We start from the raw sequence: 144,179 nt of genomic DNA on the forward strand, positions 1-144,179 counted from the left end.
TGATGCTATTGAACAAAGTGGCTGTACTTTGACAATCATGTGTCTAAACGTGCATCTTTCCGTCTGTTGCTGAAATGCACTTTTGTTCACTCTGAGCTGCATGTTGTTTCGGAGAAATGTGTCCGCTAAATAAATAAATCTAATGTCAACTGGCTGACCTTACGAGTGAAAGGGAAGCAGAAAAGCCATTATGAACTTGCTTAGTTCCATGACTTAATTCTGAAGAAGGGGACAGTAAGCGGAGGTTCAATAACCTCTATTCTCTCACAAGTGCGACTACAGTTTTACAGACATTTTCTGTGCTAATTCTGAAGACCTGTGATGTTTTCGGTTTAGTGGCATTTTCCGAGGTTAATTTCCCTTGAGTGCTCAACTCCATTCTTACGTAGAGACTCTGTAGCATGACTGCCTGTGCTTTTGGATTCATCAACCAAAGTTGCCACCTTTCTGTGTCTGCTTATCCCACTGAGCTCTTAAAACAGCATTCCTTCCTCACTGCACTCACACATTCAGCAAGCAGTTGTTGCAGATCACATAAATGTATTAATTCCCATTAAAGGACATAACCCTTTACACAAATTTTTATAAATAGCACAACATATTTGTGAGCTCACTGCAGATTTGGGTTGGTTTTCAATAGTACTAATTCAGCATTTATTTCCCTTTAGCCTTATTCAATCTGTCTATTTCAGCAGTCATCTACTTTGTCATCTTTCCAGTGTGATCTTATGCTTTAAATGCTCTGCCCTTTTAAAATGCCTTGAATATCTAGTTTTAGACCATCTTTGCAGTTTCAATACCCTCATTCTATCTGATTTATTGCTAAGAAATGGCTTTGTGACCTTTCAATTTATGTGTATTCAAAGGGTGAATTATTGCACACATACTTAACAGGCATATCACCTGTTTGTTCTGTCATCTGTACATCAGCTGAGCACCTTTGTGTCATAGTTAATCTGTTTTTTCTTCTTCTTGTGCTCTGTGAAAGAACAGGTAATGATTCTGTATTTTAGGTCAATTATGCAATTTAGATGCAGTGACCCTTTTGCGCTTTGGACCTAAACTTGGGACTGCAAGATTTAGTAGGCATATTTCCTATCATATTTTAAGTGCCTCTTACATAAAACCTGTTTGTGGGTGTGCGTGTAATACTTTCAATAAAACACCCACAGGAAATTGTACTTTTTTAACAGGCTACAGAAATTCCCTCCTATATAATGCCAGACCCCAAATCACTGCTATCACGATGGCAAATTACAAATTTGTTGTTTCGAGTTATGTAATGTGTATTGATTGTTTTTCCTGATATCCTGCCCCCCAGATGGTGGATATAATTTCAGTGATTCTTTAAATCGGTCTCAATTATTCAATGGGCTAAAGGTGCTCTGGATCACGGATCAGTCCCAGGTCCCAGCGCTGAAAAGAGCATTTAAGGGTCCCTATTCATTCTGTAATGCATAGGTTGTTTTTAAGGCAGATGCCGTGTGTTAAAGGAACTACTTGCAGGGCAAAAAGGGAATTTTTTTTAGACATTTACATGTGCGCCAATATTTCTCAAAAGATAGAGTTGTCTGTTTGTGATTTCAACCACTGAGCCATTCACACTTTTCCACAGAGATCTGCAGGAAGAGAGATGTCTGGACACTTCTAGCAGAGGATGATAGTAAAGCATGATTATTATGATAGTTGGTGACATGGCTGGGTGCACATTGCTTAGGGCAAGTGCTGTATTACAAGATATGACATATTACAAGGGCAGTGACCTGCAAATTTCATATTTGCACCTCCGCTGGCTCTCTTGCTGTTTTACAGCAAAATCAAAAAAAAAAAAAATCATTGCAAGAGAAAGACAACATTCTCTTCCTCTGAAACCTTTATATAATGTGTCACTTACCCACACAAGGCTAAATTCTACAGTTTAGCCCATTTCTAATGTAATAAATGTAATATATGCTTATTTTTTTGTGGTCTACCCCAGGTGCTATACTGACATTGAGTTCCAGAGGTTTCATATTTCCATACTAACGGTGTGTTGAGGCATTTCATTTCATTTAAAAAATACAAAGACACGGCTTTGGGATTGAATGTTTATCCATAGTAATTCAGAATGATTTTCAAATGTTTTCCATGATGAGGATAATCCGAAAGCGTGGGGAGGAGAGGCTGAGGCGATGAAGAACTTCACCGTGTTTCCAACGGTCCTCCGTCTTTTCTGGAGTAATTTTTGTCAGCCATTAAGAAAGATATAAACTAACAGTTTTCAATTTTCAGTGGGAAATGCGAAGACAGAAAATATTTATTTAACAGTGAAAATTAGACACAAAATTGGTTGGCTCAAGGTTCGGCCGTTGGCCCGTGGAGACGCACGAACACACACCGGTGTGTTTTCTCATGTCCTGCTCTTGTATTGTTTTGAGATGTCGAAAAACATTAAGTAAAACGTGTGACAATCTGAAACTTTAGAGTTTTTTGAGTGCCTTCAGCTTTCTCTCAAAGGATGAGAACTACCGGTCTCGGTGTCCCTGCGAAAGGGTCACGTTTCCCAGTCATGTTTAAGTACTACAGTCAAACGGGCGTGATTATAAGGTTATATGTGGGTTAGTTTTTTTTTTTTCTTTCTTTTAAAGCGTTTTTCTGTGACTAAAAGCGCTGTGGCAATTTATTAAGTTCTCCAACTGAACTGCAGAAGCACCTGTTCTGCGCGGCGCGTCCGCAACACGGCGCGCGGCCCCCGCGCGGACTCGGTGGGCGCGCTCTTTATGACAGGTCGGGGAGGGAGAGGGAGAAGGGGGGGAGCGATCGAGCGAGCGTACGAGCCTGCGCTCGTCAGGGAGGGGGGGGTCCAGCTGCCAAAAAAAAAAAAAAGAAAAAAAAAGATAAGGCGTAACAATGGCAGCGTCGAGCAGCGCATAGATGGTGGAAAACGAGCGAGCGCGCGCCTCGCGAGCAGGAATAGCGGCGCGAGCGACATGTCGCCACTTTAAAGCCCGGGAATCTCAATCAATGGCGAGTGGAATAGCCGAGGTGCCCGGCCGTTTTCCTGGAATACGAGCGCCGCTGTAATTTAAAATGGAGTGGTAGAGAGAGGAGAGAGGGGAGCGCGCCTATCTCCTTCGCCGAGAGGCGCGTCCACCTGCTAGTGCTGGATGTCCGGGCTTCGGGGGGGAACATGATGGAGAACATGGAGAACATGGAGAAGTGGCTGCGCTGAGGGGAAAGACGCCTTCTCGTCTGCTGTGAACGGCAGAGGCGGAGCGGGGAGCGCGGGCTGGGCGCATCTGGAGGTAAGTTGGGTGTCGCTGTGCTGTTGAGGAGTGCGGTCGATGGTTGTGTGGTGACGGTCAGGTACTCCGGTTTACCTCAGTCACTCAGTCAGTGGAACTCATCGTAGCCCAGCGTACCTCGGTCGGTGTACCCCGCACTAGGAGCTGCTGGGTGTACCTCAGTGCACCGAGCTCGGCGTACCTCGGTCAGGTGTACCTCAGTGTACCTCAGTGTACCTCAGCGCGGGGCCTTCCCGCTGCTGGTTGGAAGGCGCGCGCTGTAGCTGTGAACAGCGGCCAGGTGTGCGGCGCTCGCGCCGCGGCGCTCCCGCGTTCTGCTTCCCGTCACACCGCCGCGCTGCGCCGCGCAGTACTAGAGGCGGTCGGTGCTCCGAAGGACCCCCCGGGACCCCCTCCCCACCTCCCACGGCACGTCGAAGCCCTCCTCCAGTCCCAGAGGAGCACGAGGTTTCCATGCGCCCGGCCAGACGCTCTTCTTCATCCTCATCCTCATCTACGCTCAACCGGCCACCCTAGTCACTTCAGAGCCTGCACATTCTGGACATGTGGAAACATGGGAGGATGGACAAGCCAGTGGCTCTGATGAAGTGCTGCTGCGCAGACCTGCCGCAAGAGAGTAGGATGTAACAGGGTATAACAGAGTGCGGATAGACCCCTTGTTACAGGGCCCGTCACAGCTCATCAGCCAGCATCGTCCGGCTCGAAGTTTCTTCCTCGAGCCTCGTGTGTGTTTACAAACTGCTGCTGGCTTTCTTGTGACTTTATAGTCAGTGATACTACCACTGACAATAACAGCAGCAATAATACTGATGATAACAGTGATAGTGTTAAGGGGGGGCGTAGTGGTGGAGTGGGCTTGGCTGGGTCCCACTCTCTGGTGGGTCTGGGGTTCGAGTCCCGCTTGGGGTGCCTTGAGATGGACTGGCGTCCCGTCCGGGGTGTGTCTCCTCCCCCTCCGGCCTTGCGCCCTGCATTGCCGGGTTAGGCTCCTGTTTGCCGTGATCCCGCTTGGGATAAGTGGTTTCAGCCGGTGTACAATAATAGTAGCAACTGCAACAAGAGTAATTATAATAGGTATTTGTTGTTCAAGATGGTTTTAATGGAACATTTCCATTAAAGACATGCGCTTATAAAAAGTACAGAAATGTAGTAAGTGCATTTACATTTATTCATTTGACAGACGCTTTTCTCCAAAGTGACGTACATCTCATAGAAAATACAGTTTGTGCATACATTAACAGAAAGGGGCCCTTACTGTAGATGCAGACGTGTGATTCTTAAATACAGTTAGTTTGTTTCCTTCCCCATGTGCTTCGGCATTCATCACACCAGTAGCTGCATAAAGTAGTAAAACACACACACACACACACTTTCGGAACCACTTGTCCCACACGGGGTCACGGAGCCTACCCGGTAACGCAGGGCGTATGGCCAGAAGGGGAGGGGACACACCCAGGACGGGACGCCAGTCCGTCGCAAGGCACCCCAAGCGGCACTCGAACCCCAGACCCACCAGAGAGCAGGACCCAGTCCAACCCACTGCGCCACTGTGCCACCGCACCCCCTGGTTCAGTAGTAAAATAGTATTATGAATAACTTTTTGCTTTGAATTTAGGCACTGCAATAGGTGAGGTTTTCCACACACATTGAAGTCACAATGTACTTCTGCAATGAGTCAGTACTACATAGTTTTTCACTCACCTTGTGTCCAGTAAGCAAACAAATGAACGATATAATTAATTAATTAAATTAATTAAGTGAATAGTGGATGACTGAATAAACCAATCAGTAATTTCTTTCAATCTAGTAGACTGCATCACAATTATTGCAGAGTGATTTACAGTACATTGGATCATTAAATGTCCCATGTGGTCTTGCATATGATAAAGAAATGCTTTTTAGCAGCAGCTCTGAACTGTAAAGGCATCAGCGCCTCACCAGAGGAGGGTAGTCATGAGAACGGTGACAAAATATAGAATAAAGGCATCAAAAGCCTCTGTTAAAAATATTTACATTGTGCCCTGGGTGCAAGTGTGTATGTGTGTGTGTGTGTGTGTGTGTGTGTGTGTGTGTGAGATTTTAATTGTTATAGTGCTTTTAAAGACAAATACTTAAACCACAGTCTTCATTCCAAAACAGTTTTAGCTTTAAGACAACAGGAAAGGTGTTTTAAATGTAAGTCTAGTTACAGGCTAATGTTACCTGTGGTTTTCTCTTTTTGGACAGAAACAGTTATAGAGAGTACAGTCTTTTTGGGTTTGGACCATGGCCCTTTTGACTGGCACCATGGACAGCCCAGGCATGGCTTTTATTGCTACAAGGCCAAGTGTTGCTGGTCTGCTGTAGGTCGTTGACACTTTAAGCACCCCGGTCTTTTTGAGGCAACGGCTCGGCCATTTTGAGCAGCGTCCTGCATACAGCTGAATTGTGGATGCACATGCTGCTAACCTGAGGGTCCAGGGTCTTTGCAGCAAGGGCTGTGGACACTGTGTGTCTGTGTGTACAGACAGCAAGAAAGCTTTACAGTGAGATGTAATTGGCATGCTTGTACTGCACCAATATTCTCATAGCATATCTCTAGAATGAAAAAAGCGAGAAGAAACCTTCAAAAGATTCTTGTCTTTTAGCAAATAATTGTCATTGATTCATTAATAATACAGCCATGAGAAAAGCATAGTTATTCCTACTGTTACTACTCCTGTCAATTAGTACCATTATTATTATATTATTATTATTGCTACTGCTTTTGACCTGTTACTACACATTCGGGAAAATGGCAGTGATATATAAATTCATATAAAAACGCCCATTACTAGTGATGTATTAACATGTTATTTTATTAAAGCTACTTCACTGTTTCAGAATGTTTGCTTGTGATGGGACCAGCATAAGGTTGCTGCCCATTTCTGCAGAAAGGCAAGGCCATTTTTTCACACAGTATAAAAAAAGAGAAGCGCAAGCCAATACTATGACAACAAATGTTGTGATTAAGTGTGAAGGCTGACCCAACCAGAGCGGAGATGGGATGTGCCTCGAGGAGAGCGGCCTATCTGAGATCGCTGCTTACAATGAGTGCTATCCTGCCACAGCTGGTCCCACCCACTGGAGAGCAGCCTAGCGTCACGGGCTGCGCAGACGCAGCGGCTGCGTGCTGTAATTAAACAGAGAGGTAAAGTCCAAGGGAGACGGCAGGGCTCTTTGATTGCTTTTCATGGCCGGAGGGAAGGAGCTGAGACTGGTCCGATGGGACCCGGCGAGCGCTCGGATCTGCGCCTCCTGCTCTGCTCCTGCCAGCCCCTCGCTCTGCTGCTCTCACACACGCACATCAGTGCTCCCGTCTTAAAGGCAGAGCTGCATCTTTCTCTGTTGAATGAAAAAAAAATAAAAACTCTCCTCTGAGCAGAGGGTCCCATATAATAGCTGCTATGGTCTGTCTGGAGAATTTCAGGCACAGAGATGTAAGAGTTTATGATAATTATGAAATGTGATATTAAAATCGCCAGCGATGGTATCAGACTAGGGCGCATGCATGCTGCAGCTGATGATCTGCTGAAAACCTGGATTGATTCTGTATGGGTCTTTAAAAAGACTTCAAGGTCAGCCAGGCAGCCAGCAGCCAGCTTGTCTTGCCCTCGGACCATGTCCCGCGGTGCTTTGGGAATGACACCCCCACCCCCCCACGGGCAAATGGTCTGCAGCTCCTTTGTGGCATGAGCAAATGCCTGGCGTGTGCTCGAGTGCCGCCCAGCTTGCATTACGTTACCCGTATCTCTTACAGGAAGGTTCCCGAAGCTCTTGCTCTGGCTCACGGCATTCGACTGCCCATGGATGCCGGGCTTGGCCGATGTACTGACAGAGCCGTTAACCTCACTGCGGGCTCACTTCCCATATTCAGGTTGTCCTCAGCAGGATTTATAATTTGCACTCGTAATGACAAAGCGCGGTCATGTTCCATGAGGCTCCCTCTGTTTGTTCGTCAGCTAATTAAGCGAGTAACTGAAATTGCACTGTGTGGAGTGGATATGCGAGTTCCTCTATTGTTCTCACTTTTCATAAGGCGGAATTTCAAGGACACCTCCTAAAAGCTACAGAAATTCAGCTGTTTGTGGGCCGGAGCGGAGCAGCCCTGGATTAGATCGTGACGTGCCAATGTGAATGTCTGGGCGACGAAACAAAAACCCAGTCATCAGACAAGGGAGTAGTGTTGTTGCGGATACAGGTGCACCTGCTGCTCTCGGTTAAACAACTATGTAGATAAACAGACAAAAGTGGCCTGCATTGTGGCGCAGCCTGGTAAACATGAGTTCCCACGGTTATCTGTGGGGTCCACGTCATGTTTGTGATACCGCCATGGACTGTGTAACTGTGTGACAGGCCTTTCTCCACCGTACTCAGAACCTTCCCTCGGTCTGAGCCCCTCTTTTTTGCAGTGTTAAGGGGCAGCCTTGGGACACCCCTCCACTGCACGAAAGCCATGCTCTTAAAGTAGGCTTCCTTTGGGAGGTGTGGGGGGCAGCAGTGCCCCGTAAGGGCGTGCCCCCCAGGGATGTTGGGAAGGGCCAGGTTTCCCCCCTGTGAGAGCTGCACTGGGGGATGACAAGAGGCCATTGTGCTGCTCGCCCTTGATGGCAGAGGCTCTGGTTTCATGTCCCGGCTCAGTGCAGGGGAGGAGGCGGCTGCAGAAGAGGGGAGATTTGTGGAAGCCACACAAAAGATCGCACTGCGTGAGTGCACAGGCTCTCCTTCTCAGGAAAGGCTAACAAAAGTGCTTTTTCAATCAGATCCAACAATGATTTACACTGCCAGTGATCAGTCACACATTTGAAGCATCTGCTAATCATAATTTCTTATTCTCCTTACCCTTATCTGAAACATTTTTTTAGCACATTGCAAATATTTTGCAGAACTGTATCACGCTGTCAAAGTGTGTATGTGATACATAAACAGTATCTCTCATAAGGGCAGATCGTTCTACAAAGGAGGCATTGATTGAACGCTTTATTATCTGAGGTCTAAACGGCCTAGTCGGACAAGGGGGAAAAAAAAATCCTCTTTTAATTGATACATATGTCTTTTTCCCAGGAGGATATTTTTGTTAAAGATAAAACCAGGTTATATTTTTGCAGAACAGTTAATGTTTCACACCCATTAAGTTAAGACTCAGCATGCTGTTAATAGAATTGGCACGCTGTGTCTCCCAACCCCCCGCCTCACTCAATCTGTAAAACATGGAGGCATTTTCAAAGACTCCAGATGCACAACTAGAACCAAAATTATACATGGGGAAGAAAGTTCAAGTTCAAAACAAACTAACTTTGCAAACAGACTTTGCTCTCCTTCCATCAATTCTCCCTGGACCTGTCTCGTATTGAGTTAGTGGTAGTGTTTTGTCTCATAAAAAATGCATGTTATTTTCCTCCCGTTACCCTTTCCAAAAACAGCCAATTATTGCACCATTGCATTTTCTGTTTCTTTTACCATTCAGAGAAAGTGAGATTGTATATGCATAGTATTCCCCTCTGTTAGGTTATAAAAAAGTGTTGATGTTCCAGACAGTAAAATACTAACCCGAGACTGAATCAGCAAAATGTTTTACTGTTATTTGGACTAAATGCATTATAAAAATTGACACTGAATTGACAAGTAGGATAAGGCCGAACTTTAAAGTCAGTTTGATTTTGGGAGATGGTTTGCGATGGCTCTTGTTGGGTATTTAAAATGGAAAAACAACTGAAGGCAAAAGTTATCCTGTCCATGCTGGAAAAGACTATTGCTATGCCGCAGCTAGTTTGAACATTAACACAAAAGATTTGCTGATATAAGGGTTAATTTCTGGAAGTATGCCACGAGATCAAGACTATATTTTATACAAAAGAATGTGGATAAGGTGGTGAAGAGGGTTAGGGTTCGATACTAGATGTTATATTTTTGCCTTTTACATCCTTTAAAATATACTCATTTATTCTTGTTTGTGATCTGGCTAAGTTCAGGTACATTCACCAGTTTAAATGAAATTAATAATATTTCTATATTAAAGGTATATTAATATATAAATATGCTTAATTAATTATCAGTTTTTAACATGTATTATTATTACTATTAATATTTAATAACTAATCAGATATGTGAGACATGAGGTAATCTTTTTGGGACAGGTCAATTTTTACATTTTCTTTAGCCTGAAATGTTGCTATTAGCCAACAGGATAGAGGGCAAGGCCTCAAGCTGCAGGGGTCCTCACTGTAGTCCTGTCACAGCAGTTAACAGCGCACATGTAAGCTTGTAAACATTTTTACTGTTATTGAATATGGTATCATCTCATTACCCCATATGAAACTCTGAATGGCTCAATATATGTATTTTACAAATGAGGAGAAAAAACAGGTTGCCTACCAGTTGCCTTATATTGCTTTTTTTTTAATCATCTCTCACGTATTGTTTGGGTTAAAAAATGATAGCCTCTTAGATTTGTCATCCTCATAGAAGTTTTTATTTTGTCTATAACAGAAGGTTATTCTCCTAGACGAGAGAAGGAATGTTAATATTCTGTATGAGAAGGTTGTGTTGTATGGTGTGCTGTCCTGAAGCCCTGACAACACTTACTATTGAGTGTGAGTTGAGTGTACCTCACAGGAAGAGATGTTTATTTATAAAGAAATATTTTCTCTATATGATCAAAAACTGGTCACTAGGACCTTAGGCGACTCCAGTAAAATCGACAGCAGGACTTCCATTGTTTTCAAATTAGATGTTCATCTGGGATGAGAAACTGTCATGTCTTGTTTACCAAGCTAGAAAATCACTGTCTGTGGAGACTGGCTATTTTCTCGTAGTGGGACATATGATAGGATTCAAAACCTTTTGTGAACATGAGGAAGGAAACACATGCAAAATGTGTTTAAAACAATGTTCATTGATGGCATTTTGCTCTTGCCGAAGCATAGCTCATTATTGTAATTATATAAATGGCAACAACAGTAGAGATATGCAGTACATGCTGTGCTGTACAGCCCGTCCCCTAATAACTGTTGTATTTAGCGTTTGTGTGACCTGTGTCTCCAGAAGCCCAGCGCTGCACGTCTGAGTCACGCCGCCTCGGAGGACGTCTCTCACGGCTGCGGCTTTCAAAAGGCCTCCTGTCATGCTTCTCTACTCTCTGAACCCTTAAAATATCCTGTTTCAGTGCATGACAGGCTTTTAATATTGTTTTCCTGGCTGGATTTTTGTGCTTTTAAAGTGTTCTGTTTTCCTTTTTTTTTTAAAGTACCAAAATCTGCTCTGTTAGGGCTTGTTATAGTGAGACAGTGCACCATTACATGCACGCTTAGTTGATATCAGCTCACTACTACCAATGTCTGCCAGTTCTGGACAGACGCTTTAATTAACCGTACTTGTGTTTAGAAGACATTTCATAAGGCTTCTGTGGGTGCTAATTTAATTCCACCGTTACACTGCATTACATTACAGAGCAATTCTACTTGCTTACTTGGGTTGTACCTCTGTTTGTACAGTGCGTGCTGTTTACATGTATCGTATGATGTTCGCAGTCTAGCGATTGCTCCAAAGGTACACGCAAGCCTTAACCTCCTAGACCTTCGTAAGTTGCCTGGGGTTTCCACAAAAGAGTGCTGTAGTTACACCTCGGCAGTAGGTAGCTCTGTGTTTTGGGACACAGACTTAAATCCTGAAGCCTGATGGTTTGATCCCAGAACGGGACCTACTGCTCTGCCCTTGAACAAGATTCTTAACCTGAATTGTTACATTTGTTACACATTTTTGGTCGAAACTTAATCAACAGTGGATTAAGAATAAATCCTCTTAACAGTTTGTGGGTATACTTTCATCCAGTCTGTTGGTGGACCTCTGAACATACATTGCCATGACTTTGCTTGTGCGCTGCAGAGAAACGCAGACATGCTTACCTTTTTGGGATTGGGATCTGTCTCTGAGAAGTGGAGTGTGAAATGTCCTTGTTCTTGTTCTCCATGGGAAATGGTAGGTTTGAGGCACTTGCATCCTAAGCACATTCCCATGTAGTGCATCACTCTTCCATCAGCTTGTAAAGTTCTGTTTAGCTGCTTCAGAAGCAACATAGAAAGGGTTTTTTGTAATAAACATCCAGAGATACGAAGTGTACACGACTTTTTTTATTAAAAATTAATTTCATCTAGCATTCTATATTTAACTGAAACAGAGGTGCTGCAGAACAGAGTAACTGGAAAATTGATACTGTAACTTTTTTCTGTTGTAGCACCATTTTGAAGTCGTGTTTTTGCCATGTTCATCTGCTCTCTGCAGTTTTACAGTTTTCCCAAGGGTCTTAGATTTCTGAAAAAACAGTTACATTTTCACCTTGTAACTAAGGGCTTATTGTGGTAGACACAGGGACTGCATTTGGTATGAAAGGTGAGAATCTTCAGTTCACAGAGCTGTACAGCAATTCAAGGTTACACACACACAAAGAGCATACAAAAACGCACATGGCTGTACACCCTTTCTCAGTCATTTAAATTATTTTTATGAAATAAATAACCTTTGGATTTCTGTGCGCAGTGGACTGCACCATGATGCTCTGAAGAAAGAGAAGCAAGCGGAGGAGAGATGTGTCTTTCACTGTGTAGCTGGGAACTTGCAGGTGCCTGACCTCACAAGGCAACGTTGACGCAGTGCCAAAGACCAACCTCTCCAACAAAAGTATACGCTGTTTTTGCGTTCCAGTAGGAAAGTGACACACCGCAGACTTAAACAGTGTAGGACCCAGCCTGTGTCCTAAATGACTGAGCCACAAAGGACTCCCAGCAATATGAGATCCCCACCATGACAGATGGTGGCCAGCTGGCTTGAGCCTCACCTGGAGCTCTGTGGGACACACAAAGGATTCAGCAGGTTGTACAGCTGCTTGATGTGTACCTGTGTGTATGGACACGCATCTATACGTATATATATCTGTACGTGCAGGTGTGTGATCCGCATCTTCTAAGACGTAGACTGTAGCTTAAAACAATGAAGAGAAAAAAATAGGTTAGAAGATAAATATGTGTCGTGTATTGAACACTCGACACCATTGGACATTCTCTGAGTAGACCCCGGGGTAGTTTGTGGGCTTGTGTCCTTGGCTCCTGCTGGGGTCTGGTTATCTGGTGGAGGGGGGGCATCTTCTCAATTTACTCTCCTTACCAACCTTCCTGGCTAGCAAATGAGTGAAGCGTGAATTAGCTCAGACAGGTTGCCCTGGTCCAGCAACTGTATCTGTTATGCTGGAAGCGGGAACACCAGCCTAAAAGGATCAGCGAGACAGAAGCATAGCACCGTTCTGCTATCTGATGTATTACAGAACACCCTTGATTTTGTATGTCGCTGTCAAAATGCCAAGTCCGTAGGTTTGCAGTTTTGGCTCTGGCTCTGAGGTCCCTTTGTCCCTTAGAACTGCTGAATCCCTTTCAAGAAGGGTGTCTCAACCTCTTTCGGACCCACTTCCCTCCTGATCGCGTAACTCGATAAACTTGCATCACATCATCTGTCATAATCAGTTTTGCATTTTCTGTCATACTGCATTCTGTAAGCAGCTCTTTGTGTAATGTGTGCTGGCAAAAAAGGTGCTTATCAGACAGCTAATAGTGGGACAGTTATGTCTGCATCTAAAGCTCTTTGTCTGATGTGAAATGCACGATTGTTTACTGAGTTGTATGTAGCTTTCGAGAAAAGCTCCTTCCAAATTAATAAATGTAAATGATCTCATTGCTTAATTGATGTCCTCCATAACACCTTTGAATTTTACAGATGTGTGCATACTTGCAAAGTATGAATATTTTACTGGACAATTTTTGGACCCTTCCTGGAACATGAACCAGGAACATTCAGGTTACAAGTGTGTTTTCTTTGCCATTTGCTGCCCTACAAGGGTCTCAACTTCACCATGTGTTCTCATACTGAAATGTGTTAAAAGAGGTTGAGTCCCTTTGCTGCCGTTACTGTAACTGTAACAGACATTTCCTTCTCACGAGTGTATTCAAGGCAAGACACAGTCCTATGGAATATGTCCAGTGTGTGTGTCCTATAGTTAAGATTCATTTAGACAACATTTGTAATGCTTTAAATTGTTATATTAGCTGTAAATGCTCTTGCAGTTTGATGAGTTTTACTGTAGCAGATCCATGCGAGGTCCTAAGCCACAGTGCTTTGGCTTTTACTTCCCTTTTCCTAAGCACTTATGAGAGCTGCAGTGCATGAGGCTGTGAGGCTGGCACCCTGGCACAGAGCTGAGGGGTGGCCATGAAGAAGGCAGAAGTGTCTTCACGCTACATGTGGCTTTGCTTGAGAGAGCCCGCGTTTTGACTCAGAGCATAACTCGGTCAGCGCTCAAGGCCCTGTCTGTGTCCAGGAGCGGCGCTGTAAGTTCACACATACGAGTGACCATGGGACCTGCTTTTTCTCTTGTGACAAACAGGGTCATTTCAATCCCTTTTCTGTTACCTCCAGGGCAGGGGTGTGCGGGGGGTGGCTGTTTGTCCATTTGTACACTTCAGCTCCAGCTTTATCCTGTTTCAAACTATTTTTTATCCAGTAAAAATGCACAGAGAGGAGAGAGAATAAAATAGGGATCTAAATGTAGGGTTTCAAAGTTGATGGTGTTGTGAAATGACATGAGCACTTTTTGTGCCGCTCGTCATTCTCCAATGTATCTCACATTTAGCACAGACACTCCTCTGCGATGCCCAGCTTGGGGATGAGTTGTAGGACACTGAGGCAACTGGCAATCCTGCCTTCCTTCTGAACCACAGGGGAAAAGGTCAGGTGAAATGAGTGGTGTTGGTTCACCATTATGATTTATGCGTTTTTACTGACAAATGTGTATGTACAGACTATAGTAAACCTGAAAATGTAAGCGCATGTCTTAGTTTGTCCCTAAGGTTAGTTAATTGTACAACATGATGTGAATTACCAAATGTGAAATCATATCTGTCATTTCTGCACCAGTAGCCTTGGAATTAGCAATCCAAGCATAACTGTGAAGGTCTTTTGTTGACTCTCGCCCAGTTTAATCATGTTCTTGTGCTTTGATGTGTGTGTGTGTGTGTGTGTGTGTGTGTGTGTGTGTGTGTGTGTGTGTGTGTGTGTGTGGAGATGGGAGGATGAAGGTTAATGACTGATAGTCTTTCTTGCAAGTGTGGCAAAATGTTACATTTGGTGCAGGACACCCCTCCAGTTGAATCCGTTGGCCAAATGCGGAGCCCAGGTAGAATTAGCAGAGTTGCTCACTTTTATTGGGCGGTGCCTATTTTAGCATATATCAGGTAGGCGGATAGCTTGAACTGCAGAGGATCTCTGTGCACCAACGTCTGTGTCTAATTACTATGTCTAATTATGTCTTTGTGCAGGAAATTTCTCAAATTAGTGGTATCGTACAGAATGCGAGGATCCTCATTAAGGTTGTCATGAGAATTGCAAAGAGGCAGAATGGATGCGAATGAGAGATGCAGCAGACTGCCGTGTCCAGTGTGGGCCCAGTGTCGGCCTAGCTTTGCCGGTGTCCGGTGAGGAGCACCTGAGCCAGATCGGAAGCAGCAGGATGACGCGGTCAGTTAAATGGCCGGTTACGCCCCTCCGATCTTAGTGCGAGGATGCAGCTAGCTGGAACAATACCCCAGCCCTCCGCCCCCCCAGCTACTCTCCACCACCTCGTTTCCTTTTCTCCCCAGGCTTTTACCCAGCAGCCCCCTCTCCGGCTCTGACGAGAGCGCGCTGGGCTGCCTGTTTGGCTGGCTCACTGGCTTCCTCCCCCGCCCCACCCCCTCCACAGGAGCACAATAATTGGTATTCAGAGTGGCAGCTGGGATCCACACAGTGCAGACAGAGAGGAAATTCAGCGAGTCAATACACTGGTTCATTAGAGCACTGAGTCACTGCTCGCTGCCTCATTTGTTTGTATTTGTCCAATACTCAGTCATAAGAGGTGCCCGCTGCCTGACCGGGATGGAGGACCTGACAGAAATACTGTGTGGTCGGTTGCCGCCAGTGGACTGCCTGTCTCTTCTGGCCTCATTCGATGGCGGTAGCTTGTCTTTCAGTGCTTCGCAGGCTCTTCCTGCAGCTGGCCTCGTCAGGTCACATCCGACCTCATGATCACATTTCTTCTTAGTGCTGCCCAAGCAAATGTTACGTATATATGTCAGGATCTTATTTTGTTCACCTAGTAATAGATTTCTACTCAGCGCTTCTTTCAGTTGGTGTGTTGCCCAAGCTGTGTGGCTGAAAGGTTCTGCCGCATTTTCCGTCGTAGTTGTTTCCACGAAGACACATTGTTTAGGAGCTACTCTAAGTGCAGCGCACACATTTTCCTGTCTGCTACGTGCTTTTGGTTTGATGTATTGTCATCTGCTGTCACTTAGCTGACTTTCTGTTTTGCTCTGTGCTTTATCTAGGCATTTAGCAAGATGCAAGGTGTATGGTCTTGATGCCTGTTCTACCTGTAGAGGCGATTCTCAAGGAAGCATTGGCCCTGGGTTGAGGCCTTACAATGTAGCGAAGAGGAAATTTAAGGGGACAGAAACACTATACGAGGGTGTTCCTACTAGCAGGGAAGTGGCTGTTGAAGGCCATTCAGAACCTCTTGTTGCAGCATGTGCACGTGAAGCTTTCGATAGTTTGGCAACATAATATATGGCCTGAAATACCCAGTACCCCTTTGAGAGGTGTGTGCTGATAAGCAGGACCTAGACCACCACATCACCAAGAGAGCAATCAGATGTTGAGTCGTGCCATCGCTGAGTGGCCCACTCCAAGGCCTCCCTCGCAGCCCTTGGAGCCAACGGGCTGGCCTTCTTCGTTCTCCCCACGCCCTGCACAAGTATGCAAGGGGAGGAGGGTGCTGGGAGGGAGTGTGACCCTCATTATGGCTGCTCGAGAGAGCGCGAGAATGGGGTAGCTCTTCTCGCAACTCCAAAGGGCAGCCGCGATGGAGCGCCTAACCTTTCCGACCAGTGGAGTACGCCAATCATATAAATAACTCATTAACCTTATCCACTTAATGAAGCGCCTGGGTTGCATTTTTTTTCTCCCTTCCTCTCATTCACTTTGTTTAATTGGCTGCCACATCAGCCTAAAATGGCAGGGCCGTTTTGAGAGCAGGCGCAGGCAGGTCACCACAAGAGAGGAACCGGGACCCCTGGGCGAAGCAGAGCTGGCTGGAGACCGAGGCCTTGAATTTGCATGCTGTTAAACCTTGCAGGACTGGGCTGGGAGCAGGAGCTTTCATTCGGCCTCGCCCGAGGTGGTGTCATCCTGACGGCACAAGCAACTAAGCCCGCCTCATGCTCTGAAGTAAACCCCCAAGCCTATCTTGTGTCCTGAGTTAAACACAGAAGCCCACCCTGCGGCTCATCCACTCGGCTCTTTCACAGAACACCTTGATGAGGCTTGCCGATCAATGTGTCTTATTACAGAGGGAAAACGAGCGGACTCTGCTCATTTGTACCTAAAATAGCAGGTGGTCTGAGCCATAGCCTTCTGGACTTGGGTATAAGCTTTCAGTGCTTACATGAGACCAGAAAAGAGAAAATAGACCATGTAATTTCATGAATTGTTTACTAATTAATGTGGATGTCACATTTTATATGTATGGTAAATATGATAGAATACATATACCATGCACTGCTATTTTATTTGAATCTTGTGGGTTTGGTTATCTGGAAAAATGATAAATTGTTTTTCTCTCTGTTGAGCTATTTAGTTACCAGGGCTACATCACCATGACAACTTATTGCAGTTGATGAAGTCTTGTTCAGCTAAATCAGCAAAACTTGATTGAATCAATTAACTCAAATTTAGTAGAAAACAAAGGGAGCTGGACATGGATTTAGCTCTCAGCTCGTCACATAGAAAACTGTTAATACCTACATAATTGCCCACCAAAGCAAAACAGGATTCTTTAAGTAATGCAAATGGAAGCGTTTATTAAGTGTAAATGGGTTCATAGCAAATCAAAAGTTTTCAGGCGCTTCTTTCAGGACACTAGAAGCACTGTGAAGTCCAAAATTAGATAAATGCACAAAACTGATGTAGTTTTCGTGGGTTTGAGTCTAGGGACCGTCTCAGATTTTTTTCATGCTGGCAATCCTGTCGTTTATTTGCTTTTGACAGGTAGCATTGATTCAGCTGGCATCTGCTCGTCACTGTCCCTGTTGAGTACAGAGGAAGGTAATTCCATTCGTCTTGACGGAGGCTGAAAAGCAATATGGGTTTATAGTTGTTTGCGCTAGAGAGTGTTTTAGACAAGGTGATGCTCGCCTTTTTCCTTTTTTTGCCAGGTGTCTCGTTGGACAGAAGCCCAGGAGTGGTTGTACTCGGGGAAAGCCACTTCTCATCACCTACAGTGTTCAGACCCTGACTGTGGGACTTGTACCAGTGCCTCCAGTTCCTGTAGAGAGTTTAACCGCCTTCAGAAAACTCATGTACCCAACAGCCTGCATAGTGTGACGTATAAGAATTAACATCAAGTTCATTTAAATTTTCCTGAGCTTAGAAAGCTGGATTATTCTTAACGCAAGGTTCAGGCGGGAATACGTCGTAATGTGTGCACAAAAATACCTGCATTTTTATCTGTATTTGCATTTCAGCTTTCCCTCCCATTGTGACTGGGGTGTACCTCTTTGAACATAATTGCTAGGGGAAATTGTTCTTTCTTCAGGAAGATTTTAAGAAAATATTGCTTAGGTGTATTTTTAAGAAGCTTATTTAAGAGAGGCATCTCATTCGGAGACTACCCTGCCACATCCCTTATTCCTCCAGAATAGACTGGGCTACCAAGATTTGGTTTGGATCATCATCAGCGGTTTCTGATGATGGATGAATGGGTGGATTTAATATTTTAAAAAAATCTTCCTTTGATGATGTGATAAGTTAAAACAAAACTAATGACAACCTCTTTTTTCCTTGTTTGTGATGCGTTGTTTAATGTTGTGTTATTGCACGAATAAGGCTATTTCACGTTGTCTGAGACAGTGCTTTAAGTACAATGAGCTTTCTACACTTCTTGCTCATACTCGGGTATAATTTTGTTGTCAGGATCAAATAATTTTTTCACATTTCAAAAACATGGAAGGCCTAGCAAACAATTGACTGCTGTGAAAAAAAAATCGCTTGGAATATGGCTTCACGGAATTGTAATAACATATACCGGCTCACAAGGGTTGTAATTATTGCTGGGAGAAAGGCTGTGTTTACTTGGCTTACATCTGACTATGACACCACTTCTGTGCTCCTCTGCATAAACCAGCCGTAAGCCCCTCGGTTGTGCCCTGGTCCTTGATAGTGCAACAGTAATCACAACAGTGACTTCTAACAGGGCAGAAAAAAACAAATATCAAAGGCAACGTTGGAGAGTCTTTGCATATGAAAGACATTTGGGCTGTGCAGTGTGCAGGAGTTTGCTCGCAAGGCTGCTCTCCTCCAGTTGCTTCAAATTGTAATTATTTCCTGGAATTCTCCAGTTTGAAGTTGAATGAAATCTTCTGACAAACTCGTTTTTCAACCTGGAAGCATGTCTTTTAGCCAAAAGTTTTTGGGAGAATGTTTAATTATTGGGTTGTGTTTTTTTGTAGAGCAAATGTATTCTGAGACAAAAAGAAAAAAAACTAATTGGCTACAACTGTGGCCGTATATGACAGCAGTAGTTATTTTCCTTATTGGGATTTATGCTTGCAGTATGATGTTATGAATCAAGTTTGATGTAAGTAAATGATGTTCGCACTGAAAAAAAAATTTGAACTTTCTATTTTCTATAAACTACTGTATATGAAAACTCATAATTTCTAACAAAAAATAAAATTAAAAGGTATGCCATGTACTGTAAATCTGGTCATAGAGCATTATTAACTGCTAAAAAAAAAAAAAGAAGAAAACCAGTAACTGCTTTTACAACTTCACAATTTTTTCTAAGCAATTGAAATGTTAATTAAATTAAGCAGTGTCTCATTAATGGGTTAGCCCCAGTTGCCATCAGCTCTTATTTTGTGGAGAGCAGCGTGTTCTGAGCATCAGCCTCATCTTGTAGATGTCTTTGAGTTCGGCTGTGGGAGAGCGTTTTGAGCTTACACCCGTACTTTGTATAATTTCACACACGTGGAGATCACTGGCCCCTTCACATAAAGCAGTGTTCCGTGTCATTTGGAACATTGTTTGTCTTTTAATGACGCACAATGGATGTAAGTGACCATCTGCTGGTATACAGAAGATAATCGTAACACACTAGCTACCAGTGGCTGATTCCCATGAGTGCTGAAAGGTCAGTGCTCTCTATCTCTCGTCTCCCTTTTCAGCGCTTCCAGGGGACAGTGAGGACCCGGATGTAGTGAGAGGCAAGCCTGCATTTGGGAGTTTGCAGTAAATTGCCTGCACGTTGCCACAGAGGCGCTCCGCCTTTGATTGATTAATTGACAGCCACAGTCGTCGTCACATACCGAGGAAATTAAAGTTGCTAGTGTGTTGGGAGGGAAATCGATTTCTCTGAGTGGTGGAATTTGCTGGCCACACTTCCATTTTCAAACTTCCTTGGGTCAGAGTTATGCATTCCCATCAAACGTCCTCGGGTCTGTTTTTAATATGAGAAATTCAGTCACTGAAGTGTAGCTACGTTTCGGAAATGTATTCAGCCATGTACTAAACGTACAAAGTGTGTTCATTTTGTAGAAACTTTTCTCCAAACCGAAGTGCAACACAGAAAACAAGAAATGTGCATTTTGCCAGCTGCTGCCCTCAAATAGAGTATTTTGGAGAGACAGGCAGTTAGACCTTTTGTCGGTGCGCTAGCACAGTGTAAATGGTGAATGATAGTCTTTTTGAATCATACAGGCGAGGTGACTGTGTTAGACAGGTGACAAGTACATACAAAAACTTGATTGAAAGATGTGATTTTTAACCATATGGGAGAAGACCATGCACAGTTTACTCATGTGCGTTGTCCCACACAGGACCTTTTCTCTTTGAAAGACCCTTGTAGTAGGTGGCTCATTCACATTATGCCTCTCCGCAAATGGTGGTGACTCAAGTACAATCAAATGAATCACTGGACTTGAAGTCTCATGCGATTCCACACACAGTGCATGACACCACAAATATACTACAGCTGCAGATCTGTGAATGGGCACGCAGAGCAGGTTCAGACAGTCGAATGCATGTGGTCTGCAAGCGCACAGATTCTGCATTTGTATGAAACGTGGGGAGTCATGTCAGTTCTTTGTTGGACCCGCAGATCCACAGCAGGTACGGTGAGGAGGACGCACGCTGTCAAACATGCTGCATGAGAAATGGATGGTGTGGCGCACAGGGGAAGCGGGGGCCGTGTGTGGCGCTCAGCAGAGGCTGGCAGGCTCAGGCAAGCCGGCCTGCTCTCCAACTTCTTCACAGTGACGCGGGGACCGTCGCGCATCTTCCCGAAAGCCACGTGTATCGACTGGGAGACGGCCAAGTCACAGGGCATTGGGTGGTGTTTGAGCAAGGGAGTGGGCAGCAATCGGTTGCTGCCGGTAACAGATTGCCCGGCAACAAAAGCTCTCAAGGCCAGTGTCATGTTTGTGAAAAAATGTCTAGAATTTGTCAACAGCTGAGCTTTAATGTAGGCAAGTTTATGGAGGACGAAAGGGAAATTACTGGTCTCTTTGAATAGGGAATTACACACGTGCGTTTAACTCCGTCTGATGGAGGCCACGGCAGTGTGGGAGAGAGGAGAAGATGAATAGAGAAATGACGCTCACCTTGACAACCGTAACAGTGATTGTAAAGACTTCTTAGTTCATACATTGACCATACATTGACCTCTTTATGTGTATTCTCAGTCACACGGCTGGATGAGCACGAGACAAAGGTGACATGATTTTCCTCAGTAGACACTTGTCTGTCTGCAGCGCTGGTTATCGTTGTGATCCTAGTATCAGGATTGTCACCAACTATTTTGTAAACAACGCAGTGTCATATGCAGAATTTGTTAAATAGTATCAATGCTTTATAGCATACGTAGTTTTCCAAACGTACGCTAATTACTTTTAAGAATTTATCTTGTTTTGGCGGATGTATTTGCACGAGTCTCTTACCAAAGGACAGGGGCTATGGTCAGATAAGGTGCTCAAGTCATACGCAGTTTAGAAACTCTTTTTATATATGTGGGCTTCACTACTTCGTCACTTTAGCATTGCATGTGCTGTGAATGTGTAGATTCGTCCGACTGAGAACACAAAGAAATTGATTTTTGGGTGGCATTGTCTTATACACGGTACAGTTTGCTGCCATAAACGTAGTTTTGTGCATTTACACATAGATGGATATCTAAAGGATGTACTGCTGTACTTTAGCGACTGGAAGAGGAAATAAATTGTAGTTATGAATGGTAAAAGCAATTAAAGATTGCATGTGCGCGTGCCTGTGTCTTTGAGAGGGAACGAGTGTGCATCTGTTTGTCTGTATGTGTGCTTGCCCTTCCTTCCTCTCGGTCTTCGGCCTGTAGCATCTTAAGGCCGAACCTCTTCGTCGGCACACGGACCCAGCCGCTCGGGAAGGGTTGTGCAATCTCTGTGCAACCTTTTTGTTTCTTTCCCTCCCCCCTCCTCGTCATTCTAGCCCCCCCCCCCAGCTCCACCCCCGCCTCCCCCACCCTCCTCCTGTCATTTGAAATGTGCCCTGCGTAACTGGAGGCAGCTGCCTGAGAGAGAGAGAGGGAAAGGGAGAGGGAGAGAAGAGGAGAGGAGAGTGTCGGAATCACAATTAGCCATGGTGCTCCTCTCTGAATGCGGCAGCACACGCCCCTCCTGCAGATCCGCCCAGGCACAGAAACAGGTCCGACATGAAGGTGCACCACAGACTCACACAGTTCCCAGGACTGCTAGGCTCAGTCGTTTCTTTGGATGCACACAGGCGGCGTACCAGCGATTTCCACGTTTTTGTCTTCTTTTCTCAACAGCAGTCTGATTTCCCTTCTGCTCATTTGCATGTACTGATTGACATGGAAGCCCAACATGTTGCCTTTTTTGTAAAATTTAAAAGCTTCCTTCGTAAATGGTCCGTTTTCCTTTTTGGTGCTCGGAGAGTGAATTTGTAGGTGCTAAGTATAAAGGGGTGTGAGTGTGCTCTAGGTAAATGGTGGTTCGGCACACAAAGGGCAGCTGTTTTTTGCTTTCTGAAATGAGATGATGGGACAGCCTTTTAAATTGTGCCTGTGTGTTCGCCACTCTTTTCTATCCCGCTTTGATGCCACATGGCCGGACAGCTTTCTGCTGGAGAAGCTGTAAAGCCAGGTAAAGCCAGCTTCACGCAGGGTTCTTGTCACATATAAGTCAAAGGCAGCACGGTGGCACAGCGAGTAACGAGTAGACATGGGTTCCATTCCTGCTCAGTTTGTGTGGAGTTTGCATGTTCTCCCCGTGTCTGCGTGGGTTTTCTCCGAGCGCTCCGGTTTCCTCCCACAGTGCAAAGACATGCTGTTCAGGTTCACTCATAGCGTGTGAGTGACAGAGTGAGTGTGTTCCACTGACGTATGGATGAGTGACCCAGTGTAAGTAGTGTATCTAGCAGTGTAGGTCACCGCGGTGAATAAGGTGTGTGGACTGATAACACTACGTAGAGTTCATTGGAAGTCACTTCGAAGAAAAGTGTCTGCTATAAAAATGGCCCTTTTCGCCAGCACTTTTGCCGATTAGGGTGCATCCACTGAAAGGCCGCATGCATTTCTTGTCGGGTGAACACACTGTCAAATACTTCACCCGACTCCCCGAAACTTGTGCTGGGTCTGGATCGTGCATTTTATTCCACACCGAGTCTGTCCGCATACCGCTTTTGCTGTCTTGTCTGGTCACACACGGCTGCACGGGTGCTCGTGTCGATGACAGACACGGGAGATTTTTTTCAAAGAACAATATTTGGCAGCCTCTTTGACACAGGGCTGCATTCTACAGTTGTGACACTGCTGAAGTATTTTGAGAGGGCATAATTTACCAGGAATGTGTCGTGCTATATCTTGGGCTGCTTAGGCAAGCAGATAGCTTTAAACTTACTCTCTAAGAAGCAAAAGAAAGGGACTCTACATGGTTTTTACAGGTGCGTATTGTAACGTGCTGCGATGGTGTGGATGTTTTCATTGTGTTCTGCAGCTGAATCATCTTCTGTGCCAGTCACACCTCCCCACAGTCTGAGGCCTTGCTGTAATTTGCCTCTGCTGTGAATCTGCTTCATGGTTGTAGTGTCATTTATATAATGAGATAAGTGACTAACCTAAGGTCAGTGTGGTCCTGTCTTTTAAAATATATTTGCATTTGTACATCATCTTTTACACTTGGCTGAGAACATGGTGTTGTGTTGTGTTGTTTTGTGTTGTGTTTGCCTGGCTTATTTATGAATGATGTGCAACCTGTAGGATATGGTGAGTGAAAGCAAAGTCCATGCGTGAAGGCCGTACTGATGTCATCATTATCGCTGTCATCAACACTATCGTGATCCACAGGCAAGAGGTGAATTTAGCTCGTCACGAGGACCTGATGATGCATTCCTATATAAAGTTCAAGTACGTCAAGTATTGTTATGAAAAACTTGATTTGATTTTGTGTGATTCACTTTGATTTCTCGGCACATACTTGGGAATAATATGGACAGACAGCAGATACCAGCCACAGTATCGTAATGCTGAGACAACAAGCTGGATGGCTCTCTGCATAATTGAATTAAAATAACCAAGGAGGGGACTGGACAAAAGCTGCGAGATTAGTATTAGTTGGACGGAAGAGAAAAGGCTCGCTTGGCAGGCTTGGCCAGGGAGCACACGTTGGGTAGGAGAAATAGTCCAGCAACCATAACTCCTCTGATACTGGGCCTTGGCTCGGGCTCGCAGTGCATCATGGGAAGCCCTGTAATCATGGTTGCTTTGTCTGAGGCTGGCAGAGGGCATGGTGGGAAAAAAAGCTGTAGGTCCATCTCGCTGCGTAGCCTCCTTCTTTTCTCTTGTTCTCTCTTTTGCTTGTTCCCTAATTTTGCAGGCATACTGAGATATGTAGCACTGATAATGCTATTCGCTGCCCGTGAGGGAACATCAAAGCAAGCCGCCAATCAAGCTGAATGAAATTGTTTAAAAATCTGGATTGCCACACCAACTGAGCGGCAGCTCATGCGCTAGAGCATCGCAGGGTGCTATGTGCCAGGCAGTGGCCCATTCGTGAATTTTGCTGTTCTGGAGTCGGGGGGATTTTATTGATGTCAGGAGTTGCTGTGGGTCCTCAGTGCACCAGCTTGTGCTATTTGGCCCTGTGGGGAGCACATAAAAGGCATGGGTTCTTTTTGGAAAGCACAAAGCACAGCTTGGGCCTGCAGTGTCACCCTGAACTGCTCATCACCATCCCTGATAGGCTCACGGAGGGAAAAGCAGCCCTGCTGGATCCTTGGACGTTGCAAATGTGCTGCGCATGGCCTGTCTGGAGCAGGTGCACCTGCTCTTGCCCCTGTGCTCCTGCTGGCATGGAATGGAAGCAGCACGCATGTCCTCGTGTCAAAAAGAAAGACTTGGCCTCCCAGGTTTTGTGCGGAGCTCAATCCACCCTTATTTTGCTGGAAACAATGGTCTGGTTTTCCCTCTTTAAAGACCGATTGTGCTCCGCTACTCTTCAGCAAGGTTGCAGCCTCGAGCTCCCGGTACATGGTGTCCCTGTGGACTCAGCGCTTTCAGTTTTGCAGGCTGTCAGTTATACTGTAAAATGTGTGTTTCTTGAGGTGTTTCAGAGCACATCTGAATGTCCTTTTCGTTTTATGCACATGAATGATAAACAAAAATTGCGGTATTTTTCTATACCTGAAAACGATAAAGCTGGCAAATAAAACTGCGGAGAAGTGAAAAATAAGACTACAAAATGTCCAAATGTACGTTGTTTGTTTCTGTAATTAGAGGATAGAGGGGCGGACCTTCATCTTGATATAAATGAGTAAGTTTTATGAATTCTTGTGGGTGTTGTGACCAACATAATATGCTCTGGAGAGTTTTGTATTGTGCTTTGTTTCATCCTATATACTACTGCAGTACTGCAGCCTCAAAGACGAGTCTGTCTGCAACATCTGATTATTTAGATTTTGATATGTGTTATTTGTCCACATCTGTTATTTCATGCCCCTGGGATCGTTTAGCTAAGAATCAGAGTTTATCGTTGCTGCCAGCTGAACACAGCTGAGGAGTGTGTTGCATTCCATTGAACCTCAGCGCCTGTCCTCCATTGCGTCTTCACACTTGATTGACGTATTCCTTCGTATGCATGGCTTTGTATGGTTTCTATTCTTTAGGGAAAAAAGCGGGCAGTAAATGACCTGAGAGGGTGGTGAAAGTTCTCCCAGCTGCCTTGATCAATACCCTTGCCAGTTGCCTTCACCGTTATTAATGATGTGCGGGAGAAATTAGCACTTTGATCAAACGAAGACACCGAACGCTGCTGCGGGAAAAATACTGGTGTCACTGTTGGGTCATGAGTGTGTACGGGTGTCATTTAAGCAGGGTTTAATGGGGATATTGTTGATCAAAACACATGGCGTGTAGAATGACAAACCAGCAATGGGCATTGATTTCTCTTTTTTCCCTCCAATTTCTATTGCTTGGCAGCACCTTCAGAAGTTGTATTATGCGCATTTGGGCCCGCAAGCCACAGAGAAGCAGACAGCTAGGGCTAATGGGGTGTGGCTGGCCATACTCAGAGCTTACAAAGGCCACAGACCTGAGGTGTGTACGTTCCTATTAGCATGCAGAATGTGTACGTCCGCAGCATCCGTTGCCTGTTTGCTTCACGGCCTGGACGAGAGCTCTAGCCTTTTGACCTGGGGAAACCTGCCAGACACTCTCAGAGCTTACCCCAGAGCAGTGCTCTTGGGGCTGTGTTCACATTCATGCTGAAAGTAACCACTTCAGATAGTGTTCTTCCTTTGTTTGCAGCTTTAAAATATTGGACACTGGTCATGTGCACAGTGGATTGACCTCCTGCTTTCTTGTTTGCCCTTGTTCTTTTTTTATTCCAGTGGTTTTGGTGACTTTTATTTCCTGAAAGGATGAATTCGATGTATTCCACAGATGTTTAGGTTCTGTTTACATTCTCCTTTGTATAAGAGGACTTCTGCAAACAGGGAACACGAGTTCAGCCTCTCTTAGTTCAAATCAGTCAACAATAACATTGGTTGGTCACTTGGTTTTTGGTAGGCTTCAGATTAGGATCACATACGTCCCTATGGGTACGGTAAAGTTATTAAACTGGTTTTAACGCTCTGTTTGATCTTGGAGAGCTAAAACAATGATAAGTGAGATTTCTCGAAGGTACATGCAGATAAGCAGGCACTGCAGATTTAGAGGCTTAGGCAAGCAGGAAGGCACAGATTGGATTTTGGCCTACTGGAGGCCATCGTTGATCCTGAGGGTTGCCCACTCCCCACCACGGTGCTCCATAGGTGTTGGTTTCTGCACCTGCCAGTGACTTTGTGCTGCTTCTCTCTCTGCCAAGTAGGTGATTGGCACCAAACCAGAGGCAAGTGACAACAGGCAACAGAGTCATAAGTGCCCATGGAGGTGCCAAGTCTGCTGTTCCGGTGAGAGGCACACGACCAGAGTAATCAAACGGAGGACCCTAAGTGTTTTTTTATTTCCTGGTCTTCATTTGAGGAGCAGCACTCTTCCTTCCTATTGGAGTCGTGGATACGTGAACGAGTTAGATTGTACACGTAGAGGTGCCCTTGTGGGGCATCCTTTATGCGTGTGCACAGTGTGGCATCATAGCCGGACTGGCAATGTTGATCTGGAGAGCTGAGTGGCCAGAGAATGACTTGCTGCCATATGGCCACAGCTGATGGTCCTGTACTAGACATTACTGGAATTCTGGAAGGTGGATGGGAGATCCTCACAGAGGATCCCTTAGTAGTGCACTTATTAAAGGATATGTTGGTCTTTTGTGTTTATTCCAGGTGGAGAACGGGAACATGGAACACTCTAAAGACTAACTTGGCATCCAATGCCCTGTCTTTTAAAAGGGAAGGCATTTTTCATTTTTCTCTCACAGACTACTATAACAAAAATAATATGAAACACGGCAGAAAAAAAATGTGCAGTTTCCACGTAGGCTACCGATGAGTTGTCTATTACAAAATGTAAGGACGAAAAATGATTTCACTTGGTTGTTATTGCCGTGATAAGAACACAGACTATGAATGATTTGTTAATTTTTTGCACTTAAGTAATCAAATGTTTGTTTGGTTCAGATGGAAGAATGCTTTAATTCCTTTTACTTTACATACACACACCTAAAATGCTATTTTTATATGTTAAAGTATGCAAACGAAATAAGATTCTGCTCAATTCTGAACTGAAATTTAAAGATTATTCTCAATGTGTTCCAGTTACCCTTGTATTTTTTTATATAAACGCATGTATCCCTGAGGTCTGTGTTGTGTTCTTGTGGAATACTGAGGAAATGCTTACCCTTTTGTCCCCAAGAGTGGCACTGCTTAATAAAGTCTTTTGCATATAGTATCAGAGTAGAAGCAAATTAGATTTTGGGGGTGGTGTTTAATGATGCTGACCGTTTGGCACCTGGCAGATGCATATCCCACATTTGCATGCAGAACTCAAAGACGTGTCTCCTTATTTATGGGAGACCCGCAGGCATGTGCATCGTGCCTGTGCGTTTAATGGGCCGCTCTGACACAACCAAGAATCCATGTTAGCACGAAAGCATTACTGAAGGGAAGGTGGCAAAGGGCCAGCGCCAGGCTGTAAGGGCCCATTGCGTCTAATAGCTGGAGTTCATTTCAGAGGAACTGCTGTGGGACTCCAAGGGCCACAGATATGGTCGAAACAGAAGGTTACCTCTTTTCCCGTCACGGATTATCTCTAAAAGCACCCGCAGCATACCACACTGATATTTGCATTGCTTTCGAATAGGGATCAATCATGCTTTTTTTTTTTATCACGCTGACGCGAAATGAATGAAGATATCTGAAAGATTCTCAAAGCAAAACGAATGAAATATTCAGTAATACGCATGCAGCTTCGCGAAGCTAAAAGCTGCAAATATAACTGACAAATTTTAAGATCACGTGCTCGCAGACGTTTGCATGTTTGCGTCAAAGGACGTATGTACGTTCGCGTAAAGGTCTGTGCCAAAAGTCCGTCCGGTTCGACGCGGGAACTTTTCAGGAGTTTTCTGCGGTTCGTAGCGTGTTGATTCGATGTCCGTGTATGGGTTTGCGCGTTATCTTTGAGAGCCTGCTGTTACTCCCCTTTTCCCAAAGCTCCTTTATAATTAAAATGCTGTTGCGGGTTTGTGAAGGGATCCCTTTCCTTTGTATCAAGTGCATATTTGATTACAGTGTGAATGACGACGTTTCCCGTTGGGCTTCTCGGAACCACCATCCGGGGAAAACGATGACAGAGCCCAAAGGAAGGCAGCCTCCACCGCAGCACTGTGGCCGGGTGCGCAACCGTCCATTTCGTCAGCCCTCCTCTGGCAGCTTTCGCTTCCACGCTGTCTTACCGCTGTCTCGAATAGCCGAGAACAGCAGCAATGACGATAAAGACGAGAATCCGCTGCTCCGGTGTACGTGTTTTGACAGACTTTCCTCCGAGTGTAATTTTCTCGAATTTATTGCAGAGGAAGAAGCCAAGGTGGAAAAATAACTCAATAACTCTGATCTGTAAATGAGTCTTGAATACCTGTGGTTTTTATTTACCTAAGCATTATATGACTTGAAACCATAACTGTAATTAGTTAATGCAAAAATGTCAACAGGTTAAAAAAAAAATACTGTTACCTATGACTCTGTAATTATAAATTGAAAGACCAAAGTGTTTTGTGCCTGTGGCTGTACTGGCTGTTTTAAAATGCATTTCCCTTCCAATTCAGGCTTCCTTTTAAGCCTCCATGTGTGCATATTGGTACTGTGACCAGGATCTGCTCGTGATGGTAAGCCAGTGACAGGTTAAGCTGCAGTCATCCACCGCTAGACTACCGTGTAAGATTCAGACAGATTCAGATGGATTCAGAAGCTGGAGGAGGGGGAGAATGCGTCATGTGATCCCGCCTATGGGAATTTTCCCTCCAATGAATTTTGGGGTTAAAGAGAAACGGCGCGCTGCGAGCCATGTCAGCAGGGGCAAGGAAATCGGCCGGAGATAGTTGGAGGCAGACATCCTCCGAGCTCTTCAAGGCTGTCATGCCACATCTCTGTAAGGTCACCGCTGCGCTGCAGTCTTATGCTGCGTGTCCCACAGTAGAGACGAACGTGCGTCGTCTCCTTCAGCGCCTCGGTTTCTTCATAGGGTCGCCAGCTTTCCCAGACTTTCTTTTTTGACTAACGCATGTTCCAGGAAGCCTTTTTTTTTTTTTTTAACCCCATCACAGTTGTTCCTAGCCCACTTCAGCGTTACAGTGTGAGCTGGATTAAGGTGTGATTTCCCCCAATGCTGATGTGAGAGCTTGTCGTTGTTGGGGAGCCTGTACTGAGCGCCTTCCCTGTGCGGCAGATGGGGGGAGAGAGGCAGCTCGCGCTCACAGGATTGTTATTATTCCAATCACACTTCACCCGCTGTAGGGTCCAGTGAATTCAGAGGCAACTGGCCGTCTCCTGTAGTGAGCGCTTGGTCCTGCGAAAATGATGGAGGGAATTTTCTTTGATGGGCCATCCTAGATGTGCTGTTGGGTTAATTAGCAGTTTTAGCGGTGCTGTCATTAAACACGCGGGGCCATGGATTGGCCTGGCGAGATGGACTGAGGGTTGCTTTGCTGTTTGGTACGCCGTATTTAGTCTCCAAAGGTTCTGAAAGGACAGACACATTTACAGATTTAGCTGAAACTTTCCTCCAAAGCAACTTGTAACATTAAACTTCCTGCAGTTATTTAATCCATTTGTACAGAAGGGCAATTTTTACTGGAACGATTCAGGTTAAGTACCTTGCTGAAGGGTACTGCAAGCAGGAAGTGGGATTCAAACCTGAGACGTTTGAGCCCAAAGGTGACGGCACCTAATGATGCGAAGGTCAACATCGGATTCCTTAAATACCCGTTTGAAAATAATTTTTTCCGCTAACATTGTGAGATCGTTCAAGGCGAGGTATGGACGGCTGCTAGGCTCTTTTCCGGAGAGCATTTTCTGTTCTGTGTGTTAGTGTCTGCCGAAGAACCGGTGGTAAAACAGTCACGGATGCCACTGGTACTGCAGTCACTGACGGGCATCTCTGTGACATTCCTTCTATACACAACTGTCCTGTCGCTGCAAACTAGGACAGAGTGGTTCTTGCAAGCTTACTGCGGAATACATTTTGACTACACATACTGTATGGTGCGCACGTTCTGTTTGTGCATGTAAGTCACTCAGGTAATGACCGCAAAATAAAAAAGTTACTTGATGAATATTGATTCACCAGTCTTTTACCAGTGCTCATGTGACAGCTCCACACGCTTCTGATGTTATGCATTTGCTAGTGTAGAGAAGCATGAACTCATCAGCCCATCAGTCCCTACTGACCACTGCTCAGGTCCCGCTCCCCACAAATACAGCACGATGACTGGCCCGCTACCGTTCTCCTCATTCTTCGTTACGCCTTGCGCAGATGTTGTTTCCGCAGTGCTGGATGGCATCTCTCCTGAAGCACGTGAGAGGTGCTCTCCTCCCGGCAGCTCTGTATTCACTACCCAAGAAAGGTGGCTTTAATCTGGCTTTCTATCAGGATCCGTAAATGAGGGAATCGAGGCTATTGCCTTCATCAATACACTCGATACTGTACGTGTGGAATAAATATATTTCATGCAAAAATAAAGGCAACCGAAGGTGCTCTGCTTTTCTGCTGAGTGTGAGAGTGAAAAGCGCAGGCACGTGGCTCACATGATCTATACTGTACTCTTCCTTATGCTGCTTTGCTTCATTGGGTAAGAAATGGCTATATTCCCGTTTAGTGCAGCGGAACTAAATGTTAAGTCTTTGGTAGTCTTTTTTTTCCATTTAGGAACTGCTTTGTTTCTGTGTTGAGTATGATAAATGATACCACAGTACAGTTTCTGAAATAGAAAAAAAAAAAAAATGTGAGAAGATGATGTAGGAAGTTCAATACTTGATTCTGAGTTGAGCATTTTTTCCAGTGTAGCTGCATTATGAGTTCCTGTCTGCTGACTGTGATTTTCCCATATTGATATCTTTAGATTTTTTTTTTTGTTTGTTTTTGCACCAAAATGTTATCATCTTGCTGTGTGACAGGTTTGGATATATCTGGGTACACATTTGATGCTGCAGCTGTTGATTCCTTCTTCCAGGATGGATGAGCATGTGTGCCACAAGTTGTGCAGTTAGACGCTTACATGGACTTAACTGCTCATCTTTCTGCGTGGCTCATCGTGAACGTTACGTGAGCGTGCACCGTTCGCCACGTGGCAAAAGGAGAAGTGAAAACGCAACCCGTGGGGAAAGCGCGGAGGAGCACGTACCATTGTGGGTTTGTCAGCGTGTTTGGGGTCGTGGGATGACCAGTTGGCTGAATAAACCCGCCTGAGAACTATAGATCGGAGGAAGTGTTTATGAATAAGTTTGACCTGAGTCATAAGCCTGGCTGACCCGTATACACGTAGATGGCAGAGCAATTGAGCGCATGTCAAGTGAAGGCCTGGGGAAGAGAGGAAAGCAGCGTGAATTGTTTTTCAGGAGCTTTTAATAGATACAAATGAAACAGGGCGAAGATGTTGCTCTCTCTCTCGCCCTTTATAACGGGTGGGGGCAGGGTATGTGACATTCTGCAGCGAGATCCAGGTGTGGCTGCGAATGAAACGCAAGGTACTGCTGCAGCATCATCACCTTGCGCTCCTCACCAGAGCCTCCGCAGCCCTCAACAATATGTGGGCGGCTCACACGCTTTCGCACCCGTTACTTTTAATCAGTAGTTACAGATTAGACATGCTCAGTCGGAGGCAAACCAGTCACTTTTGAATTTTTCTCACCAAAATCAGCCTTGCATATTGTCTGCATGTCCTTTCTTTCTCTTTCCACAATGTTTGTGTCAGAAAAGAAAAAAAAAAAGACTAAAATTGGTTTCTTGGACAAATCTTAAAGGTCAGAATTTTCATAATGGAATGAGATTACGGCATTTTACAGCAGGCACAATTTTTGCTGAATGTTTTTTTTATCCAGGAGTATTTTGTGACACAAAAGGGTTTACAACAAAACATTTAGGTAGTTTTGGTTTAAGTATTCCTAGTTTGCCTCCTTGTATTTGTGTAATTCCAATTCATTTGTCAGTGTGGGACACGTGGATATGGCACAATACATAAAAATATCTTGCAGATGTGTAGTTCATGATGGGTTCCTTTTCAAAAGTTGAGGCTTGGCTTTATTTCTGCAGTACTTCCCGCCTCGGTGGCAGGTTTCTCCTTCCTTCGGTCATCGTTGCTCCTTTAAAAAGAGGTGATTTGAGGTGGGTAAAAAGGTGCTTTTTAGGTGTGATTTCAGCACACTGCAGGGCGAGCGGCTCGTGTGACCTTCCGGCTTATATCCTGAAAAGTGCTGAGCCCTCTGGGGTGCGAGTGGCTGCTCCCTTAGCCGACACACGCTCCTCCTGGGCCACATGTGCACCTGAACATGTGCTTGGTATTGATTTTTCATTTTTCAACAGGATTGACTCATCCTGATACCGTGTCTGGCACATTGTCCATTTGATGCTGTCATTTGATTTGCATATAATCAGGCACATTATTATTTAAATGTACGCTGCTTCCGTGCGCGTTCTCTTGCGAAAGAGGTCTTGCAGTCGTCCTTGATTTGTAAAGATACACCGAGCCTCAGGAAAGCATCCAATCTATTTACCAGTATTGTGGCACGGCTTTTATTTTATCCCATAATCCCCTTGTGATTAAAGGCAGTAACATGGCTTTTTAAAAGTTTATCAAAGATCCTTTTAAACGTGACCAATTGATCAGTTTGACCAGAGGGAGTCACGACTCAAGGACTCGAGCAGTAACTTTTTTCCGTTGCTGGACTAGGGCGACGTGACCCCAAGAATAAAGGATGGAAAACGAGACGGGGAGCCAGGCGAGCACAGCCACAGTGCTGCGTCTGAACTTAAACGCATCGTAAGCCACATCGGAACAAAGGCATCGGGAGCTGGGCTGCTGCAGTAAGGCATAAGATAATGAGTGCCGGTCGTGTGCCCTGCATGTCAGCGATGGAGAGTGTCTTTGTATCTCGGGCGCCGTGTCAGAAAGGATCACTCGGAGCAGATGTGCAAACGATTGGCTTCTGCACACAAATTGGATATACTACCTTTGAGTGACACAGGCAGCTTAAAGTGGTGCTAATAAAAAAATATTGATCTCTGTCAGCCAAAGCGTATTGGACCAATATAGTTAAAGCGGTATGTGTGTGTGTGTGTGTGTTTTGGTTATAACATCTCGTGCATTAACAGCGATGAATGCAGGTTGAAAACTTCTTTGGCTCCATCCTGAGTTAAATGAACTTAACAGTAAACAGCAGTAAAGGCACCATCTGATGATCTTGCTGCAGGACAGGCACTTATTCAGCAATATGCAAAATGTATAAACTTACTTGTTATTACTGTTATTATTATTATAATGTTATTTACCATTATTGTCAGTGGTGGATTGGCAGATGCTGCTGCTCTATAAGCTCAGTGATTGGTGCTTTATTACAGTGGGAGGAGCCTCGTCTCTAGTCTTGTGTTACACGGGGCCGGTTGTTCGAGGCATCATCTTACCCGGTCTTTCCCGAGAGTGGATACAAACACCTACTTTCCATTTGTTGAACACGGCCGCGTCTCCAACTCATTAGCTCTGGGGCCACAGTCCTCTGAGATGCTGACAGGGCCTTGGCTGTGTGACCTTTAACTGCCTAATCAACTTTTAACACCTCACTGAATCTCTACTGCTATTCTGAACTGAGGGCCGAGGGGGGGTGCAAATGAGGAGAATGACTCCGAATCTCCGTAGCCCATGAGTTTGAGTTCACTCTTAGGTGAAAGAGATCTGGAGGAGATCTGTTTCGGTTGAGGATTTCCTGTGCACGGAGAAACTGAGATGCGCTGGGAAACTTGTGGGATGATCAACAGTTATGAAAACAAAAGTACAAGCATTTGCCTGGACTACCTGGGGCAGCAGGGGATTGAGCGGCAGCCGCCTTCCACTCAAAGGAACCAGGATGGAATCCAACCTCATGCTGTAGTATCTTGAGCAAGGTGCTTATCCTGAATTGCTCTGCTAGAGAGAGGGGACGCACCCAGGATGGGAGGCCAGTCTGTCACAAGGCAACCCAAGCAGGACTCAAACCCCAGACCCACCAGAGAGCAGGACCCGGCCAAATGCGCTGCGCCACCACGCCCCCTGCTAAAATTTACCAAGCTCTATGAATGGGTAAATCAATGTAAGTAGCTTAACACTGGAAGTTGCTTTGGAGAAGAGCATCAGTTAAATATGTAAAATTAAAGCACATTTACTTGTTTATGCGGGATGTTGCGGAGGAGATCTTGAAAGGTTAAAAAAGGCTCAATGAAACACCTATTTTAACATTTAGAAAAACATATCTACAGTCCATAGGAGCGAAGTGCTTTAGAATCCCAATTTTTTGTAGGCACTGCTTTGTAATGTGACAGAGAGATGCAGTGTGCCCTAGAAATATACACAGATTCATTGTTACTTCCAACACACTTTGAAGTTGTCCCGATTCATGTTAAATGAAAGCCGAAGAGTCTGTTATTGTGACCACCGCTACGTACGAGAAGGTAAAACTTGGGATATAAAAAAGTTCTTTGACTGATTTTTATGTTGTCGGTTGCACTAATGGCTCAGTACTATTTTCTGCTGTGCAATAAATTGTCGGGTCAGGTGTTAGAGAATAAACTTACCTTTTAAAAGGCTTCTAAAAAAGAAATGGAGGGTTTGAGTACGAAAGCTCAAACTGTTTCGTGTTCCGGGCTCTTCCACGCGGTTTGTTCCTTACGCTTTGTTGGCACGCCCGAGTCTTTGCCTGATCTCCTGGGCCACATCGCAGTGACCTCAACGCATCACAGAAAGGTGGTTACTCAGAGGCACGTCCTCGCGCCCGAACGCTTGCGCGGTACATCCTGTCCCCGAGAACATCACATTTTAAGGGTTAGAAGGCAGCAACTTTTGAAAGCAAATCATGGCAAGAAGCATCCTGTAAAGACGGCTTTCATGAACACCTTTTTTAATATATACGTACAACGACTGTGGCAGAACCGAGTATGGTCAGCTATTCCTATTACGATTGGCAGTATATAACTGAAAACTCGGGCAGCCTTTCACCGAGTGAATACATTTACCGGTGAAAATCGCCATTTATAGACTAATTTACAACAAAATCTTCGTTTTTATTGACTTGCAAAAGAGGCATAAAATATGAAGGAGAAATATCTTTCTTTACAATGAATGATTTGATTTCTATTTTTTTGCTGACCATGTAGCTTACCGGTGTGCAGCTGCACTCAGGGAGACTTTGTAGCTTTTCCTCGGTAAAACAGCGTACAGCCATAGTATATTAACTGACATTTCTCACGATCAACAAAAATGATATTTAAAGTGTATGACATTGATAGGTGTCTGTTATGCTCTAAGCATATATCAGTGGTAATGTTTCATCTTCCAAGCAACTCAGACTTACTGTAATATGCAGCATTACATATGTAGTCATACATATGTAATGCTGCATATTTTCGTTCGAATCGCAGAGCGCTCCTCCGAACCGTAGCTTGTCATTTATCCCCGTGTCGAGGAAGTGTTACGTGTTTGCGCTAGCTATTTTCCTCTCTAGTGTGGATATTTGGCTGTTTGTTTGCCACCTTGTCTCATCACCTTGTCGTTCTCTGCTCTTGTCAGGAATTGACCAGGCTCGCGGCTTCGGCGGTCGCCTTCCGCCGCGGTATCGGCCGTGGCCCGTCAGTCAAGGGGGCTGGCTTTGTTCACGCGGCGGGCCGACCGAGGGCTCTGCCATGCCGCGGCAGAAAGGCACCGCCGCGTGAATAGATTAGCAGCAGGTTTCACGCTGCCGTCAACAGCGACATTGTGCTCGCTTCTCGCAAATACACTTTTGAAATGCGAGGTTTCTTTTTTTCCCGATGTACAGAGTAAGTCGGGGAAAGGAGCTTGCGAAAAGGGGGATATAAGTGGCACGTGACGAGCGCTCCGGTACGGACAGAGAAGGCGAGGCCCTTTCCCTGAGCACGGAGAGGGAAGGATATTATGTGCCCTCCTGGATTTCTGTCGGCCCCCGGGAGAACAATGGGACGGTAAAAGCGCGCGAGCCGCTCGCCGGGGTCTACTCCCTCAGCTGTGTGGAGCTGTACTATTTGGAAAGATACAATAAGAAGCAATGCAGAGAGCTCTCCAAACCGCCTATCAATTAACAAGTGAATGTCAACAGTGGGATAATTAAAGGCAGATGAGAACAGATGGTGAAACTTAACCCTTCCCCTGTCTCCCTTAACCCTTTCCTTGTGCACCGCACAACCGAATCCAAATGGGTGGGATAAAAATGGCCCCGTTCGCTCAGATTAGTCTGAGAAGGTGCGTACTGCTCGTGAAGAAAGCGGCAGAAAAAACCGGCAGGTGTGTCGTGCGGGGTACCAGGCGTTGCGGTGTTTGGAGCCGTTACCTTGCAGTGCAAAGATTCGGAGTTTAAGTCCACTCCTGCTGTAGTGCCCTTGATCAGGGTACTCGAATTGAGAAAATAAGAACGCTCTGCCGTATAAATGGGCAAATCGTGGTAAAGTCGATTTAGCTGATACCGTAAAGGATTGCGGGTATTTTAAAGCAGTCGTGCGTTTATGCGCAGCTGACAATCCTTTGTTTAGTTACTTTGTGGCGGCACAGGTAGGAGATTATCTGGATTGTTGTAGATGTGTTACTAAATTGTACGGCTTGTTTCGGTGTTAAACGTTCGTCAGATGACGAACAAATAAGATGGAGCAGAGTGGACTGTGAGCTCGGTGAGTCATTACTGGTGTCCTGTGCAGACCTATACCGCTACTTCCAACATGGTAGGAGTTGCACTGGGGGTGGGCTGAGGGTGGGGGCTGAGTAATGAACTGGCGGTGGATGTGGGAAATGCGTGCGGCACGGGCTCCGGAGGGAAAAGCATCCATTGCGGGGGTCAGCGTCGTCTCTGCCAGCGAGCGTAATTAGGCGGATGGGCAGCTGTTGGGTGTACCTGACAGATGTAAGGTGCAAGAGGAAGCACAATACCCCCTGGACCCATCACATACTCAGGCCTCTGCCCTGCTCCACACCCACCATGAGGGAAGAAAAAAATCACGTTAAGAAATATTGGAACAAGTGAGGATTGTTAAGCATTTAACGGTATCTCAAACATCTGTTGTTACAACTCCTAGCCAACATTTTGATTTTCACCTTGCATTAAGTTTTTTTTTTTTTTTTTCTTTCCCCCAGTGCTTTTAGTTTGCTTTTTTTTTTTTTTTTGACAATTGCTCTTGATTGGTATGTTTTGAAAACGGCCTTGCCTTTGCTTAGCGCATCAAATTTTCTTCCAGAGACAAGCTGCATGATTGTTTCTGACTCACCTGCAAAATCCGCCATTATCTTTCTGCTAATGTGAAATTCCTGCTCACAGCAGCGTCAGAAAGTACTTAGCGTGCCTGTGGACTGTCGAACTAAAGCACACTGGCACACGCAGGACGCAAACTCGGAACCCGTGAGCGGGACAGAGGCGTACCGGTACCTCAGGCGCTGAGGTTGCGACTCTCAGAACTGCCACACACCACATAAACGCACAAATGAGAGTCACGGGTGTCGTTCCCTTGGTTCTACTAGCACGCGTGTTTCACGTGTGTGTTTGTGCGTGCACGTGTGCATGAGATGCCAGCGCACTCCGCAACTTGCCAGGGTTCCAGCTAGGGGGATGTGGGGGATTGCAGGAGTATCCTGCAATGTCCAGCACATATAATGGACAGCTGCCTACGGTGAAGCAGGGAAAACTGGAAAAATGAGTGGCTTGCGGGTTGAGGTCCATGTTGAGCTCTGACAGCACCCACATTTTCTATGGGACGCTGGGAAATACGCAATTCTGTTTTCTACACAAATCATATCATATCAGCTCCCTCTGGAAGTTGTAAAGCGTTTGGAGCACAGAGCTATGCCAGTGTGAACAGCGAGATGTGCGTGGAGTGGCCTGCGTTTTTGTCCGCGGTTGTCGTTTGCGTGGAGCAGCCATTAGCGTCACGCATCTGCAGGGGCTTCGTGCTGAACCTTCACTGATCGTTTCTCTAACTGTAACAGTCTACGGGGGGGGAATGGCATGTCCCACGTGACGCTGCTTTATTGCGCTCAGGTCGCAGGCTGCGCAAACACCACTAACCCACTGTCACATTCAGCCTGTTGAATGATAAATGAAACACGAATGTGTAGTGAACGGTAGCCGTCCGCAAATCAAAGCTGTTCACTGGTACATTTTTAATTACTCCGCATTTGTCCAACCCTTGTTGCTTTTGTTGCGGTTATTGTTTTGCTTGAATTTCTGTGTATGATAAGGCACTCTGCTTGCCATTTGTCGAAGTAGTGAAACGTTGTTAAATATGCATGTGTTAGAAGAATTTACATTTTTTAATTGCTGATAATAGATTTAACATCTCAGATTTTTGTAGTATATTATAGTAAAAAATATTTTGACACCATTTTAATGAATAAAAATGTTATTAGTTGGAGGGGGGGCGCAATGGGTTTGACCGGGTCCTGCTCTCCAGTGGGTCTGGGGTTCGAATCCCTCTAGGGGTGCCTTGCGACGGACTGGCGTCCTTTCCTGGGTGTGTCCCCCCCCCCTCCAGCCTTACGCCCTGTGCTGCCGGGTTGGGCTCTGGCTCCCCGTGACCCTGCGTGGGACAAGCGGTTTCAGATGGTGTGTGTGTGTGTGTGTTTGTGTGTGTTATTAGTAGGTTTTCAGAAATTCATTTAAAATTTTCAGCAAGGTCTATAATAATAACAATTTATTAAAACCTCATATAGAGACCTATATTATCCATTTGTTACACAAAATATATATATAAAAAAAACACATGTAAATTTTTTACATTCTTCATCTCTTAATATGTGATCAGCTAAAAAGTATAAACTGTTGAGCATTATGTCAAAATGTGTGTAATCTAGATGAACTTAAGTCCATGATATAAAGCTTAATCAGTATTAGAAAAAATACTGATATTATATATAAATCTCACACTATATATATGTATATTATATAGTGTGAGAGTTATATATATTATACATATATTATATATATATATATATATAAAGGAAAACTGTAATATAACATGCTTATCTTGAGTAACCCATAAAAATACTCCAACGTACTGTATTGTCTTTAGTGCTTGTTGTGGTTCCTTATGTTGCTGATGACAGAAACCCATGTTGTTAATTATGTAACAATTGATACCCATTATTAAAAAGCAGCTGGCAATGTTTCACTTAGAAATGTTTTCAGTTCCTATATTAGTTGAAATAATTAAAACATTAATTGTGCATTGTAACAATACATTATATCTTACTGAAATATACTTATTGTTAATTAATGAACTTCTGTTAATTAACATTAAAGTTAATTCATGTTCAGTTTCATCTCTACATTTTGAGTAGAACTGCAGACATTTTCATGGTTATCTTATGAATTCACTTTTCTAGAATACTGTTGATTCAAACATATCTTACGAGAAACTTATTATTTTAGTAGATTTGAATATTGAATTTAGTTGCTAAGGCTACAATTCATTCTGCTCTCCATCTGTTGCCATTTTCAGAGTTTCACCCCAACACCTGACAACCAGTTATTGGAGTCCTAATGAGATAATCGCGGTGTCTTAGAGGAGGTGTGGTGTGAGAATGTCGGAAACATGAAAACCTCATGTTTAGACTTGAGACAAAAACTTGTCTCAAATATGAAAAACCTGAGTTCATTGTGAAATCAATCCTAAAAAAGTTTGAATAAACAAATCAGTAACTTAAAAAAAATCAGTGCTATTGTTTTGTGCACCGCTGCTTTTATTTGAGATCGTTTGCTTTTACGAGATTGAATTTAAAAAAAAAAAAAAGAAAAAAAAGATTTTTCTTTCTTTCCGTCAGATTCTCCATTCTCACATTTCCAGGTTTGAATCAGTTTCCTTTGTTGCAGTACATAGCAAGGCTTTTACAAAGCTGAATGCTGAGTACCCACTGTTCAAAAAGAGCATTTTAGGATTGAAGAATTTATCAGTTCAAAGAAATGCTGTTAATTTTTTTTTCCTTTTTCCATCTTACTTTCCCAAATTTTCACATTTGTTTGCCTACGTCCTGTTCTGTAAGAGATCACAGGCAACTGAATGCCATGTAACAAGTGTATGTGACAATCCATTATCTTCTCACTTGACAGGTGAGAATGCAGGGGAGCTCGCGCTGACTGACTGACTGAGGGACGCAGATCGCTGCCGGCAGTCGGAAGCCTCGAGTTTCCTGACAGCACTGTAGGGGGCGCTCATATAGCTGCCAGCTGGGCTCCTCCTGTGATCCCCCTCCACCCTTTCAAGAGGCGGTGATACCAATTATTTAGTCCCGCTGCCGTGGATCTCTTACAGTTGATGAAAGAATGAAAGAGGAAAAGTGTTCGGAAAGTGTACATTTATTTTGTGAGCCGCTCGCCATGGCTGTGACCGAGAGCCACTTTCGAAAAGCATGATAAACATATGGCAGTTGCGTCATATTTATAAACTGTGTTGTTTTTTTCTTTGGTAGCTCCTATTAGTCGTATCAGTCAATTTGACGAGATGTTCCAACCCTTGTTAATGAATCTACTTTGTGACTGAGCCGCAGTAGCGACTCTACCCAACTGCTCATCTGTGCATAACTGCGGTTGTAACTGAGGTTAAAATAAGGCACGGTGCTCTCATTTTTCCTATTTCCTCCTCTTTGTTAGCACATACGTGCACTGTTCTGCCTTTATTTATTTTGGGCAGCGCCCTCTGTTTGTCCAAGTAAACAAACTTTTGATTTTCACAGAAAGATTGTGAACATTGAGAGTATTACTAGTTTCAAAGGAATTTATTTTAGACAGTGTAAAAAAAAAAAAAAAAAAAAAAGTTAGTCAGCAGGCTGATCGTTTTGAAAAGGCGCCAAAGAGTTTTTGTTTATTAATTAATGGGCAAATACTGCGGTGTTGCAATGCAGTGGGAGTGAGTCTATGCGGCAGTCAGTACCTAAAGTCATATTTGGCCAGAGCACCTTAGGAGTGTTTAGACATGGAGTTACTATTTAGCTACTCAATGTGGGTGTGTTGTGCATGCCGAGCATAGACGCCCAGAACCCCGGAATGGTTGATGTGCCGTGGTGGCGATTGAAACCCATGTCCCACCGTACAGCACGTAGCCGTTTGCATGTGTCCATCACTGGGGAGTCTCCCCAGTCTTTAGTCTTTTCGAACCGCATAACCAGCCAGATGAATTGTAACGTAAGCTCGGTTTTTAAGAGTAATGAATGCACATCAGTAGTACTTTAATTGTGCTCCTTTTCTTTATTTTGCGAGGCAGATTGTTGGCCCCGTAAATAACAAGACATATTTCTCAGAATATCTGAGTGTGTGCTTTAGGTGTAGAAAGACCACTGTGTCTGTTTGGCTTTTTGCTTGTCAGTGTAGATTGCTCAGTAGCTTGTGTTATGTGCCATAAAATATGATTTCTGTATCAGTTGCCTGAAACCACATTTCCTTGGTGGCTCCGTGTTTCCATGGTTGCAAAGCAAACATTGTGCTCAGCCAATGAGATCTGGAGCTGGTGTTAGTGGGCAGAGAAATCTTTTTTAAACAGACATCTGGAAGCCAAACACAAAATCCTACGTTCTTTTTCCCCTAAGATTAGCTCATGCAAACAAACCTTTTGAAAAAATAACCGCAGGCTTGAAATAATAGATTTTGTAGTTAATTTGAGGTAAATGAGTTTTTGGTTTGTTCAGTTTGCATTTTAACTGGAAATTCTGTCTCTTCTGGCTGCATGTCTACGGCAGATATGTAAAAGGCATGTGGCTTCGAAAAAAACGGAATTAACTTTAACTTTTAAACCTGGCATCCTGACACAGTTTACGTAATTGGGTGCGAGCTACGGTACATTAATGAGATGCTATTAGAACGGACCGTGCAGAGGAATGTTGGAGTTACACCCGAGGACCGCCTGCAGCCGTGTCCCGTCTTCGGAAATCTTTGCTTTCCATTGCCACCATATGAGAGGCCTACAAAATGTAAGCAGCCTCTCCCTTGTACCGCCAGACTTGTCCCCTTGCACCGCGGTGCTACATGGAGTCAGAGGTCAATTGATGCGCCTGCTCTGCGTTGGCTTGTCTGCCCAGAATCCCAAGGAGCATTTCCACACCGCCCTCTGCAGCGGCCCTCGTCGCTCACCGGTTTAATCAGCTACATTGTTAGCGTCTAAAACTGGCAGCAGGAAGCTGGGAAACCAGGCCCTCCCCCTATCCACCCTCTACACACACTGTGCCCCCACACTCTGAACGCGCGATGCAGACGATCAGAAGCATCTCTCAATTAGTGTTGGCAAATAAATGACTCAAGTAAACAAAATCTTATCTTGCAATCTAACCAGCACCTTAGCCCATGAAGAGGAGATTTCTCCTCCCCAGGCTCTTGGCACGCCTGTGAACGCACAGAAACAGAACAGCCCTCCAGACGGAGCTCCTAATTGACAGTCCTGGCGAATAAACAGATAAGCTAAGAGTCTACGAGCAAGAGATAATTGGCCATTTTATCCTATGTACAATGTATCCTTTGTTACGTAAATAAAACCACATATTTGTGTTTAATGCATTATGTGTTTATTGCTATTAAATGCAACCTTCTTGTTTGAATCCTCTTAAAATAGGATACCTTTTTGTTTCGGGAAGAAATATATTTGCATTTCACTGTAAAGCCTTCGCAGGAACACGGTGGGAATTCCAGAAAATGCAGAAAAACCTTCTGGGCACGTTCTGTGTTACCGTTTTGCTAACATTTAATCAGAGATTAAATTTAATCAGAATCTTTGACAAGCTTATAATTTATCAAACATGTATTATGCCTATCAACACAGAGGTTCATTAGTATGGGGATTGTTTAGAATTTCTAACTTTATCGCCGAGTTACACTGTTGATTGTGTCCTAGTGGAATATCAGTATTGTCTTCAGCCTAACTTTTCACATTTTGTTCAGCATAATCAGTTGCCAACAAGATGTGATCAGATTCTGGCAGTCCTGCCCACATCTTCATAGTGGCAAAATCGTTGGCATCATGGAAATGTGGTTTCTGGCACATGAACGGTGCGCTCGTCCAGGTGTTTTGCATGAAACTCGCATTCGTAAAGTGCTTCATCTATTGTTCTGTAACGCAGATGATGCGCACGGCGTTTGCAGCTCCAAACAACAAACAGCAAGGGTTTGAATTTATATTTAAGCTCCTGAACAGTTTGCAGTTTTGGTGGACGTTGATTTGCATGTGTGGATGAGTCTCAGTGTTAGTGCAGTCATATGCTCTTGGATTCCAGAGAGCAGGCCCGAGAAGAGAAGTGTCTCCATATACTGGAACGCCCTACCGTCCTCACATTTACATGTAGTTACTTCGCGGAAGCCTTTCTCCAAAGCAAATTGCAGCGTTAAGCTACTTTCAATGATTTACCCATTTACACAGCTGGGTGATTTTTACTGCAGCGATTTTGGGTAAGTACCTTGCCCAAGGGTACTGGAGTGGGAGGTGGGATTTGAACCCCGGTCCTTCAAGTGCAAGGGGTCAGCTTTAACCGCTACGCTCCCTGCTACCCACGTAGCTCATGCGGGGCTTCCTTGCTCTGCCACCTTTCCAATTCGGCACGAGCTCGTGGCAGAATGCAGTTACACATGTTTAAGGGATGCAGCTCTACGAAGGGACCGTTACAGCATCAAGATAATTCAATTACAACGCTGACTGAGGAGAGTGAAGGAAACCTTGCGGAGCCCGTGGGATCTCGTGGGATCTGTGGAGTGGAGTTTCCCATTGCTGCATAAGAAGGGCAGGGAAAAGCTGCCAAGTCTATGTACTGTAAATGTTTATTTGGCACTCGCCATAGACAAGCCTGTGCTGTTGTGTTGTGGAGTGGAGCGGAGCGGTGTGCATGACTGGTAAAGACAAATTGTAGGTAAAGAATCACAGGTGCCGGCTGAATGGATGGTTTCGAGCGGTTATGCAGCACGCTTAGAGCACGCGAGATATAAGCGGGCAGCGTGAATAATCGTGGCCTCTGATGTGTGAAGTTAAAGGAGTTGTATCCAGCAGGGGGGGATTTCTTGCCAGGCAGACTGCGCAGCGTGCCGATGATGCACTTTTCAGCCTCCCTGCGATGATTCAGTGCCCTCCAGACCCGCGGACCGCCTGTTTACATCATTTGCCTTTGTCCCACGAGATGATGTCACGCTCGTCGGAGCCGTCCGACACCTGGAGGGAAAGGACTGTTTATTTTTTTAACACCGATATGTCAGATGACCTTACACATTTGCATGACGGGCTGTAGAATCTCTCTAGGGTGTTTCTTTTGAATTATTTTTTAAGGTTTTACTTATTCGTTGTTTATTTTCATAGATCACTGACTGTTTCCAAATTTTCTGTCTGAAGACGACTGTTCGCCTCCACGCTCCGCACCTGCGAGCGAACAGATGGAAGCAAGCTTTAAAAAAGTGAGCGCTGGTGTTGTACCAGCCCCTGTGTATGTTTTGTCATCTTTTTTCCCCAACAAAGGCCATGTCAGGTTACAGCGAGTCAGTAAAAATTACGCTAATGAGCATCAAATGAGTCTGATGTCACTTCTCCCTGATCATTAGTTGTCTGTTGTGATATTGTATGGACTGATTTGCACTGTTGGAAGACCACACAGCTTCCTGCAGTTACCGTGAAACCTAATGATGATCATATAATCTGTCACGTATCACTGCGATGAGTAAACTTGGATCATACAGGGTCCGGTCTTAGTCCCGGCGCAACACACGGACCGTTTCTAGATGACCGTGAAAGTAAGATGTTCTTTCGTGGTAACTTTGTATCCAGCTACAGTGCCAGGTGAGGAGTACCCGGCGATAACTGCGTATAACAACAATCTGTGTAATCCACCGTTTTTTTTGTGTGTGTGTGTGTGTCTGTGTGCAAACCTAAATTAATCTAAATGGATGGGGTAAAAGTAGTGTTCAGCTGGGAAAAACATGAGTCACCGTACAAATGCAGAGAGAGCATTTCACCTGGATCAAAATGCCTGTGTGTCATCTAACCTTTTTATTTCCTATTCCTGGAAGGTCTGGCACAGAAGGCGGTTTATCTGTGCTGTGAAGTACATTAGGTGAGGGACGTGCATAAACCTTCGAGGACAAACGGGTCGTGACATGGAAGAGATGGTCCTGCAGCGGCGGAGCGCGGCCTTCCCACGGTGGCTGTTTTTAATACGCATCCCGTCCTTTCGCTATAACAATGGCATATCGGCCGCAGGGCTTTCAGGAAAGACACGGGGTCTCGTCTGCTTTCTTCCGTCCCCTTCGGAGCTCTGTGCCTAGATTCCCCCTCCCCTCTTTTGTCCACCTCGCAGACTCCTTTGAGAATTCTCTTTTACATTTACTGGGATGTACCCGATTCCACCGATGCTTTTGCTTTATATTTTTAAGTACGTTACAAACAGGCATTCGTGCTGTAATTAGGAGAGGATGTATTATTGTGTTTTATTCTTTGCAATTAGAGCCTCAGAACTAGTGAAGTGATTTCACCTTCCAGTACAAACAGAACCTTTTTTTGCATTTAATTTTTCTTTCGCATTTTTACATTAGAGAGCGGTTGGTAGAGCAGCTCCAGATTTTATTTGTTTTACCAAAATAGACACAATGAGTAGTGTGAAATTTAACTAAAAATGTCATTGCTGCCGATTAGATGTGGAATTCAAATAGTAATAAGGTCACGTCGCCAACTGTATCGTAATTACTTTACTGTCCACGTATGATTGAAGTGTTCAAGATGACTCAGAAGCTTTTCCTGGAAAATCAGAAGTTTAATTCTGAACGGCTTGTGTATCACAGTCTCTGGAGTTGCTGCTGCATGACCCAGCCCAATTAGTGGTGTTTACCGGAACGGTTTTAGTATAAAAAGCCCTGCCTCGTAGGCAGCATGAGACTGCAGCTATGTCTGTAACTGCACCGCCTGCTTTCAAGCTTTGCCACATTACTCGTTGTATTCAGCCTGTACTGTGGTAAGTGGGCACATACCGTACCTTGTGGTGCATAGCAGGACACGATGGGTATGGTCAAATGCATGTTATACTAAGTGGAAACGCTCGTTCTCGGGGCTCCCGCTAAGGTGCTGCTTGGCTTCTCTAGGCCTAATGGAAATTGAGTTGTAGACAGTAGGGCGTAGACACCTCGGTCAGGTATCTCCAGGGCATTTTCAAGATCTATTATGCGATAAAACTCCGTCCGTGAACCCCACTCCTCCCAGTACCCGCAGAACAACAAAGCAGGCTTCGCGTCTCTCGAAGAAACACACCATTTGAGGTAATGCTTCATTCTCCTCAGGGTGTCGGATTTAAGTTTCTCTCTCGCGCGGCTTCATAATTTTGACCCCTACGTTTGCCGTGGGTTGACTCGTTTTTTCATTTTTAAGTGTAACACTTGTGAAATCAGTCGTGACAAGGAACTGAAACGCTGCAGGTGCTTTTGCTGCTTTCTCCCATTTCATGTGCAGATAACATAGGTGCTATTGATGCACGAGTTGGGCCCGACTGGCTGTCTGCTTCCCTCCTCGTCACCACAAAGCCATTTTTTGTGAAGCTCAAGGATCACATGAAAGAAAGAAGGAGAAACAATTCATTATTCTCTAGGCCTGAAAGCCGGTAAGAGGCATGGTGAAAAGAAGAGCTGATCTGCTGAAGATGAGGTGGGAATGTGTTTGTTCCCAGTGGGGAGACAGGGCTGCGACAATTGAGCCATCTGAAGTATAGAAACTATTAAAATCTGCTGTAACTTCAAATATCCAATCAGTGGATCTCTGGGAACACCGAGACTTAACGTTGTCAGGTACAAAAGGTTCATCATTTATTCATCTGTGATCTGGGGAGCAGAAGTTTTTCAACAGGCAAAGTTCTCAGATGCATTTCCTTTCCGCAGAACAAGGTCCCCGAGCTTTGAAAATAACGCTGTGTCTTTCTCTTCCTTTGTCAGCTCAAAAGCCACAGCTGTTCCAGGTCCCTCAATTGCAACAGGTCTTAGACAGCTTCATATATCCGTGAATAGCCGAGCTGTGTTTGCTCAAGTCGTGCATACATGTAGCGTACGCAGCGTGAAGCACATAGGCAAAACAATGCATAAATGGCCAAACTGCACATTTCATACAGCTTAAAATTTAAGAAATAATACATGTTCATCGCAACAATTTGAAAAAAAAATACAATTACAGTGGGTGCTGGATCCTCCCGAAACAAGCGAAATGGCGAAATCCCTCGTCTGATCATGTGATCTGATATATGACGTCTTCTGCCCAATGACATGCGGCGACACATGATGTTTTGTCCTCTTGGAGCGTTTTTAAATGCGTGACGTTTCCTATGTGTTCACGAATGGTCTCCTGATGCACATCAGAAGGTTCCGTGCCATTCTAGCACTTCCGCCCGGTGACGTTGTAATAGTAGGTCAGCACGCAAGTCTCCCTCATTCTTCCTTCGTGGCCACAGAATGAGACTGCAGACGACATCGCTGAGGCAGTGCCAGGACTGCGCTGACCCCCCGCAGAGTGTGACAGTTCGGTTGGGGGGCGGGGGGTCGGTGCCAGAAGCTCCTTCGCCGTCTCCCTCCCTCGGCCTCTCTTCAGCACCGGAGCTGCTGCTCTATCAGGACTCATTTGTGAAGGGCCCCAAACCTTCATTTGGCTACGGTGAACAGACAAAACAGCGGGGCCTAATAACGTGTTAAATTGGACATGCTTGTTGGCCGAGGCAGCAATTTATGCAACCTCTTATTACAGGCCGTCCGTCTTCATTATTCTAATCGCTTGTCCTCCCTTCCTTAGCGCTACGGCGACGGAGGGAACGGGCCGAAGAATCGCGAGTAATGGGGAAAATAAATGCCTCCGTGCCGCATGTAGGTGGCTCCGTGAAAGCGGACCGCGTCGTCGTCATCTTGTCTGAGCGCGTTCTCACACCGCCGCCCCGCGCACGCACTCGCGCACGGACACACAAGAGCATCGCATGCGCATTCCAGCAGCCGGGGCCTTTGTTGTGGTGCCTGCGGCGCAGTGGATGCAGACGCTGCAGTGGCTGCTGCGTAGACCAGCGTGATCTTGGCTCTGGCTCAAGTGCCCAGCAGCAGCGTTATGCCTGTGCAGCGAAAGGTGGCAGCTGTGGCACAGCGAGCCAGCACTCGTTGGCCAGGCGGGGGTCACCCTGGAAAGAAGGGGAAAAAGGCATTTACCTTATCTCTTTATTACTGCCTTCTGATTCCCGGAAACATGGCAATGTCTCGCTGCCCCGAGGCTTGTTAAGCCTGGATTAGGCATTGCTGTGGCTCTCGTCGATCACAAGTGGCCTCTTGTATTAGGTGCTGGAGATTCATATCAATGTGTATTTTAAGCTGGTCGTCGTGGCGAGTAAACTTGAGCCACTTAATAAAACTTCTGTTACGAAATCTATTTGAAAATTGAAGTTTTTTGAAAAGGAATTTCATGAAATGGAACGTTATTGTCTCGTTGCTGGATGACGGGGCTTCGTTAAAAGCTCGGATGAGCTGGAATTGGGGAAAAACGGAGAAAGCCAGCGGCTAAAATAAGTACCGTGTTTGCGGTTAGCATCACAGGGCTGGCATTTGGAGCAGGGCATGCGTGAGTCTTGCACTGCTGAACCTCGCAACAGGAGCCTGCGGCTGTCTAGAGAGCAAGGGGCAGGTTGGTGCATCCGTGACATCCAGCATTCAGAGTAGCGCCTGGCGGGACGCTTCCCTGGCCGCCGAGCCTCGTCCCTCCTGCATGCCGTTTGGTACAGGCGCGAGCATCACTCCGGCTCAGAACTGGCCAGGCAGCACTTGGATTTAGTCTTGTGTGTATTTTGCATGAAAATGAAAACCCTTATTTGTTAATAGTCCTATTTAATCCCAGATGGGCTCACTCAGATCAGTGTTCTGCTTCAGACCCTCAGCCAACACGAGCTGAAATTACGCGCTTTCGATCTCAATGGGTTTTTTCTCGTATAGTTTTTTAACTGTGAAATAAAAAACAAAAAGTATTAAACTTATGCTATGTTTGTGTATGTGTGTTTTACGTCTATATATATCCATTTTACCGATTCTCTGTTTAATAGGATTTGTTGTGATAGAAAGGCTGGAAGACATGCCTTCACAGCTAATTATGATAGACAGAGTCTTTTAAGCAGTGTATAGGAACAGTCTCAAGGGGTTAATAACTTTAATATTAAGTGGTGAAAGGAGTTTAAAATAGCATAGTGTTGCCATGGAAATTATAGCTGGCATGCGGAACGCTTCATATTTACTTATTGCCGGATGGTTCAGATGTTCATCATCGAAATGGATGTGTGATACAATTAACTTGGAACGGAGGGTTTGATGCTGCTCCCAAGACTGAATTCATATGTCTTTCTAATGTGCCAGAGAACAAGGTGTACCACACGCTGACAACTTCACTTTAGCGGTAAAACCATGGCCGGGTGGCAGTAACTACTCTGAATCAGGCCTGCATTGTCCTCACCGGTCCGGTAGCATCACTTAGCAGAAGGCTCCTTTCCATGTCCGATGGCATTCCTGTGAGCACCTCGGTTACTTTTGCTGCTCTCGGTGGGTTCGGTGCCACCTCGCCATACTCGGTGTCCTTATCCCAGTTCTCCCTCTTTCCTTCTGCTTCCACAGGTCAGGGTACGGTGGTGATGCACGGAAGAAACGGGATCCAGCCACATTGATGGACGTTCTGCAAGAAGCCAACCTCGCTGCCCCGGCTCTCAACGTGCCGCAGTCCAACGGGGTGGATGAGAACGGTAAGGCAGCACACACCTGCTCCACAACTCAATCCCTCACCTGCCCTCAGAAAGCTTCCCCGGCTACTTCTCTGGCTCTAAGTAGGCTATCTCACTGGGGTTCTCTTGTGACAATTCATTAGCACAAGCTTTTCATGCTCTAAAATCATAACTGAAAGGCACTTTTAATATTTAATGACTTTTTTTTCCAGTGGTAACCATCATCCCTCAGTTTTTAGAATAATTTCAGCAGAGCCAATACAATGGGACTGGTATGCTGAGAAATCAATTTAACCTGTTCTGAAGAGATGCAGGACTAGTAATATTGCCGAGTGTTTAAAAAAGCATGCCATCTATTTGAAACGTGAATGTTTATCACAAATATTGGCAAGCGGTCTGCTTGATACGTGAATGTTTATCTCAAATATTGAATGTGGAATTACCGACTATTATTACTCCCCTCCTGCTGCTACATAAATTACAAATGTGATTCTTTTCTTTGTTCTGACAAACCGCGACTGTAGAATAGACATGGCAGCGTGCCAGCTTCTCCGACTCTCACTCGGCAGCAGCTCGGAGGGTTGATCTCCTCCTGTAACATAGATCTAGACTAGAGCAGAACTTCACCTACACGATAACTTGGTACATCCAAGTTACCGTGGTCAATTCAGCGCTGCGCAGCTATCCAGCTGTGAGGAAAAGTTTGTGAGCCCGTTTGGAATTATCTGGATTTCCGCATGAATGTCTTAAAATTTCATCTAATCTCCATCTAAGTCATAATAATAAATAAAGACAGTCTTTAACAAATAACACACACAATATTTTGCATTGCCACATATTTACTGAATAAACAGTTTAAACGAGTGAGGTCCTTCGTAGGAAAGAAAAATATGTAAACCTCTAGGGTAGGGGTCTCAAACTACCGGCCTACAAGACGTTGCAATACGGCCCTCGTCACATTTACATTTATTCATTTAGCAGATGCTTTTCTCCAAAGTGACGTACATCTCAGACGAGGTGTACTGCACATTGCGTTCCACAGTGTCAATGCATTTGGCCTGTGAGTAAACTTGTTCACGAAAACCCACCCACATTCAATAAAGCGCTTTGCCGTCTACACTTTCAATGCCCGTTATTGTTCTGCTGTTAAAACTAAGCAAGCGAGCGAAACCTTCTCAAGCAAACACCTTTTGGAAGTTAACAGGCGGCTGCGGTTCCCCCACAGTGTGGGCCTTTCGAAACCGAAAATGTAAGTTGATCTTGAGCAGAGACAATTTCAAGAAAAATTTGCTGCCGAGTATTTTTTCAAGTATAATGAAATTTGCACCCGCATAATTTGAAAAGAAAGAATAGCAGTTATGAAAGCTATAATGTTAGGTGTCATTATGCAACAAAGCATTCCGGCATATGCAAAATACCAAGGCGCCGAAAGAGATGCGTGTGTGTGGATACTGATTGGCTATGAATATATACGGTATGTATTGCTCAGAATGCTACTATACTGTATAATACACAAATGTCATTCTGTTAAAGAGGAGGGTTAAAAATGTCCTTTGACAAAGTTTTGTTTCGCTGTTGCATTACTGGTGAGTAGAAGGACTGTGTTCGCCCCCATGCTGAGCATGAGCGCTCAGATTTGAGTTTGGGACCCCTGCTCTAGAGCAGAGGTAATTGGACTCAGGTATTCCAATCAATGAGGTGTTCTATTCAGTCCAGGTGTGGGCTTGACCTGCCCTGCTGTATAAAAAAAGACTTTGTGGTATGGGGGCGTGGGGGTGTGGGGGTGTGGTGGTGCAGTGGGTTTGACTGGGTTTGACTGGGTCCTGCTCTCTGGTGGGTCTGTGGTTCGAGTCCCGCGTGGGGTGCCTTGCAACGGACTGGCGTCCCATCCTGGGGGTGTCCCCTCCCCCTCCGGCCTTGCACCCTGTGTTGACGGGTTAGGCTCCAGCTCCCTGCGACCCTGCTTGGGACAAGAGGTTTCAGAAAATCTGTGTGTATTCATGTTACCTGCACGGCGAGTGCAATATGGCCGCATATGGTTCAGAGCTGTTGTACAATTCCAGCTCCGAGATAGATTCATAGCTGGGTAGATGTACTGCTCCAAGGTAGATTCAGGGTTGGGTAGCTATACCCCTCCAGGGTAGAGTCAGGGTTGGGTAGATATACCCCTCCAGGGTAGAGTCAGAGCTGGGTAGATATCCAGTACTTCTCCAGGGTAGATTCAGAGCTGGGTAGATATACCCCTCCAAGGTAGATCTCCAAGTAAAGGCCAAGTGGGTTGAATTCGACCTCCATGATAAATGGGTGGAGCTCCACCTCCAGGGTACCTACAGACCTTAATAGAACTTCACGTCCAGTAGCTGCAGAGCACAGGAGAGGTCAAGATAGTGCAGCACATAAAGGTTCCCACAAAATCTGAGGAAAGCGCCTCCAGTTCTGTGAGCCACGGTGATCTGCAGTCGTCAAACAAATGGATTTCATTGGAAATGCTTAGGAAGTAGTTTAATAGGAAACACCTTTTTTGTGAGTCTTTGCTGTCTGTGTCTTTCAGAAGAACACCCTCAGATAATCCAAACTGGTTTTTGTATCCATTATAGCATTTTTATTATGGAAAATATTTATATAATTGCTAAAAAATAAGATATCATAAATTGTGTGGTCTAAATTAGCTTTTTTTTTTTTTTTGGAAATGTGCCTTTAAAAGCACTACAGCAAAAGCCGATTACATTACCCTTATATTAACATATCCCTGAATTACACAGTTGATTTAACTGGATTATTCTTTTTGAGTTGTTCTGTTAAGCACATTTGTAAAAGGTGAAGTGGCCTTGACTGTCCATTGATTTATACCCATAACCTTCTGGTGTTTGGTTTATGTCCCTGCCCACCACCACACTTTTGCTGCTGTTTAGGTTTCCAGTGAAGTCACCATGGAGTTTGAGACATCTTCCAGCTGCCTTCCAGTAGAACGATTTATTTCTAGAAAACGTGGGACAGGTCCCAGAAATGTGTTGTTTATTACCTCAGGGGTGCTTTGATTTGTTCTTTTCTTACATAAAAATGAATCAATTTTATTTTATTAATTATCGTAATTGCAAAGGCACGCATGCAAAAGCTTTCCAATGCATTTGGAAACAAATATATTTATTTACTAATTACAGTATGTTGGTTTGTTTTTTATTCTATTTAAAATTTTAATTATACTAATAGATGCAGCTTTGCCATCCAATCTAAATGCAGTGATGGGTAGGTTTCTGTCTGATATTCAAAGGTAAGTGTATTTTTCTGAAATATATTCATGGAGGTAGAATATTACTTGAAGTAATAACTGCATTTTATCTGTTAATAAATTATAATTCAACTCAAGTTTGTCTTGTGGATTCTGAAATTCTTATTCCTGTGCTGCAGTAGGGCATCTAACAGTTTTTACCATTAACCTTTTAAATATGTATATAAGTAAAAAAAAAAAAAAAAAAAAAAAAAAAAAAACATTTGAATTTGCATATATCTATGTATAGGGGAGAGCTGGTATTGTAGGGATGAGAGCTGCTGCCTTTGGAAGGTTGCAGGTACGAATGCCATCTCCAGCTGTAGTACCGTTGAGCAAGGTAGTCACTCTAAATCGTTCCAGTAAAATTACCCAGCTGTATAAATGGGTAAATAGTTGTAAGTTGCTTTGGAGAAAACTGTTAGCTCTGCGTGTGTGTATATATGTATATATATATATATACAGTATATATATGTGGGGGGGCGCGGTGGCGCAGCGGGCTGGGTCGGGTCCTGCTTGGGGTGCCTTGTGATGGACTGGCATCCCATCTGGGGTGTGTCCCCTCCCCCCTCCAGCCTTACTCCCTGTGTTGCCAGGTTAAGCTCCGGCTTGCCGCAACCCCACTCGGGACAAGCGGTTTCCGACGCCGCGTGTGTGAGATTGTACCTACGCTATTCATAGGTGTAATACAGAATATAGATGTGCAGATGAATTAATCCGCCTCAAATTCTGCTCAGACCTTGAGCTCAGCAAAAAAAAAGAAAAAAAAGTCTGCACATCCAGTTGCCCTCCAGTTTGATGCCTCTAAGCTATGAAGATCAGCCAGCACCATGCATGAGAAAATGCAAGAACGAGTGACAAAGCACATTGTGTTCCCCAGCAAGGGATGCTGGGCCGTTATAGCAGGAATTTCAAAGTGTATTGCTGTGAGTCATCCGTAGCCGTAGCTCGGCTTTCATTACGAACGTCCGGTAGAGATGAGGAATAATTGATCCTTCGCTGCCATTCAGAAATGCCATAGACCATTAGGGGCTGGGCTGCTTCCAGTCAGCTTTGCAGACGCTTGGCGGTGTTACTCACCTGCAACACTGTTTTATTCAGTCTGGAACTTAAGTGCCTAGATGTAGCCAAGTTGAGAAGGGAGGGAGTGGGGTCAAATGTTCTTCCAACATCACAGCTACAAATACTGTGAGCGCTCGCTTGGCACTGGTGCAGCACATTATATGGTTCCGCTATGTCAATAAGGAAAGAACAACATTTAAAAGGAACTTGGTAAGGTTTTTTTTTTTTTTTTTTTGCATTGTCCATGTAGTTTGTAGAAATTGAGCAAAATGCATCTTTCTAGAGGGGGTGTGGTGGTGCGGTGGGTTGGACCGGGTCCTGCTCTCCGGTGGGTCTGGGGTTCGAGTCCCGCTTGGGGTGCCTTGCGACGGACTCGCGTCCCATCCTGGGTGTGTCCCCTCCAGCTCCTCGCCCTATGTTGCCGGGTTAGGCTCCGACTCCCCGCGACCCCGTATGGGACAAGCGGTCTCAGATGATGTGTGTGTGTGTGTGTGTGTGTGAGATGATGATGCATCTTTCTAGTGTAATACATAGAACCCAGCAACCTGAATAAAGATCCAGTGCTGAATGCATAGCCTGGTGTGATGTGTGGAACCCAGTACTCACTCACTTTCAGTAACCGCTTGTTCTAGTTTTTTTTTTTTTTTTTTTTCCCCCTCACGGATCAGAATGGATCACCAGCTCACCAAAGGTGTCTGGTTCAACACGCCGTCCAACTCGACAGGAATAAATTTCTCCATTCATCATTTCCGGTAATTAAAATCTTTATTCAATAAATAAATTAATCCTAAAAACTGCCATGCCAATAATAAAATTTAAAATAAAACAATAAAAATCCATAAGACCAGCATGGCAGAACATTTAAAACACTAAAAACAGACCCCAAGGCTTAAAACCATACATAATAAATAATTAAAAGGAATCTTACCCGGTAACATTCACCGCTCAAGAGGGGCGGTCCCCTGGCCTGTTCCCAGGGTGTTACCGTACACGTTGTTCTGGTTTCAGCGGTGTGGAGCCTGTCCCCAGAATCACTGGGCGCGGGACTGGGGGCGTTAAACACCCTCCACGGGCCACCAATCCAGCCGCACGTCCATACAACGGCTAATTTTGCACCGCTAATTTACCCGAACTTCCTGCTTTTGGACTGGGGAGGAAAGCAGAGCCACCACACCCAGACTCAGGGAGAACTTGCAAACTTCACACAGACTGAGCCAGAATCAAACCTACGCCCGGATAGCCCACGTGCTGTGAAGCGGCAGCGCTACACACTTCACGGCCCTGGAACCCGGTAACCTGAATAACAATCCAGGACTGATTGCATGTAACAAAGTAACAAAGGCTCTTAATACTTTTTACCAGTTGCTAAAAAAATAAGTTTGGAAATTTTAAACATTTGGTGTGCCCAGGAGAATAAAGGACTGGCTGGCTAAAAGTAATTAAATTCACTTCTCTGTCAGATTGTTTTGATTTACCTTTGGCCACTATGAGCTAGAATATGACAGATGAGAAAAATCTGAACATATGAATATGCAGATATTATAATGTGGCCTCACCAGGCTGTCTCTCGCACTTCTGTAGATGAGCCACCACTTGAATATTTACCGCTAGCACTGGTATTCTTGTTTTTAGCAGTGAACCACCGGAGAATTTAATAAGAGGCCCCTAAGCAGAAGGAGGGGGCAAAATGACACAGCAGGTAAAACTGGTGCCTCGCAGCTCTTTTGCTGCTCGGTGGGTATGGGTTTGAATCCAAGATTTCTGGCGTGCGGAATTTGCACATTCTTCCCATGTTTGCACCCTGGAGACATGCACACAAGATGATGATAGTAAGCCATTTCTGTTCCCTCTCTTATCTAGAAAACCGCACGAGCGGTCAAAGTTTTTTCTTTTTCTTCTTCAATTACACTCCGATCCAAAACCTGCCATGCGACACCACTATTCTATATGTTCAGAACAGGTATTTGATTTGTGGAGTCCTGCCACCTGCGTAGAACCTTGACATCACAGGTGATGTTCACTTTAGTTATCGAACTTACCCATTCCAGTCTAGATCCGGTACGCTGTTAAGCACTAAAAGCCGTGATGTAAGTCTTAACTGGACTTAGAATAACCCTTTCCAATAAAGTCAAGCAAGTGCTGTCCAGATTGCAAGTAGAGCTCTGAAATGGTCCACAAATGTCTGTTTCTGCCTTAAACAGGATTTAGGAATAGCTTGGGTGAAAAGCAGGTTGTTTCATACAACACCGGGCACTGGATCAAACACTGTGGTTTTTAGCCTCGCACTAAGTCGTTTGCCTGGCTTTTGGGCAGTCTTTGCATGGGCTCATACAGCAGCAGCTGGAGTGCAATATCTCTTTCCTTTGAAACCCTGTGTGGCCATATCCCAGAGTTGCTCTCGCACAAACACTGGGGCGTGTTGTTGTTCCACACGGAGAGAAGCCGAGTTATAAAAAAAAAAAAAAAAAAAAAAAACGTTGGGAACGAAGATCCTGTTTTAAGGTGGAGCGTTCAAATCGACGATGCATCGTGAGCGGAAAATTTTCGTAGACGTGGCCCGAAGCCGGTCTGTGAGCTAATTTTATTTTTCCGGCTATTTCACTCATAGTGTTGAATCCGCCGTACACAAGTACAGCTTGATAACTACGTATGACCGCAGGCAATTATTTGCATTGCTGCATAAAATGAGGATGCTGAAATGAAAAAAATGACTGAAGATGTTTATTAATTTTTACAAATACTTTGGGTAGAAGCTCAGATGCAGCAGGAGAGTGGCCTCAGCACCCCCACCCCCTTGGCACCGCTCATAAACAAGGCTATTTCCCCTAATCATTGTCTCTGTAGCATGCAGTGCCCTGCAGAGGCTGGGATCAGAGCATCGATCCCACCTGCCAAAAGTCAGGATTGCTCCATATGCTCTCTGGTTATTGCCCACAGCATTTTCTTTAGCCTGTGAATTAACTCCGATGGCATTCTCTCATTGTTCTTAGGGATCCAGAGTAAGATTAAGCGGGGCCTATGGAGCATTTGGTATTATGAGCAATTCCAGTTTCGGTGAATGCTGAAACATTTCTCAGAGATGAGAGCACAGCTACATGCTGCTTTCTCCAGCGTCAGCAGCTTCTGTTAACTCCCTCCGATCCCCTCGTCTGTCCGCTTTGGAAAGCTGACAGACAAAGCATCCTTTGCTTGCCGGAGCCGCTGTGAAGCTGGGACTAGCAGAAATGAGGGGTGGTGGGGGGAGATCAGTGTTGTTGTAAATGAAAGATGGAATGGTTTTCTTTTTGTTGAGAGACTTCATAATAAATCCATAAATTATTGACATCATTGTTATTATTAAACTGGATTAATTCACATGCTTAACTGGGAGAATTATATTTGTGCATAGCAGTGACTTGGTGTCATGAATGAATTAAACACAGTGAGAGGTTTGTCCCCAAACCCAGGCAGTCTGTGAGTTTGTTGCAGCTCTCTAGCATGCAAATTTTTCACCCTGTGTTAAGTCCTGCTTAGACAATAGTCAGGTATGCAAAGTTTATAACCTGTGACCTCAAAACAATGGTGGTCCATCTACTTTCATGCTGCATTCAGATTTTCATGCATTAAGCTTTTGTGCATTTTGAAAGATGTTCCAAATAAGCCTGACAAATGTGAAATTGCTCTTTGAGGGAAAATTGCCAAAATTAAAAAGCAGTTATGTTCTTGTGCTCTTTTATCACCCCAGTCTTAAGCTTATTATCAATTAAAACTGTGGATAACAGCTCTCATAAAAACAATATAGCTGAGATAAATTTCCCTATAAATTAATTCTTTACAAAAGAGTGATTTTTTTTGCCCACTGTTTTTATTTCGTGATAAAATTGCACTTATAACAGTAACCATCGATACACTTATATAATGTAGTTTTTGTGCGGTCAATTTGTTTAGCAAAATCTCAAACTTAATTAATAGCTTTCATTTGGTGCATTAGAGAGATTTGTAATGGTAAGCGCACATATTTTCTTACAGTGTTTTCAAGCTGGGCCCTAGAAAAGATTTTTGTTTTTGATTTTCTGCTGTATTTCACAATTCCAAGGTCGCCGTTTACATTCTGGGAACAGTTTTTAAAATGCAGTCTTCTATCCGGGTTTACTAACAGCTTATCTATTTGAAACATAAAGTATATTACTTCTGCAGTTAGAAGCATATACCGAATTAAAATTATGTAATTCGAAGAAGTAAGATTACAGTAGTTAATATCATATTAACTACTCTTCTGTAACACCTCCAGTGCATGGCAGCTAATATATATGTCTGTCCTACAGGTGAATATAACATGTAAGTCCAGTAACAGCCCTGTAATTTCAGCAAAGGGGGAGAAAAGCCTCTTTCTCAGGGACACCACCTTCTGGATCACTGGCAGTGGGGTACAGACTCAGTGGCTGTTTGCTGATCTGTCATTCAGGCTGTTCGGTGCATCTGCCTCCCTCAGTCCTACAGGGGAAGCCAGATCTCCCCTGTTGTTGATTTGATATGAGGGTAGGGATGGGAGGATTGTGGGTTGAGGGAGGGGCACATATGAAGTCTTTGGATTTCCGATGGAATCGGAGACGTGCTTTTTTAATTATTTGTCGGAAAATTAACGCAATGGATTTTCACACGCTTGCGGGGATGTTTTACGCGTGCTAGATGTTTCGCTGCATGAAACAACGCGTCGGCCCGTTTCGTTGAAAAGAACGTCCGTTAGATTTGGTTCTATGTTTTAAAAATCAAATATCTATCCAGAATGCTGTGTGTTAGTGTAGTATTGCGCGTGCTTTAAGTCATTTACATTGCACAAGCACTTCTAAATTCCACATTTCCTGCTGTAACAGGAAATGAAAACACTCTGCTAACATGTTATCACCAAAAGGGGCTATTTGTATCCGTTGTCGGTTATCTGTATGCTTCAATTCACTCCCAGTGCTTGCTTAGTGCATTGGAATAAACCGTGCTTTTCTTAAGTGGAAGGTCATGTTGTGGAGAACCTCCCCTTATGCAGCTGTGCCTTATCAGCGTTGTTGTGAACATCACGCGGTTCCAGTAGTGAGACGCACAGCGTTCGTGAGGAAGCATAAATGTAATTTGCAAGGAAACTGCTTTTGAGAACACGAGAGCTGCGGTATCTGGCACGGGAGCTTTGCGTTTGTTCAGAATCACTGAAATTACTGTCCGTTGGTAAGCTAAGCGCTTGAGGGTATGATACATGGTTTGTGGTTTTTAGTCACACTGTCTACAGCATGTGTAAATGTCTTTTCCCATGTGCATATACCTGCCTCAGCTGCAGCTGACTAATTATGCAAGGCAAACAAAGCTAATAACTTCTTGCAAACCAGCTGCTGTCCTCACTTAATTATACATTTCTTCAGCTGACAGAATTAAAATGATGCAATCACAGGAGAGGAACATATTTTCAACACAGCAAATAACCGGGAGGAAAGAAATCGATTTATTACTATTGTTTTTTAATTGTTACTCTATGGATGAATCACAATCAAAGCTTAATGGAGCAGTAGACTGTGCTGGAGATTTGGCTCTAGACTCTAGAATAAAAGAAGACAACTAGTCTGTTGCATTGCTCTGATCTCATGTTTATGTTTTTTTCCTTCCACAGGATCACATGATCAGGGAGGTCAGCTGAAGCCGTATGTTGCCGCACATGCTGCCATTCATTTCCCTTCCTCAGCCGGCGCAGTGAGCACACAGAAAGGCAGCTTGGATTGCCAGAGAGCCACGGTAACCACAAAAGAGGCCTATGCGCTAACACCATCATCTCCTGTCAGCTTGACTGATATCCCAGAGCCTGCTGGTGATGAGTCCTCCACTCATGCCATTTCCCTCACATCCTGCGTCACCAAGGGGGTGAGTCCCTGGTCCCTGCCTGAAGACTGTGACAAGACCCCCTTCACCATGATGGAGCCAGGGGGCATGTCCTCCCTGACTGATGATTGCCTTATGCAACCCAGCCGCACCTGCTTGGGATGTTTCATGGAGAGCAAGGACAGTGCTGACACGGAGCCCGGGATTAGCCTGAAAATGGGCGACATGAACCGGGAGTATGAAACCTGCTCTATCTCTGACATGGGAATGCATGGCATCATGCCCAGTGACACCTGCCAATATGGGGACCAGCTCCTTTCTGACCAGCTCCTTGGCTTTCCAGTCCACAAAGGCCAGGCTACAGAGAGGAGGGATGTGGAGAAGGCAGAGAGTGACTCTGAGGACCCTGCCTCAAAGAACCTCTATGAGGGCCTACTCCTGGATAAATGCAATGGAGAGGAGGCCCTTTTGTCCAATCCCGGACAGGACTGGGGGTATTTTGAGTCCTTCATAAGTGAGAGCAAAATGGAGCTCCTTGACCTCTGCTCCAAAAATGAGCTCTCAGTCAACCTCTTCTCTGAGGAAGATGTGGACAACTACATGTTTGATGACGATGATGATGACTCCACACTGAGCAGTGATGTATGCTCCCTGAAAATCCGATACGAGTCTTTCCAGGACAACATGCGGGAGAAGACCAATGTTCTTCAGGAGGAGACCCAGCTAAGCTTCTTTCCAACAGTACTTGTCAACTGCACCAAGAAGGACAGTGGGACCATCAAAAAAAACGTGGAGGGTCTGCAGCTCAAGGAGGAGGAAGGCCACCCAGTGGGAGATGACAGTCGGGGGGATGGGAATAGCTGTCCTGCTGATGCAACGCCTGATGGGAGCCCAAAGAGGAGTTATATATTTGACTTCAGTAACTCCACTGAAGACTCAGGGGAGTACAGTGATGACAGCTCCTGTACTGGCTCCTCCTCTGACACTCTCCGGGAGGCCAAGGGAAGAAGCCGCTTATTCTCCAGGGAGAATTCCAGCTCCTCCAGTCAGCTAAATTACAGACTTCGCGCGAAAAGGAAAGTCAGATACAGTGAGGACTACCTGTATGACGTAGACTCAATTGAGAACGAGAAAAATGTTGAGAAACGTGAGAAACTTCCCGTTGGTCCGAAAGAGGAGGAGGACGACGACTGGTGCCCAAAGAAACGACGAAAATCCTCTCGAAAGGAACCCCCAGTCGTCATCAAATACATCATCATCAACCGGTTCAAAGGAGAAAGGCATATGATGGTGAAGTTGGGGAAAATTGATCCAAGCATCACAGCAGTAACCCTTACTGAGGACACAGTGAAACAGTATGAAAGACTGGCCCCTCTCAAGCATTTTTGGCAAAAGAGACTGCAGGATCAGGAGGAACGGCGTAGGCTGACCGCGGGCGACAAACACAATTTTCATCTGAACGGCCGCGGCCGTCCCTTCAGTTCGAGTCCCCCTAAACGGAAATACAAGATTGCAAACAGACTCAGGATTCAGAGAATTCAAACTGTTGAGCAATCACCGAACAAGCAGGGAGGCGGCACTGAAGACGAGGCAGCCCTTACAGGCGTGCCATTAACAACAGTGGCCTCCAGCCGCGCAAGCACATTAGACGCAAATGACATCACACACACCAGCGCACCAAATAGCAGATCAGAAGAAAGGGACAATAAGAGAATTGGAAATAAAGTGCGAATAAGGAAATTTAAAAGCGAAGCCAGGCTGAGGAGCAAAAAAATTAAAGACTTGCACGAGAATGGCAGAGGCATGACGAACCAAGCAGGGATTTACGCTGTGTTACAAAATCAGGACTCTGTTGGGAGTGTGAAGGATGAAGCAATGGACTCGGCTGCAAGCAGCCCCCATTTGTGTGAAAATCACACTGCCAATGCCTCTAAAAAATCCACTTTTGTATCAGCCACCTGCTCTCCTGACAAAACCACGCCATCTGTGAATGTGGCTACAAGTGTACCAGTTGTCCCTGGAGGCTATCTGCAGACACTGTTAGATGCATCAGATACATCGAGCAGCACTGGAATGTCTTTCTTCCCCCAGCAGCCCCCCAGGCAATACCCGGTTGGTCTTTCCCAGGAAGAGAAGCAGTTCACGTCTCTGCAGCTCGCCCAGAGTTGTGTCCTCTCGCCACCCTCTGAATCCGAGCTCCAGCAGTCACCTCAGAACTGCCAGATTGAACCAAATTTCACCCATATGTGGCATTCACAGCTTGGCCCTAGCCAGGCGCCGTTTGCACCTGACATTCCAGAGACTCCCATTATGCCTAACAGCTTTTCTGGCCCCTTGCCTGTGCCAATGGCAGACAACTTGTCTGTCTCAGGATACAGCCAGCTGAACTTGGAAAGCAACAGACTGCTATACGAGAAGAACTACTTGCCTGAGCAGCCACTGCAGTCCAATGTCGATTATCAGGCGTGTCAGGTAACGTGCGGGGAGGGACATTTACAGTTGCAGAGAGGCACGCTGAACACAGACAATGGCAGGCTCATCAGTTTTGACTCAGTGGGTTCGCTGTCAGCTACTTCCAGCAATTACAGCTCTCTAAGTCTAAAGTCTTGTGAGAAAGAAGGCGAAGATGACATGAATGATAACTTCTTGGCCCACTGCAGTCCAAAACTGGTGATCCAGCAAAGTGTTGATGCAATCACGCCTCTAAGGGAATCAACAGACCTGCTGGATATCTCAAACTTTACTCCCGATAAATTCCGGCACTCGTCGTTGTCAGAGATGTCCCCTCCAGACACCCCCAATTTGTCGCCTCAGGTTATGGGCCCAGAGATAAAGGGAGGGGGAGCAGCCAAAACACACCAAGAAGCCCACGAAATTGGTAGCACACCAGAGGTGAAGTGGAACTGCAGCCTTATATCGCAGGCGGAGCATGAGCCCAATGTGCTCACCTCAAACAGCCACCAGTTTCAGTTCCACACCTTCAATGACGATGATGGCGTGGGGCTGGTCGAAAAGGGTACCAACGTGGGCAACTTTGACCAGCAGGGTAATCAAATCACGAATGTTGCCAAAGGTCCAAGGTCAAGGAAGAAAACAGTCATCAAGCAGATATCAGGGCAAGGTACCTCTCCTGAGCAGAAAGGTACGAAGAAAACCAAGGCTCCAAAAGCAGCCAAGGGTGAGAGGACCAAAACCCCTCGACAGAATTCTCGATCACCCAAAAAGTTTAAAGCTCCAGCTGATGGGAAAGCGGGAAAAGCTCAGGCAGGGAGCTCCAAGTTGCTCCACAAAGGACATAACATAATAGACAACATGGGTGTGTCACAAGGGGGCTCCATGGGGTTGTCGAGGGACTGGCCCCTCATCAAGGACCCCAGTACAGGCTGGACTGATACCAACAACCTTCTAGATGATGACCAGCGTGAATTTGAAGAGCCCTCCAACATCTTGTCCAACATAGCCTCTGGGATGGCCGAAGTCCAGAGGTTCATGATGGCTTCTATTGAGCCTGTGTGGTGTCCTGTATCTGGGGTGTGCCAGCCGCCGGAGCCCAACAGCCTCAAGTTAAAAACTCTCAAAATCCTGGCAGGGACATCGCCGGACTCCAAAAGGAGAGGTACCGCGTCGCCGGGGGCAGCCAAGGGTAGAAAGGCGGCTGGCAAGGCTGGGAAAAACCAGGCCAAGTTCAATGCCTCGCACCCTTTCTTCCCCCAGCTCGCACTGGGCTGTAACGTGTTCGACAAAACTGCCCTAGGCACCCCCAGTGCCAATGGTCCTGCGCACAAAAAGATGTACCGCCACAAAACGAGTGCGAAATTCCCTCGGGTGGAGAACAGTAAAGGCAAGCGAGCAGAGCGAGATCCAAATAAGGACTTAGCCTTGATGGCCTCTTATGAAAAACTGAGGTAATATTTTGTAGCTGGCTACAGTTGCACCCCTCCTCACCTTCCTCCCACAGCCTGCTCTGTCCTCTATCCCCTCCAGTTTTCCCCACAGACTCAGTGCAAGCATTGCATGGCAAAGACATTACCCCTGACTACCCCCCACAACCTTATTCCCCTGAAGACTAAATGAAAAACTTGCATGAGAATCTCCTTGTACTTGCAAACTACCTATTGAGTGATTGTGTCCAGCTTGACTGGGATTTAAAACTACCATGGCTGCAGTTGTTTCTTGCTATGTTGCTGCTTTTAGCTGACTTTTGTTTTCTTTTTCAGTTGATTTTGTCAGAAAAGAAAAAAAAAGCCTTGAAATGTTTTAAAGTCCTTTTTTGTGAAACGTTTTTTTTGTGAAACTTGCTGTCCTTCTTTTCATAATATCATCAGTTGACATGTAGCTCTATACTAATGCTTTAAGTAAAAAAAGCCCCCGTTATTTTGTGCACAGGATATGGGCACCCACCATAACAAAGTCAGCCTACAGTGTGACTCATCTGATGAGGGAGAACTACACCTTTCTGTGAAGAACCGTAATCGTCTCATTTTAGACCCTAGAGCGCCCAAGTGTGTCACAAATGTCTCGAGACATTTTTTTCCAATGTGAAAGAGAACATTTTTGTATTGATTATATCTCTACCTTTAAATCTATCATCTGTGTGTGTTTGTGTGTATTTGTGTGTGAGACTACTATTTTGTCTTAATTTTCTTATTCTCGGAATGAATTTGTCATTTGCTTCTGTCCAGTGTTGTTTTTTTTTTTTTTTTCCCCCCCAAGGGCCTTGGTGTAAAACGTGTCCAGAGACTCCGTCCTAAATCTGAAATATGCTGATTACTTCTTTCAAAATGTTCTCTAATCCATCTTTAAGATTCTGATTTTTTGTTAATGCCATTGTACAGAAACATATGCACTATTGGCAAAGAAATTATCATAACACTGAATTTATTGTGCCAAACTATGAACAAATATCTGTACAGAAAATTTTCTATGTTTATGAATATTGGTTGTTCTATTTTGTAACACTTGATGGAGGGCTGACTTTCGACAGGAGTTATATTTTGGGACCCTCTCCGTTGGCAAGCACCTGCAGCCGGCAGTGGTACGCTACTACGTGCTCATCTTACCAAAACAGAGACTCTGATTTTCTTTCTTTTTTTCATTTACTTTTTTTTTTTTTTGCTTAATTCAATTTACCTCAATATCATCCGGCATTTTGAAGCTAAAAGGGAATGGACGAGGAACTCTGTCAGAGGCTCGGAGGAAAACGATAGCACAGATGCAGAACAAGAGGAACAGGGGCCATCAGCCAAATGTTTTGAGTAAGTATGATGGTAATGGTATGTCTGCTACATTTTTAATTCCTCCACATGGCAATACGATGTTGAAAGACAAGGTCACACATGATAACCACATCTCGACCTTGCAGCAGTCGTTCAGATTTTCCTCAGCTTCAAGGACTTGGGACAGAAGGGGAACTTGTTCACTATTCATACATTCTGAATTAACCACACAATGCAGAAATATTCAAAAGGACTGAAGTTATCGTGTCTATAGGTTGAATTTAAGTTAAAGGGTTCTTACTTCATTTGACAATGTATAGACAGTTGAAAAATGTATTAAGAAACATATCTAATAATATGAGTCAAATTTATTTCCAGTTTTTGAATATTTACTTCAGTAGAGGTACAAAGGAGTAAATAAAAAAGGAGTGCAGCATTTATTTCTTATATGGAAAAAGAAATCATCAGTTACTGGTGGTTTGTGTTTAAAACAGCAAATGCAAAAATTGTAAAAGATGAAAGAGGAAAAAACTTAAAAGGAATAACCAATAAAAACTGAACATTGAACGCTGGGATATTTTAATTATACATGCTGCTAACATTAAATGTGGAAAAAATTATTATTGTATGCATGACCAGTGTGTGGTTCACATAGTGTCTTCTGCTGTTTGTGTTAATTATGGTGTTCTGTGTAATACGCAGACTTCATTACGCTTCACTGCATAGCAAAGGACACAGGCCCCATTTCTACAGTGGGCGCATTGCTCAACCCCCATTCCCCCAAACATCTCTAATCTTTGCAGGATTTGCATCAAACCATGAATGAAGAGTAATGCAGTACCGCAGTAACACTACTGTAAAGTTTCAGATGAAGCACATTATCTGTAGAAGGGTTGTTTGTGGAACTCGATTACTGTATCCTGTTGTAATGCTAATTTATACAGTCTATTTTGCAACTGACCAGAAGCCTTGTATTTCATCATGTTCATTGTTTAATCGTACCTGTTCGTTGGTGGTGGAGGAAGCAAAAATAATTGTTTTTGTTTTTTTTTTTTTTTTTTTAACTATTACTCATTCATTGGAGTTATTAACTTATACCCAACACTACCACTTGAAACATCTCGTCGAGACAGGACAGATTTAAATTTACATTCACATTTATTCACCTAGCAGATGCTTTTCTCCAAAGCGACTTACAGCAGATACTATGCAGTGTTATGAGCCCACACACCTTATTCACCACGGTGACTTCCACTGCTAGATACACTCATCCATACAGCAGTGGAACACACACACTCTCTCTGTGTCACTCACACACTAAACACAGATATCACCAATACATGTGTGTTTTGTTAAACTGTTGTGTTTTCATTTATATCTGGGCTACTTTACACACACTGTTCTCAAATTAAGCAGTATTCGGTATTTATTTAGCAGTATTAAGCAGTCTTCAGTCTCATGTAAAGGCCTTCCCAGTTTGACATCATGCTGTATGGAGGGGACGACGCTGACAAATCCATGTTAGTACCTTTATGATTACAGCCCTAATGAGATGTTCCTGTTGTCTCTATCTGACAGGCCTGAGACCATGAAGTACCAGTGCTGGACTGGAACAGCAGGGTGGTGAAGCCCAGAATAACCCACTTTCTCTCATCTCTGCCTATTGCCAGTTGAATGTACTTTCCAGTGTCAGTTTTTTGTACGAGGTACCACTGTTGAGCTGCTGCTTCTTAAAGGTGCTAACAAAGCAAACACACAAACAGGAAGAAAATAAACTTTTTTTCCATAACAACAAAATGACAAAAAAGAAAGCTAAGAAGAACCCAGCTCGATCTGTGCCCTCTTTAAGAATGTATAATATACTGTTCTGTTATGTTTGATGTACTTACACCATGGTTTTGACATTAACTGGAGTTACTTTTTGCCTTTTCCGTTGAAAAGAATATTGAGCTTTATAAATATTGTCTAGAGTTGTTATCAGAAGGATTCCTAACAAACTCTTGACATTATGAAATCTTGTATATTTTTCAGTGTGCCAATTTGTAACATATTTTGTAAGTGTATATTTTTCTTAGAAAGTGTTGTGAAGTATTTGTGTGTGTGTGGGTAACCTTTTTTGCGCCTCTGTGGGCAGTGAAAAGGATGTATAATGACAAGTTCCTGGTTTTAAAAACCAAAATATAAATGACAAAAAAGAAAACATAAAAAAATCTATAACTTTTTGTTGGGAGTTTTGTAATAAGACCAATCTTGTTGTAAGAGTGTAGTGCTAACGTGTAAAAAAACATAAGCATACAAAAAAGAACCAGAAGAAAAGATTATACAAATTTGTGATCTCTTTGCTGTTTTATAGATTTTCTTGTAAATTATTCTAGTATTATTTTGTTTTTGTTGTAATTGTTGCAAAGGTTTTAAATATTTGTGATCAAGCCTGTATGGTGATAATGTTATATTGGTAACTTGCTGAGTTTTGTAATAATGTTTATGGAGTAAATATACAAATTAAAATGAGCTTTTGAACGCTGCTTTCAGGAGAGTTTATTTTTTTGAAATTCACAATATACGTACTTGACACGCATCTGCATAGATGTATATCTGTTGGAAGATACTATCTAAATTTGAAAAAATATACATTTATCTTGATAATGGACCAAGTTATGTATTTGTTAGATAACAAATTTAAGTACAAGTAACAAGTACATTTACAATTGCTTAAACTATAGTTTTGACTAGTAGATTTTTTTTTAAAGTTATGCACATTTGTCTACTGAACTAGTACAAAACCTGTTCAGTGGAGAGTACTATACACTGATCAGCCACAACATTAAAACCACTGACAGGTGAAGTGAAAAACATTGATCATCTCGTTACAATGGCACCTGTCAAGGGGTGGGATAGATTAGGCAGCAAGTGAACAGTCAGTTCTTGAATCTGATGTGTTGGAAGCAAGAAAAAAAGCAAGTATAAGGATCTGAGCGACTTTGAGAAGGACCAAATTGTGATGGCTACACAACTGGGTCAGAGCATCTCCAAAACGATAGGTCTGGTATGGCGTTCCCAGTATGCAGTGGTTAGAACCTACCGAAAGTGGTCCAAGGAAGGACAACCGATGAATTGGCAACAGGGTCATGGGCGCCCAAGGCTCACTGATGCGCGTGGGGAGCGAAGGCTAGCCCGTCTGGTCCGATCCCACAGAAGAGATACTGTAGCACAAGTTGCTGAAAACCTCAATGCTGGCCATGATAGAAAGGTGTCAGAACACACAGTGCATTGCAGACTGCTGCATATAGGACTATGTAGCCGCAGACCGGTCAGAGTGCCCATGCTGGCCCCTGTCCACTGCCGAAAGTGCCTAGAATGGGCACGGGAGCATCAGAACTGGACCATGGAGCAATGGAAGAAGGTGGCCTGGTCTGATGATTCACGTTTTCTTTTATATCATGTGGATAGTCGAGTGTGTGTGCATTGTTTATCTGGGGAAGAGATGGCACCAGGATGCACTTTGGAAAGAAAGCAAGCTGGCGGAGGCAGTGTGATGCTCTGGGGAATGTTCTGCTGGGAAACCTTGGGTCTTGCGGCATTCATGTGGATGTTACTTTGACATGTACCACCTACCTAAAGATTGTTACAGACCACGTACACCCGTTCATAGCAACGGTATTCCCTGATGGTGCTGGCCTCTTTCAGTAGGATAATGCACCCTGCCACACTGCAAAAATTAAGAAGTTCAAGGTGTTGACTTGACCTCCAAATTCCCCAGATTGCAATCCGATTGAGCATCTGTAGGATGTGCTGGAAAAACAAGTCTGATCCATGGAGGCCCCACCTCACAACTTACAGGACTTAAAGGATCTGTTGCTAATGTCTTGGTGACAGATACCACACAACGCCTTCAGAGGTCTTGTGGAGTCCATGCCTTGATGGGTCAGAGGTGTTTTGGTGTCATGAGGGGACCCACACCATATTAGGCAGGTGGTTTTAATGTTTCAGCTGATTTTGGTGTATCTTTTTCAAGAACTTACTTTTTCCTTTATTGAAGCCTTTTTTTTGAACATTTCAGTATCAAATTGTGGATAATGTTATCCTTGAACCAGAACATAAAGCCCTAAACTAATTTTCATTCAAACCCAAGGAGTTGTTTTACAGGCATATAGTCAGACTTGGACTGGAAGTGAAAGGGCTCAGATTTGGACACAGAATTAAAAAGTATAGGTCACTGATTTACTTTACTGTTTTAATCACCCTGAGGTCCATGTTATGAACTATGTTTTAGCTGCTGAGTACCTATCTTACTAACAAGGTGTTTATTTGGTTGGCAGCTTTCTAGAGGGCAACCAGCAAATGTAATAAAATATCTTAAAACAGAAAACTGGCAAATGCTACATCCTACAAAGGCTAGACTTTGTGCACAGTTAAGTAGTGCATTTTTAGAGACAAATAACCAGTTAACATCACAGGCTTAACTACCTCTGAATGAATCTTTAGTGTCTCAGCAGTCTGGGAATCATGATTATAATCTAGAAATTATTATAATTATTGTCAAAAAGGTATCAAAGTTAATGAAACACTTCATTCCATAGCTAATTATGAATTCCTTTATTATGTGTTTAGTAGTTTTCTTTTTGGATGGAATTTGAATCTGAAACTTCTCAGAAATTTTCTTAAATTTAACAATTATGACTCAGACTCAGCTAACGATCCAGCTACTAAGTGTCATAATCCATCCGCTGACTTGAAGTGACGTGAACATGAGTGCAACATTTATTTACATGTACACTGTGCAACTGGTGATGATTGTGAACACGAACCTGGTGTCAAGGGAATGATGAAACATGGGGGAGACTTAGCAAAGTAGATGATTCAGAAGCTGGGAAAACACAAAGACTGGATTACCTTGCAACTGGAGAACATGGATGGAAGAAGGAACATGGAGAGCTGTAACCAAGCACTTGGATATTTCTGATTTATGAATCCACAATCTAACATCTGTCCTCCTCTCCTTTGAAAGAGTCCGTAATCAGACAATTTAAAGATTGATTCATTGGATAAAAGGTGTGTTGAGTCAGCTGGGTGCTTCTGAGTGGTGCCTCTAGTGGACACTGGTGGTATTACTCCTAGGAGTCATGCCACTAAGTGGCAATTCAGTCTCTGGCTTGATGCTTGGGGACATGGAATGAGACTCAAACTTGAGCAAAAGCAGGGATCCAACCGCTGAGCGGTGACTCAGACTTGGACTTTGTGCCAAGTGGCTTTGACAGGGACATTACCATCAGTTTTAAGCGGCTAAATAAGACTATGGTTCACTGCCCTTTTACCTTTGTTTCTAGGTGCTCCTTTGTTATAGAAAAAGTAAATAGACTTGTTTCCCCCAAGACACCTCCGACAGACTGGGGAGACTAGCATCAGTCAGTGCAAAGAGCCTGTAATAATGTGATAGTATCCAGACAGACAAATGGAGTACAGATCAGATTAAAATTACAGATGGCTACAGCATTGTACATGGATCAAAGCAATGGCAAGACAACTGAATAAATTAATATTGCATTCATGAAAGTGAAGAAGAATGCAAATAAAATGTGCGCAAGTAAATAAAAAGCAGTGCTGACAGCTTAGTGGAGTAATAGTGCAAGTGTAGCACTCTGGTCCAGGCTTAGTAGACTAATGGGGACATGGGGGTGACATAGCGGGCTGAGCAGCTGTCTTGATTCAGAACTCACATGCTTGAATCCAAGCTACTGCTGTAGTACCCTTGATCAAGAAACTTAGCCTGAACTAATACAGTAAAAATTACCCATCTGTATACATGGGTAAATCATTGTGGAGAAATGGATCAGCTACCTAAGTAAGTGTAATGTAATAGTACAACTACACCAGTGTGTTGCTGAAGGTGTTGCTCCATTTAGTTGGGGTGGTATCAGGATCACAAGATAGGAGACAAGAGGTAGGACCCAATTGTGCAAGGGTTTATTTTGTGGTTGCAAGGCTAGATAATATCCATGGTAAAGAAGCAGGCAAAGGTTCAGGGAGCAAAGCAAAAGTCGTAGTTAAAGAGGAGTGCGAAGACTGAATCTGAGGGAGTCCGATTGTGGGGCAAGCAAGCAGGGCAGGGGTCAACAGGGATGGAACACAGGATCATAGATCACAAGTGTGCTGGCGGTTAAAGAGGACGGGTTTTTGTCTACAAGATTGTGCAACCTGTGGCCAATGGACTGGCTGCTTTCATACCCTGACCTGTTGACTCCTGGCAAGTGCATGTCGTTGGGGAGTAACTGGGGGCATGACAGTACCTCCGCATCACAGGCAGTTCTTGCCCCCCTGCGACCCGAGGAAGGACGACGCACCCTGGGACGTGACACTGGCTGGTCCGGATGGGCCCTGTGGAAGTTGGACATAAGAGTAAGATCAAGAATATCGCGTGCAGGAACCCAGCTCTGCTCCTCTGGCCCATACTCCTCCCAGTCCACCAGATAACAAAAGCCACCCCACCCAAGCTTGAGGTCTAAGAGGGATCAAACCATATAGGTCGGGGAACCGTCCACCTCAAACAGCGGCGGAGACATGGTCTGCGATGGAGCGTGGAGGAGTGAAGTCCTGTAGGCTTTAAGCAGGGACACATGGAACATGGGAAAAATGTGGAGATGAGGTGGTAGTTGCAAGTGGTATGTGACAGGGATTATCTGACAGATAATCTTAGAAAGCCTACTTTATTGGCTTAAGTTTTCTGGATGGTAGTTTCATCTTAATATTTTTGATGTATAACTAAACTCTGTACCCCGGCTGAAACAGAGTGAGGTGCCTCTTATCGGCCCGTTTGTAACAAGCACTCTGGTGTAGAAATTCCTGTACTGTATGCCAGACCTCCCTGCATAACTGGTACATCGCTGGAGGTCAGTTGCCATGGGAACAGGAGTGGTTGGTATCCCAAGGTGCATTGGAACGGAGACAGTCCTCTAGAAAAGTGGGTAAGTGAATTATGAGCATATTCGCCTCATAGGAGGTACTGTGACCAGGTGTTATGCTCCTGACTGCAATAGCAGTGGAGGAAACATCCCAAGTCCTGATTCAGGTGCTCTACCTGGCCATTGGCCTGCAAATGATACCTCAAGTTTCTGCCAAAATGCCCTCCATACCTGGGATGTGAATTGTGGCCCACCGTTGGATGCAATATCTTCAGGTAGGCTGTAGAGATGTAACACTGCTGGAACAGAAGTTCAGCCGTGTCTAAAGCAGAGGGGAGTTGGGCAATGGAAACCAGCCTGCAAGATTTGGAGAAGCCGTCCAGAACCACTAAGATAATGGTATTACCCTTTGACGAGGAAGGTTGGTGAGGAAGTTAATCACCACGTGGAATCATAGACGAACAGGTAAGGAGCGGTTCCAATATCCCCGCAGGCTTCGGGCAGGGGGATTTGGACTGTGCACAGACCTTGACAAACTCCTGAACATCATCATGGAGGAAAGGCCACCAGAACCTTCTCTGGACCAGGGACAGGGTCTTGCGACACCCCAGATATCTTGCTGCTGGGGAGTCGTGTGGACCCTATAGTTTAGCTGAGCCCTCAGTCTTTCCAAGACATTGTCCTTCCCTGTGGGCTTGTCTGCAGGTCCTGGCTCCTCATCCTGTGCTGTGTGTAGGTCCTGCAGGAACTGCCATTAAATGAAACAGGAGCCAGGCAGGATGGTTTCCGGGGCAACTGTCTTGGGGTCCTTTTGTGCACCCTAGATAAGGCATCCGCTTTTGTGTTCTTGGATCCGCAGGATGATGGGATTGTCAGGCAATTTAAGATAACATGCTCCCACCTAGAGCTAAAGGAGTTCTGTTGGGACTCTACCACACCTGACCCTAAGTGTTGCCCATCCAATACATTAACTTGTTAAGCTATGGCACAATAGAAAATGGGAATACCCTGCAATTCTGCAAAATCAATATCCAGAACTGCTCACAGCACCAGAGTCCACAAACATGTGGGCAGAAATTTGCTTTACCCCGTCAGACAGAAAAATGGGCACCAGGAGTTGCGAGGCAGGCTGAAGGAGATCACTCACCTTCCGGTCGCGTTTGGTGGTGGTTGTGTGGGACACACTTCTCGGAAGTGATTTGGATTGCTGCAGTATAAGCAGCACCACTGTCATTCCTCCGGGGTTAGATGTCCTTTCCTGACCTGCATGGGTTCTGGATGCTCGCACAGGGGTCCGGGGGGGAGCGCTGGCCAGATCCGTGAGTAGTGTTCTTGTACAAGGTTGTCTATTGTAATAGCATTCTCCACACACTGCTCAAAGGACCAGTCTTTCCTCTGATATGCAAGCTCTGCTTGCATCCAGGGGTGCAAGCCTCTAGGAAAGCAGACCAGGAGAGCTGCAGAATTCCATTGGCTCCCTGCTGCCAACAACTGGAACTGGTGAGCATATGCTGCCACCGACCATTTTCCTTGTTGAAGGGTCATGAGACGATCTCCAGCAGTCTTTCCAGCCACAGGGCGATCAAAGACAGAATCAAACTGTACTCGGAACTGGGCGTAGGTGGTGGTGGTTCGGCTCCTCCGGGCTCCTCTTGCCCAATCCAGAGCGGAACCGGTCAGCAAGGAGATGAGGTAGGTCACCCGGCTGTCATCGGTCTGGTACACGTGTGGCAGGCTGGAGAAAACCAAGTCACACTGGAGGAGGAATCCCTTGCATTTATTCAGATCACCATTGTACCGCATGGGCCTGGCGGGGTTGTGTCACAGGAACCATCAGGGCAGTGACAGCATCGGAGGCGGTGCAGTGGCCCCCTCCACTATGCGGGCTCCTCTCTGGCGTAGGATTTGCAGGATCTCCTCAGCTGACTCTGATATCTGCTGGAGGGCTTGGTTGTGCACTCTTAAGAAAACCCTCTGAGCTGAGACAGCATTTCTCAGCTTCTTTATTGCTGCTGGGTCCATAACAAATGGCAGAATCTTCTGTCAGAATCACAAGCCAGGAGACAAAACGTAGAACCCAATTGCAAGAGGGTTTATTTTGTGGTTGCAAGGCTAGACAAGAACCATAGTCAAGAAACAGGTGAAAGTTCAGGTACTGAGGGGCAATTATCTTTCAGGGGGCAAAGTTGAAGTCGTAGTCAAAGTGGGATGTGAGGATTGAATCCGAGGTAGTCCAATCATTCGGCAAGGAAGCAGGTCAGAGACAACCAGGTAGGTAACACAGGGTAATTGCCTGCCTAGCTGCACTGGCAAGTAAAGCACAGACAGGTTATCACTACAAGATTCCACAACCAGTGGCTAATGGACTAGCTGCTTGTATTCCCTGCGCTGTTTATTCCCGGCAGGTGCATGTTGTTGGGGAGCAACCGGGGGGTGACAGTGAGAACCTAATGGAAGGCATTCTGTGGGTCTGAATTAACTCCACTAAATCCAAATCCATGAACTAATTACAGTGCCTTGCAAAGGTATTCAAGCCCCTCAAAAGCTAGGACCATTTCTGGATTTCAGAAGATACATACAAATATTTTTCCCATAAAGTTTTTTTTTTTTTTTTTCTCCCCTTCTTCTTCTTCTTCTTCTTCTTCTTCTTCTTCTTCTTCCCTCTCAACTGCACTGTAGACTTTATCACCACAGTAGGTTCACAGCATGACTAATGACCCCTATACAGAGTGATTTTTATATCCAGAAACTGTGACCTTTGCTTTAATTGCTCACTGGTAGAAACTAATTATTCAATTATGTCCAAATAAGAGGCAAATGTGTTTTGCTTGGGAACAATTTACCACTTTAGCTTTTGGAGCACAGATGTTTGAATACTTATGCAAGCAGCACATTTCATCACAATTCAAAAGAGCACATTTTGGCTTTTGAAATAGACTTTTAATGTGAACTAGATCTCAGTAAGAATAGTAACTGGGAAAACATTTTTATGTATCTTTTGAAATCCTGAAAATGGTGCTAACTTTCAAGGGGCTTGAATACTTTTGCAAGGCACTGTACATCAACCCTGTATAAAATCTAACCCAGCCTTATTCCAAAGGCATTAATAACTGCTGTATGCTCCTGAGCTAAAGGTGAGCTGGTTTGCACAGAATAATCACATACTATAGCGGTGCCACACAATAGTGAGAAAAGTATTGAATTGACAGTTGGACCTTTTGCCAAATGGTTTTGGATTTAATGAGAAATATCCTTTCCCCATGTGTTTTCACTGGAAACTCTCCTTATTTTTAAGCCTGAGCCCTCCACATCTGATTGACACATTGGATCAGAGATGATTGACATGACCGTGTTCTGTCCAAAACCCCATATCGTGGCCAGTGAAGTGTGCTGTGGAAGTGAGTAACCAGACTGGAAGCCTCTTTATCAGAATAGACGGCAAACAAAGCAAGAAATGGAGAAGTCCCACAGCAGGTTAGGTCGAACCCGTCAGGACATCCAAAGGTGAAGGGGAACAACTGCATCTGTCCATGAGGAAAGCCTCTTCCTCTGGTAAATGTCGTCCAGCTCCGTGCCTAGAAGCCCATGACGATGAGGCTCAACTGGCTGTGCGCTCATCTGGGCCCCTGAACGGTTACATTGATCCAGCGCCCATCCATGCAAGACCAAGTGACCGCAGGGGAAAGAGATGGCACCAGGATGGATTGCCTTTCTCGTTCATCACTTTCAGAAGTACGACAAGCCTGTTACTGAGACCCTAAGGTGAATGACAGCATATGGGGGTCTCTAAGCCGTCAGAGCTGAACCATACCACAGTACACTGGACTCAATCCTGTAGGATAATAAAAAAAAAAACCCTTATAATTTTAAGGTCATAACAGGATAAAATGTTATTTTCTGCATACTTTAACAAATAAATAATTGTGTAAGCAAAAGAAAAATGATAAAATATCGAAGTGGGCCGGAATCATTTCTAGAACTAATGTTGTAGTAATGATGATGTTTGAAATTGAAGCATGCTGAGTGGTTGTAAATGTTCATGCATTCACTTCTCTCTGCCTTGCTGTCACACATCACATCCCTGTGGTGGCTTCTTCTGAATATCCTTGGCTATATGGCACATCATTTCTGACGTTGAAATTGAATAACGCCGTTGCTGTCCCCCACTTCCTACATATAAATACAGCACCTTTGTTCACTGTAATGACAGGACTTGAGAAGAATAACCGTGATCTCGACATGCTGAGGCTGCAGTGCTGCTGTGGAAGTGTGTTGATGTAATGGTGTATCTTGTAATGGTGACAGCTGGTATCGTAGTGGTTAGAACTACTGCCTTTGGACCCAAAAGTTGCAGGGTTGATTCCCTCACCTCTGGCTGTAGTACATTTGAGCAAGGTACTTACTGTAAATTGCTCCCGTAACATTACCCAGCTGTCTAAATAGGTAAAATAAATGTAAGTACCTTAACATTTTAAGTCGCTTTGGAGAAAAGTGTCAGTTACAGTAAATGAATGAATGCAAATGTCTTGTAGTCACAACTGTCACATTTAGCAGTCAGATATAAAAACGATGCTCCAAATATGTGTCAGTGTTCTCTGAGCTATAAACTATGATTTAAAGTCCACTGTCCTATAATGAAATGGTCAAAAATCATACTAAGAGTGTGCAGTAATTTGGGAGCAAAAATTACTATTATGATCAGAGCTTGTATGTTAGTCCACAGAACTGAAAATAATTCAGTAATAATTATGTTAGCAAAAATTTCTGCGAGTTTCCAGTATTGAAATGTTATGTGATACCCTAAAGATAATGGATTAAAAGGTAGTCATAAATAATATACATTGTATAGTATATTTTGACTCTTTCTGTGGTGTTTTCATTGCCATATGGAGTAACAAAGCTGGCAAAATGTAGAGTCAACTAACTTTACAAGAAACACACAGCACTCTAAGTGCTGCTAAACTGTCATCATTCCTCAAAACAGAGTATTTACATTTATCTGATGCTTTTCTCCAAAGTGACTGATATTGTTATGCTACATACTACTATTATTGATCCACCTGGGTAATTTCACTGGAGCGATTCAGGGTAAGTACCTTGCTCAACGGTACTATAGCTGGAAATAGAATTCAAACCTACCACCTTTGGGTCCAAAGACAGCAGCTCTACCAGATCCCCTTATATACATAATATAAAAAATAAGGTAAAAATGTAATGCTATCTATGTTTCCTCTTGAGTACCACTGGTTTTTGTTGGATAGTTAGTACTGTTGTGATAAGAGCTGTTGCCTTTGGACCCAAAGGTGGCAAGTTTGAATTCTACTTCCAGCTGTAGTACCACTGAGCAAAGGACTTAACCTACATTTCACCAGTAAAAATTACCCTACCGTAAAAATGGGTAGATAATTGTAGATAACATTTTAAGTTACTTTGGAGAAAAGCGTCAGTTAAATGAATAAATGAACTGTTGCAGCTATACATTCACCCATTCACAGCATAATTACCATATGCATACAGTATATTTATCATGTACATAGTTTTTGAGAAATATTGCGGTTAGGGAGGTCTGCCATCATGCTGTTCTTGTGGTGCGGTGAGTAGTGCTGCTACCCTGTAGCTGTTGGGGTGTAGGTTCAAGTCTGACTCAGTCCATATGGAGTCTTCCCTTGTCTATACTGGTTTCTTTCCAAAATCCCAAGACCTGCCAGTAAGGTGGATTTGTGACACTACATGGCCTGTGTGTATATGTAATAGACATTTGTGAGTAAATACAAATGATTTCTGAGTCTTTCTCATGGTTTTAGTCCTTCAACTAAATATTTTCTACAAGTATCTATTATGTTCCCTCTTTGGACATTTACTATCATGGGATACACAACATGTATGTAAATGATAAGGGAATGACTACATACATTTCTTCAAGTCATCTATCCAAATCAGAATTGTGTACAGCAGATGTGTCAATGAGCACATAAATGGCTATGCTGTGAATTGTTGGAAAGGCCTCATTTAAGATGTGTGGCTTCTCCTTTCTCCCACCGTTGGTGTATCCATTTGGGCAGCTGATGTTTGGCTTTGGGGAATCCTTCTCAAGAAGACTACCTCTCATACCCAACCGACTCGACCTCCTGATTGCCACCCTGTACCCCACCCCCATCCACTCTTCCACAGAACGGCTGGCTTAACACAGGCCAAGCCCGCCGGGCATCTTCTGGCCACATTAGAGCCCTGCATGAGGGATAGTCAAACTGGCAAGCAGTAGTGACCTGTGCAGAGCAAAGGTCACATTGTGCACAGGGACCAAACATCAAGGAGACAGATTCGCGTTTATTGATGTGAACCAAATGCATCCTGTTCTTGGTGACTTACTCCGCAATGATCTGCGGCGGATGCCGGGGGCATCTCCAGATGTTCCACTCAATGTGACATCACGTGGTCCTATTGTAACTTCACTGCATTAAATCATTGCTTTCATGGTTCATTGTTTTTATTCTTTCATCTTTATTTGCAACAGCAGCAACAGTAGATCACAGCAAAATAACAGTATTAAAAATATAAATATCATCCAGTATCATCGGTCAATGTTGTCTTGCACCTAGATGATCAAATACAAAGAGGTACAGATAACATGACCTACTGAGGTTCTTCATCCTGCTATTTTCATAAATATCCACATTCCGTTTCACTCAGGTGCCTTTGAGCTTTTGGTTCACTGTTAATGGCTGCAGCATTAAGTGAAAAGATACCTATAGGACCTGATCACTTGCTACACACCATCCAGATTTTTATGCTCTTTGACTTCTGCCTGCCTGGTGGTCCACAAGAGGTTCAAAATCAACAGCAAAAAGGTTTTTGGTTCTGGCTTCAATGTGGTGGAATGACGTCCCTCAGGACTGCTGAATCCCTCTCAACATTTAAGAAGAGTCTCAAAATTCCTCTCTTTCAGAGCCACTGCTCCCCTATGCACTTCATAAATGTGTACTATGTAATGTATTTAATAATAATAAACCCCTGTATGCAGCTTCTCATATAATGTGTACTGGTTCATATGGTATGTGACAAACTGACTGTACTCAAGAATCACGTGTCTGCATCCCGATCTCTCCTTGTGCTGGTGTAATGCACTGTTATATTGCTCTCTGAGGTGTATATCACTTTGGAAAAAAAGCATCTACTAAATGAATATAGCGGGGGGGTGGTGCAGTGGGGCAGTGGGTTTGGCCAGGGCCTGCTCTCTGGTGGGTCTGGGGTTCAAGTCCTGCTTGGGGTACCTTATGACCGACTGCCATTTGGCCCTGGGTGCATCCCCTGACACCCTGTGTTGCCGGGTTAGACTCCAGTTTGCCGCAACCCCACTTGGGACAGGTGGCTTCAGCCAATGCGTGTGTACGCAAATGAATAAATGGACATGTAAAAGCCAAATGAAGTCCTTGAGGTGGCTGAGTGTTTGGAAATAAACTCAATTAACCAGGCGTGACGAGTGACAGGACTCTAACTTTACTGTTCTAAGTGTGCAGCAGCGAGAAAGCACTTCTTTACACTCCACAACATTTTCCATTTTTCAGTTAAAGTTTATTTATGTCGTTCTTTTCAGTCTTTCCTTTTGATGTCATGTTTCTTTTTGTCAACTGCATATGATTTTTTTTTCCCCCACATGGAAAAGAAAGCCACTTCTGCTTATAAGGCCAAAGTGAATGTCTCTCTTCCATTTATGTGCTGCAAAGTAGTTTTTGATAATGCTCTTTAAATTCAAATACTTGCCATTCCTTTGTCTTTACCTCTCAGACAGATGAGAAAGCATTAATGCTGCTGGTGTGGGAATGCAATAGAGCTACTCAACTGATGGCTCCCGGGCAAGCCCTGGACTCAGACACCTTCAGTCTGGCGACAAATGCAGGTAGTGTGAGAACACATGGGGGGACAGGTAACACCAAGTGTGTTCTGCTCAATTTACAGCCCCTTGTACTTTCCAGGCCTTCGTGAATTTACTGATTTTTTTTTTTTAATCAAAGTATTATTCTATGGCAGTAATCTGAAGTTAATACTGCCAAAAACTTAATTTGTTAATGTTTCTCCTGCTATTTTCATGTTTATCATGGTAAGTTATCCTTGGCTCTAAATACAAGCTTTATACAAGAGCAGAAATTACTGTATATATGTCTATGTATGTCTTATACACACACCTCACATTTTTAAGATTTTAATTTGGGTTGCATTAAAAAACTTCTTAACCTGTATGCATTTGATTACATCTACATGGAATATGGTAATGACATGTTTAGTAAAACAAGATAATAAACATTTTAAAATTAATTTTTATCTCTACAAATATGAAGGGTTATGGCATAAATACTTTGCTTTTCAAAATGATGTAGATTGGTAGCCTGTGTCAGGATAAGCAACTGAAACAGACATTGTATTATTACTGTTTTTGAGACTGACCCAACTAGTCACAGCGAAACAAAATTTTCATAGTTCTTAGTTCTGTTGATTTTTGCATTGATGATGATAAGTTCAAGTTCACTCGTTACACAAATACCACTAGTTCTCTAGAGTGTCTGTTTTAGTTTGGTACTTTACAGCCACTGGAATATCCTAGAAGGCACCAGAACATTCCAGAAAGCAACAGATCCTGAAAGGTACTGAAATATTCTGTGCTTTGACAAAATTCATTCAAATTTTCAAATTCCGAGAACACGAAATATTTTCCCAAAAACCGGCATATAGTACAAACAAATGTCAAAAGTATGATTAACAAAACTGAACTGAAATGCAAAAAAAAAAAAAAAAGAAATTGCCATAATAAAATTTCTCTTGTGTTGTGTATTGTTAAACTATGGTTTGTAAGACAGACCCATATTTTCTTTCTTTCCATTTTCTCTTTTCTGGCAGCTCATATGAGGTCTACATATAGCACTCTACTTTGCTGCCATTACTAGTATCTCTCTGCAGTTTCCTGTTACTTGCATTGCAAAACAGCTGAACTGCTGTCCCACAAGAAAAGACTGTCCAACACACAAGATGTGTCCTGGAATGACTCCACTAAATCTAATTTGAATTAAAAGAAACGGAGTTTTATACTGCAGGTGTCAGTAAAGAATGTGCTATAATAAAGGACATTCCCCCTCTTTGTCTTACCCTTTCAGCCAAATCATTTTATAACACACTGCACTCTAGGTTCAGACAGGGCAAAAAAGGATGACTAGAGAACATCCCCTCTGAATATTCAGTGGAGCTCCAGCACATAGCGATGAAAGCACAAGAAAAGACTGATTTTCCTCCTTGACCTTATTCAAAGATACTTGAGGCAAAGGTGAAATTTAAACCTTTGCCTCCATGACCTACACCATAAGCCTACTTACCATCTAACAGACTTTCCTTCTTGCCTAACAGTCTCCCCTTGATATTCCCTGTGAGTCCCCACCACGGTTGAACACTTAGTTGACATTTTACCCACAATTCTCAACTATTTACCATAAACCTATTTTCCCCCTCAAACAGGACACTCCCCAGTAACGTGGGTCGTTACAATGTCTATGAATGAACAATGGTAGGATGTAGTGTTTCACAGGTGGTTCAGGAAAAAGGAGTCCCATTGCGCTGCAATCCCAGTCGTGAAATATTACTTAAATTATGTTAGTAAGGGTCCTTGGCGGTAAAATTTACCTCAGGTTTCATCCATTCAATCACTGTGTTCTTACACCGAGAACAGTGGTGGGCAGTTGCACTGCCACTGGTGCCCAAATAGATGTGAGTCTGCCCTGCTGTATTGCCTGTGGAGTGGTGGTAAAAATAATAATAGTAAAAAAATTTATAGTAATGCAGCGTTACTATTTTTTACTCAACAAGTTTCAGGTAACCCACTTGCTTTTAAAGCCGAACAAAGTGGGCAGCGGGTCTGGCGTGTGACCCCGGAAAATGGACTTCCTCGTGGTCAATTACAGCTGGAGTGGTTTTGAAGGACTGAAATGATTGTGGTTATAGGTGTCCCTCTTACCATTTTACTGAAGCTTTGCCAGTTTCGGCGAGTCCCACCTCAGCCTGCGTAAGTAAGGCAGAATGCGGGTGTGACGGGACCAGGCAGTCGCGTGGCTGGACAATAGCTCTGTCACAACTGGAGGATTTTCTCTACATACATTAGTTTATTATAAACAGAGATCTTTAAGTGCTGAAATATTTCTGGCGCCCTATTCACTTGAAGTCTCAGGCGTCCCATTTGCTTTCGAAATCAGTTATGCGAATACGAGTCAAAGGAACGCACGCGCGTTTATTATTTACACCGTTTTTGTGTGAAGTACAGTGTGGCGCGCAGCCACGAGATGGCGCGCGCGTCGCCGCGCGCATGCTGCACGTCCCCACTGGCTCGGTCTGGATTGAACGGGAGACAGCCTAGCGCGTGACTGCGCAACTCTCGCGTCACATCTGAGAGTTTTCACACGTCGCTGTCGTAAGCGTCCAGAGACAGCGGTAAGAACTCGATACAGATGAGGGAATGGAACCCAGAATTACCGCAGATTCACTACGCCATTTAAAAAACAAGGTGTCGCTCATTACCAAGCCAAGTTTAATTGCTCGAAACGTTGCGTCTGATGTGAGGTACAAGGCGAATGTACATTTCACCCTCCAAACACCAGAGGGCTCGACACTCGACAAACGGCTGTGACGTACTTCCGCTTACACACCCCCACTTTCCGGAAGACTTTTATAACAGAGAAAATGGCTTCTTGAGACAAACATCACTTAGACGTATCCGAGATAGAGAACCAGGGAAGAATAACAACGGATTGAAAGAGGTATCTATCGTGGACGCGTTACGTTTACAGTTTTAAGAACGACGACAGTGTTCTAATGAGATTTTCAATACGAACGACTTGTCTTTTTAACTTTTGTGTGGTGGTCTACTCTCTGTTAGCATCTGAGCTAATGACGCGAGTCCGGAAGACATTCGACGTTTTTATGGGTCGTAATTCTCACCTTCAATACTTCATAAAAATGAGATCCGCACTACACTTGGTTGGTGTACCGAATATGCCCGAATAGTCTTCAGTTATTTATTGAGTTTCTGTAGTCGAGTGTGCCAGACTTGTGGGCCTGCTGTTCGTCTTCGTGTAACACTGACTACTCCTGCCAGACTGAGACTCTGCTCTCTTCACTTCAGTAAGATGGTCGACGAGTCGCTGAAATTTTTCATAAAATGAATAAATAAAACTCCGTTAGACTTTGACAGTAAACCTTAATGTTAATTATTTCTGAGTTGTTTTCAGCTGTGTCACTGCTGACGAGCTGGACTCGATGGAGCCATTTTGTTTTTTTTGTCTGACATCTGAGCTGCTTCTTCCTTCACTGACTGCCGAGCACAGAAGTTCGATCACTCGATTATACGAACACCCTTCACTTTGTATCCAGTAATCCGGCCTGGCAGGGATACATCCACCATAGCATAGGCGCGGCGAGGGGGTAGCGCAGATGTGTCCTCTCTGGTATTTGTGTGTAACACTGTGACTGTAGCTCATACTTTTTTCCTCCCCCTATGAGTTGTGATGCCCCGGTTGTCCTGTGAATCATGCTCACTGGTTACTTTGCCAAGGTCTTTGGGTCCCCAAATTACAAACTGAACTGGGGCCAAGAGCAGAACGCAACATGAGCGAATGGGGGAGTCTTGTAGTCAGTTATTTGTACGCTGATGTGACTTGGCAGAAACGGCTCTACTGGATTAAGTGCGTGTACTTTTGAGAGTCGTGTGTCTGGTGATGCAATTTTGTTTACTGGGTTGTACACCACTTTAGAGAAAAGCATCTGCCCACTGAATAAATGTACATGTCAGGAATCTGGACAGCTCCACAGGCTAGGAGGCAACAGCAGGGTTTTTCAGATGGGAACAGAGCTGAGACTCTGCTAGCACCTCCTCCAGTGAGCCGTGACGGCTCTTACACACACATACGCTCACGTAAAGGTGTTTTGAGTCCCAAGGCGGGGGTATTTACAACAGTTCAAATATGAAATAATAAAGAACCCTGGCCGGAGCTAGGTCAAGGTGTTGTTGCTTCTCACCTGTGGCTCTTCAATCCCTTCTTTTTCCACACACATTGCATGAAATTCACTAATGCTAAATACAAGTATAATTATAGCAAATTTAAGAAAACATTGTATGTTATTTATTTTGAAGTGCAAACAACTATCCGTCAACTCAAAGCCAGAGGTATTGCACTGTAGTGCAAGATGACTGAGAGTGGCTAACGGCCAAAACTGGTAGATGTGATAGGCAGAGGGTTGTCTACAGCTGTTCACCTTCTGTTTGCTTCTTGTCTACCTTATCCACCCTTTTGAAGAACTTTTGCCAGTTATTTTGGCGATTGCTGTCTGGCTCATCAGGTGGTGCGTTGGAGCACAAATTTAATTGGTATCAATGCCTGGAAACTTGTCCAAAAAAGGTAGTATTGATGAAAGGTTTTACTTAAAAGTTTCTAATTTGGCAACCAACTAAATTCAGTTAATAGTTGAGGTTTGGGAAGAACATACAGTAGATGCTTGGAAACCATCTGGGCACATCAGCCACTGACTACTTCATTGCCTTTTTAATAATCTTTTCATGACATATGAAGCAGGTGGGGACAGCGGGTAGTGTCCTGTAGTGCTTTTACCATGTTATCTAAAGGTTCCAAGTTTGTATCCTTTTTCTGCTATGTACCCATAAGAAACTTGGTCTGAACTGATATTGTAAGGGTAACTTGTATAAATAGGTAAATTATTGTACAGTTGATTTACATATGTATGTAATTTTGGAGAACTTTATCCACAAAACAAAGATCAAAAATAAATGTGAATAAAGGTTAATAATAAAGGTTCATAAAAATCTACAGCCCCTGATACTACAGGAAATGAACTCTTGATACTGCATTTGAACTGGGTAATGTTACCTACCACTTTAATACAATGATTGTGTGAGGAATCCAATGCCACAGTTTCTTCTGTATAATTGCCTGCTTAATCTGACAGCAGTTTCCACCACTGCCCTTCCTGTATGAAGCAGCCTCCGCAGGTTTGCATAGTTATGGGCATTTCATGGTGCCTGTGAAAGGGAACGGAAATAAGCCGTAGTAAATCCTTTGGGGGATTAACAGTAACATTCGGAAACACAAGACAAATACTACCACACACAGACTCGCACATGCATAAGAAATCCTTTGATGTGTACTTTTCCCCTTCTCTGCCATCCATCCTCCAGCTGGACTTGGCCCGTTCCCCCGACATCACCCTGACAGGCAATGGAAAACAAAGAGAGTGCAGAGCAGGGGGCCAGCGAGCAGTCAGAGGCACAGCGTCGCCGCCAGCTTGACCGGCTGGACCGAGAAGAGGCCTTCTACCAGTTTGTGAACGGCCTGAGTGATGAAGACTACCGCCTAATGAGGGATAATAATTTGTTAGGAAATCCTGGTAAGAAACCTATTTATGCAGCTTTTCCCACACTCCCTAGTAGCTGTAGGTTTGTTAGACTCCTCAAGATAACTCTGCTTTTTTCTTTGGCACCTTTGTGCATTAATGGGAAAGCAAGATTAGATGACCATTTATTGATTCCTCCCTGAAAGTGCCATGACAGTATTCATTTTTCCCTGTTCAGGTGTACGTAAGTGTAAATATGGCTAGAAGAGTACTGGTTTGCTTGTGTGGAAGAATAGCAAGGACTCTTACAACCACTAAAGTAAAATATTTCATTAATACAATTGAGATTCAGCCGAAGTGCTACACAGAATATTGTCAGTTATGAGAAGTCACAAAGTACATTGAGCTTCCCAAGTATCAGGGGCCCCAAGAGGATATATATTTATGTCCAGAGAGGCCACCTCATGGTCGGAGCTCATGAATTAATCAGTTTTAAAGCAAAAGCATAAACGCTTCAATAAAATACAAGAACTAGAAGATACAGGGTCAACCCAAGTAAAAATACATGGAGGAGTTATTTAGGGTTGGCTAGGGAGTTGATCCCAGGTGTCTTGGCCCCGTTGCCCACAGAAATGAAAAAGGTTAGACGAAACAAGTAGCGATTAATCAAAGCAAAGTATTTTGCTAAGCTCACCAGCGTTTCACCATGGGTGAATTTTCCAGATCCTTCTGTAGTTCAGTATTGTTCTAGACATGCTTATGTTGTGTGGCATTATTAAATAAATTCATATATATGTGTGTTTAGTTATTAAAATGTGTAGTAACTGCATATGTGAAAATAGCTGTTAGAAAACATTTGTGATAAATTGTCTAGGCTATTTTGAGAAAGGCCTCCACATGTAATGGCATGTCTAATGGACCAGTCAGTGTACCTCAAATAAACTACATTACAAAAGTAATAAAGGAGCAAGAGCAATAAACAAAAAATACCATTGCAGTTTGTTTAACCAAATTAAAAATTATAAATGTTAAAAGTATTCAGTTTTTTCTGTGTTCTCCCCTTTCCTGACATGGTTACTTAAAGACCTTTGTTATGATGTGGTTGTCACTCTTCCAAATCTGGATTACTTTAGTTACTGTCACTGCGGGTTTCACAGGTGGACCTTGTCAGAGAATTGCTGTAGCATCTGAGTCTGGGCAGCATTATGCTCATCTCAGTATTGTAATTTCTTCACTCAGACAATTATAGTTTTATTCAAGAGGTTCAAAGATGTAGTGAATTTTGTCCATCGATTCTGAGAAATTGATGTTTTCCGTGTTTTGTGCTATGTGACGTTACAAAGTTGTAATGCACTCTATTGTTCTCTGAGAACAATTCTTGTATTGTTCTTTGGAGAAAAGCATCTGCTGAATGGGTAAATGTAAACGTAAACATTTGTTTTCAAAACTTTGAAAGCTCTGTAAGTAACAAGGTCTGAATATACACCATGCTTGTTTTTTTGGGGTTGGCATTTCTTTTGGCATCCGAATGACATTAAGAGTTTTTGAAACTATACAAAATTTCTTATATTTGGAATAAGATTGATACAAAGCAATTAGTTCAGTTGTCTCTTTCATAAAGTTGCACTTGATAAACATATTTCTAAGTTTATATTCTGTTCTCTGTAGGTCAGTGTAGTAGTTTGTGTTTTTTTTTTTTTTTTTGCTTAGCCTTTATCAAAAGCAACTGACCATTTTTGGCCCATTTGAACTGCTGATTGTTTTTTTTGGAATGTATTAAGCATAAGAACCTTTGTTCAAAATTAGAACGGTTGTAGCAGGGAGCGGGGTGTGAGCCAGCAGCTTTCAAGTCCATGTCCTCAATTGGAATGGTACTTACTGCACTCAAGTGGTTGAATTATACTATTGCAGATATTATTCCAGGCTGAGCTTTTTTAAAAAGTTTCCTTATCTGATTTGTGTTAAGTACACTCAGCTACAATGTCTAAGATATAGAGTAGGTCCTTAACATTTCAGTTCCTTTAAGAATACATGTGCAGATTTTGATGTTTTATGGATGCTGAATGTCATTGCTTCGGTGTAGAACAAACTTACAATGTACTAAAGTCCTCTAGGTTGATTTCTTTTAATTAAATGTAGTACTCTTTATTGTGAACAGCCTAGTACGGAAATTATAAGGCTTTTTAATATCTTGGTGTTATTTTGGTCCTTCGTATCCGGCTCTGTAGAAGGTAGGGAGGTGGTTGTTTGTGCTCTTGTGTGTCTATGGATGTGTGTGTATCTGCGCATGTGGTGGTGTGCACATATGTAAGTATGGGGGAGGAAAAGAAAACAAAAGACCAAGAACCATTGAAGACGGCCAATCCGTTTCTGTCCCAGGACAGTGAGAGAGGGTAATTTTGGAGCATCCTTTGGCCAAGTGTCGTGCCAGCAGGCAGCATTGACTGGGCAGTGTTTGGTAAGTCTGGTGGTTTTCAGTCCTGTCGCTGTTTCACATGACGGATTACAGCTGTCTGGACATCCACTGCAAACAGAGTAATAGGCGCTTTTTTTTTTTTTTTTTGGTCTGGTATTTTCTTTTAAGCTATAGCTGGCTTCAGAGAATGCAGAAAAAAATTACAGTTTATAAAAATCAGTTCCAATACACACTAATATAGAATGTTTTTGGTCATTGGAGAACTGAAACTGGTTGTTGGGTGTAATTGCTTATTGCTTGGCGTGTATGGCCACGTTTCATATTAAAGCTTAGAGTTGCTGTTGTTTTTCCCCTATTAGGTGAAACCACTGAAGAGGAACTCTTGAGTCGACTTCAGCAAGTCAAAGATGGACCCGAAAATCCAAATAACTCTGAAGGCAGAAATTTGGAGGCCACTGGTATGATTTTTGTCAAAATCTAACTTAAGGGTCAGGTTTTACTGTGGGTTGAAAATGAATTTTGGCTTAAAGTTTACAATGATTGTAGAAGCACATTAGTCCAAAAGAGTGATTTGTGTAGATCTGCTGCTGTGCAGCACTAATTCATTTATTCGTTATTTTGTCTAGGACCAGATGTTCCTGAGGAGGGTTCTAATGGAGACTCCCTTCTTGATTGGTTGAACACTGTTAGGCGGACAGGCAACACAACTCGGAGTGGGCACCGGGGCAACCAGTCTTGGAGAGCTGTGAGCAGGACCAACCCCAGCAGCGGTGACTTCCGCTTTAGCCTCGAGATAAATGTCAATCGTAACATTACTGAGCAGCAGCCACCGACTAATGATGGAGAACAGCCCAGTGGGGAGACAGAGGGGTCCAGTAGGCTTGGGACAGAGCCAGAGACACCCATGGAAACGACACAGGTGGTGGAGGAGCCAGTGGTTGAGGATCTGGCTGTTATTGTGGAGCCGGAACAGCCTGAACCTGACAGTCCTCCTGTTGCCAGACCTTCCAGCCCTTTGGTCCCAGCCCCCAATCCCCCAAGTCCTCGGGTGGAGGAGACACCCCGCAGGGGTCAAAGGAGAGCCAGAAGCCGCAGCCCAGATCTTCGACGGACCAGAATGCGAAGTGAGAGGAGCCGCTCTCCACTGAACCTGGACCGGCTGGACGGTCTGACCCCCGCTGTCCACCAGCCACCCTTACACAGCCCCACCCCCATCTTGGATGCACCAGCGGAGGGCAGTTCTAGGACTCGACATCATGTGGTTTTTCGCCACAGTGCCTCCGAGTTGGACTCCCAGTCGAGAGCAGCTGCCGAACTGGCTCCACCCTCCCAAGAAGCTGATAACGGCGGAAGCGCGGGAGGAGCAGCTGGCAGAAGGCCCCCCACCATCATGTTGGACCTGCAGGTACGAAGGGTGCGACCTGGCGAATACCGCACAAGGGACAGCATAGCCAACCGCACACGTTCTCGTTCGCAGACCTCCAACAACACCTTCCTGTACGAGAGTGAGCAAGGTGGTTTTCGACGGACTTTCTCACGCTCGGAGCGGGCTGGCGTGCGCACCTATGTCAGCACTATCCGCATCCCCATCCGTCGCATCTCAGATGCTGGTCTGAGCGAGGCCACCTCCATGGCTCTGCAATCCATGATCCGGCAGATTATGACAGGCTTCAGTGAGCTCAGCTACTTCATGGATTCTGACTCTGAGGCTCTGGACTCCAGCCGGGGCTCTGGACAGCCTCCCGAGCAAGCTGAGGGGCAGGCGGCTCCAGCTTCCCCAACAGAGCCCTCTGTCGGCCCTGGCACAGGCTCGAGCCAGGACGTTGCTGCTCCACGGACAGAGGAAAGGTCTGGGGTGGGTGGCCGGGCAGGGCCACGGGGGCCTGTCAGTTTCGAAGAGTCTGGCTCCTTGCCCTTCCTCCGGCTAGCTCACTTCTTCCTGCTCAATGATGATGATGAGGAGCAGCCACGGGGCCTCACCAAGGAGCAGATCGACAACCTGGCCACCCGCAACTTTGGGGAGAACGATGCCCTGAAGACATGCAGCGTGTGCATCACCGAATACGCAGAGGGCCACAAGCTGCGCAAGCTGCCCTGCTCCCACGAGTACCATGTCCACTGCATCGACCGCTGGCTCTCTGAGAACTCCACCTGCCCCATCTGCCGCAGGGCTGTGCTCTCCAGCCGGGAGAGGGAGAGCGTAGTGTAGTCTGCAGCTGAAGTTTTGGAAACCAAGACAGGTTGGGGAGGTGTGGCTGCCATTCCCAGTGCTTTATGCCTTTTGCTTTTATGACAGCATCTTCGGTGGTATGTTTTCAGACGAGGATTTAAGTCATTTAGCCATTATTACTAATTTCAGGAATCAGTATTTTAAAAACCATCATCAAGTTTTAGCAGTTGTCCAGGTGGCGTAAAATAAAGGGCAAAGCTTGGCCTGCTCATCGGTTCCTTCCATCTATAAGGCTAAGGTATGAAAAAGCTGAAGTGTCTGAGAAGGGCATCAAAGAAAAACTATTTCCCTAACAGAACAAAAAGTTCAGCCTTCATGCCTGTGTTCCCTGTCAGTTTTTTTTTTTTTTTTTTTTTTTTTTTTTTTTTTTTTTTTTTTTTTTTTTGATGAATCTACAGCAGAAATGATTATGGCAGTTATTAAAAGTGAAACCTTGGCAAGTTCCACTTTAGAGAGGAAAACTATCATATTTTAAAAGCTCTCAAGGGGAGCAACTTTCACACCATTGGAATCACTGGTGAAAATAGTTTGGTTACAGTGTCTCATTAACTTTACAGAAACAAAACACTCACAGAAGCCGGTGTTCACATGTACAGGAAGCCCATAAACTGCACATGCAGTGAGCTGTTGTGTGCTTCAGTGAATTTACTGGGTGAGTCAAATTTAATAAAAAAAAAAAAAAAAGAAAGCAGCCTTTTAATGGACTGTTAGTGTTTAAATGTAGATTTTTCTTTCCTACTTAACGGTTTTAACTTATCAAACTGGGAGTACAGCCAGTTGCAAAATGACAGTTTATTGTGTAGATTGTAAGTTGAAATTGATCACATTTTTCATTTTCAGTATGGAGTTTGAGACAAGCTGGGAAAATGATTGTCCTGTTTCCAGTGACTCAACTGATGGGTTATCTTTTCCTGTTGAGTACCTACCTCTTCTCATACCGGCACCGAGTCTTCTGTTCTTGCAGTCCAGTCCTTGTAGTCTGACTTTTTTTTTTTTTTTTTGTGATTTTCAATTCAATACAGATGAAAACAATTTCAGAGAGCATAATACATGCTGATATGAGCAAATCACGGTAGACCACAAAGTTACATTACATTGGCATATAGTACATCAAGGTCGCTAACGACTGGAGAGATTGTTTTTAAAGAGAAAATGGTTATCCCTTGTGGGGATGTCAGCTAAGATCAGTTCAAGTGTGACATGGTAAGAACAATGATTGCCATTAATAAATCCCTATCATACTTCATGGTTTACATCTTTCAGTCACTTTAACTTTAGTATGACTTTTACTGTGCATAGAGTATTAAATGCCTGAAGGTGTATAAATACTAAGGGCTTGCTTGTATTGCCCGATTTTCCACTTTCTTTGTGCATCAGGGGTTCCTCCATTTGCTTCTGTGCCTGGGTTATGAGCAAGACTGTAATGATGACACACATCAAAAGACGAATGGCTTGCAGAAACGTATACTGGCCACCTTGAGGGCTGATGTAACTGCAAATTAGTTTTTTTCTGAAGTATTGCAGAAACTGAGTGTACAACAATACATGTGATAAAGGTTCTGTTTGACCCCCCTCCCCCATCTACAATTTTTGGTCTGCAGTGGTAGTTTTCCTCCCTGAAAGTAATCAGGTTTGCTGTGGAAGCTTTGTTGTTTTTCAAGACAATTAGGATTTATTATAAATAAAAAGGGATGGTATTAGTCAAGTTGCCTAACATGTAAAAGTGGCTTGATTCAATTAATATTGAATGAACTGTTGATTTGCAAAGTATGTTTATCTGCAGGACCTCCTTAAATGTGGCAAGAATGTTTTTTTTTTTAAAAAAAAAAGTCTAAGAATTCATAGCAAGTTTAGAAAAAGTTAGGTTTTGTTAATTTAAGAATTTGTCTTATTAGGCCTTGGCAGTATACTTAAAACACAGAATACTCATGAGGACTTGGAATTTGTTTTTATTTTGTTACTAGTTCTACAGTGAGTATTTACTGTTTCCAGAATGGGGAAGAAATGCTGGAAGTAATTCCATTTGTATATTGTAACGAGTAGTACAAACAGATTATAAATACTAATTTAATTTTTTAGCATTATGCGTATAAAAATGTGATACAAATGCCAAAAAACAATCTTGTCAGAATGAATTAAACCTTGTACAGACACTCATAATATTAAAGCTCTTTTTCTTTCATATGGTGGTATTTTTTTGACTGCTTTTGATGTTCGTTCATTTTAAATTGTGAAAAATTTTGATATACTGTATAAACATAAAAGGTTACACATGAAAAATCCAGCTAACATTTTCTAACACTGTTTTGATGTTTGGTTTTCTGAAAATGGACGACTTTTCACCTTAGCACTGTATCTTTAGGAAGTGATTATCAGACCTGGCCTTGAAAGCCTACTTTGCTGGCTGCTATTCCTGCCCAAATTACTATTAAAGCATGAATTACTGTTTGTATTTAATAGTTGAACAGCTGAAATGTACTTAGTACATTTAGCCCCTTAGCTGGCATGAGTAATTTTTGTACATTCTGCTCTTACGTAATGAGTGACATACAATAATTAACTACAGTTCATGAAAATGTGCACACTGGGTCCTCATGTTATGAAGGTTGGAGATACGAATTTTTGAACATTCATCTCATTTTTAATTGTATTAATTTGTTTTCCAAAGATTTGTCTAACAACGCTGGGTGTTTCTGCATCCGGTATTTAATTGCCAGCAAAGTGCATCCAGACAAAGGAAGAGTGTGGGACCAGATTAGCTCAAATCCCTTCTACAGTGTTTCCATCTCATATCTACTGTTTGCGATTGTTGGTGACGAAGAACTTGACGATAAACTTCTCTCATGCTTATGGAATAAATTAGTCAATAGTTGGCATTAAATGTGAGGTTATGGAGACTTATTTTATTTTTAAATTAGTTTTAATGTAGCTCATAGTTAAAATGTTAAGTCTTGCAAGGTATACTATTTACCTTTTTATTAAAGCTACAGAACCTGCACAATGAATATTAAGTTGAGGACCAAGTTTACTCTGAAACAGCTATTCAGCACAACAAAAACAGTGTTGAGTGAAGTAAACAGTTGTGAACATTTAGGAACTCCGTTCTTTACCTATGCAGGGAAACAATTATGTTTAGCATGAGCAAAGTTCTGAACTACTTCCTGTCACACCGACAGTCTCAACCAATCACAACCATTGCATAATGTAAATTTAATATAATGAAAGAGCAGATTCAGAACTATTATCATACTTTGAGCTTTACTCACAATATATACTAAGTTACCTACCAATTCATTCAGGAGGTTAAGTTGTCACTGAACTGGTTTAGGGTGAGTCAAGGGTAGTAAACCTTGGCAGCATGGTAGCACAGTGAGTAGCGCTGCTGTCTTGCAGTGTGTGGGTGGGACAAGAGGACATGGGTTCCATCCCTGCTCAGTCTGTGTGGAGTTTGCATGTTCTGTCTGTCTGTGTGTGGGTTTTCTCTGGGTGCTCTGGTTTCCTCCCACAGTCCAAAGACATGCTGTTCAGGTTCACTGAAAGTGTTTCACTGATATATGGATGAGTGACCCATTGTAAGTAGTATATCTAGCAGTGCAAGTCACCTTGGTGAATAAGGTGTGTGGACTGATGACACTACATGGAGTTCATTGGCAGTAGTTTTTGAGAAAAGGGTCTGCTGAATGAATAAATATAAACTTTACTCAAGGGTGGTAAACCAGTAACGGTACACAGACGGAAAATGAGAGGTCAGGGAAGAGGAAAAAAAAAACTGGGAGGCATGAAGTGCTAGTTGTAAATTTGCACAATCTGTTGAAATTACTGTTGTTCAAGTTAAGAGGTGGGCAGGCGGGCGGGCTTATATCAGTGTGTAACTCTGTAAAACAGGAGTGGGCCGTGTTTGGTGCTGTCTTCACTCGGTAACTCTACTAAACTACGTGAGCACTATAACCATGCGGTGGAGTGTGTGTGAGAGAGAAAGAGAGAGACTTTTGGCCTGGGTTTCTGAACTGCCACACAAGCTGGTGCAGTAGAGGTGCTCGGGACTTGCCGCTACATGCCAGATGACCCAGCTTTGCATCTGCACACGGACAGAGCGTCGGCATGGGCTTCTCCATCGCACTGCTCACACTGATTGGATAGAGGATTGGCAACCATGACATTAAAAAGCAATACAGAATATAAAGGAAATGCCCATTATAATATATAAAGTTGTTTAAGCATTACAGCATTCAACTTCAGTTTATGTGGAAAAAGTGTAATTAAATGAAACTAATAAAATACTGAAACACTTAAGTTATTAATGTTACTGTTGTACTATTAATAGTATACTATGCTTTTTACTTTACACTGCTGCTCCAGATAATCATTCTTTACTTAGTTTTTTCAAGTTTTTAAAATGCTTACTGTTCCAGACTAAGTAATTCCTTTAGAAAGATGTGGTAACTCCTGAGTAATTATTAATGGGTTACCATGATTTTACATTTACATTTATTGATTTAGCAGATGCTTTTCTCCAAAGCGATGTACATCTCAGAGAAATACAATTTGTGCATTACCTTAGGAGAAAACGAGACAGTTGCAGACATGTGATTCTTAAATAAACTTAGTTTCTTTCCACTCCATACATCGATGTTCATCGCACGAGTAGGCGTGTAAAACTCAGAATAGACGATTCCTGATCGCCTTCCCACAATTTTTTTTTTTTTTTTTTTAAGGTACACAAACATTTAGGTACAATACAGGAGTAGTGGCTGTGTAAAAATTTATCTGGCATTATCATAAAGTTACGGGGCATCTGCACCACACATGAATGAGCTTGAGAGATCATGAGCAACGTGAGTCCGGAAAAGGTGATTTTTCAGACCCTTCTTGAACGTAGACAGAGGTTCAGCAGTTCTGAGTGAGAGAGGGAGGCCATTCCACCACGATGGAGCCAGAACTGAGAACCTTCGCAGTTTACCTTTCATGTGCGGGACCACCAAGCCGGCAGAAGTAGATGAGCAAAGCGGTCTGGTTGGGGTATAGCGGTTGATCAAGTCTTGTAAACAGCTAGGAGCAGTTCTGTTGATACATTTGTAGGCAATAACCAGAGTCTTAAATCTGATCTGGGCAGCTATAGGAAGCCAAAGCAGAGAAAAAAGTAGAGGAGATACATGGGAATGCTTTGGGAGGTCAAACACATCTCGTGCAGCAGCGTTCTGTATCAGCTGCAGAGGTTTGATGGCAATAGCGGGAAGGCCACACAAGAGAGAGTTGCAGTAGTGCACCAGTAATTTTCACTTTAGAATGCTGTTCCAGATTATAAGTAAGTCCTGAAGAACGGTGTGGTAACTCCTGAGTAATTACTAATGGGTTACCATGATTTTCACTTTACAATACTGTTCCAGATCATGAGTAGTTCCTGAAGAACAATGTGGTAACTACTCAGTAATTACTAAGGAGTTCCCACGATTTTCTTAATAGTTAATAATAAAAATGTAACCCCTAGTCATTATGTAATTTACTCATAAAGAGTAATAAGAGATGTCCCAAAGAAAATGGAGGTGGAACACATGGAATCTGTATAGTTCTTATAAGGTAAGTTAACTAGTGATGATTTTCTACAAGCTGTGATTAAGAGGGGGTTTATTTCTTAACTATTTTTCTAGTTAAAGAACACAACAGATTCATTTAATTGATGGCAATATACAATCTTAATGAGTTATATAGTCACTTCAGTATGGTGATACATGCATGGTGCTAAGTCAGTCTGGACCCATAGCAACCACCTGCGTGGTTTTTGAGGCAAGTCAAGGGAGAAAGAGGTGAGTTGCCAGGTACTTCCTCCACACGTCAGGGGAGGAAGGCTCAGGGAAAAGCACAGAGCCACCACACACCCGAAAGAGGACTCGAACCTCAGACCTGCCACACAGCAAGGCACCAGTCAAACCCACCACACCCTGCTGATAGAGGACATAAAAGGTTCAAAATACTCAGATCAACTTCCTGAAGTAAAAGTATAATCTGAAAATGGTATTATTAATAATAAACAGATAGCCTGTTTATTGCCATAGGTAATTGTGACTGTTGCTGAGTAGTTAATTCATAGTTTTTTTTTTTTTCTTTTTTTTTTTTTTTAAATGAGCCTCAGTTAATGTGTAGTACTGCAGGAGGCACACAACATATAAGTTATTAGTAACTACATTAATAATTAACTGTTACTTATCCCAAACATTACCTACTGATTAGTTAATCACTCTTCCTTTTTAGTTATCAGTGGTTACTGCAGTGTTAATGTAGCACTACCCATTAGTTTTACATTTAGTTCCTGCATTGAGTACTCTGAAGTGTTACTGCCTTATCCAGTGCCCTGTTTATTTTTGTTTTATTAATTGCTGATTTTGAACTCAAACGTGTATTTGATATAATTAAGGGATCCCATCTTGTGCAGTGATAATTTGAAGGAAAACTGGTTGACAAATTTGCATAAAAGACTGCCTTCAGGACAACCACAAGACCCCAGAACTGGCACTGGTTCGAATCCTACCTCCTTCTCCAGCATCACTTGATCAAGGTACTTCCCCTAAACCGATAAAAGTAAAAGTTACCCTGCTGCTTAAATGGGTAAATAATTCTAAGAAGAGTAAGCAAAGCCCAGCTTAGTATTTCTGTAAGAAAACGTGAGAAAGGCAGCAGTCCGATGCAATTACATTGGGAAATGTTCAGTAATCACATAATTTCTCAGTCTCTCCTGGTAATTTTAGGGTTCTTCGGATCGTTGTAGCCCAGCAATGTACAGCAAATATTGCTGCGATATTCAAAATGAAATTTACTGTAAGAATGCGACATTTTCATACTGGCGTACAAGGCATTCTGGATTTGGATGGGGCGAAGGAGGACGCACAAGCAGCGTTCATTACAAACGTTTTATTAGAATAGAACACCGGCACACAGAAAAAAATGGAAAAAACAGCCTCCCCATTATATTCCCCGGAATTCCCTCCAGTGGTTGAACACCTTATTTACAATCTACCCAGAATCCAACTACTTATAGACCCATTTCCCGCCCAAACTCTCGGTAACGCGGGTCGTTACAATACGTTTGTTAGTTTCTGCACAATCAGGGAAAAAAGGTAATAAAACATGTTTATAGGTCTTATATATATATATATATTATTTTACAGATTTGTCTATAATTATAAAATAATACCGCGCAACTTTGGCGCTAAAATCTCTTGCTACTACTAACTAAGATGTAATAAATAAGCCTTTCCGCGCTAACATTTTTATTAACTTCAAGCTTCACTATTTAAAACTAGTTTCAAATTAATGAAAATAACACACACACGCTCACCAAACTCTACCCGAACAGAACGCCAGCAGGTGATTGATTCAGTCCATAACTCCCGTTCACGTCTGACTGCACCGTAAACACCGGGCGAAGGCGGTTAACGCCACTCACTGCCGTGTCTCTCTCTGCCGTCTAACGATTGAATGCGGAAATGCGTTCGTTGAGCTTTCGCTTCTTAGCAGACAGAAAATACTGTTAGTTCACTGGGAAATGTTCGGGAATCACGGTGGCGCTGCCGACTCGCAGCGCCTGAGTGGGTGGTCCGAGAGAACGTGGGCTCGATTCCACTGAGTCTGTGTAGTCTAGTAAAGTGTGCACTTGGTCCTCGTACTCCGGTTTCTTCCCACAGTCCAAAGACAGGCAGTTCATGAACTGGTGATTCTAAATTGCCCTTTCGTTTGTGGGGGGGTTGCTGACGATAGCTAGATGGTACATCTTCGCGTCTTTGAAAGTGTTACGTTAAATATTTAATTGAGCGGGTATTACGAGAAATGTGGTATTGAGGAACTTTCATTGAGTAATCGAATGTGTATTAGCGGACCTACGGTATTCAGGTAATATTTCCATGAGCAAGGAGAGCCTTCGCTAAACGAGTTGAGTGTGTATTAGCTGATTTACGGTACTCAGGTGCTTCTGCGCTACGCGGATTTGGGGAACATTGTACACAGAAACGTCGATGGCTCTCAGGAACCCGGGCTGTTTGGTGGCGCTCTGGGGAGCAGCTCGTCACAATGTCGATCTTATAAAAGGCAGCCCTTCCCTTTTCACTTCCAGGGTAAGTGAATAAGTAAGCTTTTGCCCGAGTTACTCGGCGTCGGCGAGTAAGTCAGTTCGTGTTCACTCGGCGCCGTTCTCTCTCAGACTCGCTTAGACACTGAGTAAGCCTAGTAACTAACTTACTAAACAAGTTTGACGGAAATAAGTGGATATTTTCAAAATTCAGTTTCTGAGCGACTGGTCAGTGAATATGAAATAGAGCACACGTGACAATTGTTTGGTGTCCGTCACTGTTTCATTGTCAAAGTACAATGAGGTCTGGTCAGTGTTCTCGGGCTCTGTCTCCGTCTGTCTCGAGACTGCACTTCCGATGGCAATTAAAGAGCCCTGTTTACATATACAGTATTTCAGATTTATCTGACACTTCTCACTAAAGAAACTTAAAATTATTTACTTATTTATACATTTGGGTAATTTTACTGGAATGATTTAGGGTAAGTACCTTGCTCAGTGATACCACAGCTGGAGCTGGGATTCAAACCTCTTGTGTAAAAAGTGCCAGCCTTAACCAGTGCACCACCTGCTGCCCCTATTAAAATGAAACGCATAACTGATAATTTTTGCCCCACAGTTATTCCTCTGTGGGGTGCTTTTTTTCTGACCTTTGTGTGTATGTGTGTCACACTTTCTTACCTTGTGTGTCATAGTCCTTTGCAGGGGTTCGACTCTACAGCTCGTGCCCAGTTCGGATTAGCAGTCTGGACCACCTGGTTTTGACAGTGAAGAGCATTCCGAATACTGTAGCTTTCTACACCTCAGTGCTGGGCATGGAGGTCATCACCTTCAAGGTAGGTTATCAGCAGGACAGGGAGTGTACACACTACACAGCGTACTTAAAACACACACTGCCAAGAGCGCCGAACACCAGGCTTCATCACTGAACTGGCTAGTGGTGCATTCACATTACTGAATGAGTAATGCTCAGTAAAAGTAAAAGTGCTGCTACTGGACACTTTCTAGGTGGTTTACTGTCATCGCTTTGGTTTAATGATAATAAATCACCTTTTATCACTAAATTTACATAGCAAATGTAGTTAACAAACATCTCCTACCTTGATCAAGGGTACTGGAGATGGGATTATGAGCCTGCGAGACCAGAAGTGATTATGACAACCAAATATGTACATTTATTCATTTATTTATAATTATTCTTCATTTAGTTGATTCCTTTTTCCATGGTAACTTAAAATGTTCACATTTGCTGTATTGGGTTATGTCAGTGAAGCAGGAGGTTTCACTATCACATTTTATTTTTATTAAATCACTTTTGCTGTTGTGAGAATGTGATGGATTTTCACTTCAAATATGTGGTGCCATCACTAAGTTCAAAGACTGGCTGCTTTGTGGTGGTGTTCTTGCACATCATTTATACATGTGGCACAACAGAGCCACACAGTGGCTGGTCTTAGAACTTAGACTCTACCATGTAGAAGTAAACCCATGTAACCAGCAGCTCATACTAGCACTATGAAGTTTGCCACCCTACAAACAACACAAATGAAGGAAACCTTATGAGTTGTTAGTGATACATTTGTGCCATTTTGTGCTGTTGCAGTTTTTGAGAGATTAACATTTATTTTTTTCCAGAAGTGACATTACTCCAGTCCCCTTACAACACACACACACACACACATCTTCAGAGCCGCTTGTCCCTTATTCACTTAGCAGATGCTTTTGTCCAAAGCGACTTACAACAGATACTATGTTGCGTTACTAGCCCACACACCTTATTCACCAAGGTGACTACATTGCTAGATACACTACTTACAAGGGGTTACTCAACCATGCATCTGTGAAACACACTCATACACTAAGGGGGAACCTGAACAACATGTCTTTGGACTGTGGGAGGAAACCCACGCAGACACGGAGAAAACATGCAAACTCCACATAGACTGAGTGGGGATTGAACCCACGTTCTCTCGCACCACCCATGCGCTGTGAGACAACAGCGCTACTCGCTGTGCTGCAGAAACTCTAATTTGGGCTCATTCATTAGTGCTACGTTTGTGCCGTTCAAACTGTGGTTTTACCTCTGTTACTTTTTATAAATATTAAGTTCATAATGTGTATATTATGACTTCCAGCCTATGTAACAGTACTGTGTTTTACTTATCCCACTTCACTCCCTGGTCCATGCTGTGGTCGAACACGACAGAAAAACTGCTGATGTTCCATGAACAGTATTGCTTCACCTAGCTCCACACAACTAGTGACAAAAAAGAAACACTGCACAGTTAACGTCAAGGTTTTTTCTTTATGAACAACAGAAATTAAAACATGTACAAATTCACTGCAGTTGCACTGTCCTCTACCCAGCCTTAGTGGTTTGACAGAATGCTAAACTCCCTTCTGTCACAGGGCTCTGAAGACAAGTATTTCTTTTGCCCACAGGTTTAATGGTTTTAGGCTAGGAATGGAACTAAAGACAAAGAGGTGAACATATAGTATATCAATAACCCATGTCCAAATAAGTATACAGACCATAAAGCATCACAAGTGGTCCAATGTACCAAAGTAAATTTGCATTACTTAAAATATCCTTAAAGATTTGCTCTGATTTATCAGACACTATCAGAGAATTTTTATACAGTATTTCAGTAAGATAACACTGTCAATAACAGTTAATACTCAATCTTGTGACAAAATAGGGACTATAACATTAATAAAGTGAAACTAAATTGAAACATACAAGCAATGCTGTTGCAAGGGTGAGGATGCAAGAGATTTGGGGAGGAGTTCACCATGTGCACTGAGGATAATATATCTACTTCCTAGCAGAGAGGAAGCATAAAAGTCCTAGTAATGTGGAAAATATACAAGGAAACACCAGTAGATGCTACAACCTTACACCCCACTCACCAAGAACATGAAAAACATGTTCACATGATGCGGCTTAATGCAGAAGAACAAAACCTCCGGTCAGTTGACACCAACCGCGGAAGCCTACGGATTTTAACATGAAAAACAATTTACCTTTAAATATGCTCAATACTTGCTCAAACTTCAACCCAGGCAGAACCACAACCAGTTTACCAATTACTCACTGTAACAGCACAGCAATGTTTCCAGAGTCCTGTTTGCAACACACACGTTCTGTAAAATTATGCTGACTTAACAGAAAACATGAAGAAATAAACATTTGCTGGAAAATTGCTTAAAACAAATACAACAAAATTAAAGAGCAAGGGGTTTCATGATTGGGAAGCTTCAAGGTAACAGTGAATTTCAGCAGACATGATACCTGTTACCAATAACAGAGCTAATCTTTTGTGTAGAGCACAGTGTGTGGGCAAACCTTGATATGAGCATTCACCACAGTCATAACCTTTGACAGGCCATCATGTTTCTCCCAGGTGAAATCAAACCTTTTGCAAAATGTAATGTAATGATCCAGGGAATGTTTAGTAGGTGGTTGGCAAAATGCTATGACGCTTCTTAAAGTGAGGTGTTCCCCATTTAAATGAAGGTGGTGACGATACTGGGACAGCTGTGTTCCAAGGCTGTGTCTCCAAAGCCACATTCAGTGCCTTGTGTTTCTCGAACTGGCCAAACAGCAATGTCATCGTCAACACAAAGGTGTTGTCCAGTTGCCAGGGTGTACTCTACTGTCCCATTGCAGAGAATGTGCTGTGAAATAGTGGGATCAAAAAACTGCACATCCTGGATGGTGTCTTCCATATTCTTGATACGTGAGAGGCACTTGGATTTGTCTAAATGAATGCGTTTTTAAATTTCCAGTTGAGTGCTGAAACTTGTCTTTAGTGTGTCTTGGTCTGCTGATACAAAGGCGATGTTGCATGATGCTCCAGCAGAGCATGAGCATGTCTTTGAAGAACATTTGGTCTTTGCTACCATGCTGGGTGTTGCTACCAACAATTTGAAACAACAGTTGAGATGTTGCACTCTGCTCTAACCTGCTGTAGTCCCGACTGTATTTGTTCAGCTGCACATGTGTCCTGCAGAAGTAAAGCTCGGAGGACATAGATTCCTCTTTACACACCTTCCTCAGCCATTGTTTTGATAAGGTGAAAAATTTCAACTTTACTAGCCTCCTCTTTCACATAGCTGCTGTAAGAGGGATTGTCACAGAAGGCACTAGAGAGGCACTGACGAAATGCATCAGACACACAAATATTAATGACACTGATTGTGTCTCTGGAGACTTTCACAGGTTGCAGCTCTCTGATGTTACCGTTCCTTAGCAAACCTAGTTCTATCTTTTTCACCATTGTTGACGAGTCTGTATGCAGCCACTCTGTATAAGGGGTAAGGTATGTAGTTTTTTTGTTTTTTTTGGGTGGAAGACCAAGTCTTCTCCAATTTTCAAGTGCCCTGTCATTTGGTGGATAATCAAAGTCCTGATTTTTACCTGTTTCAGCATCAGCTGTGTCCAATTCTCCATCCCAGGCCACAGGTGGAGCCCTCTGGGACATCTTGTTTTGTGCCACAGATATTCTAATGCGCCCTTTAATGAATTTTAAATGGTGAATGGTCAATTCTCATTGGCAGATTTTCATGCTTGAGAGCAGAATGGTTCAGATTTTTGAATTCTGCCTCCACACTAGCAGAACTTGCAGTGAGATTCAAATTGTTATACAGTGGAACCATTATCCCTGTCCAGAGTGGAAGATAACAGCAAAGCCTGGTGACACGATGAACAACCTCAGGTAAAAAAATGCAAGTTATCTCTGTCACCACTGTCAACAGCTAACAGTTTACATTCTTCATGCAAGTTGACCAACCATTTTTTTTTAGTGGTGTTGGACATTCGTCAAGGTGTCTTTCACCTTTATCTCCTTTGAACAGTTCAGTGAGTGGCAAAGCCTCACATCCTTCAGCAAATCTTTTCTTCAGAAAGATTTGCATGTCTCATATATATTTCAGGCTTTCCACCTTCACTTAAGGCAACTACAAAAATGGCCTTGATAAGATCTTTAGCATCAGCAAGTAAAACTGACATTGCGAGCTGTACTATTGATCTTATGTAGAGCACTCTCTGATTCTCCTCCCCCTTTTCCTCAGACAGTCCCATCTGGTGACAAGCTTGATGCAATGTGCAGTGTCAACTCTGATGAAGCATGGCACCGGTTCGGAAGCCGTATTTCCCAGCAGCACTCCGAAGCACTGGTTAATATATGTTAACACATCAGGATGTGGCATAAAAGCCCTCACTATGCCTCCTAGTAAGGCAAGAGAAAAATCACAGATTGTTTCTTTTGGCACCGGTGCACCTGCACATGTCCATTCTGTTAGCCAGAAAGATACAACATTGATGTCGTGCTTCTCTGACATCATCTGTACTGCAGGAACTTTCATGGCTTCCTCTTTGCTACATGGTATTAACAGGCCTTGGTACAAAAAAAATGTGCCCTGCCACACCCTCCAGTCACTTCAGTTTTCTGACCAGTGAACCTGTGGCATCAGAAGCAACAGCAGTTGAATGCTTTTTTGCCTGTGTTTTAAAGACGTGCAATTGTGATGTTGCCCAGTAGTGTACATAGAATTTGTCAAGACCAATGTTCACATCTGCTACACACTTTTCACTTGAGAGTCAGTGCTCTGCCTTTATCTGGTTTGCTCTCACAGCCCATAAAGAGGTGAACTTTGCATTCTTTACAGTACCCATGAATCTCCAGATAATTATTTGGTGCTGATGGGAACACCTTTGCCCTTTTAAAGATCCAGGTACAAGAATATTTTCTTTCACACCAAATTCCTTCATTGATTATATGACTCCAAGCACCGCATTTTAGCACCTCATAATTGCGACCTTCAGTATACGTGGTGTCTTTACAGCTGTAAGTTACAGGTTCAGGAATTATTTTTTGCCACTTCTCAGGTGGGAGGTCCACCTCAAATGCCTCAGAATTGTGCTCTGCCTGACTGCTATGTCCAGAGCTACATGTACTGACACCTGTTTCATCTTCAACTTGTTCAGGGGTTTGGTTAGTGCCCACAACCAAGTTCACGCCACAAATTATATCTGTTCCCTGTAACTGAGGTATACAGAGCCTTGTCCATCAAGTCCATCCACACCCTGTCTAAAGAAACAGCAATTTTGCTGTCTTTCACATCATCTTGCCATCTTTCAAGAATAACTCAGTATGTCCTCCTTAGGAAGTTTTGGTGATTTAGGCGCCTGTAAATGAGTACAAGTGGGTAATCTACAGCACCTGTAACAGTGTCTCTTTTGTCCACTTCTACATGCGGTATATGTTTAATAAGCACAGGTAGGCACGGAGTTCAGAAAATCAGTTTTTACTTTTTACTGTAACTGCAGAAAGGATGATTCATGTTTGTCTTCCTTACCTTGAGAGATAGGTAGTATACTACTGTACTGGAGAAGTAAAATGTATCTCCTAGGTGGAGCAAATGCAGTTGTTTGGGAAACTTCTGTAGAATGAGTGAAAACCTTTATCATTTTTTTTTAATATAATGAAGTAATTTCACAGCTAAACACCTATAGATAAAATTACAGGCATGATAATGAGAAACACAACTTTATGAAGTAGTTGGAAAATCTGCAAACTAATCGTTTTTAGGAAATGTTACGAGAAAGAAAGATTGATTGAATCTTACATACCCAGTTCACAGCAGTTCCGAGAGGAAGTTGTTCATCAAAATGTAACAACAGTCGCAATACTTTAAATAAGCAAAAAAAATCACAGTAATCACAGTATCTACTTTGCTGTACTTAAACACACCGAAATAAAAGAAGTCTTGGACCCAGCATCCTTTTGGTGTGGGAGAGTGTCCATGTGACGTTACAGACAGTTGTTATACTTTTGAAATGTGTTTTTATTTGCATTCATTACCAAAAATATAAATTTCCAAAAAAGAAAATAGGTAAAGAAACTTTAGACTGAACAGCTACATACAAAGCTCTACCATACAATGAGGCTGGATCTGGGTTCGAGCACTACATTAGCGGAGGTCCTGGTGGACCTTAAGCTTTACTGACTGTAGCCACCAGTTGTCAGTATTTCCTAATAGTTTACTGCCTGTTAAGCCCATGCGCGATTTGGCTCTGTAGTGTTGTGCGGTATCCTTCACCTTTTGTGTTTCTGTGTACAAAACCTTTCTTAGTTGTCTGGTGTTTTTTTTTTTTTTTTGGATTCAGGGAAACCGCAAGGCCTTGTGCTTTGGGAAGCAGAAATTCAACCTCCATGAAGCAGGGAAGGAGTTTGAACCCAAGGCCCTGTGGCCCACACCAGGCTCTGTTGACTTGTGTCTCATCACCAGCACGCCTTTGGCGACAGTGGCTGCACACCTCCAAGTTAGTGGCGCTACATGCACACACAACATACTCATACACACAAACACATGGTCCTGCACTGGCCTGCCCGTGCACTGTGTCCAATTTTTCTCTGTATATTGGCATAGCTGAGTAAGTTTTGCAGTTAAAATTAAATAAGATGGTAAAAAAATGTGAGGATGGAGCAGAATGTGTTTGTCTTCAACCTGGAAACTCAGGACAGAGTACTGTCTGTGGTCACCGTCTCCTTTGGAAATGTACATTTTGTCAATTTTTTTTAACTGGAAGGTTGGACTCAGTACTTTATTAAAATACAGTAGAAGAATTTCATACAGTGCCCTGCAAAAGTGTTCAAATTTCTTGAAAGTTATCAGCATTGCCTGTATTACAAATTATACTTAAATTTTTTTCCATAGTTTTTTACTGTGAAGTCATATACTGTAAGACTAATTGTAGAGGCAAAAAAATTAATTTGCCTGCAGATATTTAAAAGACAAGCACTATGAAATTTTCATGACTGTAATTATATATATGTATGTGTGTGTATGTGTATGAATACACATATATATAGTATTGTTTTATTTTATGATTGTAACCTTAACATTGTAAATCGTTTTGGAGAAAAGCAACAGCTGAATGAATAAATGTAAATGTAATATAAAATATGTGGGCTTATATAAGGCACTGTAAGAATTTTTGACTTATGACAAAGTTGATATTTAGTTCTTTTGTTTCATTGTGGTTTTTTGGAAAGTGGTAATCAGAATGACTGCTTGGACTCAACATTGTCTCTGCAGGCCTGTGGGGTAACCGTGGAAGAGGGTCCGGTGCTGAGGAGTGGTGCGGTCGGTCCCATCACATCCCTTTACTTCCGTGACCCTGACCACAACCTCATCGAAGTGTCCAACTACAATCTTCCACCTGCGGAGGAGGCTGCATAAGTCACTCAGTGGCAGCCCCCCCACACAGGTGTACCTGTGTCCGTCACAGATGTCAGAGTGCATTAAAAATTCAGTCTGTGGTGAAATTATAGTGTGGGTAGTAAAAATATGGGATGATTAAGTTGTTAGGGGAAATGAGGGAAAGTGGTGAACAGGCCCACCACTGTTGCGTCTGTATGTTTTGGGGTCTGTTCTCCACTGGGTCCTGCTCAGTTGCTTTTAGACAATCCTGTTTGGGGTCTGTAGGCCTGAGCATGCAATCAGGACTGCCTTTGACCCTAGAACAAGCCCTGGCCTTAGAGAATTTACGATAAGATCAGGCACCCACGTCAATGCGCAATTACCTCTCCACCCTGCTCCCGGCCTATTTTGAGAGTGCGTAGAGAGCTCTTTCTGCGCAGCCCCAACGGAAATCCAACTGGTACAAGTTCCAGGTTTTAACTGGGCTTGATTTTTATGCCGAAATGCGGAACACACTTGAATAGCAGCCTATTAAAGACTCAAAATGTAGCTTCAGTAAAAAAAAGTGGAAGATTTTGCTAGCACTGCACTGGATGCACAGTGTTTCTCACATACAGTCAATTTCAAACACTCCATGCCATTTATATAACTCCCTATGTGCTGTGTATGGTCAGTGGTCTTTAACCTTAAATAAAGGGTTGCTGTTCAAATGTTAAATGATAAAGTTTTAGTGTCCTGTGTTTCCATTTCTTTCAGAATGCCTTGTCACAAGTGATCTCTAGTAAGTGCCCCTCCCTGGCTGTGTTTGTTGCCATTTGAATAAATGTATGGGATGTGTTTAATGTTGCAGAATGAAACTTGGTTGGTACTGTCTGATAAAGAGTTTTTTTTTTTAACATCATCTTTGTTTGTAATGGCAACTAGTGACTGCTAACAAAGCAAAAAGTGTTTGAAAGGAAGGGTGCTGCTTTATCATAGAAATGGCTGCTAAATTTGGGTTCCAGGCTGCGTTAATAAAAAAAAATCATTTGCTGAAAGTGCTCAGCTGTGGGTGTGCAGGAGAAGCTCCATAATGGCCTTTGGACTGGCGGGAGGGGACAGGATGGGACTTGAGGTTCCAGGCCCTGTCCCGCTGCCTAGATTGAGAACTACCAGTGGACAGTGTCCTGCTGCCTGCCCGTCTTGCATGGCCTCAGAATTTGGGTTCTACCGAAAAACGGGGTGCACAGTTTAGAGATTGTGCTGAACGTAAGAGTACTGCTGTGTAACAAGAACACCCATGTACCACAGCAAACCAGGTAAAACGTGTTGCAGATGTTCTCCCAGCTTGCCAAACATCAGATTACAGCATCTCTCACATCTCCTGCTGGTGGTCCAACAGAAATCCTGATGAGCATTAGCCTCGGTAGCAGTTGCCTACTTGCATTAAATGGGACTCACAAGGTCTGAGCAGTGTTGATATTGGTGAAGGGGTGTAAGAAAAACAATTGTGTGCTTCATTGGTCTTTGAGTCTTCCAGAAATAGGCTTCTCTGCAGTGTCTTACTCTGAATCGATATGTTTGATAGGCTTCCTGATTTTTGCCTCTTCCAGTTTGCTTTGACATGTTTAAATAGCATAACAAAGGGTTAGTTATTGAATGAGCTACATAGTGCACTAGTAAAGTCAGCATGTTTCCTGAAAGAGCTGCTGTGGTCTGGTGAGATCTTCATCTATAGATCCTAAACGAGCTACCTGAACTCCAGCCTCTGTCAGGTGTGTTCAGCACACCATTTTGCAATACACCATACACACCAGCACACCATAGTGTGTGATTGGCAGGGCTGAGTAGAACCAGAGCAGGTAGTCTGGGCAACTTAAAGGCATGAGCACTTAGACCAGGTGGGCAGTCCAATCTGTGTTTGTGTGTGTGTGTGTGTGCGTGTGCGCGCGTGCTGCCCGTCAGCCCTACATGTGTCACACTCTGGGTTACTCTTTGGGACACGCTCTCCAATACTCTGATTTCTGTCAAATCATTGTTTGAAAGAAGCAGAAAACAAGACAGACTAATCACGAGAAGACTATTCAAAGCTGTGTTTATGATCCTTGGCTACCAGTTCTCACACTCTACAGTGTTGGTGTCAGATTCTCTTATGACATGAAATGCCAGGAAACTGAGTATTTGGAATATTTTACAGTAAATGATACTGCGTGGTGGATTATATTTAATATTTTTGGCATCCTCCCCAACAGGCCAGAATGACACCATGACACACAGTCTTCTCACGTTCACATGAACATAAGTATGAAAAGCAGGAAAATGTTCATGGAAATAATGCACTACAGGTGTCTCCCTCTTGGAAACTAGGACAGTGTCACACTAGCAGTAAACTCTCCTCATTTCTCATCTCCATTCAGTTCAATTTATTTTTAAAGATCATTCTTTTGACCAGAGTAACACAGCACTGAACAAGGCTATGATGTTAAAACAAGGTTGCTGGAAACAATACAAAATTACTTTTATGGCACATAAATAATCGAGTAAGCCAGCTGGCACTATTGGAGAGGAAAACACAAATGCTCACTGTCACAACCAAAGGGAGAAAAATAAACTGCTGGGGTCCCAAGTACCAGTGGCTGCCCAACATTCCTGCTGGACGTTCTACTACGGTATCAAAGGGCCTGTGTGGACATCTTATTAACCAAGGTCATGGTGACTCCTGTGCCACCTCAGAGTGCCAGTAAAAGGCTGTTGTATGTGTGTACGTCATGCCTTTCTCTCATGTTGTGGTGATTTCTCTAATTTTATAAAATATTCCACATTGTTACCTCCAGATATATCTGTACAGCCAAGCCATTCTCTGGTCAACCAGTACTTCAACAGGCGCCTTGCTTATGTATATTTAGATACTTATTAAAGAGGTATTAATATGTCTGCCTGGAGCACTGTCTGTGCCAGGGTAAATTCAGAGCCTGCTCTGTTCATGTGTTGAGCACCAAAACAGTCTTCCCAAGGCAGTGGCACTGTTTAGCTTCCTTTCCCTGGAATGTTTTCCAGTCCCCCAGTCTAGTCATCTTCCTCTTCCTGTCTTCTGCAAGTGACTTAGTTCATTCACCATCATCCGCCAATAAATGAAAACCCTTTCACGAGTTTTGCATAAGTCCTTGTTGAATCTGTTTCGATCTGACTGGGATGGATTTGAAGATGCATAGTGTGTAATTATTTTTGTCTCACAAAGCTCAGCTTCAACATATCTTGTATAAAGGAGCCAGTGCCTATTTCTCTTGTGTGCCAAAAATGGTTCTAAAACAGGTTTTGTTTCTGCGGTGATACTGGTGATGTGAGGGTGCTGGAGAGACCTGTTCCACAAAGCATGCTGCCCAGATGAAGAGTGAGATCAACAGAAGGAGGAGATTCTGGGGAGCTCCGGAGAGACCCTCTTCTGCGGCACACAAAGAAAAGTCCTTTGAGAATAAGTTGATTGTCCACAAGCACTGGTCGACTCAGATTTACCCAGGATGCTCCTTCACAATGAGCTTCCCTCCTGTGGTTCTGCCAAAGCAAACCGCTGGAAGGTAAAATTACTGTCCACCACATCCGCTTGGTAAGTTTGGGTCTCACAACAGAAGAGCCACAGCTGTGTGCTGTCGTCTTCATCAAGAGGGCGTTCTTGTTTCTGTCCCCAGCTTTGGGTTTCCTGCCTGGATCTGACAGAACTTTGTTGAACTCGGAAGGATGACCCCACCTTCCTTAAATCATTTCCTACACGGTCATTACTCCTTCAAGGGCTGTGCCATCTAAACCAGATGACTGCTTCCATTTATGACAGGAGACTGAGGAAACCTGTGTGCCCAACCTTAGTCTATAGTTAGTGACTGTTTGGGTACTCTCTGCAGGTGTGAAGTCAAAATTAAAAAGACAGTTGATATTTTACTAATGCTTTTATAGTGTTTGTGTATGTGGTTGGCATTAGTGGTTCAGTGGCAGCCTTCTTGCCAGCTGTGCAGGAGATCTGAGTTTGATTCTTGGGTTATGCAAGGCTTTTGTAAGGTGAACAGTCCAATAGTCGTGCACTTTACCTTACAGCTAAAACTAACTGGTTAGTGCTCTTGCAAAGCTGTTGCAAACTGGGCAGTTGACTGGTTGTTCTATGTAAGTTACCAGTGCTGGTAGTAGAGTGGTCAGAGGTGCTGCCTTTGGGCCTAAAGGTTACAGGTTCAAGTCTCACTTCCAGTTGTTATACACTTGGTACTTGTACCAAGTTGCTCCACTTAAAACATAAATACCTAGCTGTGTAAATGGGGAAATAAATGTAAGCAGCTTAAAACTAGGAGCTTCTTTGGAGAAATGTGTCAGTTAAATGAGGTAATACTGAGGCTGCTTTTCTGAAAGCAGCTTACAGTGATTTAAATGTTTGTACAGTAGTGTGATTTTTACTGCAGCAATTCAGGGTAAGTACCCTGCTCAGAAGTGCAACAGTAGAATGGTGGGATTCAAACCTGCTGCTTATTTGGACCAGGGTCTTTATTTCATCCTATCCTTTTGTTTTTAATTTACTAGCAATGAGCGAAAGGTGATCCCCTGAACTGGAGTCACTGATCTCCTCCGGGGGGGAAAAAGTCAAAAACTGCATAAGTACACTAAACTACACCACTATGCTGCAAATAACACACACAACATTTTGTTTCTTTGTTTTGTGCTTTTTTGTCACATTTTTCCTGTTTCGGTTCAATGACTTAGATTTCCTTTTTGATTCAGCTGGAAAGGTTGACGCGGCAAGGGACGTCAGAAGAGCTCGTCCCCGTCTAAGTAGACCAGAAAGGGGATTTCTTAGGTGACGCTTGCCAGCTCTGTCTATTGTGAAGGGGGGGGTCCCTTCCAGGTGGCAAGCATGGACACCCGCTCACTCCACGATGATGACAACCAGGAATCGCATGACAGATTAAGGTGACACCTGATGGGGAGGGACCTGCCCCAGGGACCCAGTGTGACTTCAGGTGTGAACATGCGTGACTGAATGTCGCATGCCAGCAAGACTGTTAAAACAAGACGTTGCCGGACAATGGCCACTCATATTACAGAAAGAGGAGAGTAGCAGGTAGTTCCAAGGGATGGATTGCTAGACAGGTCACTAGATGCCTTCACAGCACACATGGCCTTTCTTCTTTTTAATTTTCTGGTTAGTGACTTGCAGACAATTTTGTTCTATGGTAATGTAATAAACTGGACAAGTGGACAAGTAGTGGTGACAGATCCATTAGCAGCTTAGGGACACAAAGGCTAAATTTAAATGGGATGTTTTGATTAATATTCTCAGAGACAAGGCCTTACAGTACTCTGGTTGCCGCCTGGCCTGAAATGAAAGGTGTCTGATGGCCAGGCCGTCTTCTCCTGCGTGAGTCAGAGAGAAACACTGAGCTGACCCATGTATCCAGGCCCTGGCTGGACTCGGGCCACACAGTGTACTGCTGCTGCTCGACAAACCAGCTCAGTTCAGCCCAGTTTACTTTGGTGCTCAACAGTTTGCCAGATTGCAGACAGCAAGTCTCCATAACATTTCTTTTTAGGAGACCTGTAGTTGATTCAAATGTTCCAATATGTTGGCTACCCCTCACCTATCCCTTCCAGACTATTCCAGGTTATTCCTTCCATACCCTGGTTTACACATATACTAACCACATACATATTATTAATCAAAAACATTCCCTGGAAATGTTCCAGTTCCCTGTTTTTAATTTACCTTGAAGAAATGATACGGTCAAGGGGAATGCTTTAATTACACAGATTAGTTTTTTAATTAATTTACTGCAGTCTGTAACCTGAAATCTAAAGGCTGTATTCTGTGATCTGCAACAACCTTTGCTCTTTTGTAATTGTGCATATACAGTACATACAGTATAGCTGATAAAGATATTGCTTATAAATATATCTGACAGACATGAAATCCTGGTACCTGTTCAAGAGTCTGCACAGTTGCTGAAATGGGCTATGTGTGCTAAGAAATTATTTCCTTTACGAGAAACATGAGCTCGGTGAATATAAACAAACAGATAATTTCTTTAAAATGAGAAAAATTTATTTAAAATGAGAAGTTGTCAGCAACAACTAAACAGTAATATACAGCCACAAAATGTTTCACACCCGAAAATGATGCAACTGTACATGTTCTTCTGTAGTTCTTCTGTATTCAGTATTCCTTTTTTACACAAAAAAATTGAATACATAATTTTTTACAAGAGAAGCAGAAATACATTTGATTGCTGAGCTTCTGAGCAGCATCCCATCAACTAGCAAATATACTTTTATAATGTAAAACATTGCCATTTCAAAGAACAAGGCTTTTAGGAACACAATTTCGACTGTTCGGGAAAAAAAAATGAAATTGTAACAAACTGGTCGTATTCACCATCAGAAATATTTTAATCACTGTTTGCATGCTCATTTCCATATGTGAGAAAATCCAAATTTGCCTGTTTCGCTCATGTTAATTTCCAACAAGGCCTTATATGACTTATTTATATATACAGTATTAAGACATAATAAATCACCATAAAATGAAGTGCTGCATTGTCGTGCTCATTAAATGACATTGAACACATTAATGTAACATGTGGGAGTGTTTTCTTCCCTCTCCACAGCAGAGTTCCTGGACTGGTGGAAGTGGTTATATTCTGTACCATACCCTACAGCCTGGCTGCTCTACTGGATCTGAGCAAGAAGGGGGCTACAGTCCCCTAGCTGGTCTAGGTGTTCGACGGTCTCGATTAGGCCCTCAACCTTCTCGGGGGGCAGCACAGTGCCAGCATTGGCACGGAACTTCTTCTGTAGGCTATCGTTGGTTAGTGGATTGCGCCAGTGCCCATAAAAGGTGTCGCAGCGGCCCTTGAACACATCGCCGTTGACCAGCGTTACCTCCACTTCGCCATACATGCGGTTGAAGTTAGCAGGGTTGTCATCGGGGTGCTCTAAGCGCACCTTGGAAAGCAGAGCGTGCAGCTCAGGCCGCTGCAGTGCATCTGGATGGAATGACTGCACCATCACCTCGCCATCCAGCAGTGCCGTGCAGGCGTTGAACTGGAAGGAGTGCCGGGCCTCGTGCTCTGACTCGGGGAAAGGCCTATTGATGTACTTGGAGCGAGGGACACGCAGCAGAATGTCTTGAATAATGCTGGGGAAGAGGGTGCCATCACCGGAGCCTACCAGCAACTTGCGCACCGAGGTTGCTGCATCCGCCACCCAGTGCATGGCCAGGTGAGCAGGGAACCGCTTGAAGGCCATGTTCTGCTCTTCCAGCAGGAACATGGGCTCAACTTCTTCAGGGGAGGGCAATGGCCGGGGGGCGTAGTCCTCGTAGAAGGCACTGAAGCCGGCCACACCTGGCACAGAGTCCAGGACCAGCGAACTGGCTTCCAACCCACGAGATGCCAGCAGCGCTGCTTCCAGTCCCAGCCGGGATGCGTTGCCGATGTGCAGCGGCTTGGACTGTGTAGCTGCGTTAGCCATGGGTGCGCCAGCCAGTGATGCAGCTACAGCCAAGGCATGGCTGCACTGAGTGCGATCCAGTGACAGGAGGCGAGCGCAAGCTGCAGCGCTGCCCATCGTGCCAACCACACTGGGGGGATGAAACCTGAGGATGGGCCGAAGGACATCAAACATCAGGCGCACCGATGGAAGTTCACCGAGTGAGTAGGTTTTTCTCGACAAACAGACTCTAAATCCACAGTTGCTGTCAGTGTTTTTGCAATGGCTGTGTAAGTGCAAAGCTCTTGTATCTGGTTTGTTTTCCCTGGCGCACTGTGTCAAGAGCTTAGAACTGAAGAGCATTTTTGTACAAGACACTTAAAATAACAGGGAGAGAAACACGGAAAAATTGCAGAAAGAACCCCAGAAGCCGTTTCCTTTTGCAAATGTTTGTTCAGCTCATGTTTTCAGGAAATCCCTGATGCACTCAACCTGCTGCCACAGGCACACCTGTTACTAAGGGAGCGAAGAGCCAAGAAAGTATCTGTGCTCCAGGGAGCATTCACATTGACAGCTGTAGTGTCATTTGTGCCTGGTTTCAAAATGCTGGACACCACAAAACAGTAAAATGGCACATGCTAAATCAATTACATTAGTCCACCTGGGTGCTGTCAGATCCACTTTTATTCTGCTTGAGTCTAACCCTACTAACCCTATTCAAACATGGGAAACAGGCAAGGGAAGGTTAGAAACTCACCTCTTGGGAATGTTGTGAGCTTCATTGGAAAACCTCATCAGCCTGCCCTGGATCTCAATGCCCACGTTGAACGCCAGCAGGAACTCGATCCCACTGGGCTTGCTGTTCCGAGGCATCATGTCACTGATGGCCAGCAGGGCGGGTAGCACCGCTCCTGAGGGATGAGTAGCCGGGTGCCAGGTGTCATCGAAGTCCATGGAATGAGCCTGTTTGGTAAGAACAAGGTTAAAAGTTAACAGTCATTGGCCACGTGAAAGAATGTGCAAGCCAAGCCAACCACTTTGAAGTCACAGCCAGTGTTCTCTTCTAAGCATTGGCCCTGTTCTGTTGTCCTGCTCAGTGTGCCCATGGATCATTACTGTATGTTACAGAGAGCTGGAACCTCAGGCAGATGATCGGATGATCTGTGGGTGCATCCCTCACCAGTACACCTATGGCCAATGCACGTACAAATTCTAAACTAAAAGTGCTTTTAAATGTACAGTTCAGGTTTGTGCCCAGAACTTTGGTCAGTGTTTGCCTATGTACGTGATGGAATCCATGATGGAGATATTGGCCCAGCATAGACATTCTCAAGACTGTACTATGGCACCTGGATTTCCACACCCATTGCAGTCTCTTCAGCAAAGGGCTGTGAGTAGTCATGGCACATCCAATGAGGGAATGCACTCAGAGTAATAGCTGTCTTATGTTTTGCTATGTGTGTGATTTATCTGAGAAGTGTTTTGGGTTAAAGTGCTTACCAAGCACAAATACTGTATAATGTAATACCATCCCATCCCATCCCTATTGAACCCAATATGTCACGTGTTACTGGCACTTACCGCCACTCCATTGACAAAGGCGGCCAGAGTTGGAGACAGTTTGGTCCTAGCACGGCCGTAGACAGAGCTGATATCATCCGGGGCATACATTTGCTGGAGAAACATCATAGGTTGTGTGGTTTTAGTCTAAAGACATCAACACTAATGACAGACAGTGTTGCTCGCAGACCTACTTAAAGACACCTGATCAGGAAGACAAGCGGACGGCTGATTCCAAAGCCGCAGCCCCACCGAGTACTGCTGGGTTACATAAATGAAACTTTGAATGATTCATAAAGAGTGTTTGATTGGGCAGTCGGTAGGGCAGGACATTTAGCCTACAATTCCACACTGTGCTCTAATGCTTACCTCCGGAAAACACTTGGGTTGACCAGCTGTAAATACCCAATGACTGAATGTGGAGCCATACAATAAAAAATGCATTTATAAACAAAAAAAAAACCCCATTACATTTCCTAGTGTCACGTAGAAAAAATGACTTCATAATTCAGATCCAAGTCTTTTGGTATCACCCACCACCCTGGCCCTAACCTGGCAGTGCTGCAGGGCCAGTTCAAACACATCTGTGGTGCTGCCCAGGAGGCCCACGCCAATGCTGTCCAACACCATCCTCTTGCTGCGCTGCAGCACTTTCTGCGACAGCTGCTCTGGCTGCACGCTCTGGATGAAGCTGCCGAAGCTGCCGGTTACAGTTTCCTCGGGGGCGGGGCGCTCCACCACTAGAAAGGGAAGAGATTGCTGAGTGCATGGTGCAGCGCCACACGAGGGAGGAATGTTTGAAAAATAAAAGCATTCATTAAAGCATTAGAACTGGGTGTCGGTGAAGCATGGGGAAGAACGGGATGTTAAGAAAGGAAAACGGTGAGGGCAAACGGTGACTCACCTTCCAGGGCAGATTTGTGCAGCCTTCGGATGACATGTCCGTATTGTGAGAGTCTCTGAAAATAATTATTACATTTACATTTATTTATTTAGCAGATGCTTTTCTCCAAAGCAACTTTCAATGGATACTATGTAGTGTTACCAGCCTACACACCTTATTCACTGCAGTGATTTACACTGCCAGATACACTACTTACACCGGGTCACTCATCCATACATCAGTGGAACACACTCTCTCTGTCACTCACACACTATGGGTGAACGTGAACATCATGTCTTTGGACTGTGGGATTAATTATTTATTATATACTGTATAATTATATATTAGTTATTAATAGGAATGTCACTGACAGGGAGGTGGAGGTAGCAATACACAGGAACACACTCGCCTGTGGTTGTCATTGTGTCGTTTGTTCATGGACAGAGAAGACAACGAGGGCGTGAGATTTTCAACCTCTTACACAACAAGTTCTGTGATGCCGTTCGGGCGGTCTCTCGTATTTAGGCACTCAAAGTTCTGTGAATGTCGTACTGCTGGAGTAAAAACTATCACACTGACACCGAGTGGAGACACCATGGTATTTAAAAATTTCTTTACGTTAAACATAAACTTTTGAACATTTATGTAATACCCTCCACTAAAATATGAACAATTTCTGTTTTTCCTATTTCAAACTGCTGCGATGAAATTGTTGACAAGAGTTTTGTAGTTTTCCCTTTTTCGTAAATAAAAAAAATCTTTAATGAAGTATTACATTTTGTTTCCAGGGAACATGAAACAGCTGTTACATCGATCAGTTTCCGCTGTGCACATTCTTTCCTTCTTAGCAATCTGACTTGGCGTACCCAAGTCAATGAGCAGCTCAAATGATTTGTCATTAAACAAAAGAGACTAAACAGATAAAACGAAAAAAATGCCAATAAATTTTGATAGGAAAAAAACAACAAATCATCCCCTGTATGAGAAGAAATAAGGAGACATATGTTCAGCGCTTACCTGTGCTTTGCAGAGCATCTTGTCACTGGCTGGTCTTTGGTTGTCTGAGTTCTGTCCCTTTTCTCTTCTCCGTCAGCCTCTCCTGGCTTCGTTTTTCTCTTCTCTCTGTGTCGTGCTGTAGCAAGTCTTCAGAGAAGATGCTGCTGTGATTCAAGGCAGCTGTGTGCACCTGTATATATAGTACCTGGTGTCCCATAGCCACCAATACACCCCATAAGGAACCAAGGCTGGAATTTCCTTAACCCTCCTTTTTTCTAGAATGATGCTAAAAATGGGTGGATTTCCCCTCCTTTGACCAGGAAGTTTATTGTGTTGTATGGTAATGATATTGTCTTTTACATGGGGGGTGTGGGTGGTTGGGAGTTGTCCCCAACACTCCACCCCCACAGCAGAAATGTCCTATAAAGAATATACTAAGAGAACTTCCTCAGTCCACACCGGTACTCCAAGCTCAACATCTCCGAGAGGTGAGTGCATTCCTCTGTGATGATACTGTTTTCTCTTTTAATTACAATATATATGCAATAATTTTATGTGTGAGACAACACACATTTATGTGAACTGGAAAGTGTTTTGCTGGAGTAAATATATAGATTACACTTTGATGGAATATTTCATTTTAGTCCAACGGTATACTGTGAACATTTTTACATTACTGTCACAGTTAAAGCTGTATTCATCATAATAAGTGCATGTGTTGCAGCCCTGATGGGCTTCATGCTGACATGAAAAAAGGTACATTTTACTTATTCAAAGGTGAGAGAAACTTACTGGTTGTGTGTGTCCACCCATCTGCTGCTCAGATATAGCGGTAGGATGTGGTAGGCTTACGGAGCTCAGGTTTGTCCAGGCAGATGCTCTACTGCAGATAATTCTGCCACTCAGGTGAGAGTTCAAGGCTTTGCCTCGAAGGGCTGAAGTGAACCGCTCTGAGATCCAAGTTTGTGAAAGTGCAAATGAATAGCCCTGTCATTCAGACTATGATGCCAAGAGGTGACTCGCTCCATAATGGGGCTTTGTGTTTGTTCCTGGCGCTGCGCCTGGACTCTTTTGGCTACTGAACAGAACACCTGCGTAACTGAACAGGACCGGAGATGCACCTGCAAGCAGAGGTTTCAGACTCCCGTCCCTGTGAAAGTCTTCTTTTTAATATAAAAAGCCATCTTGTAGTTTTGGGCTTTTTCTGATGTCTGTGTTTACCTGCCAGAGTGTTTGTGGTGAAGTACTCAGGAAGCCACTGTCTGTGAATGCAAATGATTCATTGAATAACGAAGATTTCAGAGACCTACTGAAACGTTTAAACTGCAGTGAATCAGAAATTAATTAGCAAAGATATAAAGAGAATTAAATAAACTGTTATGATGTGCTTTAACAACAGAACAAAAATTTCAGTGTAAGTTAATATATAAAGTACTGTCTCATTTTAAGCAGATTATTGAAATATTTATTTATTTATTTATTCCTTTGAATGAGTTTATGCACTGCATTGGTTTTTCTGGCAGAAGACCATGATTTTGAAAAACTCTCATGCTGTTATACTTTTTTTGGACATAGGGGGCGCTCCTGGCTCTGTATTCTATGTTGGTAGAGTACAGAAAGGTAGACCTGTGTGACATGTCCTGATTTATCCCCTGTAAGATTGAACAGGTTTTAACCTCTGGTGATTTTTTTAATTTATGTTGCATCGAAGAAAATTCTTCATAAAGTCATTTACTGTTTTACAACTTTTTAAATGCCAACAGTATAACATAAAAGACAACTTGTGATTAAACGTAGGTTTACAAAACTGGAAAATCTATTTGAACAAATTTGAAATTATTAAGCATTTTGAGTGTAAATTTCCTAAAATATACATTTATCAGCCCCCTTCCTTTTATTTTTTTGTCTTATTTTACCTTCCATGTGTCTTCTGCAGCTTTCTATAAGAGACACTATGGCGAGTGCAGATGGATTTCCTGCAAGTTTCTATGGAGAACCAGGTGTGCTGGGTCTCCTGGCCAATGGGATCAGTGCATTCCTTGTGCTTCTCCAGAACTTCAATGGGGCGCACACTGGCAACTTAGCACACGGGGTGGAGAACATTCTAGCAGGTACGCATTGCTTCCCCAACAAGTCATGTCTGCATCATGTAGTATAATTAAGGTACTATAAGCAGAAAGCTGAGGGCTCATGAGCCAGGAAGGGGGTCTTAAACGGCCATCTCTTTTTAAAATAAAATTCATCCAAATTTCTAATTACATACAAAAAACCTTTGTAAAAACTGTAACCTGTTTCTTTGGACTCAGCATCTCTAATCGATGTTTTTCATCAAGCAAACTTGTAATGCTGCTTTTTAAGAATGTTTTTACCATCATTATTTTGCATGGAGGGAAGATGAGAGACATTGCTCTCCAGGTTCCCAGTTCTTGTGTTTAATCGAAGCTGTGTTCCCTGTAACTATGTAACAAGCTTTCCCCTGGTTACTGTGTGCATACAGGTGTACATCTGATCCTCATAGGTGGGCTGTGTCAGCTCATAGCAGGCCTGCTGTCTTTCCGCAAATATGACCATCTGAGTGGGACCTCCTTCATTGGCTACGCAGCTCTCTGGGGCAGCTATGGTGCCACCAGGATTTATCTGGGTGCCAGTGAAGCTCCGAGCAACATTACAACAGGGCAGCATGAATTAAACTCCACCCTAAGCCAAGAGTGGGACTTTCCTCTCATTAGTACGTCAGCCATTGCAGGACTCATCCCATACATCTTCCTGTCGTTCATCCTGGCCTTTTGCTCTGCCACTGTCAACTATATCATGCCCTTTGTGTTTGGGGCCATCACGGCCACGTTGATTTTCGAGGCAGTGGGACTGGTGGGCAGCTGGGCCCTGGTGGTCTCAGGGGTCCTGGAACTCCTCATACTCCTCTTTGCCGTCTATGGGTCCACTGCATTGCTCATTAAGGGCATTGCGCAGCGTTACGTCCTTAAAGGGTTTGGGAGTCCGCTCTTCAATGTTCTCCTGCTAGGTACGGCCAATGCCAACAGTTCCCAAAGCCTGGGTCAGGAGAAGAAAAAGAACACCAAGTATGCTGAGCCCATGGCTCTGGGCTACTTCTGTGACACCATTTCACCGTTCATTTTTGCCTTCTTCTGCTTCCGCTACCTTGGGTCCTTCGCTGTGGGAGTTGCCTGGGTGTCCATCATCTCAGCAGCACAGCTTCTCTCTAGCTACTATGCTTTCCTCCGCCATGACTGCTACCACATCACCAAGTTTGGGCTGCACTGCACTTACTGGCTCGTAAAGGCATGGGAGGAGTATGTGCTGTCTGTGCAGATGAACCGGATGGTGACTACTGGCACCAGGGAAGCAATGGTGGGTGACTGGTTCTTTGTGGCCATAGCCATTGCCCTTTGTGTAGTGAGTTTGAACATGGACACACTGGAGCTGGTGCACAACATTTTTTTCCTCTTGCTCACTGTCTCCACCATATCCCAGATCCCCCTCAATGGCTACTATATCTTTTTTGGTGTTACATGCTCCCTTTTCACTGCCATCTCCCTCTATGGGACATTTGCCCGGCTCATCAACACCATAGCAGAAAAGTCACTTATTCCAGTAGGACCACAACCTATTTCCACTGAAAATGTCCAGATGGCTTTGACCATCCTCAAGAAAGGCAAAGACTCAGACCAGCTCCAAAGTATTCCACATGACCTGTCTGCCCATCTACCTGATGCCCTATTCTACATTGTGAATGGGTTGGCTGCCCTGTCTGCCATCCACAGCAACCAAGAGGATCTATCCTTCCTACACCTAACAATACCCTGGGTGCTCATCTCAGGTGCCATAATCCAGGTCTACGTCAGTCGGCTTCAGGTTCAAGGCGGCAAACGTTTTGGCTCAGTCATTCCTTCCTTCTATGCTGCCATCTGGGCCACATGGACTTGGTATCGGTTTGCAGGTGAGTCCTGTACCGAACACATTCATCATATGTTACAGGAACATCTGTGTTCATTAAAAGAAAACTTGTAACCTATTGTTTTAGGTCATCTTCTGGGAATCTCCAGCACTTCTGCTTCTGGCTTTACAGCAGGAGCAGTTGCCTTCCTTGTGGCAAATGCATTCTTAGTCCTAATTGGTAAGATTCATTGTGAAAAATGTTTCCTTCTGACTTACATAACTCTTGAATTCCTTTCATTATTCATCTGTAAGGTTCCGTTTAATCAAAAGGCACTTGTACTTTGAGAAAGTAGTCCTAGACAAACCTTTTGCTTTGCTTGTGGACAGACCAGTTTAATTATGCATAGTTACACCCATTCATTCTGAACATTTTTTATGTGTCAGGAACAGTATCATTTATCACTTGCCAAAACCAGAACTACACAATAGTTAGAGAATCAGCTGTTTTCCTGCTTCTGATATTATCTCCACTCCCTTTGCAAAAAGCTGCCTATGGAAACCTAGTTTTGCTATCTATGACTACCGTGATGGAAGTCCTCCTGGTGTGTTTCCTCCTTTCCACGCTTGGCAGACTTCCCTACCAATTAGAAAGTAAGATACAAACAGATTACATAACATTTGTATGCCAGAGTCTGTGCTGAATTTTCTGTAAATGGTCAGTTACTAAAGTAACCAGATCCCTATACTGTATAAGAATATGTTTTTTTTAGTGCTCATGTACAGAATAAATATCTTAGCAGCAATTTGCTGTTTCTCTTGTAGTTGCCATGTTGGCAATATTCTCCATTATTTGCCTGTATGGAGCTCTCACTTCGATGGTAAACTGCATCTTCTCCAAACGTCTGATGCCACTTGGGCCTCCAGTGCTCAGGGTAAGGGCTTCCCACTGATTTGTTGAAAGACAGCTGTCACTTCACTGGAAAAAGGTAAACTTGATTGATTCTTCAACTGATTCATGACAGAATAAGAAGAAGAAGGAGATGGCCGCTCCTCTCCCATGCCTGGTGGCTGACTCCCGCCTCACCAATGGGCTGATCACAATTTCCAAGCTGCTGGACCAGGGTGGAGTATGTGGCATTCCAACCGACACTGTATATGCTTTGGCAGCCTCCTGTAAAAACCCTAAGGCTATAGAAAAAATCTACAATATCAAGGTAAGAGCAGCTCAACTAGAAAAGCAGCTTTCTGTCCTACTAATTCCTGTTCCAAACTGATCCATCAATGTCTTTATACTCTGGGTTTATGTTTTCACGATGAGTGGTTGACATAGATGAGCCCATAACAAAAATCTTGGTTTTTGTTGCAGTTTTAGTCGATTATTTCCACTGAATCTACAGATGGAATAACCATTCATGATCCAACAGAGAATTCTGGGATCCCTTTGCTGACCTCAGTCTCCTTGCGCACAGGACCGGCCGGCAGAGAAGCCCATCTGTATTTGCATTTCCAACGTGGAGCAGCTCGTAGCAGCCAAGCCACCATTCAGCCCTCTCCTATGGGAGTTCATGAGGAATGTCTACCCTGGAGGAATCAGCTGCATTGTCCCAAAAGGAGATTGGCTCTTGAAACTGGGTAAGAGTAATAGCTTATCCTCTTCCTGAGTTTTAGCAATGATTTGTTTTTCATTTCAGCTAGACCTTGTCAAACAAGACTATATGAGGCTCTGAAGTCTGAAATTTGGTTTGTGGAAAAGAAACAGTCTCCTGAAGAATTACTCTTGGTGTAGGTATTGGGCCAGCCTACGACCGAATCGGCACCAAGGACAGCATCATGATCCGTGTTCCTGACCACACTGTAACCGGGCACCTCTGTGACATCACTGGGCCCCTGGCCATCACGTCCGCCAACCCAAGTGGTGAACCTGACAGCACCCACCATGACATGGTGATCAGGTAAGTAGTATAAAGCCAGGGACCCAGTATGGACTATTTTCCATGTTTCCACACTATAATTAATAATACTAAATATGTCTGTCTCATTGTAGTTTGTCTCTGTAACAGGTAATAGATGTTAAGGCATGACTGATAAAATATTCTCAGTACTGATCTCTGCTGTTCAGCCGTCTAGGACACAAGATTCAAGGGGTTCTTTGTGATGGAGTGTCCAATGAAGTAGTAGCATCCACTGTGGTAAACTGCATGAAGATTGATGAAGGTAAAAATTTACACAGTTTTACCGCAGTTCTCTTCCACTAAACAGTGCACTTGCCTTAGCTTCGAAGGCAGTCATGCTGAAAATGTGTGAAAGCCATGAAGAAGGGCTAACTGTGGCTTGCATCTTCACAGATAATATCACCATTGTGAGAGAAGGCTGCGTTCCTGCCCTCAAAGTGAGGCAGATCTTTGAGAAGGTGAAAGCCAGCATGCTGTGAAGAGTCTCCACTTCTCATTTAATGAACCAACTCAGGATTTTCAGCATGATTTTATCCCTGCTGTTCTCATCCAAAGTCTTAGCACATGTCATGTTTTACAGTGAAGTGACATGTGTATCCATTGTAAATTATTTTAACTTTTACATTTTAACTTTACAATTTATTTTATCCCATTGAATATGTATGTTTGTGATTCTAAATATTTGTTTTTCTTCTTGAAATACCTGTAATCCTTTTTTAAGGAAATATAAATATTACCCCATATTGGTGATGAAGGACAGATTATTTACATTAATAATCAAGATTACAGCTGTAAATTAAAATTCAAAACAGATTTGTTGTATATTTATGTATTTGCATCTTATGCCAATAGTTTACTTTGGTGAATAAAGTATTTTTGTTTTTAATACATTTAGTTGACCAAGAATTGTAACAACAAGACAGAATACATATATCTGTGACAACCAAAACCGCAAACCCAATAAACCACTAAAGAATTTTGGAGTATTTTTATATGAAGGATATTTTTGTTGGGAATTTCCACTGTTTTGTGGAAATATCCTTGTTGTAATTGCATTTAAAATATCTTTCTGTTGCTTTACAAGAGTAATTTATTGTACTTTTTTCCCTCAGATGTGTGTAAAAAGCAAGACAAATAAAAAACCAACAATTAATTTATTCAAACTGTTCAAACCTTTGTTTATGCTTCACTGAATTAATTACTGACTTACTTTAATCCTTCCTAAAAGGTTCATGAATTATCATATCAAAGTAGATAGTTTTTATTGGAACATACAGCAACATAAATAGTTTCCAGAACACGTTAACGTAAGATAACAAGCAAATATAATACGGTCAAAAAACACTTAAGTGAATCAGATAAATGGTATGGGATATTTATTGAGCTCAACTCAGGTATGTTGCCTGTATTGTGTTTGACAGAGACACTTTTGATTTCACTTTTGGTTTCTTCTTATGTAATATTTGAGCTAGACAATATTCCATTGTAATGGCCTTATCATATCAGCTGAGGTTCTGGGCAGTGTGCCCATTGCCATCAGCAAAGTAATAGCTGAACTTCCAGACAAGCTAGTGGCACAGACTTTAGTGACTACGCACACACGAACACAGACACAATAGAAGGACAGATTTAGATGCAGACTTGTGATTCTAGGGCACAATCAGTTTATCACATCTCACCATATGAACCAGTACACATCACTCGAGTAGCTGCATAAAGGCTTTGCAAACAAGTTCTTATCCAAAAATTATTAAACAGAAGCACTTACATTTTGATCATGCACTTGCAAGATTAGGGGAGATGTGAATCAGAAAAACATCTAGTGACAGTGCCAAGGCAAATTTTCTACCTTAAGAATGGTCTGATTATAGTAACTTAGATTCGACCACAGCATTTTTACAAAAATAATACACTGTTATTTAATAAACTTCAAAGATATCCAATGAATTCAGTGAACATGCAGGAAATACCAGGTCAGTGCCATCTTTTCCTGAACCGGCAAGGGGTTTGACTATCTCCAGAATGACACCTTTGACAAGGTCTTACCGATATCTACAACCAGTGGTGACAAACAACACCCTAAAAGCCAGAAAAAAGCTACGGAAATTATTTTTGACAACTCTTCTTAACACAATGAAAAACAGTTCTAAGAAAGAATAACAAGCAAATCCATATAAATATGTGAACACATACATACCTTTAAAGGGTCTTCTCATGAAATAGATGGTGTTATTCTAGGTTTCATCTTATATTTATTGATTGATTTAGCAAGAATTCAACATGAATGAGAGACACACAGTTGTAAAATTTGGAATGACAAACACAAGTTACTGCTTTATGCAATTTTCAAATGTGGTCTCAGTTTATTGTGCTGGGCCAAATGTCATATCTGGACTAGACCAATTAGTAATACAGATACTCCTCGATTTACAATGGTTCGACTTAGGATTTTTCGAATTTATGATGGTGAGCTGGCAATAGACATTCAGTTGAAACCGTACTTCGAATTTTAAATTATAATTTTTTTCCCGGGCAAGTAATATATGGCGTGATACTCTCTCACGATACTGGGCAGCGGCAGTGATCCGCATCTCCCAGTCTGTCACGCAGAGGTGTGTATTAGGTGTATTAAATATATTTTCGACTTATGATGTTTTTCGACTTACGTTGGGTTTCACGGAATGTAACCCCATTGTAAGTTGAAGACCACCTGTAGTTGACATTTATAGTCACTGACTGGATATGTGAGAAACTGAATATCGGGAGACGGAATTATGGGAATGATTGTAATTTCCTTCAGTCTCTGTTGCATCTTAGTTTTACTGGTGGATAGATTGTGTGTTTCCTGATATTCAGTTTCTCACATATCCAGTCAGTGACTATAAATCCATTGGGCTTCTCACTTTGGGAAAAAAATTACTATTCAAAAAAATTAAAGGAGCACTTTTTAATCAGACTATAGCATCAAGTCAATTAAACTCCTGGGATATTGATCTGGTCAGTTAAGTAGCAGAGGGGGTTGTTAATCAGTTTCAGCTGCTTTGGTGTTAATGAAATTAACAACAGGTGCACTAGAGGGGCAACAATGAGGCGACCTCCAAAACAGGAAGGGTTTTACAGGTGGAGGCCACTAACATTTTTCCCCCTCCTCATCTTTTCTGACTGTTTTTCACTAGTTTTGCATTTGGCTAGGGTCAGTGTCACTACTGGTAGCATGAGGCGATACCTGGACCCTACAGAGGTTGCACAGGCAGTCCAACTCCCCCCAGGATGGCACATCAATACGTGCCATTGCCAGAAGGTTTGCTGTGTCTCCCAGCACAGTCTCAAGAGCATGGAGGAGATTCCAGGAGACAGGCAGTTACTCTAGGAGAGCTGGACAGGGCCATAGAAGGTCCTTAACCCATCAGCAGGACCGGTATCTGCTCCTTTGTGCAAGGAGGAACAGGATGAGCACTGCCAGAGCCCTACAAAATGACCTCCAGCAGGCCGCTGGTGTGAATGTCGCTGACCAAACAATCAGAAACAGACTTCATGAGGGTAGCCTTTACAGAGACACCTTTACGATGACGTGTAGGTGCAAACTTTCCTGTCTGATGGGTTTTGGGGCCCCAAGGTGAATCTACTCACTGGATTCAGAGATTACAGTCAGCAACAAAGAACTGCAGAAAGAGTTAGAAAGCAAAGACGAAGGGATGGGCAGTCGGCTGGCCTTGGACCCTAGAGTTGGGTTTCCTGTGACAGCTTTAATAATCAGTTCTCTACTTCCTATCTTCTCTCTGTTTTTTTGGCACACTTTTTTGCTTTTATGATCCAAGTTCAATTCACTTGTTGCTTTTTTATTCTTTCTATTTTCAGGTCTTTATTTACATTGAATGAAAGGCACTGGGGGGTGCGGTGGCGCAGTGGGTTGGACCGCAGTCCTGCTCTCCGGTGGGTCTGGGGTTCGAGTCCCGCTTGGGGTGCCTTGCGGCGGACTGGCGTCCCGTCCTGGGTGTGTCCCCTTCCCCCTCCGGCCTTACGCCCTGTGTTGCCGGGTAGGCTCCGGTTCCCCGTGACCCCCTAAGGGACAAGCGGTTCTGAAAATGTGTGTGTGTGTGTGTGAAAGGCACTGATACAACCTTTTTTGGGAGAGCACTGATGACATCCATCCATCCATTTTCCAGACCGCTTGTCCAGCTAGGGTTGCGGTGGCAATAGGGAGGGCAGAAAAGCCCAGACGTCCCTGTCCCTTGCAACTTCCTCCAACTCAATCCAGGGAATCCCCAGCCACTCCCAGGTCAGATGGAGATATAATCTTTCCAGTGGGTCCTTGGCCGAAATAAGGGCCTCGTCCCAGTTAGCTGTGCTTGGTATACCTCCAAAGGGAGGTGCTCAGGGGACATCCTTACCAGATGCCTGAACCACTTTAACTGGCTCCTCTCAATGTGGAGGAGTAGTGGCTCTACTCTGAGTTTCTCCCAGATGGTCGAACTCCTCACCCTGTCATGGAGAGAGAGTACCACCGCCTTGCAGAGAAAATTCATTTCAGCTGCTTTTATCTGTGATCTTATTCTTTTAGTCATTACCCAGAGTTCATGACCCTAGGTGAGGGTAGGGACGTACACCGACCAGTAAATAGAAAGCTTTGCCTTATGGCTCAGCTCCCTCCTCACCACTACAGTACGATACAGTGACCACATTACTGCTGACGCTGTTCCCAGTCTGCAGCTGATCTCACGCTCCCTTCTCCCCTCACTCATGAACAAGACCCCAAGATACTTAAACTCCTCCACCTGGCACAAATTGTCTCCCCTTACCTGAAGCGGGCATGCCATCCTTTTCTGTGAGAGAACCATGGACTCAGACTTGGAGGTTCTGATCCTCATACCAGCTGCTTCACACTCGGGAGCAAATCATTCCAGTGCATGCTGGAGGCATCCATGTGATGGTGCCAGAAGGACAACATCAACATCATCGGTGAAAAGCAGAGCACCTTCCGGCCCCCACATAGAATACCCTCCTGACCTCAGCTGTGCCTTGATATTCTGTCCATGAAAACCACAAACAGGAGTGGAGACAAGGCACAACCATGGTGGAGTCCAACACCCACATTGAATAGGCTTAACTTAATGCCGAGTATGCGGACACAGCAATCGCTCCACATGTACAAAGACTGAATGACCTGTAGTGGTGGCCCCGGCACCCCATACTCCTGAAGCATCTCCCACAGAATTTCTCGGGGAACACAGTCATAGGCCTTCTCCAAATCCACAAAACACATGTACACTGGATTAGCTAACTCCCATGCCCCTCAATTATCTGTGAAAGGGTGAAAAGCTGGTCCACTGTTCCATGGCCAGGACGAAATCCGCAACGTTCCTCTACAATCCGAGGTTCAACTATCAGCTGAAGCCTCCTTTCCAGTACCCTGGCATACACTTTCCCAGGGAGGCTGAGAAGGGTGATACCACTGTAGTTGGCACACCCTTCCCTTTCTTAAAGATAGGGACTGCCACCCCAGTTTGCCAAGCCAAAGGCACCGTCCCCAAGGTCCATGCAACATTGCAGAAGCGTGTCAGTCATGACAGCCATACAACATCCAGGGCCTTAAGCAGTTCTGGGCGAATCTCATCCACTCCTGGTGCTTTGCCACTGTGAAGCTTTCCAACTCCCTCAGTGACTTCCATCAGGTAAATGGACTCTGATACTCCGGAAGCCTCTGGCCCTGACTCCTGTAAGGGAGGCATTTCATATCAGCTACTGCCACCTTTTTTGCCTCCTGGTACCTCTCTGCTGAGTCAGGAGTCCTCAGAGCCAACCAGGTCCTAAATGCCTCCGTCTTCAGCTTGACGGCTTCCCTCACCACCGGTGTCCACCAGCGGGTTCTTGGGTTGGCGTCGTGACTGGCACCCACAAGCTTTTGGCCACAGCTGCGCCTGGCTGCTTGCACAATAGAGCTTTTGAACAGGGTCCATTGAGACTCCATGTCCCCTACCTCCTCCGGGACCTGAGAGAAGTTCTCACAGAGTTGGGAGTTAAAGTCATTCTGGACAGGGTCCTCCGACAGCTGTTCACAGCACACCCTCACTGTATGCTTGGGTCTACCGGGTCTGTCCATCTGTTTTCCCAACCATCTGATCCAGCTCACCACCAGATGGTGGTCGTTTGACAGCTCAGCACCTCTCTTCATCTGAGTGTCCAGAACATGTGGCCTCAAGTCAGATGAAATGATTACAAAGTCAATCATTGACCTTTGGCCCAAGGAGCTCTGGTACCAAGTACAATTATGAGCATCCTTGTGTTTGAACATGGTGTTTGAATGAACAAACCATGACTAGCACAGAAGTCCAATAACATTTTACCATTCATGTTTAGATCGAGCAAGCCGTTCTTCCCAATCACCCCCCTCCAGATATCCCAGTCATTGCCAATGTGAGCGTTGAAGTCCCCCAGCAGGACTATGGAGTCTGTAGGTGGGGCCCTGTCCAGAGCCCCACCCACTCTCTCCAAGACGGTTGAATACTCTGAACGGCTGTTTGGAGCATAAGCATACACAACAGTCAGAGTTTTCCTGTCTGTGACCTTAAGTCACATTGAGGTGACCCTGTCGTCCACTGGGACAAACTCCAACTGTATGGCAGCCAGCTGGGGGCTTGTGAGTATCACCACACCTGCCCGGCGCCTCTCACCTGTGCAACTCCTGAGTAGGAGAGAGACCACCAGCTATCGAGGAGTTTGGTTCCAGAGCCAACACTGTGAGTGGAGGTGAGCCCAAGAATATCTGGTTGATATCTCTCAACATCCTGCACCAGTCCTTTCCCCCAAGCGAGGCGACATTCCATGTGCCAAGAGCCAGTTTCTGCTGCAAGGGTCCACGATGCCATGCGCCGCCATGCGCCACCCTGCCCCCTCCTGCTACCTGAAGGGCACTGCACCTAACCCCCATGTTGGACCTTGTGGGTGGTGGGCCCACATGGCCCCCCTGTATTGCCTTTTTCGACTGAGTCTGGCCGGGTTATGTGTGCTGCCCGGCCACCAGGTGTTCGCCCAGGAACACTACCCCCAGACCTGGCTCCAGGGGTAGGTTCTGCTGACCCTATTCCAGGCAGGGTACACATTGTACTCTTAATCTCTTTCATGGAGATTTTTGGATCGTGTTAGTCTGGATCTTCACTCCAGACCTGTTTGCCTTTGAAGACCCTACCAGGATTATACTGCTCCCTATGATATAGCTTTAGAGTTCCCTTGATCATGCAAGCCCTTCAGCCACGACATGGCCCCGATCCAGGAAGGCACTGATGACAAACAAAATGAAGTGAACAAAACTGATTACTGCATGCAGAGGTTTTAATTGATTTTAACTGATTTTAACTGATTTAGCTGATCTGAGTGCTTCAGAACTAGGCAACATTGACCCATTGCTCCCTTGGATCCATTGATCCAACCCATTAAGCACGATACAGGAACTTAAACTATGAGTATTTTTTACAAGAGGCCATTTAACCAGTCTCATCCGTTTGCATTTTTAATTAGATAATAGAACTCTATCCAGTGCCATTTTGATTTAACATAAAAACGGATCGAAAATCTTGGAAAAACAAGTGACAGTGAACAGTATGTCAAGTATAAATGAACTAATAGAGTGTAGTAGGGCTACTTTCTGACTTCAGAATGTTATTGTTATTACAGCTAACAGCCACACCTCTTAATAATAGCATTGCTGGTGCTGGTAATAGCATTAATATTAGATGAGACACAAGCTATTGCGGAGTGGGGCGTGGTGGCGCAGTGGGTTGGAGCGGGTCCTGCTCTCTGGTGGGTTTGGGGTTCGAGTCCCGCTTGGGGTGCCTTGCAACAGACTGGTGTCCTGTCCTGGGTGTGTCCCCCTTTCTGCCTTGTGTTGCCAGGTTAGGCTGTGGCCCCCAAATGGGACAAGTGGTTCAGACAAGCCATTGTTTGACAGTCAGGTAAACTCGGAAGTTATGCAATCTGGGCGGAGGTTATGTGGTTATCAGAAAAACATTTCTGGGATGGTTCGATGCTTTTTCCTGCAAGGTACACGTAAGCAAACACAGATGAGTACACTGGTAATTCATTGTTGAATGTTGTATTGATGAATCATAGTTCAATTGTCATCACCTATCCTTGGTGCACAGTGATGTTTCAGATAACACTCACTTTTCACAGGCTCACACCATTTCCTGCAGTCATTCCACAGAAGGTCAGGTCAGCACCATTCTTGTGTGCGGACTCAGAATTTCCAGGCTCTGCCCAACTCTTGAAGTATTTCTTGTCTTACTTTCTTTGAGCAAAATCTGGCCCAGAAATGTCAGCGTGACGCGGTTCATACTGTCTGTCTAAAGGGTCTAAGTTATACTGTGGAAAACCTGAATTCACTCAAGTCTGACAGTAGCAGCCTTCAGTCATATATGTGACACATAAATTCAGTGAACCCCTAACCCTGGTCCAAGCGCAACCATGGTCTGGCCACACTGTTGTTGTTCTAGCTGCAAGTGGGGATGAAACTTGTGACTTCGGGATCCAAAGGCAGTAGCTCTAACCACTATGCTACCGGCTGTCCCCAGATATAAAGAAAAGTTGGATCAGCACATTGAAAAATGGCATAAATTCTTTAAAAGTAAAACAATTATAGAAACAGTTGTTTTGGGATTCTGAATAAGGTAGGGTGAGCTACATCTGTTGTAATAGGCTTAGGGCTACCACCTCATTGCACATGTAATGTAACATAAAAATAAATTAGTTACAGTAGGGGCCTGATAGAAACCAAGATGACATCATTTGCAATGTATTACTGAACGAGGATGTGAAATGATCAAGCTATTACCAGGAAGTACAGTGAACAATATACATTTAATTAAGCTGTGGATATGCTTAACAGACTTTAGAAAAGTAGTATAAACTAAAGACAAATTTGCAATTTTTTTAAATAACAAAAAGAGCTCATAATGTTTGTAGTTGCCACCACATTACACATGTAATGTAGTGTAGTTGTAATTGATTCCAAATATAATTGGAAACAGGCCTGTGAAACTTTAACCTGAACAACTTTTTTTTTAAAAACTTTTTTCTTTATTCTATTTTATATAAAACTCCAAATATCAATAAAATTTGGCCTAAAGTAACATAAACTATTGGTTTAAATATAACAAATGACCAATGTTAATTTAAATTTATTTATTTAATACTAAAGCACTGTGCTTAATAATTAATAATACTGCACTGTGATAATTTTAATATTTATTTGTAGAAAATTTGCCAACATTTTATTTGATCAGTTTTTTAGTGTGAGTTTTTGTTTTATATTAGAAGTTCGGTATATTAGGAGTACGGTGTTATGTCATTGTGAAGCTGTCATTTTCTCTGTGAGGATAACAGTGAAGGGAACAATAGACAAGCAACAGGTTTCATTACATCATACTTGAGAGGCTGACAAATAGATGGGTTACATAATAAAATGTTTTTAGTCATGCTTGTGTATGTTTGTGAATATGAATGTATTCTATCCATGTCCTAATAAATGATAATTAAAACAAGGTGCATGAGAGAGAGAGATGCAACCAGTTAATCTTTGGCCTTTAGAGATTTTTTTCTCTTGTCCAGTGCCTTAAGGCTGTCATGTCAGTCTTATTTTTAGGTAGATATCATTGTTAACGCTCTGTGGGTGTAAGATGTGACTTGTCGATTACCACTAATATAGCTAGGCTAGCACTGCTAAAACTATGATCACATTATTTCATTTAGGTGACGCTTATCTCTTAACAACTTATAGTGGTGAGCTACTTATAATTATTTGCTTGTTCATACTGCTGGGCAATTTCTACTGGAGCAACTTTAGAGTAAGCACCCTTGAGCAAGGTACTTTAAAATTGCTCCAGTAAAATTACCCAGCTGTACAAATAGGTAAATAATTGTAAGCTTGTAACTCTAATAATTGTAACCTTAACATAGTAAGCCACTTTGGAGAAAAGTGTCAGCTAAATCAATAAATGTTAGCACTTTGCTCAAGGGTAATCTCAAACATGTGATCTTGGGGCTAAAGGCAACAACTCTAACCACTATGCTACCAGCTGGCCCTTGTGTTACATATATAGAAATGCCACAGATTTTCTGTGAAAAGCCATGATAGCTGAGACATCTGACAATTCTAAGCATAATCAGCATATTTCTTTACAATTTACACGAATGTGCCAAATAAAAGGCAAGGACCCATTTACTTTCACTAAGCACAGAGATCTGCACAGTATTCTCTGGTCAATCTGGCCTCTGGTGACTTATCTACAGCTAATGCTGTATTAACTGACTTTTGTCAGCTCAAGGTGCCACTTGGTGTGATTTCTTGACCTGATCATTCATTCATTCATTTATCCACCCATCCATCCATCCACCTAATTCTACTTACCTACTTGGTTTAATCAATTCAACCTGAGGTTCACTTATTTTTACATCTGCACTACTTCCCTGTTTCTGCTACACACATGATTTCCTATAAAGTAACGTGGAACGGGTCATTACACACAGATTATGTCACATGAGAAACACTGGTTCTCATTACATAACTATTTTGTGGTAAATATAAGGGACACAAGGGCTTCACATACTTTGAAGCAACCCTGGAGATAAAGTTAGATGCTATGTAATTTAAAATTTTTAGCAACATGGGACAAAATAATCACAGGAAAAATATGGCAGATGAATTAAGAAATATGATTATGCAAGGGATTAATATATTAATATATTATTATACAATAGATTAAAAAACATATTTTTATACCTAAATTTTAATTGTGGCTCCTGACTCCTTTAAAAAATTTGAAATGAAACATGCAGTTTATTCATATCGCATCCCATTCTCATCAAGGTTTCACCTGAAACCTGTCTTATATTTCCTTGTTGCATAATTGTACATGCTTCTGTTTTTAGGCTGTTGTTTTCCAACAAGGATGTTGAAATTTTTTTCTGAGTAGAAGGAGCTACCTTTTTGTAGAAGTTGCAAGTAACTATCTGATTACCAGATATCTCACTCTTTTAATGATGCTACTATTGAGAATACATTTACATTTACTGTACATTGATTCATTCTGCAGACGCTTTTCTCAAAAGCAATGGGCATCTCATAGAACATATAATGAGGGCATTACATCAACAGATTGACAGAGTTAGATGCAAACATGTGATTGTGAAGCACAGTTAAATTATCACATTTCACCATATCAACCAACGTACATCACATGAGTAGCTGCATAAAGGTTTATCCATAATTCAAGAATAACAGTCGCAAAAACGGGCACATTTATCATGCACTTAAGAGATGAATGCGATACAGATGAGTTTAAAGGCACTTCCTGATTAGAAATGTTACAGACTTCCTTATACCACCGTGTCAGGAAAGATTAACCAGAGTTGTTTTTCTCAGAGAAACACAGAATCTTCCAAGGTTATTGTTTATGCTCTATGGTTCTGGAAATATCAGAACAATAGTGGTACCAGGTGCACACATCCACATGGCTGAAAAACCTTGACTTCATAATAAAGGTGTGACCTGTTCAAGCACACAGGACAACAATAATACGACCACTGCTCTCTTAAAATTTAATGTCAGAAAAAACTCAGACCTTTTCGAAAGTATATTTAAGTACATTGCTAGCTGTATTTCAAAAATACAACTTCTCAGACACATAAATTACAGTAAGATACAAAGTGGTTTTGATCAATAAATAAGTTCTCCAACTTTGATAAATTTATACTAAAAGGTCATCAGTACTCCTGGTTTGTAGCTCAGGTGAAGCTACTTTCAAAAAATGAATAGTATAGTTTTTAATTTCTGATCAAAATATTCTTTTGCCCATATTTTAGATGAATGTAGTGTTTGCACAGCACAGGTCGTTTTGGTTAATACATCTGACCTCGTGAGCATTGTACCACAAACTGGGTTATAAGGAAGACAAAAAAGGGGAAATTCTAGGCTATCCTAAGAGTGAGTAAACTTGCTGGAAAATAAATAGAAATAGAAATATAGAGTATTTTAAACTGGAACTGAGTTAAGAAGTCTCAGCAGGATATTGTAAAATATCTGCCTGGCTCCTGTGCAGTAGTTCACAGAGACACAAGGTATTTGTGGGCACTTTGAATCATTCTTCTTTTCAGTTTATGCCCCACAAGTATAGGCCAGGAGTTATGTAATATGTTACATGTGATGTTATTGTTTCATCTGAAAGAACAATGAAATGTTCTAAAGAGAATAAGCCAAGACAAATTTAACTGTAATGTAATGTAATATGATTTGATGAGTGCAAGATGACGTGTTTAAAAAATCAGTGGAATGGGATGCATAGATGGGATTTTCTTAGTGACTGAAAGGTGTGCTCTGCAATGCGAAACGGAAAAAAATCAAGGAGTTATTTTTTAAGACATATCTGTTTTACAGCTCTTGTGTATTTTATCGGTGTTCTAAACTGTCTCTCGTCTAAATTGGTGACGACCAAATTTGTAGTAAATATCCGGGTTGAGCAGAAAACAGGCACCGCATCAAGTGCCTCTTTGTAAAAATAATACTTTGCTTTTTTAAAAAAACTGGGTTGTCGATAGTTTCACAACACTGGTGTGACCGCTCTGACCCAAGAGAAGAAAAACAAACTGATCACGTCGCAATTCCAAGACTGGAAATAGGTTCACCTTCAAAACAATTTGTTTGGATATTGATTAATGTTTTGCTTGCCTTTGTTTCAAATGTGTCGCTTATTAGACATACTGTATGAAGGGATATGAAACAAAAAGCATACCAGAAATTCAGAGCACATATCAGACAAGCATGTCCATGCCATAGCCTGTAGATCTGTGAAGTTATTGTGAGCAATGAGGACACTCAATAGAATGTCTTTCTATTAACTGTTTGATCTAATGAGATATAATATATTGTTTCATATGCATTCCATTACATGTCTCCTTCACAAACTAATGAATCTGACAACTGCAACAGAATTTAATCTACAGAGAATACTTAAATACTGCGCCAAGAAATGATACAGACAATCAGTTTGTATTGAATATAACATGTACTGTATATTCCAAGGAAACTATTATGCAAGTTGAACATAGATCCCAACCAAGCTACAATGATTTTATTTAATTTACTATCTAATTCAATTTCAATGACGGCTTGCTCCGAGGAGCGTCGCGGCAAGCCAGAGCCTATCTCTGAAGCTTTGGATTCAAGGGTACACCCTGGACGGGCCGTCAGTCCATCACAAGGCCAAACCCATGCAGGCACAGGGAGAACATGCAAACTCCACACAGACTGAGCAGGGATTGAACCAATACCCACTCGCCCCACCCAGGTGTTGTAAGACAACAACGCTACGCCCTGTGGCACCCCCATTAATTTACTAGGAGATGGATAAAATGAACTGGAATTGAACAAAAGACTTTGTCATGCATGTGCTTTTGGGCAATTAAGATTTAAAAAAACATACACACAGAGCAATATTATTAGGGTGGTGTTTTAAAAAAACATGAAACTAAAAGTTTGGCTTGTGTGTTTATCTATCTGAAATGAATTGTCATGGCAAAGGGGTTTATTTAGTTTAAATATTTGGGCGAAAGTGTTTCAGCACCATCAAAGTAGATACAATTTCTTACAGATTTTATTTGGTTTTGGTTTAAAGGACCCCAAAAGTCAACAACATAATAAAAATGATAAGAGAACCTGGAGAAAACTCCCTTGGGAATCAGGACAACAAACAAACGTTAGATTCCAACCAACTTCTGAACAACTCGGGTGCTGTACTTGCTGCTCTACTGTGCCCCCCAATAATAATGATAATAACCAACCAACCAATTCCAATGACTGCTTGTCCTGAGTGGGGTCACAGCAAGACGGAGCCTATCCTGGAGACATTGGGCTCAAGGCTGGGGGGGCACACCCTGATTGGGACACCAAGAAGCCACATAGCGGGCCCCGGCCAAACCCGCTGTGCCACCGCACCCCCCTAATAATAATAATAATAATAATAATAATAATAATAATAATAGTAATAATAATGTACATTTCTAGGATATTCTCTTTGGATCATAAACTTGTCATTTCCAGGAAATTGTGAAATCCTGCACTCTTTGCATGATAAGTAAATAACAGATAATAATGATTTAAAAAGTTATGGGTGCATTATCTTTTGAACATTTCTCTTTTATAACTAAGCAATGGAAAGAACTAAGTGATTTTTTATTGCAATATCAACACAGGGCCACAATGTCATACAGAGACAAGGAAGTAACAGAGGGTATTATTACAGCTGAAAGGGAAAGTATACATCAAGGACAGCAAACATTGACTTCTTAGAAATTATGTCACTCATTGTTACATCATTCACACACACATTTTCTGAACTGCTTGTCCCATACAGGGTTCCTGGGAACCAGAGCCTAACCCAGCACCTCAGCATGTAAGGCTGGAGTGGGAGGAGACACACCCAGGACAGGACACCAGTCCATCACAAAGCACCCCAAGGGGGACTTGAACCCCCAACCTAATGGAGAACAGGACCTGGTCCAACCCACTGCACCACTGCCACATCATTCAGTTTTTTCTTTTCCTTTTCTCATGATCTTCTGTACAGTGAAATGGTTGAAAAGAGAAAAGTCTTTTTATTCAGGACCTGTTTCATTTGGCCTGGACACCAGAAGTTCATTGGAGCTCATGGTTTGTAACAATTTCAGGGCTCTTAAGATAATTGAATATATTTGATCATTTTAATCTCTCGCAAAAGATAATGAAATTGTGAGAATAATAGTGGTGAGTAAAAAGCAATTGCACAGGCTAGATGGTTTAACACATTCTGCCTCGTGAGGAATGTAGGGTGCTAGAAGGAAGAGTTTACTGAATGACAAGTAAAATCCGATAAATAACACAGTAAAATAAATAAGAAAACCCAGGTCTTCCTTGAAGTTTATAAGGAACTGTAGCCAACCTAAACAAAGGAGAGTCTGTTTCATAATCTTGCATAATGATCAGGATGACATACTGAGTGATCTTGTCATACCTGAGGACAATGGACAAGTTATTTTTTTCCATGGGCTCACAAAAGACAAAGGACATTTTTACCTCCATTGGGTCACTGGCTGCTCTTGAGTGAACAGAATAATGGATGCAAGTGTTATGTAACACATTAATGATGCTGAGACACGTTCCACATTTAAATTACAGGTGAGAACAATGAATGGGGGTTATTGCTAAAAGGTGTGCTCTGAAATTCAAAATATGTCAAAAATCAGTTACTCTAAATGACATGTATTTTACAATTGTTGCATAGTTCATTACTGTTCCACATGTGATTTTTGATCATCTTGAGGAGAAAACATTGTGCCATTGTCCATGTAATTGGTCACTTCATGAAACAAGCGCCACCTTTGTAACTTTTCATAACAAAACCAGTTGACTGCAGCGCTCATGTTAGAATATGGACAAACTTGAAGGAAAACTTTCAACGCAGTTTATGTATATTAGCATACACAGCAAACATAGCAAACACATATTTCACTGAATTTGCAAAAGAAAAGAAATTAGAACCACTGTAGGGTACAAAATTAGCTTAACATATTTCAATACACAATTTTTTATTACTCTGTGATCCTGCCTTAGGATGAAATGTTACTGTTAAGTAGTGACCGAGTGAATTATTTATTGTTTATCTGCTGTGTTAGACTAGGGGGGTGCAGTGATGCAGTGGGTTTTGCCTGTGCTTGCTCTCTGTTGGGTTTGGGGTTCGAGTCCTGCTTGGGGTGCCTTGTGACAGGCTGGCATCCTCACACCCTGCGTTGCTGGGCTAGGCTCTGGCTCGCCACAACCTTGCTTGGGATAAGCAGTTTCAGTGTGTGTGTGTGTGTGTGTGTGTGTTAGATTAAAAAATTGAATCAATATGGTATGTACAAAACATTATGCATCTTGTCAGTCAGCCGTTAGTACATTTACATTTATTAATTTTCTCCAACGCAACGAACATCTCATAGAAAAAACAATACGTACATTAAATTAGCAGAAAGAGACTGGGATGCAGATGTATGATTCTTAAGTGCAGTTAGTTTGTTCCTTTCCATGACATGAACAAATGTTAATTACACGAGTAGCTGTATAAAACTTTATCAAAATATCCGTGATGCCTGATCACCCTTCTAATAATATTTTTGTTTGTTTGTTATGAGAAACATAAACAATACTACGGAGTAACTCCGCAACAGTTTATCCGGGCATGATCTTAATGTTATAGTACATGAACATTTACACCTTACATGAACTTAAGAGATCATGGGTGAAGCATGTCTGAAAGAGGTGAGTTTTCAGACCATTTTTAAATGTGGACAGAGATTCAGCATTTCTGAGTGAGAGGGGGTGGTCGTTCCACCAAAACAGAGCCAGAGCCGAGAACCTTTGTGCTCTTCCTTTTGTGCGTGGGACCATCAAGTGGGCAGATGTGGAGGAGAGTAGCAGTCTGGTTTGGGTGTAGCGAAAGATCAAGTGTTGTAGATTGCTGGGAGCAGTTCTGTTGATGCATTTGTAAGCAATAATCAGGCTCTTAAATTTGATCCAGGCAGCTATGGGAAGCCAATGCAGAGAAACGAGTGGAGGAGATACATGGGAACGCTTTTACAAGTCAAACACAACTCGGGCAGCAGCGTTTTGTATCAGCTGTAGAGGTCTGATGGCAATCAGACAGGAAAGAGTTGCAGTATTCCAGATGGGATTTCACCATGGCCTGGACAAGTAGTTGTGCAGAGTCGGTTGTGAGGGAGGGATGGATCCTGCAGATATTATGCTGGATGTATCTGCAGGTGCGGGTTGTGGCTTCGATGTGCTGAGAAAAAGACAGACTTAAGTCAATCATCACTCCCAGACTCTTAGCCGAAGAGGTAGGCAAAATTAGTGAGTTGTCCAGTTTGATCGAGGGATCACGACAGGAAGAGAGGCCAGCTGGGAGGTGTAGGATCTCTGTCTTTGAGACGTTGAGTTGTAGGTGGTAATCAGACATTCATGCAGAGATGTCTGACAGGCAGGCAGCGATGCACGTGGGAATGTCTGACGCTCCAGGTGGAAAGAAGAGGAAGAGCTGGGTATCATCAGCGCAGCAGTGCTATTTGAATCCATAGGAGGCTATGATCGGGCCGGGGAGGAGGTGTAGATTGAGAAGAGCAGAGGACCTGGTACCAAGCCCTGCAGGACACCAGTTGAGAGAGGCAGAGGAGAAGAAGGGGAGTCCTGCCAGCCCACTTGATAGGATCTGTCAGATATGTAGGACTCAGACCATCTTCCTTTGACCCCAGAGTAATGGTTCTTCTGGCAGAAATGCAGAAACAAAACCTCAGTCCTTCCACATTTCTATTTTAATAACTTGTCTCCCCTTGCAGAACTCCTCTATCTTATAAATATTCATGCTCTGTATCTTTCAGATTTTTGCAATGATTTTCAATAAAAGTCTGGGGAATGCCGCCATCTGACTTCTTTTTTGGAATAATGGAGATGAGTCCACAGAAGCACTGTTAAACACTGTTCAGACCATTAGTTTGTGTTTCACTAGCTATGCATAGGTTGTGAATCCAGCTTAGGGAGTGCGGAGTTCTGTCTATGTTGTCATTGCAAAGGCATGAAGGCAAAGGCTATAAGGACATGGTGATGTCCCAGCAGGGCTACTGCAGCGCTCTCATATTTGCCCCTCTGGTCATTAAACCTTTAAGCTGATACAGAACATTACTGCATGAGTCGTGTTTGACCTGCCAAAGTCTTGTCTTGTACCCCACCTCCTCGTCTCTCTGCATTGACTTCCTACAGCTGCCAGGATCAAATTCAAGGCTCTGGTTACAGCCTGCAAAACAATGAAAAGACCTTCTCCCTGATATCTATATCTATATCTATATCTATATCTGTGTAAGACCTGATCACTTGCTACAACCTAACCAGACCGCTACGCTCCTCCACCTCTACCCGTTTGGTGGTCCCACACACAGAAGGTCCAAAACTGAAAGCACTGAGGTTTTTGGCTTGAGCTCCAGTGTGGTTGAATGACCTCCCCCTCTGACTCAGAACTGTTACATCTCTATAGACATTAAGAGAAGTCTCAAAACTCATTTTGTATTGTTCTCTGAGATGTACGTCAAGAAAAGCATTTGCTAAATGAATGAATGTACATATAAATGTATAAGAGGCAACTTGCAAGACAACCATGAAATTGGATGCTGTAAGTGAAACTAGACTTGATGGAATTGCCCGTAACATGTACTTGTGAAGAGGAAACTATGCATAGAAAGCCCAGCTTAACTGCTAGGGTGTGCTGCACAAACAAAGTGTAAAACAAGGAAGTTTTTCTGATTGTTTGGTGATTTGACTTTAGATGAGAGCAATTACCAAAAGGAAGCTGATGTGAAACTCATGTTATGTAATATGGTCTACTTATGTTATGTAATATGTTGATAACATAACGTGTCTAATTCGTAACTAAGAACAGTGAGATTTTAGGAGAGTTTTGTTTAATTGCTGAAAAACATGCTGTGCAATTCAAAACATGGAAAAAAATTGAGAAATAATTGTTTATGTCTGTTAATGACTTTTTGCCCACCACAGAACCATTAATTTTGCCAACCACTGGACCACTGGGTCACTGTATTTAAGGAATTACCCTACAATTATTTAGTTTTCTTTAACAATTTGTTTTGTTTTATAAAGTTAGTGATTTTAAATTTTGGGGTGCATTGGTATGTTTGTTGTTGAAATGTTTCTTTGTGAAATTTAAATTAAATGTAGTTACAATTTAAGTAGAAAAACAGATATGTTTTGTTCAAAACGTTAAGCCCTCTACAGTCATAATTTTGAACATTGGATAATTTATAATTTTGGATAAGTTTGACTAGTTTATTCACAGTTGTAATAAACATTTCCTGTCAATAACTTAACAAACATCATATTAGGTAGATGGACTGTGATTTGGGGAAAATGTGTTTCTCACAATGATGTACTTTCGTCTCATGATTTATGAATCACAGCACACTTTGAGAAACAAAAAGAAAAAGAAGACCTGCATGGGTCCTTAAAAGGCAAATTTATTGTAAATTGGCAGGTTTTAATAGGTCTAATAACTTTCTGAAAATCAGATTTTGGCTTTCAGAAAGAGATTTACAATGAAATTTCTTTAATGATACCTTGGAGAACTAATATTTAAAAAATCAATTTTCTTTGGGTTTTTTCTCAGGAGACAATAATTCTCACTTTGGCATTTTATGCAGAAGTCATTTCTGGGTCAGAGAAGTAAGGAGAAAAGGTTCTATTTAAAATAATCTCTTGAATTTTCCGTTATTACAGTGTGGAAGAATTGAATCTGAAATAAAAGCTAAGTGAGACTAATAACTGCATCATATAAATACCTATGATGTAATTTTCCTTAACAGCCCTAAAAAAACAGAATAGGGTCTTCCTGAACACATTTGAAAGTCTTTGTCATGAAATGTTTCAGCAATGACAATAAATAAATGCTGAGATTTTTTCATACCTCCATTGCCTTGAAAAATGAGTGAGAAGTCGAAATTGTCAGAAGAAACCTGATTCTGCATACTTATTGAATGAAAGTATACCCGCCACACCTTCACTTGTGTAACTGGTGGATTTCGGATCAATGGCCAACAGGGAAGTGTGGCTTAAGTTGCAAGTAAATGTTCTAACTACTGAAAAGTTTCCAGTATAACAATGTATACACCTTGCAAGATTGTCACGATCTTCCCTTCTAAAAATATCTTCATCACTCACCTCCACCCCAGCTGCTCCACAAAGAAAATAAAAAAAAGGTTTCACCCAAAACTGAAAGGTCCTAGAAGTTTAGATTTAAATTAATACGTGAAATTAAACTTATGTTTGACATTTAGCCGATGCTTTTCACCAGAGTGACGGGCAATAATTTACTAGTATTTATCTGACACCTTTGTTCAAAATGACTTACTGTAGTGCTCGCAACACTACACTACACTTCCTAGTGATTCAACCGTATGTACAGGAAATGCGAATGCATCTCACAAGTTTCATGGCTGTTGATCAACAAATAATAATGATAGTGAAATAAAAGCCATACTTATGAGTTCCAAAGTTGAAGTGACATCAGTGCATAAGACAGAAGTGCATAAAATTCTCTTAAAAGGTAGTTTGATTTCAAAAGACCTCATTTTTTTATTTGAATTACTTCACATTGCTCAGAAATGATTATGGTAAGTAGATAATGAGAATTGCTTCTTTTGATAGTGTTATTACAACAGTAATAATTTTGAAAAATGATAATCACTGCAACCTTGTATTTGACAAGCTGCTAGTGAAAATGAAATGGAATACTAATAATAATTATTATTATAATTATTATTAAATACTGTGCATTTAAAAACAGCTTCTCAAAACCCTTTACAATGAAAGTATTTGGGTTAAAATCCTAAACATCTTTCAGTAAATAATAATAATAATGTTCAACACATTAAAACTTATATGCAACAAGAAAGAGTAAAGATGATAGTGACAACTTTGTCATAGCCGTAGGGCAGCACAC

At 43.2% G+C, this 144,179-nt stretch overlaps 5 protein-coding genes across 6 annotated transcripts; 4 read left to right on the plus strand and 1 right to left on the minus strand.

The window, feature by feature from the left end:
- Positions 1 to 2,800: 2,800 nt before the first annotated feature.
- nexmifb (neurite extension and migration factor b) lies at positions 2,801 to 67,998 on the plus strand. 2 transcript variants are annotated; one of them, XM_029257686.1, is made up of 5 exons: positions 2,801 to 3,284; positions 50,208 to 50,332; positions 60,274 to 64,384; positions 64,866 to 65,734; positions 67,274 to 67,998. In XM_029257686.1, exons 2-4 carry the CDS (start codon positions 50,257 to 50,259, stop codon positions 64,939 to 64,941), a joined length of 4,263 nt encoding a protein of 1,420 aa, XP_029113519.1. In that variant the 5' UTR covers positions 2,801 to 3,284; positions 50,208 to 50,256; the 3' UTR covers positions 64,942 to 65,734; positions 67,274 to 67,998. The 2 variants fall into 2 exon arrangements, with proteins under 2 accessions (XP_029113519.1, XP_029113521.1); XM_029257688.1 differs by lacking the exons at positions 2,801 to 3,284; positions 50,208 to 50,332 and adding an exon at positions 59,801 to 59,837.
- A 15,290-nt stretch (positions 67,999 to 83,288) lies between these two features.
- On the plus strand, positions 83,289 to 90,999 carry rlim (ring finger protein, LIM domain interacting). The gene is made up of 4 exons (XM_018737509.2): positions 83,289 to 83,387; positions 85,820 to 86,028; positions 88,750 to 88,848; positions 89,017 to 90,999. Exons 2-4 carry the CDS (start codon positions 85,860 to 85,862, stop codon positions 90,597 to 90,599), a joined length of 1,851 nt encoding a protein of 616 aa, XP_018593025.1. The 5' UTR covers positions 83,289 to 83,387; positions 85,820 to 85,859; the 3' UTR covers positions 90,600 to 90,999.
- A 7,516-nt stretch (positions 91,000 to 98,515) lies between these two features.
- Positions 98,516 to 107,682, plus strand: glod5 (glyoxalase domain containing 5). The gene is made up of 4 exons (XM_018737195.1): positions 98,516 to 98,725; positions 99,375 to 99,515; positions 105,851 to 106,006; positions 106,783 to 107,682. The coding sequence occupies exons 1-4, from the start codon at positions 98,627 to 98,629 to the stop codon at positions 106,924 to 106,926; spliced, it is 540 nt and encodes a 179-aa protein (XP_018592711.1). The 5' UTR covers positions 98,516 to 98,626; the 3' UTR covers positions 106,927 to 107,682.
- A 5,133-nt stretch (positions 107,683 to 112,815) lies between these two features.
- On the minus strand, positions 112,816 to 117,954 carry irg1l (immunoresponsive gene 1, like). Its single transcript, XM_018737227.2, has 6 exons — positions 117,788 to 117,954; positions 116,792 to 116,846; positions 116,440 to 116,627; positions 115,909 to 116,001; positions 115,085 to 115,290; positions 112,816 to 114,493 (listed from the first exon to the last, which is right to left on the minus strand). Exons 1-6 carry the CDS (start codon positions 117,803 to 117,805, stop codon positions 113,566 to 113,568), a joined length of 1,488 nt encoding a protein of 495 aa, XP_018592743.2. The 5' UTR covers positions 117,806 to 117,954; the 3' UTR covers positions 112,816 to 113,565.
- Positions 117,955 to 118,230: 276 nt separating this feature from the next.
- LOC108925379 (uncharacterized) lies at positions 118,231 to 124,264 on the plus strand. The gene is made up of 11 exons (XM_018737240.2): positions 118,231 to 118,254; positions 119,703 to 119,877; positions 120,264 to 121,724; positions 121,809 to 121,901; positions 122,210 to 122,314; positions 122,486 to 122,595; positions 122,686 to 122,877; positions 123,133 to 123,295; positions 123,450 to 123,615; positions 123,783 to 123,877; positions 124,009 to 124,264. Exons 2-11 carry the CDS (start codon positions 119,721 to 119,723, stop codon positions 124,092 to 124,094), a joined length of 2,628 nt encoding a protein of 875 aa, XP_018592756.2. The 5' UTR covers positions 118,231 to 118,254; positions 119,703 to 119,720; the 3' UTR covers positions 124,095 to 124,264.
- Positions 124,265 to 144,179: the final 19,915 nt, after the last annotated feature.

The sequence above is a fragment of the Scleropages formosus genome, chromosome 13 (assembly GCF_900964775.1).
Source record: "Scleropages formosus chromosome 13, fSclFor1.1, whole genome shotgun sequence".
Classification (NCBI taxonomy): Eukaryota; Metazoa; Chordata; class Actinopteri; order Osteoglossiformes; family Osteoglossidae; genus Scleropages; species Scleropages formosus.

Bases quoted from the DNA above. Each gene is read 5' to 3' on its own strand.
- irg1l (XM_018737227.2), bottom strand. The intron at 116,628-116,791 runs GTGAGTCACCGT...TTCCCTTTCTAG, and splicing joins GCACAAATCTGCCCTGGAAG to TGGTGGAGCGCCCCGCCCCC. The intron at 114,494-115,084 runs GTGAGTTTCTAA...GCCCATCCTCAG, and splicing joins GCTCACAACATTCCCAAGAG to GTTTCATCCCCCCAGTGTGG.
- LOC108925379 (XM_018737240.2), top strand. From the start codon at position 119,721: ATGGCGAGTGCAGATGGATTTCCTGCAAGTTTCTATGGAGAACCAGGT. The intron at 119,878-120,263 runs GTACGCATTGCT...GTGTGCATACAG, and splicing joins GGTGGAGAACATTCTAGCAG to GTGTACATCTGATCCTCATA. The intron at 123,296-123,449 runs GTAAGAGTAATA...CTCTTGGTGTAG, and splicing joins AGATTGGCTCTTGAAACTGG to GTATTGGGCCAGCCTACGAC.
- rlim (XM_018737509.2), top strand. From the start codon at position 85,860: ATGGAAAACAAAGAGAGTGCAGAGCAGGGGGCCAGCGAGCAGTCAGAG. The intron at 86,029-88,749 runs GTAAGAAACCTA...TTCCCCTATTAG, and splicing joins TAATTTGTTAGGAAATCCTG to GTGAAACCACTGAAGAGGAA. The intron at 88,849-89,016 runs GTATGATTTTTG...TATTTTGTCTAG, and splicing joins CAGAAATTTGGAGGCCACTG to GACCAGATGTTCCTGAGGAG.
- glod5 (XM_018737195.1), top strand. From the start codon at position 98,627: ATGGCTCTCAGGAACCCGGGCTGTTTGGTGGCGCTCTGGGGAGCAGCT. The intron at 99,516-105,850 runs GTAGGTTATCAG...TTTTGGATTCAG, and splicing joins TGGAGGTCATCACCTTCAAG to GGAAACCGCAAGGCCTTGTG. The intron at 106,007-106,782 runs GTTAGTGGCGCT...TTGTCTCTGCAG, and splicing joins CAGTGGCTGCACACCTCCAA to GCCTGTGGGGTAACCGTGGA.
- nexmifb (XM_029257686.1), top strand. From the start codon at position 50,257: ATGGACGTTCTGCAAGAAGCCAACCTCGCTGCCCCGGCTCTCAACGTG. The intron at 50,333-60,273 runs GTAAGGCAGCAC...TTCCTTCCACAG, and splicing joins CAACGGGGTGGATGAGAACG to GATCACATGATCAGGGAGGT. The intron at 64,385-64,865 runs GTAATATTTTGT...TTTTGTGCACAG, and splicing joins GCCTCTTATGAAAAACTGAG to GATATGGGCACCCACCATAA.